General features: G+C 35.8%; 1 protein-coding gene across 2 annotated transcripts; it reads left to right on the forward strand.

Annotated features, from left to right (window-relative positions):
• Positions 1–41,178: 41,178 nt before the first annotated feature.
• ANKRD44 (ankyrin repeat domain 44) lies at positions 41,179–106,525 on the forward strand. Of its 2 annotated transcripts, none has more exons than XM_070956827.1 (24): positions 41,179–41,244; positions 41,512–41,599; positions 45,195–45,337; positions 47,316–47,528; positions 48,657–48,735; positions 51,577–51,691; positions 54,952–55,034; positions 57,631–57,694; positions 62,348–62,416; positions 63,975–64,115; positions 68,062–68,142; positions 71,112–71,223; positions 82,561–82,632; positions 84,579–84,780; positions 86,841–86,919; positions 88,668–88,785; positions 92,183–92,396; positions 93,262–93,349; positions 94,712–94,795; positions 95,890–96,035; positions 98,627–98,709; positions 101,238–101,320; positions 101,526–101,617; positions 106,257–106,525. In XM_070956827.1, exons 2-24 carry the CDS (start codon positions 41,512–41,514, stop codon positions 106,523–106,525), a joined length of 2,718 nt encoding a protein of 905 aa, XP_070812928.1. In that variant the 5' UTR covers positions 41,179–41,244. The 2 variants fall into 2 exon arrangements, with proteins under 2 accessions (XP_070812928.1, XP_070812927.1); XM_070956826.1 differs by having other exon boundaries at positions 41,180–41,244; positions 57,577–57,694.
• The last annotated feature ends 8,074 nt before the right edge of the window (positions 106,526–114,599 follow it).

The following is a 114,599-nucleotide window of genomic DNA, read 5'->3' on the forward strand; positions in this document are numbered from 1 at the left end:
GTCCCAGAGTACTGTGATCACCTTTTGCAACCTATGGACAAGCAAAATCAATGGGGAAGCCAGATTCACTTATCGACCATGTTACTAAATTATCAACTGCAATGATTCACTTAACAACTGTGGCAAGAAAAGTCATAAAACGGGGCAAAACTCACTTAACAAATGTCTCACTGAACAACAGAATTTTTGGGGTCACTTGTTGTCATAAATCAAGGACTACCTGTAAAAGGCTCATCCTCTTTCAAAAGATCTGCAACCCATTCCAAAGAATAGTTGCCAATATCACCCATAATTAGAAACAGTGTTGGTGCTCAAATGTTAATAATCGTGGTTATTACTTTTTTTTAATGTCATAGCGCTTTTTCTATGTGCTGAGAGATTTTGGGTGCAACCTCCCAGCCTTCATTCCAGCCTGGTGAGGAGATAGGTACATTATCATTCCTCTGCACAGAGAGAGATGAAATCTGGGAAGTCAAAACGGCAGGCCGATAATTCCTGATGGAGTCAATCAAGCATAAAAAGAGGTTTGAGCTAGAGCCACCTGCTGCTATTGCTGCAGACTAATGACTGTTACATTACCCCAGTTTAATGGCACATTTTAATTCCTAGGAAGAACCCTTTGAAAGATGTAACCTGTAGAGGAAAAGTTATGTATCTTGCAGGGAAAAACAACATGGGGCAGCACATTTCCTTCCTGTATTCCTTTCCCACAATCCCATTTTGCTCAGACTCAGACTTTGCTATAGACTCATTATATGACAAGGACATGGAATCAAGGAAGTTGTAGAGAAGATCTTGAAACTGCAAAATAGATGACTGTATAATCTAAGCACTGGGAACTATTGGGTGCTGTATAGAATAGGAATTTAAAAACCCAACATTAATAATGCTATTTTCTCTCTTTGGGGTAAAATACCAAATAGCAATAAATAACGTAGAGAAGGCCTAGCCAGGAATAAGCAGACAGGAAGAGTTATTTAAACGTGAGCAGAAATGCTTGTCTCTTGGAACACACACAAACCAAAATTACACAAATTCACCTTTAGAAATAGAACAAGGCCTTTGGAAACCGAGGGCTGAATGCAGTCAGCAACTTGTTTGCATGTATCATTTGGTTCTCTGGAGCTGTTTTTGCTCTTTGGATCACATGTAGGAATGGTTTTAGCACATGTATAGTCTCAAAGGTGACTATTCGCGCACTTCCGAAGGTAAGTAGATTTCACCACTGCCACTCATCCGAATTCATCTCTGCCAGGCACATTATACCTTCTATGAACAATCTGACCTTTTGCTTTTATCTTCATTCTGTTATTTAGATCTGAAGTTCTATTCTTATTTACGAAGAGTTTTGCAAGCTCTTGTTACAGAATGAAGAGGATAAAATGTTCACCATCAATAATTCATAGGTAGTGAGCTTTGTTTGAATTGGTGGTTCAGACACGCTACCACCTAATACCATGATACTTCTGCTTCTCTATTTCATAGTAAGCCTTCACATATTTTCTTGGGTTAATTTGGCTTTATTATAATATGGAGCTTTCATTTGTTGTATATCATTGCCATATTCTTCTAGTATAATTGGTTATTATATCAACTTTGAAACAGACAACAATTGAAGTTTGAATATTGGTAAGCAAAGTCTTTTACAAAAATTAAACACAGGTATTCCACCTGGCTGACTTGGTGTGGGATCAGAAACTGGGCAGAGTTAGATCTGATTTGTGCTTGGATAGAAAAAGATCCTAGAGATCTTTATGGGGTTTGAAGAAGGAAAATAGCAAAAGGAAAACTCATGGGATTTCCTGTAAAAACTTAAGTTTGTGTCATGGTGATTGAAAAAATAAGTGCTATTATCTTCTTAATGTGCTATTCCAGTCATCAACTGAAGTTCTTTTTTTTATTTTTTTATTTTTTAAATAAAAATGTCAAATCAATGTGTGAACAGTATGGCATCTCGGCGCCATACATTCCAATACAAACAAAACTGATCAAATTAAACATTGTTACATTCAATCAATTTATAAAATGCCCATAGCAATACACATCTGTATTAGGTTACAGTCTATCATTATTCAGTTATTTCACCTATTTTTCATTATTACTTTCATTTTATCAAATAAAAATGTAATACATTAATATTCCCTTTATTTCTATCACTTATTCTAGCTTTTAATCATATCACCCTATATTAAAAAGCTTTTTTTTTTCTTTCCTGTCTAACTTCTAATCATGTCACCTGCCCAGTGGTAAAATGTAAAATTTGTTACTATCAGTTCTGTGGGCATGGCTTGGTGGTGGTGGGTAATATGACTGGGTGGGCGTGGCCAACTTTTTTTTTTAACTTTTAAAACCATTTTTTCTACAATCTCTTCAGCCAAAAAGGTTGTTAAAAAAATGCTTTTAAAAACCTCTGACAATCCCAGCTGAGTTGCCTGATTGGCAGAGGCTTTTTTCTTTTAAAAACATTTTTTATACAACCTTGGTCGAAGAGATTGTTTTAAAAAATGCTTTTAAAAGGCTCTGACGATCCCAGCTAAGCCGCACGATCATCAGAGGCTTTTTTTTTTTACTTTTAAAAGCATTTTTTCGGCCGAAGAGGTTGTAGAAAAAATGCTTTTAAAAATAAAAAAAAAGCCTCTGATGATTGCGTGGCTCAGCTGGGAATGGGGGGGGGGGGTGTTAGGGATTTTTGCTACCATTTCTCTGAATCACTCACCCCCATCGCTACTGGATCGGGCAATCCAGTCCAAACCAGGAGCATTTCATCCCTGCACCTTCCTACAAAAAGAGAAAAAAAGAAAAACAATAGAGAGGGAGTGATAGGGAAAGATAATTCAAAATAGCAACCAAGAAAAGGAATCATTCAACCATCATCTCTTGCCTGCTTTATACTTTAGTTCGGTGGTAGGTTTCAAAATTTTGTACTATCGGTTCTGTGGGTGTGGCTTAGTGGGTGTGGCATGGCTTAGTGGGCATGGCTTGGGCGTGGCAGGGGAAGGATACTGTAAAATGTCCATTCCCACCCCAATCCAGGGGAAGGTTACTGCAAAATCCCCATTTCCTCCCGATCAGCTGGGACTTGGGAGGTAGAGAATAGATGGGGGCGGGGCCAGTCAGAATTTTTACTACCAGTTCTCCGAAGTACTCAAAATTTCCACTACCGGTTCTCCAGCACTGGTCAGAACCTGCTGAAACCCACCTCTGCTTTAGTTGCTATACTTTAAAAGAAAGAGGAGTAAAAGGAAAAGCAAGTGAAAACAACAATAAAGGATAAAAAAACATCTACCCATCGCCTCTTGTCCGCTTTGATACGTCAATTGGTATGCTTTTTTTTTACTTGCCTCCCCCATTCCTCTCTTAAATCTCCGTCTATTTCTATTTCTTGAATGTCCAATCTAAGTGTTCCTCCCACCTCTACCTCTTCCACTGCCTATTTTCTAAAATTTTTATTGAGGCCCCTGCCTCCTTTTCAGACTTATCTTCCAACTCTCTTAATATGTTTTCCCCAGTTTAATTCATCAATCATTATTATTTTCATTATAAACTTCTCCATGTCTTCTTCCTTCTTTATTTCTTCTTTTGGCTCCTCCCTTTCCTGGGCATCTCAGTCTTTAGTCATCATCTCTTGTATAGTGTTTTCCATTTTTTCCATAATATCCTTAAATCCTTTATCCATAATGTCTTTTATATTTTGATAAAGTAAATCCATCTCCTGGACAATTCAACTCATTTCTCCTTGTTTGGTATCTTATTTTATTTTTTAAGAAAATTGATTTTTGTCCAACAGTTAGTCCATTAATAATCCAAGAATTATTAATTTAGTCTTTGGTATTAATTTAGTGTACTCTTTGAAACTACCCTTCAAGGAGTACACTAGTCCCAATTCTTTATATCTCATAAGTTGATACTCAGTTCCATTCAAGTAGTCCCAGAGGTTATAAAAAAAAAACCTTTTTTTTTTTTTGCAAATTCAATCCTCTAATATAGTGTTCAAGTGTCTCTTTACTTAAATCACTTCCTTGTAGTTTCCTCTTTTGTCAACAGGTGGCACTCTGCGTTTAAATTTCAGTTTACTAGTTTACAAGTCCATTGTCATTTGGGTTGTACAACAAATATAAAAGCAGAGTAAGTTTTTTATATAGATAATTCCAATGTTTAAAAATACCTTCCTGGTAGCGTGTCTTCCCAGTTTAGGAGTCTGTTTATTTCATAATTTGTTTATTCTCCGACAACATTCATTTCTGGTTAGGTATTTTTTTTCCAAAACATCCCAACATCCCAAAATGCTTAGGCACTGCTTTAACATTCAATTCTGAGCAAAAAGTTCTGAGTTATTTCTTGGGGTTCAATTTAAGACAAAAGAAAAATCCTCTCCCCCAGTTCTACCACGGCTCACCTTCTCTCCAGCACCAGTCTTAGCTGTTGTTCTTCGGTTGTCCCAGCTTTGTAGCGGCCATCTTTAGGCTGCTGCTTCTTGCCGTGGCTGAGAGGAAAAACAACCCCCGGGCCAGACAGGATAGCTGCGACTCTCCCCAAACTCACAGGGTGCTCCTCTTTGCTTCACCACCAGAGGCGCCCTCCAGAGCCCACAAACATGAAGAATTCAGCACAGGGAATGCAGAAACCCGTTCCCTTCTGTCTATATCGCCGTGATGTCAACCGGAAGCCCCCATCAACTGAAGTTCTGTTTCAATTGTATAAGTCTGGATTTCACTGAGACAAATAAATCTTTCAAACACCCTTGTCTTTTTCAACCAAGAAATGGCTGAATTAGGAAACCACCTGCATAGCCATTAATGAACTTTGGCCTGGTTTTATTGGTAGCCAGTAATATGCTGGTTGGATGCTGCTTCACCAGTACTGAAAATGGAAATAATTATATATTTTCATCACTAAATTCATCCACTTCTTTCAAGAAAACGATAATTAAGAAGGAAATTATGCCGACATTCATTTTCTTGAAAGTCATTTTCTTCTTTGAAGCCATATTGGTGATTTGTTCAAAACCTGTGCAATGGCACAAATTTAACTTTTCTGTTAATTATAAATATATATCTACCTAGCACATCTGAACCTTAATACTTATTTTTGTTGCAATATATAACAAGACAAGAACTTACTTGGTCCTGTGACTAATTTGATGCATTCAGGAAACCCACAAGCATTTCCTCATTCTACAAATGGGAGTCTAAGTGAAAATGGTTGTGATCACACTTCATATTGAAGCATAATGCTTTTAATTTGGTTTTGGGTCTGTGTGATGGATTAGCCAATGTGATTTTTAAACCATTGAATTAATGTGAAAATCTGACTCCATGGTTTTGTGCCTTGAGCCATGACTGAAGCAAACTTTAAATTAATGTCATGTGTGAACTGAGCTAGTGACCTGCTTAAGGCCTGCCTTCCCAAGAGAAACCATAACTCTATGTCAGAGGCAGTATCTATACTTTGCCTTCAGAAAAGTCCTAAATTCTATCCATTATTTGCAGTTCAGAGGATCAGGGAGCGGGTTTTGATAAAAATCCAGAGTCAGGAATCTATGCAACCTTCTACATTTCCTTTCAGGTTTAAAACAAGCAGCATTACACTCATTTTCTTGTTTAAAATATTTATCAGTAAGCTTTTGCATAAAATTTAGATGTGCTATAGGTCACAATGGTTTAAGTCCACAACTCAGCATTGCACTGTAGGGTTGTTTATAATATTTAGTGTCTAGTATGCTTCTTATGAATCTGGCACTGGGGCAAACCAGGCAGGTTGTTTATCACACAGTGTGTTTTTGAGCGCATGGTTTTTCTCTCTGAGTAGTCTGGGCTTCTGTTTGTTTGAAACCATATTATTCAGCATGTGTGTGTGTGTGTGTAATTTTTGAACCTCCTATTGTGGGCCTTTCCTTAATCATTCTTCTCCTATGCTTGCAACCTGATTGGGGAAAAGGTTCCAATTAGACAACATTTGGTACCTTTCTTCCAGTGCAAAATAACAGATGCAGGGTTTCCTAGGACAAAATAGGAATAAAGCCTTTAGTCCTAATTGGGATTGGATTCCTTTACAAGTTATTTCTAAGCAAACGCTCCTGCATACCTGGACAAACTAAATGTGAAATGCCATATCCTTGGCTTTTTGATTTGAATAAAGACAGATAGCTTATTTTTAGATATGTTATTAAATTGTACACATACTTTATTATTATTGAGAAAGATAATTGTGTGTGGGAAAGAAAATTGCATATACATATGAGTCTCTTTAAAACTTCCTTATGACCCTTTCTTTCCACGTGCATATGGCAAATTCACTCCATATGTTCTCAGAGATGGTATTGATTTATTTAGCTGCATGAGCTCACTACAAAAATTACATCTTGAAAAGTTTTAATGAAAACCCAGTTTATAAAAAAAAAAATGTTTGAATCCATAATACGTTCTGTGGGGTGCTGGTTTATTGACCATCTGGATTTGCATATAATAAGAATGATTACATTATTATGATAGACTTTGATAATGATGACGATGACAGTTATTGCTATATTTAACATATGCGATATTTTTTTCCACTATTTTCAAGATTTGTGTCCCAAAAGACATTTTTATAGATAAAAGACAGAGATCATTATTAGGAAATAATGTGACTTTACAATATAACTATAAATAGAGATCAGATTGGAAAGGAACAGTCTGTAACTACGTAAAAAATTATCAAAGACTCTTTGCTTATATTTAATTTTTCAGCCAATGCAGTTTCTTATATTTGCTATGCTGTCCATCCAAGAAAAAAGTATTGTTTTTGCTGTTTTGCTGGAGTAAATCTAGTATTAACAAAAGAAATTGAAATAATTGTTTATATTGTATCATTTTATACGTATTAAAAATAACAACCTAGAATTAATTATCTTTGTAACTGGGTAATTTTTCTGATTTCTACCAAAGTATGGTTTTGCTGTGGACACTATGGTTAAGGCACCAGGCTAGAAACCAGGAGACTGTGAATTCTAGTCCCACTTTAGTCATGAAAGCCGGCTGGAAGACACTCGGCCAGGGGTCAGCAACCTGTGGCATTGGAGCCGCATATGGCTCTTTCACCCCTCTGCTGCAGCTCCCTGTCACTCAAAATATGCGTCACAACAGCCAATGTGCGACACCCACCAGCACATGATTTATTGAGCTTTTCAACCCCCGGTAGGCAAACCATGGATAAATCCAAGAAAAGAAAAGTTTCAGAAGAAACAGAATGTTCAATTCAACTACATATGCTAGTTTTGTGGTCGCTCAGGAAATAGTCAGGCATCGGAAGGGTTTTGTGGCTCCCGGTGTTTTCTTTTCTGTGGGAAACAGGTCCAAATGGCTCTTTGAGTGTTTAAAATTGCAGACCCCTGTACTGGGCCAATTACCTTCTCTCAGCCCCCAACATCAAGCTTTAGAAATAAGCTGGTCAGTCAATTCCTGTCCCAACCAATGGACCAGTATTCGGTTGATTCCAAAAGCAGATTCTGCACTTGCAAGAAAAATACGGGAAGGATTAGGATTTGGTTTTGTGAGACTCAAGCAAATATTGGAATCACTCAGAACTGTGGATAAAGTTTGTAAAATCGATCATGAAGATTATAAGTCAAGTAGTATAATTGAAGAATGACAACAGAATAGCGCTTTCATAAAAAAAAAACACCAATTTGACACTTGTGTCTTTTCATCAGGTTTTTCAGTAAATCCAAAGAAAACACCAATAAACTAGTTGCTGTTACTGTTTTTACTAAAGGAACTGCTACAATTTTTCATTTTATGTGAAGGGACTTGTTTTATTTAATGCTTTGTGTTTTCATCCAAAGAAATTCCCATAGATTCTGAGTCATGACTAAAAACATATTTTTAGGTCCCAATAGAAAAAGGATACGATAGAATCAATGGGTTAAACTGGCTCTGGGCTTCTTAAATTCTCTTCTTTTTATGTAGGTTTAACCATTTATAAATATATACAGGATTCTAGGTGAAATCATTTTTTCAATTTGAACTGCTTTATATATAAATAACATAAATGGGCAGACAAAAAAAAGGAAGTTCTGACTTTTAATTTTCATTGCCATCATTAAAAATAAGAAGGAGTTGGATGACTTATTTAATGTTACGTCACTGTGGATTTTGAAAAAAAAAAATCAGGTGGTTGTTATATCCAGCATTTTTGGAAGGCAACTGAAATAGCAATTAACTCCCTAGAGGGTTGACATTGAAATATTGCAGAATTTTACCCTTCTAGTTAAATACGTTGAAGGAAGGAAGAATATGAATTAGATAAATAAGATGTGGAAGATTGCTTCTTTTTGTCATTCAGTTTTAGGGCCACAAATCTGGTTTGAAAAAATCTGGACATCTGCTAGATGGCAAAGAGATTCAAAAAAGCCTTTTGCTGCTCCCTAGTGATGGCCAAGATTGGAAAGAGTAATTTGTCATTACTCTGCCTTTTTTTTAGGCAGAGTAAGATAGCTTGGAGTGCTAGTCCATGGAGAGTTGTAGGAAAGTGCTTGAGAAAAGCTATGTATCATTAGGCTGGATTTGCATCCACTAAGCTGGGCTGCGGTTCTGAATGTATGGTGGAGCATGCTATGGTGTTGGCAGCATTGAAGAGCTGTCCTAGCAGGGACTGGAAGAGGAACATTTTGTATCATCAGGCACTAACCTGTTCTGCTCTATTCTTACAGCTTTTTGGACATTAACTTCTCAAAGTTCGTTCTTCTCCTCCAGAATGTTACTAGGGCCAAATTATGGAGGGCAGCTATCTCAAGTTAGATGGGCAGATGTCTGCTGTTTGGAGGCAGCTCCCCTCAGGCATTGAGAAGGGAATTAAAAAATATTGAGTTGGGTCAGTTTTATGCACTATGTGCGCAGTACTGGATGTTTTAGGAAATCGAGTCCTGAGTATGATTAAAGTTGTGAATCTCTCAGCTTCATTCCATTTCCTGCCTAAATGTGCCATGCTTAAAAAATTAGCAAATTTTTTACACTCTCTAAAATTGCTACCATTTGGAGATATGTTGTCAAGCTTCCTTCCTTCCTTCCTTCCTTCCTTCCTTCCTTCCTTCCTTCCTTCCTTCCTTCCTCCCTCCCTCCCTCCCTCCCTCCCTCCCTCCCTTCCTCATGCCATTAAAACATGGGCTGTGTTTTTATATTGCCTCAGAAAAAGTTTCACACATGGTTCTAGTGTAAAACAAAAATATTCAGCCTGTGGCTTTGAGAGAAAACCTCATTGCATTAATTTCCTGTTATCACCAAATGAAGCAGAGAAGACAGTGAAGCTTTAGATTTCCGGAGCTTAAATGTTCTGAAGGAGCTTGTGTAAAATACCTCTGCCTGAGGCTCTTTTTTTAAAAAAAAGTTTCCCAATTGCTACTCAATGTAGCAAATGAAATTTGAAAAGGCAGTAGCAGGGGGAATTAAAGGAACTAAAAAGGCAGTGAAATCAGTGGGTGCTGAAATTCTTGAGGGGAGATGTCTGTAGCTAAGGAGAAGTTGCCCTATTTGTCTGAAAACGCTTTAGCAGTTGGCAGCAATTCTAGATTTTAAGGGGTTAGATTAACAGACATTTCCTGATTTCATGCATCCACTTTGCTGGCGTTGATGTCCTTGGCTTCAAGAAAAACACAGCCAATATAGCAAGGAAGATCAGTTGAATATACTTCACCCAAAGCTGAAGATACTGGTGATAGCAGTGATGAAATGTAGAATTTGTTACTACTGGTTCTGTGGGTGTGGCTTGGGGGGTAATGTGACAGTGGGCATGGCCAACCTTTTTTAAAACTTTTAAAAGCATTTTGGCTCTGACGATTCCAGCTGAGCCATGTAATCATCAGAGGTGCTTTTTTTTTTTTTACTTTTAAAAGCATTTGTAGAAAAAATGCTTTTGAACGTAAAAAAAAAAAAGCCTCTGATGATAGCGCTGCTCAGCTGGGTGGCGGGGGGCAGGGATTTCTGCTACTGGTTCTCTGAACCACCCACCGTCATCGCTACTGGATCACGCGATCCAGTCCGAACCGGGAGCATTTTTTGGAATTTATTTTTTTTAATGTAATTTTTATTAAAGGTATTTTTAAAAAGAAGATAAAAACTAATACAAATAATAAAACTAATATAAAGTAAGAAAAATGCAAGTAATCAAAGAGGAAGCTAAAAGTGCAAGACAGGAAAGAAAAAAGTAAAAAAGAAAGAAAAAAGACACGAAGTAGCTTCTGATCTTTTTTATATCAGTTATAAGTACAATTATAAATTTACCTCCAACTTTATGGTTACATTATAATACTCTTCTTTCTATAATTTATTTTGTCTAACCATCAAAATCATAAACCATAAATTTAATTTTTCTATTTCACACCAAAAAAGTCTATAGGGGGTTTCCTGTCAGCAATAAACGTAACTATTGTTTTTGATCAAAGAAGTCAGTTTAGCCATCTTAGCATATACCATATACCATAATAATCCCACTTCAGTTACCAGGTAAAAAAACCAAAATTCTATAACTTTTTTCCAACTATTTATCCATGAATCCTATAAGAAAAACCTCTGGCCTCAATTTCATATTAATCTTAAAAATCCTCTGAATCAGCATATATATTTTAATCCAGAATTTTCTAGCTTTTTCACACATCCACTAAACATGATAAAATATGCCTTGTGTTCATCTTTCCAATGTAAATGTGAAGTACCTTTATACATTCTTGACAAGATTTTCCTATCTGTATACTATAACCAAATTTTGGTTATCAATGTATCATATATTCTTTTACTTGTTCTTCAATTTCAAATTTCAGTAAAAGTTCATATATTTTAGCAATTACATGTTCATTGTAATCTATTTGTATCTATTCTATCCTAGTGTGGAATTTATTGACCCAACTGCCAATCTCTGCCCTATCTTTATCTTCCCTGATCTGTTTCATTGCCAAAAGGTGATGTTTTGAAAATGTGTGCACATCACATGATACGCAAGGTGGTTGGTTGAATCATCTGTCTTTGTAACCCCTCTCTACTGTTTATCCACAGTTGGTGATAAAAACATCCACCAGTCACGGCTTTGCTGAATAAATGGTTGCCAGGCTGTGGGTCTTACCAGTTTTTTCCACCTCCTTGATGGAAAGCCAGGAGGAAAAGCAAAGGATGCTTTGATTTACCCCCTTCACACATTTTACATTTGAAGTCAGGGGAAACAAAGTTCTCATGTGAAAGAGTTCTCTCTTCCCCCAAAGAAAGGGAAAAAGAACAAAGAAGAAAATTTGAATCACCTTCCCAAGTGATTGTCCCTCTGGACTCATGAAACAGATGACCAGAGTCTAGGGGCCTTATCTGAATCAAAGAAGCCCCGGTATAGATTAGTGATTTGCTCTAGGAGGCACTTGGGTACCAACATGTGCTTTAAAGAATCAGGAGTGAGCTATAAAAACTTTTGTCTCAAATTCTTCTCAAATGGCTTCATAGACATAGGAGTGAGAGAGGAATCCTATGTTTCTTCCATTTTTCCTTCAACAGAAATAGAAGACTTGGAATTTTAACCAGAGGCAATAGATTGGGAATAAATATGTCTTTCCTAGAAAATAAAGCTTTCCTTTGAAATAGGACTATCTTCAGCAACAGCCTTTCTAATACTGTAGGACCAAGGGTGGGTTCTAAATTTTTTTACTACCGGTTCTGTGGGCATGGCTTTTTTGTGGGCGTGGCTTGATGGTCATATGACGATTATTTAGGATTTAGCAGAGGTACTGGTCTACCAGGCTTTTAACTGATTGCAGAGCTATACCGATCTACCCATTTATTTTTGCAGGCACTGGTCTACTCATGTATTTTTGCAGGCACCTGTCTACCCATTTATTTTTGCAGGCACCGGTCTACTCATTTGTTTTCTTTTAACACTGGTCAGCTGCAGGGCGGCCCTTTGAAGCCCCGTGGCAAGAGTTTAAACAGTTTTTTTCCCTCTAGCCATCAGCTGGGACTCAGGAGGTAGCAATAGATTGGAGGTGGGGCCAAATAAAAGGTAAAAATAACGCGGGGGCAGAGGGGTCAGAACTGGTTTGGTGATGTCATATCGTCACCGCTACCGGCTCGGCAGAACCGGGAGGAACCCACCACTGTGTAGGACCCAGCATCACTTATCCTTCACCAGATTGGTGGTGCTTCTGGGAATGCAACAGCAGAGGGCCCACCAATGATAGATTACAATAGAATTATTAAAAGTAATTTGTGTGTCGCCATCCCGTACCTAATGAATCAGTCCTGGTGCAGTATTTGTGATGTCTTAAGTATGTCCAACTCATGAGTAATGGACAAGATGAAGGTCAACAGCATGAAGATATTTCAGGAAAAAAGATGGTGCCAGGACATGTATATGCTGTGGGGAAAGGGCCTCTGCTTGGTAAAAAAATAAATTAATCTTCAGGATGACTCTATGCAAATTATTAATCTGTGTTTATGTGAATGGACAGCCTGATTATTTCTGCTGACTCTTATTATTTCTTCTCAATTCATCTTGGATATTCCTGATCTTAGAGTGCATCCAGAAAGACACTAGTAACTAAAGACATTCTTCAGCTATTCTCTCCTTTAATGGTTTTGCATATGTGTGGTTAAAAGAAGTTGAAGAAACGGTGTAAAAATTATTTTGTTGTTTGAACGCCCTGTGAAACTTTGGAAAGGAGGCAGAAAGACCTGATTTGGAACCTCTGTTTCCTCATTTTCTTGTCTTTGAATTTTACTGGAACTTTTTCTTTTTTTGTGCTCTAGCTTTTTCCACCTTTATTTGTACTGTATATTTTAAGAGTAAAACATTCTTTGAATGAATAATTATCTAATTATAATGTATAACTCTATACATTTGAAGTGCCACAAACTAAGGGATTTTTGGTGGGGGATGTCAGTCCAAAAAAAATGGTTCAGAACAGAATATGCTTTTGATATCTCTCCTTTCCAGGAATAACACACATTTTTAAATGCTTGTCAAAGCCCTATCTGAGGCATTTGAAAATGTAAGTTATTTTGTTGTAATTTTCTAGGATAGGAAAATGGCCAGATTCCAGGGCATTACAGGAAGTGGCCTCTCTTTCACCTGGAAACAGTGATCCTGAGGGTAGCAGTTTAGTTATAAAAATAAAAATGGATATTAGCCATTTTGGAACCATTTATGCTCTGCCTAAAAATAGTGCAGGAAGCATAAAAGAACCTCTATTCTTGTACAAGTATAGTTAATCTTTATTTTGGTCAGGAAACATAAAAAGAGCCAAGTCTTTTAAAGAAAACATGTCAAATAACATCACTTCAGATGATATCCTAAATATGGATATATAATATTGTTAACAAAATATTTATTTTAAAACTACAGTCCCCAAGATAAAGCCATAATATCATTTAAAACTAAAACTGTAGTCCCAACCCAGAATCTGGAAAAATAGAATCTGAAAAATATTACCTTATATTACTGACACTAAAATATGGATACAATTAAGAAATTTAGGTTTTTTATATATCTGTCCTTTAGTACAATCGATGACAGGATATTAAACTGAGTGATGAAAGCCTTGTATGTACAAGTATCCATTACTTATATTCTGGAATGAACTTGACATAACACTTGTAACCTTATTTATAGAATTTGGAGAACCAAAATAACTTGTCCTTATTACAGGTAGTCCTCGACTTACAACAGTTCATTTAGTGACTGTTCAAAGTTAGAACAGTGCTGAAAAAAATGACTTATGACCGTTTTTCACACTTACAACCAGCAACACCATGATCATATGATCAAAATTCAGATGCTTGGCCACTGCTTCATATTTATGACGGTTGCACATGGAGTCATGTGATCAGCTTTTGCAATCTTCTGACGAACAAAATCAATGGGGAATCCAGTTAGTAACCATGTTATTAACTTGATTCCCCATTGATTTTTCTTGTCAGAATACTGAAACCTTCATAAATATGAACCAGTTGCCAAGTAACAACCATGTTACTAACTTAACAAATGCAATGATTCACTTAACAACTGTGACAAGAAAAGTCACAAAATGGGACAAATTCACTTAACAAATGTTTCACTTAGCAACATAAATTTTGGGCTCGATTGTGATCGTAACTCGAGGACTACCTGTATTAAATTTCTTAAGTAAGAGGTTGAATGTGTCTATATTTCTAGGACTGAACCATCAGCTGCATTAAGGAGTCTTTTTTTCTATGAAAGGAGGATGTGCAAGACAGCTCAGTTGTTTTTATGTATGCAACGGTTTGAATCTTTGTTGATTGTAGAGAGGAATAACATTTACCTCTCTCTTTCTACCACTACCCCACTCCTGTTTTTATCTCTTTAGCCACCGCTGGTCCAAGCAATTTTCAACGGTGATCCTGATGAGATACGTATATTAATCTACAAAACTGAAGATGTTAATGCTTTGGTAAGCAACTTTATACATTTCTTTTCTAATTCTTTTGGTATTTCATCGATAGGAAGAAAATGTCTGGTGGAGGTGAGATAAGATTCATAGCATAGCTAATAATTTTTCAGAATAATTTTCTCTGCCTCCTACCTTTAAAGTACAATTGTGATTTGGTAAATTACAACAAATAATCCTCCTTTTTTATTAATTTAGTACATGCTAGGCTCATGCAGGTGTTCCTATAATGACCCGTGTGACTTTGTGCTTGGAAATAGAACCAAGCATTATTGCTCCCATCGTCTAAGTTGTGCCTACGCCTCCAGAATTATGATCACACAAGTCTATCCTCATATGAATGTGATGGAAATAGAAATGTCCCATTGGACCATAAGTGTTGTTACATTCAAATTAAATTAAGTTGTATATCAGAAATGTTTCTGCCTGACAGCTTTCAGGGTATTCAATCTGATGCTTTAACTACTTGCTGTAGAATAACATATAAGTGGTAAGATGGGGGGGATAGATAGATAGATAGATAGATAGATAGATAGATAGATAGATAGATGATAGATAGATAGATAGATAGATAGATAGATAGATAGATAGATAGATAGATAGATAGATAGATTTTTCCCTGAAAGTTTAACTTGGAATTTTCACCTGAGCAATTTTCACCTGAGCAGCCCCTGGCCATGTGCTTGCTCTTATAAATGAGTATTTTCTACTTCCTTGTGCCATTAATAGAGTCAATTTGATATCTCTATGTACTCTATCTGGTAATGCCATTTACATATAAAGATGTTCTGTATGGCAAAATCAATAGTTACATGTCGTAAAGGCTTTAATGTAGCTTTGTCATAATCACCATTAGTATTCTGAGAAATCCTCAGTTCTTCCTCAGAAGCATGCTGAGTACCATCCATCATGAAGGGGCCATCATCAGGCACTGTATCACCAATCATTTTTATATTTTACATTCACATGGTCGGCTTATAAAATATTGGTAAAATAGAAACCGTTTACCATCATCTTCTCTACTACAATATGAAATGATGCCTTGATCTTCTGCCTTCAGTATCTTTCCATTTAGCTGCTGACTAATATAAGCACCTGCTTGCTTTAGATGGGTAGTTTGGATGACTGTCACTTCTTGGATGACCCCGCTGGAATTGTATATTCTTGGCATGTGCTTCTCCGCGCCCCCTCATAATGAGGCTACATAACAGTTCTTGGGGAGGGTGGGTTGATTTCAACTGAAAGTGATAGAATTGCCTTTCTTGAAAAGATGTAATTGGTTGGTTCTCTTTTAAGTTTCTTTATTCAAGAAAGAGCAAATAAAAAAAGTAATTGCTTGTTATTTAGATTAGCTTGCATTTAAACATCTAGGTTGTTCTCCAGTCCTGATCTGGAATAAAGCAAATGAGCCCTGATGAGTTCATGCATGTTTTCTCTCACTTTAGATATTTGTAAAGCAGGGCGAAGAGAAAGATTCAGGGTTTGGTTTGGCAATGCATTTTTAATGGCAATAGAACTCTTATTACATAGGTCTTCTGAAGATAATGAAAATAAAACAATTAAATGCAATAGAATTTTGCTACATAGCATATAATAAAACAGAATTTAAAAACATGGATGGATGAATAGATAAAACTGTCATCCCATATTTAAAGTATCTTTTATTCTTTGTATGAAAATATACTAAATATACTTTTCAAACTTTAAATAATAGGACATTTAGATATAAGCTAAAGTTCTCACAGCATGAGAATATTTAGGTCTTGTGTGTTTCCTATGGACTCTCTTTTGTTAGGTCAGGTAGAGCAATAGCAAATTTATGATGGTTGAATTTCTTATCATTCTTATTAGTAAGGACTAGGAGTAGGAGCTTAGAACAAACTCTACAAGCTACTTAACAAGCCAATGATTCTGATTTATTTTACAACCTAAGTTTATTTTAAAGCACAGAATAGTTCACAATAAGGAAAGAAGTGAGTCAATGTTGTGTAGTTATCATATTTATTTAATTTATTTGTAGAATATATCTTTAAAAATCTGGGCTGGGAGAAAGAGAATTTAAATTAAAATTGCTGGGAGAAACATTAATAGTCTTGGATATTTTAAAGATACCACTTTGATAGCAAGAAGTGAGGAAGACTAAATTATAATAATTATAAATTATTATGGGTAAAAGAGTACAAAAGTTGGTCTATTATCTCATATTTAAAAAGTCCTTAAGATTATGTCAAGCAATGCCAATCCAATGGAAACAAGAAAATGCAAAGTTGAAGCAATGAAAAAGTGGGCTCAAAATTTCACAAGGTTGGTGACTAAAGCTATGATATGCAAAGATCAAGCAGCCTTGAGTCTTCGGAGAAAGGTGGCATACAAGTTGAACAAATAAATACAAGTTGAACAAATAAATATCTGCTACTTGAGCAAAAAATATGACAGAACTAGACAAAATGTGAAATTATAAAGATATCACACTAATGAGTATTGTCATAGTTTCTTTAATTGCAGTATGTGACTATAACAACTGGACCGTCAGAAAGGCTGAATGAAGAAAAATTTATGCCTTTGAACTGTAATGCTGGACAAAATTCTTCAGGATACTTTGGACCACAGAATGAACAAATAATTCAATACTAGGTGAAATCAGGGGTGAAATGCTCCTGGTTCAGACCGGATTGCCCGATCAGGTAGGGATGGCGGAGGGTGGTTCAGAGAACTGGTAGCAAAAATCCCTTTCCCCTCCCCCTGCCACCATGCCCAGCTGAGCCACACGATCATCAGAGGCTTTTTTTTTTTTACTTTTAAAAGCATTTTTTCTACAAACTCTTCCAATGAAAAAATGCTTTTAAAAGTAAAAAAAAAAAAGCCTCTGATGATCGCGCGGCTCAGCTGGGATTATCAGAGGCTTTTCAAAGCATTTTTTTTCTGCAACCTCTTGGCCAAAGAGGTGGTAAAAAAAATGCTTTGAAAAGTCTCTGATGATCCCAGCTGAGTTCCCTGATCGGCAGAGAGGCTTTTCAAAGCATTAGAAAAAATGCTTTGAAAAGTTAAAAAAAAAAAAAAACAGTTGGCCACACCCACCCAGTCACATTACTCCCCCCACCAAGCCACGCCCACAGAACCGGTAGTAACAGATTTTACATTTCACCCCTGGGTGAAATGAAATTGGGTCACTCACTGGCAGTGCTAGTAATGAAGTTAAAACTTTAAAGTCCATCAGGTCTTGAAGAATCTGAACTGACTGACTGACTGACTGACTGACTGACTGACTGGCTGAACAACAGCCACAACATGCAATTCAGAAGTTAAAGAAAATGGATTTGATATGTAAAACTGGCTTTTACATATTTTCACAAAATATACTGAACTATGGTTTATATGCTGCCCAGAGTTGCTTTGTAGAGTGAAATGGGCGGCATATAAATTTAATAAATAAAATAAAATAAAAATATTTTAAGCAGGATTGGTGAATAAAGCACAGCAACTTTGTTCAGATATCAACAACCTTGTTCAGAATACCTGAAAACCAAACAATGCACGTTAAGTCTTATTGTGAGGGTGAATCCATTTCTCTTTCCAGATGTATAGGAGCAGAGGAGAGGCAAAAATATATTAGCAGCTAAGGCTTGCTTAGGGATTGCAAAAGTTCATGGATCTAATATTTAATATTAAACACAAAAGGAGGTCAATACTAAAAAGTTGTTGAGACTCTAAGAGCAGCAAAAATGATTAAGGGACTGGAGGCTAAAACATATGAAGAACGGTTGCTTGAACTGGGTTTGAAAAGAAGGACTAGGGGTGACATAATAGCAGCGTTCCAATAACTCAGGGGCTGCCACAAAGAAGAGGGAGTGAAGCTATTCTCCAAAGCACCTGACGGCAGGATAAGAAGCAATGGATGGAAACTAATCAAGGAGAGAAGCAACTTAGAACTAAGGAGAAATTTCCTGACAGAACAATTAATCAGTGGAACAACTTGCTTTCAGATGTTGTGAATGCTCCAATACTGGAAGTTTTTCAGAAGAGATTGGATAACCATTTGTCTGAAGTGGTGTAGGGCAGGGTGTCAAACTCAAGGCCCACGGGGCCCACGGGTTACTTAGATCTGACCCTCAGGGCCATCCTGGAAACAGCGAAGGACCAGCCTGTGGTGCCTGTGCCAGCGTGTGGCCCTCCTGAGCTTCATTTTCACTTGCAGAGGGTTGCAGGAGGTCGTGGCAGCTGAAAATGGAGCTCGGGAGCCCGTTTTCACTGGCAGAGCACTCGGTCCGCCACAGGCACCCCTGACACGAGTGATGTCGAGTTGGCCATGCCCACCCTGGCCCCCCAAGGTTAAACACAACCCTGGTGTGGCCCTCAATGAAATCGAGTTTGTCACCCCTGGTGTAGGGTTTCCTGCCTAAGCAGGGGGTGGCACTAGAAGACCTCCAATGTCCCTTCTAACTCTGTTATTCTATTTCTAAGTGTGAGTAGATGATCACATTTTCTATGCGTGTATAGGAGACTTCTATTTGAGTGATCCTGGCCATTATGTGTAATTTATTTTAGGGCTTTCTAATTGTCTCTTTCTTACTGCATAGTCAATGCTGTTTGCTGTTTCAACCTACCGGTATGTGAAAAAAAATCTTACTTTTTACTGATGAAGGACTGGTGTTGGGTTGTAATTCTCAAAACCAGTAAGGTGTGATTTTGGGCTTCCTGCAATGATAATGATCTTTGCTGCATAATGTTGTAAAAAGAATAGATACAGCATTTGTTTCCTTTCCTAATGTGAATTTGTGTAGAAATACAGTGTGATTATATGTAAAGAGTGTTTCATTATGAATTTACTTGGTTTAGCTTGTTCTTGCTGATTCAAATAAATCAATTGCTCTATTTTTTCCTCAAAAATTTCTCTCTGTACCTTATGGTCCTGGTTGTAAACCCAGTTTTCATGCATGTGGTTTCATAGGCTAAATATCCACAGAGAATAAGGAGACTTAGAATTCCTCATACTGAATTTATACAGCTCAAATATATGGGCTTAATCTAACAATAGTTTAGAGACCTGGCTGGTTCCCATTATTGTAAATCTAAATTTCACTGAAAGTCAATATTTCATGGCTGTAATTAATATTAAGTTTGTTTTATATTGACAGGTCATTTTTCTCATTTATTCTTTGCACAGTCTAAAATCCATTGTATCTTATGAGGATTTATTTGGTTAACCTGAGCCTCGGGGAATATGAAGCTGCCATAAATTGGCAGTTAGTGTAAGGGTTTATAGGATTTTTTTCAATATTTTAAGATGGATGGACCAATTTTGAGATTGAGCCACTTTGTGTCCTGAATTTAGAGCAGGTGGGTTTCATATTTTGGAGCTATGATCCAGCCCCTAAATTTATTTTGGCTGTATTCTTTTCTACTGATATTTGGCTATAGTGTTCTGTTATCAACAGTGTCAAAGTATTTTCGTGACTCTTGTGCTCGTATGTAGATGTATTTCCCTAATTGGTAAACACTAGCAATAGACTTTTTGATCCTGCTTGAACTACCACTTCAGAAATGCAATCAGTACGTTAATGTTTTTGTTTTTCCTGCTTTTGAGAAGTGCATGCAGTTTTCTTGGCAATGTTGGAAAATTGGTTATTTTCACTTCATTACAGAATAATTGAAAATATAAAGAATAGCTTTTCACAATTTAGGGCCCACTGGCTGGACACTATTAAAGGTGACACTGGGATGACCATGGTGAATCTGAAGGAGGCGGTGCAAGAAAGAGGGGCATGGAGAGTGTTGATCCACATAGTGGTCAAAGGTCGGACACGACTAAATGGCTGACGACGACCATTTAAACTTTCCACTTTAGTTGGATTCTAGTTCCCATAATTCCGTATTGATCAATATTCTAGTCCAACATATTTGGATTTAACTAGATAAAGGAAGATACGTTTAAATGATTGAATAATACCCATATGCAGTTGTCCTTCGTTCATTGTTCTTACGATTTTCTCAGCAAAAGTTATCTTCCTCATGTATCAGTCTGCTTTTTTTTTTTAAGCACAAACTTATACAACAATTCAAAATACTTTTACTGAAGGTTGAAATAAGTGTAGCTATTGTTTTGGGCCATCCTTTTTTTAGTTTGTTTAAGATCTGTTTAAAACATACCATGCTTATTTTAATAAGGTGAGCTGTCCTTCCTCTTCAATCAACTTTCTTTCATTCAATTATTTGTGTAAGCTAGAATCTTTCAAAATATTTATGAAGGAAAAGAGATGTCTTCAATATATGAGCCCTGATATTTCTTTTTTCTGTCCTTTTGATATACAACTTGATAACTTCTACATATTGCAAATTGGTCTCCAGTTGCCACTCACTCTTGAATATCTGGCCTATTTTAACTGATAGTAAAAACGCCAAGTAGGATTAGGCCTACCTGTAATTAATAGAAGGATTAATAAAAGATTAATAAAAGATTATCAGGAAATGCCAGTGCTGTAGGCTAGATTGGGGAGATATGAGAAGAAAGACAATATAAAACATTTCTATATTGTTGGCAAGAAAATACAAAGGCATGTGCATATCATCATCAAGAGTCAAGTGCAACTTGTGAGAATATTTGATTGATGTGTTTTTAATTTTATTTGAGCTTAATGCTATATCTAGGATGTCCACATACAGTATTCCTAAAATATGATCTACAGTAAAAGTGCCGCAACTTTAATGAAACTCAGAATATCTGTTTCTAGCTAATGGTTACCTTTGTAGTTTCTGCTTTGAGCTCTGTGATTCAAGAAAGCCCCAGATGGTAGATTTAAGGATAGTACTAACTTATTGAGGTATAGACGTTCTGCAGTGATGCAGTGTAACATATTTCCAGATAATTTCAGAAATTTAGACTTATTTTTTTAAACCATATAAGTGAGATACTTTAATAATGACAGGAAAAATTGAGTTTGTTCTGTATTAGGCCTTAGTAGCCACTGACAAATTTTGGATTTACTTGTTTACTAGTATCTTCTGACACTGTTTTCTTCTAGTGCTTTCCAAACACACAAAAAAACAAAACATGGTGCTAGAAGGTGAGTTAGGACCCTGTAGGAGTAGGATTCTATTGTGTAATGGATTGGAGATAGTCGGACGTATAGTTTTCTTGTTTTTCTTGCCTTTGGTTTTACAGTATCCTCGAACCATCCAGAATTGTGCTTTATTTCTTTTTATTTATTTATTTATTTTATTTGATTTATATGCCACCCTTCTCCAGAGACTCAGGGCGGCTTACAATGCAAGATGGGCATTTGCATAAATCTTTTAAATAAATGAATAAATAGCAGCATAAATTAGTAAAAGAAACAGTAGGGAATGGCTCCTTTCCCCTTGCCTTTACCTTCAGAGCAACTGTACTGATTGGACACAAAGCAGAAGGCAAACAGGTAGACAATAGCATTCTGGAGAGAGATCTACTACAGGTTGGGGCATTGAGGACATTCAAGTAGTCCTCAATTTACAACAGTTCATTTAATCACCATTCAGAGTTACAAGAGCACTGAAAAAAGTGACGACCATTTTTCACACTTACGACTGCTGCAACATCCCCATAGCCACATGATCAAAATTCAGATGCTTGGTAACTGGTTCCATATTTATGACAGTTGCAGTGTGCTAGAGCCTTGTGATCCCCTTTTGCAACCTTCTGACAAGCAAATTCAATGGGAAAGTCAGGTTCACTTAACAACCATGTCGCTAACTTAACAACTGCGATGATTCACTTAACAACTGTGGCAAGAAAGTTCATAAAAAGGGACAAAACTTAAATGTCGCAATTAGCAACATAAATTTTGGGCTCAATTGTGGTCGTAAATCAAGGACTAGCTGTATTGCCAAGTAGGTAACAAAGCCTGCAGACAGAACTCATTTAGAAATTCCAATGTATATAAATATGGTAAAACTACTGTAAATAATGGAGTGCTGCTTACTCACCATGGAAATACACATGAATTATTAGTAGTATTAGCACCATAGGGACAGGCTGTTTTAGGATCAAAGACAGGAGGAGAACTAGACGGACCTCATAGCAGTTCATAGGCCACAACGCACACATAGAGATACCAGTTTCATTTGGATCCTAATGTACATAACAAGCTCATTTTATGGGGGAACTGCCTAATTCACCATATGCCTGTTATTTGCAGTGTATAAGGCAGGTGCTTTCTTATTTTAAAAAGATAGTATTTACAACGCAGTCCAATTTCTCTGAGATTAATTCAAGCTACCATCCTCAGCAACATGATATAGATATAACTTAAACACAGTGTTGTTTCCAAATTTGACCTCCATGCACAAAACGATTTGTAGCATTTTGCAAACTAATAATAATAAAAAAATAGTCCTAAATTCTCTCCCCTGAGAATTGAAACCAGACCTAGTTACAAATAGTTCAAGTGGAATAAAGAGTTGAAATCAAAAGCATCATAGTGGGAAAAAACTGTGGGAACTGTGTAAACTCCTACCTTAGAGCTTCATCTCAGGTTCACTAAACAAACAAGATGCTCTATAGGCGAGCTTGAGTCCCACCAAACATTTCTTGTGGCATCCAAATAGATGCTACCTGCAAGAGAAGGAAAGGGCCATAAACTAAATTCTACCTGTTGTGGAACTGTGTTGTTACATCATTTTGGAAAAATGGAATAATAAGAATAAGGAGTCTGGTTTTTTTAACACTTTTAAGTGTTAAAAGTGCAAGAAAGAACAAGAACAAAATAAAAAAATAGATGGTACACAATGCATAGATATTCTCTTTTAAACTTTCAAGTAGCAGTTCGTAAATTTAAATATTCCATTGGCTGTTTTTGGTCACATAATTTGCAAATGTGTTGTTTCTATAAGAAAAATTAACATTCTCTTCAAACAATAAGTGCATTTTTGTATTTAATAATCTTAAACTTTGATGAGATACCAGCCATCATTAACTAATTAAAATCCAGATGGCAACTTAAATTCAACTCAGCCCCCAAAGTATAAACTACATGTCTTTGATCTTTATGCTTAAAGTCTTAAGCAGATAAAACGATATCAGGAACACACTATATACCTGCAGTAATTACAACTGTGTTGTCTCATTTGCAGATTAATCTTCCTTCAAATCCACTGTTTTAGTTCAAAAGGTAAAGTCCCAACAGTATAACAACATATCAGAGGCCCAAGGAAGGAAACTCTGAATTTGATTTCAATTAATGAACCAAGGGGAAGGAAGGTGGGAAGTCATTGACTTTCTAAAGATTGGCTGCATAGACCCAACTTCCTCACTCCTGTCCCACTAGCAATGCCATATCACTTTGCATAATCCATCATTTATAAAATAACAAGGCAATTTCTGAAGGTCTTTCTTGGTCCTCAAGTCAGTACTGTAGGGGTAACAAATATCAGTACCACACATAGGGAAGCTGTCATTATGATGCTGATTATTTGCTAACAGAGGTAAAGGCAGCTGGAGCAAGAAAAAGTGTGACACAGAAGTCTCCACCTGTCATTCTGTATTCTGCATTGATTTCAAGAGTAAATAAGCCCTAACCATTCTTTTACCACTGACTTAAGCCTACAGAAAGAGTCAGTTTAGTGTATCGATTAAGGCATCAGGCTAAACTTTGAGTGGGTGACTTCAGGCCACTCTCAGCCTAGGAAATCATTTCTAAAAAACCTTACCAAGAAAACTTCAGGGGCTAAACCAAATAGTTGCCAGGAGTCAATACTGTCTCAAAGACACCCCCTCTCTCTTAAAAAAAAAAAAGGTCTACACCACTTCAAAATTATGGTCTTAACCTCCCAGTTCCCATGGCACAAGATCTGCAATGATCTTTTTAAACCATTTTTTTCTTTTTTTTAGGACACGGAGAAGCGCACCCCGCTTCATGTTGCTGCTTTCTTGGGAGATGCAGAAATTATTGAGCTCCTTATCTTGTCCGGTATGTTTCTTTTGTGTTTGACAATTATGAATGCAAAATGATTGACATGCTCATAAATGCTACAGAGTGAAATGCCTCATTTGGTAATGCAAACTAAGAGGTTTAATACAGTATATGTAATACCGGTACATCAGTTGCTACATCTGCCTCTCCCAGCTTGTACCCTCCATATATATTGAATTTCAACTTCCATGCCAGCTGGGATTTACTGGAGTTGAATATGTGAGGGCCACCAGGATAGGAAAGCCTGCAATATATGTCTGGGTTTGTAACTGCACAATGTTACTTTTTTTTGTTGAAAGCATTCTAAATACTACTTTTCCAGTGTTCAGTCTGTAGCAACTTGGCACTGTCAAATGTTAAGCTTCTCTAAAATACTGCTTTGGCTCACAAAATGGTTTTTGTAGCTGATTACATGTTAATGCCAGAGTGTTAGCCACATAACCGTAAAAAATGAACAGTAATGCCATTTTTTTTCATAACCCAACATAAAGACTGGATATAGTGTTATGAAGGACTCAGTGGAAAGCTTATTTTATTTAATTACTTTGAAAAGTTGGTTATATTCTCTGTTGCTGGAATGCCTTGAAAAACTGTGGTTCTGAAAGCAGCTTTTTGCAATAATGTGTACTCTGGAATTTGGACTTCTGATTACACTACTCTAAGCTATTGTGGAAGGTTTACTCTGAGCCTTAGGCAGGTTTTATGGACAGTGGTGGGATTCAAGTAATTTAACAACCGGTTCTCTGCCCTAATGATTTCTTCCAACAACCAGTTTGCCAAACTGCTCAGAAAATTAACAATTGGTTCTCCCGAAGTGGTGCAAACTGGCTGAATCCCACCACTGTTTATGGAGTTGTTGCCAGCGCATCTAGTGGGCACAAGGTTGTAATCACCTGGTACAAGACTAGGCTTTGAGACAATTCTTGCCCTATTCTAGTAATATGTGCCAGCCAAATATTTCTGATGGCATTTAGCTCTTAATAAATGGCTTTCTCCATCCAAATATCACTAATTCTAAATCCTTTATAGAAGTCCAGAATTTCGTAACTACCTATGTCTAAAAAATAACGTTCCATTATCACATAAAAGGAAGACAACCATTTGTTTCCAATATACAAGTCTGAGTGCTTCTGGTTTGTAATCAAAATAGGTTTGTAATCAAAACAAGTCAGAAATAAGAAACACAAGGTTTTTAACAATACAAGAAAATGTTTCTTTCAAGTATTCAATAGATCTAAATGGGCATTTTAAGGTAACTAGAGGTAACTGTAGAGCTCCTGAATAAAGACTGGAAGTGGTGGTGGTAGTGCTAGTGGTGGGGAGACTGAGAAGAGAGACATTGAAAGGAGTGCACCTTTCAAAAAAAACAGCTTTTTTTTGTTGTTGTTGTTGGAGCATTTTTTAAAAATTAGTACCACATGGGGCTTCCCTTGAAGATCACTCAAAAGCTTCATCTGATCCAAATGCAATATCATTGGAATTTCTTGGTATGCCCATATAACACTTCTGCTTCACAAGTTGTATTGATAGCAAGTTTATTTCCAACCAGGTGTGATTCAAGGTTCTGGTTATCTATGAAGCCCTACATGGGCTGGGTTACTTTGCCTTCCATGGTATCTTCCCGGTTGATTTGATGTGGCATATTTGGCATGCTCTGGGTACTTTTGTTTAAATCATGCCATCTGACACAGCACCTGCCATCTGGAACTAAGTTCCCCCGAAAACTGGATGGCCCCCACCCTTTAAGATTCAGCTTTTTGCTCATGCTTTTCCGGAACCCCTATTAAACTGTGCAGGTTTGATTTTGTTCCTGTCTAATCTACTGCCTTTTATTCCTTGTTTTTGCTTATTATTACTTTTATACTTTTATACTTACTTATCCTTTTAATGTTATCTTTTTGTGAACCTCTCAAAGCTATTGGGCATTGGATAGTATGCACCACGGTGGCGCAGTGATTAGAATGTAGTACTGCAGGCTACTTCTGCTGACTGCCGGCTGCCTGCAATTTGGCAGTTCAAATCTCACCAGGCTCATGGTTGACTCAGCCTTCCGTCCTTCTGAGATGGGTAAAATGAGGACCCAAATTGTTGGGGGCAATATGCTGACTCTGTAAACTGGTTAGAGAGGGCTGTAAACTAAGCTAAACCAGCTACAGATACCTGAACACACTTGTAAGTGGATCATAAGCTTCCTGACAAACAGGAAGCAGCAGGTGAAGCTAAGCAGAATCACATCAGATACCTGTACAATTAGCACAGGGCCCCCCCAAGGCTGTGTGCTCTCCCCACTTCTCTTCTCTCTGAATACCAATGAGTGCATCTCTAACGATCCATCTGTTAAACTACTGAAGTTGACAGATGACACAACAGTGATCGGTCTCATTTGAGACAATGATGAATCCACATACAGACGGGAGGTTGAACGACTAGCCTCGTGGTGTGACTGGAACAATTTGGAACTGAACATACTTAAAATGGTGGTGGTAGACTTTAGGAGAAACCCTTCCGTACTTCCACCTTTCACAATACTATACAACACAGTATCAACAGTAGAGACCTTCAAATTTCTAGGTTCTACCATATCGCAAGATCTAAAATGGACAGCTAACATCAAAAACATGATCAAAAAAGCACAACAAAGAATGTTCTTTCTGCGCCAACTCAGAAAGCTCAAACTGCCCAAGGAACTGCTGATACAGTTCTACAGAGGAATTATTGAGTTTGTCATCTGCACCTCTATAACTGTCTGGTTTGGTTCTGCAACCCAAGAAGACAGACACAGACTTCAGAGGATATTTAGAACTGCAGAAAAAACAATTGCTACCAACCTGCCTTCCATTGAGGACCTGTATACTGCATGAATCAAAAAGAGGGCTGTGAAAATATTTACAGACCCATCGCATCCTGGACATAAACTGTTTCACTCCTACCCTCAAAATGACACTATAGAGCATTGCACATCAGAACAAGGAGACACAAGAACAGTTTTTTCCCAAACGCCATCACTCTGCTAAACAAATAATTCCCTCAACACTATCAAACTATTTACTAAGTCTGCACTACTATTAATCTTCTCATCATTCCCAGCACCCATCTCCTTCCATTTATGACTGTATGACTGTAACTTTGTTGCTTGAATCCTTACGATTTATATTGATATTGTTTCCTGATTGCTTATTTGTACCTTATGACTATCATTAAGTGTTGTACCTTATGATTCTTGATGAACGTATCTTTTCTTTTATGTACACTGAGAGCATATGCACCAAGACAAATTCCTTGTGTGTCCAATCACACTTGGCCAATAAAAAAATCTATTCTATTCTATTCTATTCTATTCTATTCTATTCTATTCTATTCTATTCTATTCTATTCTATTCTATTCTATTCTATTTTTAAAGCACTGTAAAGCGGTATATAAGTCTAAGTGCTATTGCTATTATCCGAAGTAGGCAACTTTCTTACAGTAAAGAGCTGTACAGTTTCAAAATGTATATATTTGATCCTGGAGTTTGGAGGCGTGTTGCTGATAATGCCATGGGGCTCAATTTGGAAGGATAAGGGATGAAGAAAACCCCATTTTACTCCTCAACCTTGGGAAAGGTTTCCCAACCAAATTGGGAAAGTCAGATGTTGCTGAGATTAACCATGATCCATACAGACCTCTGAGAAGACAAAACACAGGTTGCTCATCCTTGCTTTATGTAGATGTAGCATCTTTCTAACTTCTTACTACTATACAGCATGGTATCACATGAGAAATCTTGGCTGGAATTTTAACATTTTGATGCATTTGTTCAATTCTTACAGATTCCAAATATGAAAGCATTTGTACCATGGCTGATTGTAGAGACAGGTAGTTTGTGCAATGTCAGATTAATTATAGTTCCTCCAGATTTATTAAATATTTTTATTAGCTATCAAAACTCAAGTCATGTGTTTTTAAGACAAAAAAAATCCTTTTGGGTATTTTAGAATGAAACTGGGCTTGTGGGCCGGTTCAGCGCTCTGTGTTTTTTTAAAAGTTTGAATAAATAAAAGTTTTTTTATTCTACAATTAAAATAGTTGTATTAAAAACTTAATAACATTCTATCAGTTTTATAAAAATGTATGGTCATTACTTTTTCACTAATGAGCCTAGCTGCTTAATGTTATTCAAACGAGATAAAATAATGGGAGAAAACAAATAAAATTAAGCAATGGAATAGAAAATCTATATAATTGGGGGAGCACCAAATTTTTTTGTTAAAATTATTTCTTTCCTATTATGAATAATTGATATGCGGCCAAGAGTTTTTCTTCTTCAAATAAGAGCAGATACTCAAAAGAGAAAACCAAAAGCTAATTCTGAATGTGAAAATTCACACATTTACTTAATACTTTATTGTTTAACTATTAGGCAGCCCTTACAGTGAATGTATTTGTATTAGCAGAGTGCCATAGATAGAAGACATAACACATATATTACAGCATTTGAATGTCAATTGTATAAGAAAGATATATCTGTTATCTGGACTGCATATTAGACAAATGACCTATTGGGATCGTTATATTAAAATAGCATATTTCATATGCGATCAGAATGCAAAACTTACATATAACTTGGACCTTTATTTGTCCAAAACAGTACAGTTGAGAACTGCATATGTGGATCTGATTGGGGTAAATTGTGACACGGAAATATGATTTGCATTTTCTTATTGCTTTTATTCCATTGTTAATGTAGGATCTTATTACTGTGTGTTTTATGTTTTGTATTCTGATATGGCTTAATGGCTAATCAATATAGTATTACATTATTTCTGAGAAAAGATAAAAGATAAACTTAGGAAAAATATAGAGTACAAAGTTAAGAAAAACAAACTTTTTAATAGTTGATGCTAAGAAGAAAAGAAAAAGAAAAAGCACAGTAGATAAGAGAAGAAAAAGAAAAATATTTAAAGAAGCGACTTCCGATCTTTTTTGCAGAAGTTACAAAAACATACTTATTGTCACTCTCTCCTGTGAATGTTATATTACTGTCTAGGCTATTTCTTAAACTGAGGATTTCTGTCAGAAAAGTACAAAACTCAGGTCTAATGAGTCTGATTAGTGAAGCATAAAATAAGACGATTGAATGTTTTCCCATGACTGGATCCCCATTGTTGTCTTCAAGTTACTTTGAAGAGGGGCCATAGTTCACTGATTGCATGTTCACCCCTTAACATTAACTATTGGAAAGATGCTTGGGAGTGGATTAAATAAATTGCGATTGTACCTTAAGAGACAGAAGGAAGAACTGCAGCCAGTGCAACTGTCTGACAAGTGATATCTCAGTCTACAGAATAAATGTGGGTGGAGAAAGGACCTTCCCTAGTTTGGGGAAGAGTAAAAGTAAGGTAGGGAAGAGGTGCTTTCAGATTTGCAAGATTCTGTTACTATAATCTTCCAATAAAAGTAGTATAAGACTCAGGGTTCTGGTTTCCCATCTGGACTACTTTGAAGGTCTTATAGTGGTAGATCAGAAATATCCCAATCTGTGCATTGATTTGATTTATGTGAAAGATATATATATATAAACATATGAGTCTAGGCCAGTGATGGCAAACCTTTTAGACACCGAGTGCCCAAACCATGCACATGCATGGCCAAACCAAATGGTGTGTGCGAGCGCAGACATGAGCTGACATGCACAGCAGAGACCCAAAGACTGGTGGGAGGCGGGGCATCCCAACACTGACAGCGCGGCAAGAGGTAAGATCTTTTTCTTTCATGAGCTTCTGTTTCATCGTTTGCAGGGAAACAGAAGCTCATGAAAGAAACGCCAAGGAGATCTGACCTGGGGTGATGGTGCACATGCCAGCAGAGAGGGCTCTGGGCTTACAACAGTTAAAAACATTAGTACTTAAATAATAATAATAATCAACCAAGTACAAAGACATTGAGGTCAGGGGTGGGTTTCAAAACCCGTTGCTCCTGGCTCGCTCGTGGGTGTGCATGCGTGACGCTTCTGCGCAGAAGCATCCGGGCGGGTGGATGGAGCCTCCCGCCGCCGCCACTACCGGTTCTCCCGATTCGGGGCGAACCGGTAGCAATCCACCACTGATTGAGGTTTAACTCAAGAACTTCCCAACATAAAAATAATAGAAGCCAGGCTTACTTAACACTTTAATTTAAGGCTTGGTGGAGCAGCTAGGTCTTTAAGGCCTTAAAGAAGGCAAACAGGAGTAAGGCCATCCAGATCTTGGGAGTAACTATGTCCCATAGGAGAGATGCCATAACAGAGAAGGCACATTTCCTGGATCCCATCAGATCACAGTGTTTAATAGAAGAGACCTGGAGGATGTCTACTTTATCAGTTCTTGTGGTTCAGGCAAAATAATTGAAGATAGGTGGTTCCACCAATTTTCTGCTTCTGGGCCATGTGCAGAGCTACCACCTCCAAAGTAGAAAAGGCAGGGCTAGATGAAGTGATAGTTAGAACTCAGCATAAAGCATCCTTGCACATTTCCCCTCCTACACATCCTCTTTTCTCCCAGAAAACATCCCAATTGGAAAAGAAGGAGAATTAGAGTATGGAGGAATAATATCTGCAGGAAATTGCTTCTAATTTAGTGCTTCATAGTTATTACAGTCAGTCCTTGACTTAACAACCACAATTGGAATTGGAATTTTGATTGCTAAGTGATGTGATTGTTAACCAAATTACTAGACTTGATTTTACTGTGATTGTTAAGTGAATCATCCAATTATTAAGCAAATCATAACAGTTGTTAAGTGAATCATGCTGCTGTTAAACAAATCTCGCTTCCCCTATTGACATTGCTTGTCAGAAACTCACTGGGAAAGTCACAAGCCATGATTATAAGTAACAGCTTTAAGGGTGCGACATAAGTCATTTTTTCCCATACCTTCATAACTTCAAATCACTGTTAAATAAATAGCAATAGCAATAGCACTTAGACTTATATACCGCTTCACAGTGCTTTACAGCCCTCTCTAACCGGTTTACACAGTCAGCATATTGCCCCCAACAATTTGGGTCCTCATTTTACCAACCTCGGAAGGATGGAAGGCTATGTCAACCTTGAACCAGTGAGGATTGAAGCCTTGGCAGTCAGCAGAATTAGCCCACAATATAGCATTCTAGCACCATGGCTCTTATGGTTATAAGTCAAGGGCCACCTGTGGAAGAATCCACATTCCAGTTTTTTCTTTTTACCCTCAGCTTTCCTCCCTGATGCGTCTTTACCAAATTGATAAAATTGACCTTCCTTCCAAGATAGTGTGTAAGGATTGTGGAGATAATGAATATGAACCCATTGGGATGCTTGAAATATGTTTTCTGGATGTCAAGCTTTGTTTTGTGCTTCAGTATTGGTGAAGACATTGGTGCAAACATTGGAATACTATATTCAAAGACCTATTTTAGAGAACATTTCCTTCTAAAGTAGTAATTTAAGTTATCCTCAAAGGAAATGGGTGGCATACAAATGAAATCAATAAAGTAACAGATTAATAAATATGTATATCAATAAATAAATACACCTTCCTTTTTTGACCTGGCAGGACAACCCAATCATGTTTTTGAGGTTTGGTCAATGCTGCCTTTTTGTGTTTGTGTGTGTTTTCTGGTTGCTTTCTTCCTGCGAAACTCTGAAGTGCCATTATTTATCAAGGACATCACTGTTTGTACCCCTTTTGAGTAATACAAGGTTATGACTCATAAATTTCTTTGCTGTAGTGCCTCTCTCTATCAAACTAATGCATTTTCGTTTATTAAAAATAGGTCTACATTTTGGATGATGCTTCATAAAGGATGGATTGGTTGAATACTGATCAGCATAAACAGCAGACAGCAAAACTCCTCAAATCTTTTCTGTTCATTTTTTATATTTAAAGTAACGCAAGAAGGATTTATAACCTGTAGCAATCTTTCTGGGGAGGTTAGACCCTGCAAAAAGAATTGGCCCATTGAATTTCCCTCAAGGCTCAGGAGAGACATTTGGTGAAATATGTTCATAGTTAGTCTTGTGGCACATGAACTGGTGCACCAGCAGTACAAATAAACATAGCATGTAATGAATAAAGCATATGTCCTTTGCATTGAGACATATCAGGAATGGGCCTCTGGGTTACCATTAAACAGAAATTATTCAGAGTTAATTCAGAAGACCAGCAGCCAGATGTCTCAAAACAGCACGGTGAAACTGTAGCCAGCGTGACTGTTTATGTAGGTTGAAGCTGTCAGACTGAGATTGTGAGGCGGGGGATAAAAGGATTTTGGAAATCCTGCTTGGATTTATATACAATCAAATCACAGAACCCGTGTTTTCACATAAGGGATTTACGGTTCGATACCTGAATTATTTAGCATCAAAAGGCCCCTACAAAAAGTTGCCTGTTCTCTAAGGCTAGCAGCCATTTCTCTAATTTTTAAAATTGAAAACCATTTGGGCGAGACAGATATCTATCAGGAGCATGCTGCAAAGAGAGAAGGTCTACCCTTCTCCCCTTTCTGCCACCCTGACAAAAAATAGCACTTGCTTACATAAAATTAGTTTTGGCACAAAGGAGACTTCCCCCACCCTACCCCCAATGTTAATTTATTTATGTATCTGATTAAATTTTTATACCATCAAGGGCCACAGTCTCATAGCGGTATAAATCTCCCCTCCATGTTGGCTGTGCCCCTGTTGAAATCACCCCGTCAGCACAGCTTTAAAATTAATAAAGAACCATGTTATGATATGATTATTAGCTACACAATTCAGAGCAGATTAGGTTGCTTGATTCTTGCTAGCTTTGGGCCAAAGGCGGTGTTCAGCAGCACAGCAAACTTCAAAGAGAAGCTTGGCTCTTTGAAGCTGCTAAAATGAATGTCTGAGCACATCTGCAGGACGCTTAATATTGGTTAGGACTGTGTTAGATTTGTTAAAGGGTGAGCTGCATAGTATCAGTTCTACCCTGAGATTCCAAAGAGTCACAAGTGCTCTGATTAGCATGGTCCCTAGTCCCCAATTCAGTACTGTGCTATCAAATACAGAATATCAGCCAGATAATCAGGAAGGAGGACTTGGTTTATGGATTCATGCTCTTCTGTCAACCAACACTGTCTTGTCCCTGAGTGTGAGGTGCAGAAGCAGATCTTTGAGAGTTGCCGGTTGAGACTTATGGAAGTTGTAACCTAAAATATGTTGCCTAATAGTGGTCCAGAGGAATTTTATGTAACAGAGCCATGTTCTTTGAGCCAGCAAGGCAGTATAATATCAGGGTGACATGATTTTAAAATAAAAGGTAATTAATTTGAATGGCTCTTTTGCAGCAGTGGGAAAGGTTCCATTCTTAATCAGAAATTCTGAATAGTTGCTTTTAAAATACATCAATGAAATTGGATGTGCAGATAACTTCTCCACGTTAGATAAACAGCACCTTGCAAATTTGCAAAGGCGGGGGATGTGGAAACCAGATCTGATTAACAAGGCATCTACTATACTTCTGTGGTTTGTTTAGAAACGTGTTTCATTTCCCAGGAAAATTTACCCCTTATATTTTCAAATATTGCAGTCAAGCAATCAGTAAAAATGTGAATTCCCTTCTTTTTCTTTTTTAAAAAAAGATATTACATCCAAACTACGTAGAGTATTGAGCCTATTGATGACAAAAACATTTCTTCCATTTTCTGTTTAAATCTTATTACACAACAATAGGACACTAGAAATAGAAAACACAACATTGGAAAAACAGCCTATTCACAGAATGGAAGGGATTTGGGGTGGAATGAAGAAAATAAGTAGTATTGATAAGGACCGTCTTTTGTTTAAAAAAATAGTAGAATGAGGATTCTACTAATAGAATAGGGAAAAGTCACTTAGCTGAGATGGGCGGTTATAAAAATTGAATGAATGAATGAACGAAGGAATGTCCAGCTTATTTTAGGTTTTAGACAATGAATCCAATATAGCAATAAAATGCTGTCTCAGTGGAGGTATGAATTCTGGACCTTCCCCTGCTTCTCCGCTTTCTCATTTGCTCCAGGTATAGATTTGGAAGGCAGTTGGCCAGGGCACATGAACTAAATTCTTGTATAAGTATGGATAGCCACAGAATAGGATGTGTATGAGCAGCATCAGTCTCAACAATGTAAATGATAGAACTGCCTGGTCTTTGACAGTGTTCCAAGCAAACTGCTGATGCCATTCATGATTTTTTAGTAACTGGTTAAAGCATTAGGTTAGAAACCGTGCGACGGTGAGTTCTAGTCCTGCCTTAGGGCCAGTCACTCAGCCCAACCCACCTCACAGGGTTGTTTTGTGGGGAAAATAAGAGGGGAAGGAAAGAGTATTAGATATGATTATTTATAAAAATAATAAAGGCAATCAATCAACCAATCAATAGCTCTGATTACATTTTCGATGCCTTTGATCATTTTCAAAATAGTATTCTTTGGATATTTCCATCCCTGGCTTCATTAGGTCTTTCCTTCTGCTAGTTTTCTCTGTAGGAGGTATTAATTCAAGAAAGTCAGTCCTTTTTGCTTCTCTTTCCTGCTCAACTCTCCAGGATTATTTTGGGAGTTGGCAAGGTTACTTTGCCTTCGTTATCAGCCATCTTGAAACAAATGTCAATAATTGGGCAGTATGGTCTGGAACACATTCCATATTGCATGCTGTTCTGTTTACCAAACCTCACTGTTGTGTGAGGTGGTATTTAAGAGATGTCCATTTGATTTGCAGGAGCCCGTGTCAATGCCAAGGACAACATGTGGCTGACCCCTCTCCACCGAGCTGTTGCTTCAAGGAGTGAAGTGAGTAATACAGCCAATGCTTCAGCAATATGTGCTTCAGAAGTTTCAACTTTAAAACATGCACTACTGTTACTTCATCTCTTGTACACATATCCATAAAGGAGTGACTCAATATAATTGTCTATGTAATTCCAAGTTAGGTGTCTTGAATAATGAGCTACTATGTATATATTTAATGTGTTAAATATATTTAATATATTTAAGGAGGCATATTTGGGGGTGGGGGGGAGGAAAGGAGGAAGTGGGTATATGCTGCATTGGAGGTTATGTAGTGTAACATTCACCATTAGGTCTATTGTGTTCTGTATTGTCAACTTATTCATGTGCCAGGAAGATGCAGCTCACTTGTATCCATAAGGCCCCAATAAACATTCTGTCTTCCTGTCAGCTTGAGACTTCCAAAGGGTTTATAAATAAAATTACAGCACAAGCTTCTTTACATTAACCATTTAGTGACTAAATAAAAACATTTTCCCTTTTCCCAGAATTCTTTGTGGCCCTGGTAATGATTGCATTGTATTCTTTGATGTGGTTATCATTTTTGTCTATGACACAGATGAATAAATGCTGAGTTTAACCTAAAAAAGGCTAGCAAGCAAAGCTTGTGTGGTTTAGATGCACATATCTGGTTTACTTAATAGATTTTGTACCATGAAATATAACTCCATAGTCACTAATAGAAAGCATAAATGTAGGAAACACAAACACTTACTTGAGAAGAGAAATAGAATTAAAAGTTGATATCACATGCTGATCCATAATTTTGCTTTTGGACAGGCCTGAACAGTACTAAACATTCACCAAGTTCCATTGTTGCTAGCAGGGAAACTAATTGAAATCTATTTGAAAGTTTTAAGGTTTCCAGAGGCTTGAAGAGCATAGATGTTTTCAAGAAACAGAAACTGATATTTTCTTTCTTTCATAATTACGTATCCAGTAATTGTACTGGATCCCAGCCTTCACTTTGCCAAAACAACTGGAAAGAAGAGAACTTCCATTATCCTTCCTTTACTTTCTTTGTACACAAGGGGCAAAGGCTGGTGGATAAGTTGCAAATAAATACCACTTAAAAAGTAGCAGGTCTAAGAGAAATGCTTGGCAATGTGATTACAAAGCACATTAACTTAATCAGTTCAACCCAGCCCTATTTTAGACAGTATGGTTACCTACATTGTAGTCAGTGGCAGAAAGAGAGATATTCTCCGTAAAAGCACCCTGAACTATTTATTTCTTAAAGCAGAACTATGTACTTTCCAAACTGGCTTGATGTTGTCAAGTTGCTGACCAATACTGTCTTGTTACCAGTCTTGAAATAAGATTGCCAGGACTACTTCAATTGAAATTAGGAAATGATCCACAATTTATTAATCTCTATTTTGGTGCTAGGAAAGAAAACATGAACCAAAGTACCTTGAGCCACTCTTGCTTACGATTTATTTCCTGAGTTGTATTAGGAGTGCACAAGTTGTCTGTAAAAAAAAGGGAAATGGATCCAAAGCATGCATTTGGTAAAGTAAGAGAGACTATAGAGAACGCTTTGTAGTTGTTTTAATCAATGGTAGAATCTTTTCCAACCCTGTTTTATTAAAAGGCCTCAGTTTCCATGTATGATAACTCACTTTATCAGATCAAAAAGGCATCTGATGGAGTGAGCTACAGTTCACAACAGTTTGTTTGTTTGTTTGTTTGTTTGTTTGTTTGTTTGTTTGATTGTTTAAAAATAAAACTTGTTAACCAGTAAAGTGTTATCAGATTCTGGATTTATAGAGAATGCTGAAACTTCAGCGATATTGCTTGGATACTCTTGAGGGAACAATCCAGGAAAAACAGTTATTTCTGTAACTATCTCTCTCTCTGATGGAGGCTTTGAAATTGATTGAGGAAATATACAGGAAATAAAGTGTTGGAGTTTCTAAGAATTAGCTTCTGTTTAGTTTGCTCTCATGCTGGTCTCAAAATGGAATAGAACCAGCGTACTGAAATCTCTTCTGCTGGTTTCAAACCCCTGAAGCAACCATTACAATCCCATTGGTGAGCATCCTCTTTCAAGTCCCAGTAAGCTCAGCGACAGTGCTGTTGCCACAGCACTGCAGAAGACCTCTCCACCCCCTTCTTTTCCCATTCTTCTTTCACAGATGAAACAACTACAACTGCCTGCCATCTCTCCACCACTCCTGTTGCTTCTAGGATCTCTGGGAACGAGCCAGCTACTACCATCACCACCTTGTTGAGTTCTGTACTTAAGACCTCAGGAAGGTGGTCTACCATGCAAGGAGCCATTAATTCCACTGAATAGGGAAGCCACCAGAGGGACAGAGGGAATGTGGCAAAATGTCCACATTCCACTGTTTCAGAAGCAGAAGAAATGACATCTTTGCCTTTGTTAATTGACCACTTTGTGAACCTTGGGCTCAGAGCAAAACTTATTTTTAACATGCTGATTGATACATTTAAAATCCTTAATGATTTTAGCTATAAATAGAATTAATCATTTATAATGTTCTTCACTTTAGCTAGCAGTTTTCTAAAGTCAGACTCTCTTTGAAGAAAGAACACTTTTGCTAAAAGCGATTTCATTTAAAAAATACTTAGGAATAGTCACTTACTGCCTTCCAACATCCTTGCAGAAAACATTCCTGCACTTTCCTGTAAAAGGAAAAGTTATGTGATGTGATGAGCCAGTAAAACATGGCATAACTTTACCTTTAATGGAATGTTCCCAAGAGATTAGGATACCTGCTTAGAACAGGACTATATTAAAGAGAGACAGCAGTGTGCCAGAAAGTAGTGTCGTGAAGGTTTGATTGTACACATTCTCCTCCCCTCCAATCATCTCTTATCAAAATATTGAAAATAATGCCCTCTCCAACAAAACCTGTCTGACAAGTTTCCTTAGGTCTACTCTTTGCAAGTCAATTCCATCTTATCCTGTCTGGAGTTATTTTTTTAAATAGCTCAGTATGGTATTTTTTTTATACTTAATATCCTATCCCCTCTTTTGTTTTACTCACTGAAGACTTAATAAGTGAGAGAAATAACCAGGAGTAGCTAAATTTTCATTTATAATGTGCTCCCATTCTAAGCTGCCATTTTGCAGGGTGTTTTCATTTTCCAAAGTTGGGTCTATACAATTCATGCTAATGAATTGGCTGTTGAGAACGTCTTCTTTTTCAAAAGTTGCCAGCTTGGCTTTTCTCCAAAGATTGGTAGAATTGCTTTTGCAACTATCTGGGTCCTTGCCAAGCCTAAGGGGATGAATTCTTAGAATTTGTTTCTAAATCTGAGTACTGGCTGCTACAGTTTTGGAGTTTCCCAGGTGTTGGCTTCTGGTAAAAGTCCACTAAAGGGGATTTCTAATAAACTACAAATCCTTGAAAAGAAAGGAAGGTAGATAGAAATTGCCACTCCTTGGTTCATATTAATGGCATAATTTAACATCTATTTCAAAAGAAAAGCGATAAAGCTACGAGCTTGACATAGAAGATATTGGACTTGTTTTACCTGCCAAACCTGTTGGTTTCTATTGAATGTGTTTAGATGGTTTGTAATCTGTCTCAAATATAGTTGAACAGTTAAAAGTATTCACATACTTTTTTTGATTGTTTTTGCAGCTCAGTTATATTTCTGTAGCTCACATATATATGTATATGTAGATTGATCATCATTCTGCTTTAAGCATATAATGAGTCTGAAGGGCCAATTAAAAGAACAGTGGAGCCACACTGTTGGTACAAGTCCTGGAAGCTGCATGTTTTCCACTATACCTATTGTTAGTCATGCATTGTGGGCAGATGTCTGCATGTCAAAAGTCTTCATGTAGCAGTCTTAGTCAGTGGGGAAACCACATAACTATATAGCCAAATAATGTCCATGTGAATAAAGTCATTGATTACAGATAATTTTCCCAGGTAAAATCGAAGTTATCTCAAGCTGAAAAGAATATGCTATGGTTCATTTAATCCTTTGCAATGGCAGCAGAAGCAAAGTTGTAGTGACTCAACTCATTCACACAAGGCCAGAATTCTTCAGAAGGCTACTGAAACAGCTAACTACTATATAATCTAGATTAAACCAGTAAAAATGTACTTTTATTTTGCCATTTTTACGCCCCCACCACCAATCCCTTAAAAAGGATTTTAAGTGACCCACAACTTTCCTCACTGCTTCTGCCACTCACACTGCTGAGAAACATTGTCTTTTATTTTTTTTGTAAATTTTTTTTATTTTTTCCAAAAGAAACATAAAACAGATTTTTTTTTTTTCCAGAATGAAGTCTTGGTCCGGTCACAAATGGGTACACTAATTTAACAAATGAAAAACAAACAATTTTAACATAAATTTCAACATCTTAATTAATCTTTTTATTATCTCATCATACATCCTAATCTCCTACTAAAACAAATCTCCTTTTTATATTCAATTATAAGTTCAATTATAAATCGAAATTCAAAACCGCTTTATCTAAATTTTTTATCCCTTGCTCCTTTTAGCATCAACATTAAACACAAAAACAATATATTCTATTAATCTATATATTTACCTAGCAATTTTATCACCACAAATCTTAATTTCAAAATATATACAACTCAATTTTTATTTCAATTTATTAATCAAAATTTCTTTCTATTTTTCTCATTTTCTAAACCCAATCTATCCTGTTATATTCTTAAACTTTTACACAGAAATCTCAAAATTTACCATTTCATTTTAATTATCACCCAACATTTTCTTTTTCACCCCTTATTAATAATTATTCTTCAATATATTCTCCTCATTCTCCTCCATTACTCCACTTATTATTTGGCTGATTTCCAGCACAGCATATTTTGGCTGAGTTTTCAGCATATTATCCTCCTTAACTCCCCCTTTTATTTGGCTGATTAACAGCATTTTTTGTTTTGCCTGATTAACAGCATTTTCCTCCTTGACTCCACCTATTATTTGGCTGATTAACAGCATTCTCCTCCTCAACTCCATCTAATATTTGGCTGATTCCAGCATTTCATTATTTGGCCGATTTCTGCTGAGAAACATTGTCAATCAGTGTCCCTTCAGCTGATCAATCATCAAGCAGCAAAGACTGTTCAGTCAGTGCCTCATCTCCCCTTTTCTTTTTTATTTGCATGTTGTACGGTATGTATTTGATTGGTAATTTCTTCCAAAAAATTGGAAAGTTATCTGGCCAAGTAGAGGGAGCTACAAAGCCACCAAGGCTTTGTCCCTTGGTACTTTTTAAAAAGTTAATAATAGCGTATCAGTCCAAAGCAATGACAGCTGATTCTCTGTGGGAGGAAGGAGAGGCTAGATTGAGCTAAGGAATTTGGAGGGAGGGTAAACAGAAGAATTCCCACCAGTGGAAAATTGACAAGCCCTCCAGAGCTGTCAGCCTAACAAAAGAGAAACTATTTAAAGTGTGATTTCACTTAATGGGTGTAGAGTACACATTTGAAAGTGTTTTCAGTTACTTAACAGTCCAAATCTAAGCCTACTGATAAGTAGTCTCCACTAGGTTGGATTTAATTTTGAATAAACATGATTGAATATTTAGTCTGGGAATGATGGAGTTTGCAATCCAGGCTGGAGAAGTATTGGAGAAGTATGATTACAGGAAATCATACAGTAATATGAATTTATCTCAAAGTAGGATGTCGACCGTAGCATTTTCTTCCATATTGAGCACTGTTGGATTTAAACATTTCAGTCAAGCTAGAGGAACATTTCTATAGCTATTCAACACATTATGCATAAAGGTAATGGAGTCCATTTTACTTTACAGGAGAGAAGTAATATATATATATTACTATATATATTATATAGGCAACTGTTCAGTATAAGATTTGTAAATATAATCTATTGTGTCTAATAAATGCTTTCCTTGTGATTTCATTGTGCGATCTAGGAAGCCGTACAAGTATTGATTAAGCATTCAGCTGACGTCAATGCCAGAGACAAGAACTGGCAGACACCCCTACATGTTGCAGCTGCAAATAAAGCTGTGAAGTGTGCTGAAGTGATAATTCCACTTCTGAGTAGTGTCAATGTCTCCGACAGAGGAGGTCGGACAGCATTACACCATGCAGCTCTGAATGGCCACGTTGAAGTGAGTGCCTTAATAACATTGCTCTTTTACTTTGAAATCTGTCTGGTCTGACAAAATCATTTTCCTTTATGTGATGTGAGCTGAACACCAGACTCAGAATTGTTCTGCTAATTTGCATCCAATGGATTGGGTAAAATGAATAAATAATCAATCAATAAATAAATAAAAGTAAACACATTTGTGAAGTACAAATCAACATTAAGTGAATTGTTGCATAGCCTATAACTGTTAACTGATGTACATTTGGGGGCTGTTTGCTTGTTTTAGATGGTGAGTTTACTTTTGGCTAAAGGGGCAAATATTAATGCCTTCGACAAAAGAGACCGAAGAGCTTTACATTGGGCAGCATACAAGGGTAAGAGAGTTTTTTTTTCTTCTTGTTAGCAAAATGTCTGTAAGATGATTGGCAATTACAGTCATAATAATTACAATACTCAAGCTCTTTCCTTAATTTAATAAGCATATTTCTTGTAGTACTTTGAATTTCTTCTGTTGTTTGACATATTCTTCTAATGCTGATGTTTGATAATTTATTTCTGTTTTATCTTAGGGTTAAATAAATCCCTTTAAAGGTTTATGTCATATTTTAAGGAGAAAAAGTTAAATGTCTTTAAATTAAAAATAATACTTGCTCACTGTTCATTTGAATATTTTTAAAATATTTCAAACTAAGTGGTTATTCAACTCTTGTATGATTCAGAGTTCATGTAGTGATAAACGAAATATGCATCGGAGCCATTGCAGGTATCAGTGAAACTTTCTGTAGAGACCTCAGCATCTTCCTTCACAGAAAGTAGACTCAATCTTACCAGTAAGGACAAACAGTATTAAATTTTACAAACTGATGCTCATGAAAAGAGATGACTGACACATAGTCTTCAAGCAGAAAGGACAATCAAAATGCTTAGTCATAATATGATACAGATATATAATTTATCCAAAGAAAGCAAAAAAGAATTAAAGGAAAAATGACCCAAGACATTATACCTCGGTCAAGCTGAAGTCGACATATGTTATCAACAATTGGATTTTTTTAAGAAGAACCCTCAAGGATACTAACTTTGAAAAAATCATGATTTTTTTTAAAACTACAGTATGTTGAAATCACAAGTAGAAAAGGGATCTTATCTTTGAACTGAATCATATCTATAATTTATATCGGAGAGAGCATGTAATTTATTATGTATAGAACTTCATCTTATAAGATAGACTAAGGAAACTATTCTTTAGAAATGTTACTTTCAATTAGCTATCTCTCTTGATCAGGAATCCATGTGTTTTGCTGAAAGACTCTTCCCTTTTGGTGACTTACAAAAGAGTTCTCTCTATGTTAGCTGAAAGGCAAAAATGTGTAAAACATGGAAAAAGATCAAGGTCATTAGTATATGGAGCTCATCTTTTAGATTTAACAACCATATTCTGCTGCACAAAGAAGAATTTTCCTCTTAATTGATACTTTTCTTTGCAAAGCTTTGTAGGCAAGTCAGCTGAAAATGGTTGGGGCAGTTTTTGAAGAAATTACTGATATAAGTTTGATGTTGTCATTACGCAGTGATGCTGGTTCAGGAACTGCAGTTTGCAGAAATGCAAGATGATTTATCTATAGAGGCAAACACTCTTAAAAATAAGTGTAGGTCCATTCTTCAAAAATATCCTCCAGTATGTGCAATATTAAAATAATTTGTTTCCTCCTGTACTTATAAGTCAAATGTGTGTTTTTCTGCTTTAATTGTAATATTTAGTTCCTTTTAGTTCCCTGTAGTGTCCAACTTTCAACATAATTTGTTTCCTCATGTACTTGTAAGTCGAATTTGTTTTTCTACTTTAATTGTAATATTTAGTTCCTCCAACTTTCAACATTCCAGCCTGTCAATTTTTTTTAAAATTCAAAATGAACGGTTTTTTCCACGGAGAATTCCAAATTCTTATTTGAAATCTGTTTGTAACTTTCCAAAATCAATGCTTTAATTAGCCTTTTGCTGTTTATTAAACCTTTATTTAAAGCTTATTTTGGTAAGGATTGAAGGAAACTCACCTGTTTTTTTTCAGATTTGCCAATCCAGTGGTTCCTTATACCTGAAGAGCAGTTAACAAGCAATTTTTAAAAGTGATTAACAAAAGAAGTATGAGAACCCAGTTTTAAAGTTGTCAACCATGGTTTGAGAAAGTGGCTATTCCCTTCTCTCCCAAATCTCTAAACCCACTGGAGATTGCTGTCTTGTGAACTCCTTGCAAGGAACAGCTGTATTGAGCACTTGTCTGCAGTTCCAAATCCTTTCCTTGTCCAGAAAGGAATTACAAAGAGCTGATCTATTTGGTGTATTTTATTTTGCTGTGCTTCTTGGCTCCACTTTTAGTGGAGCTGTCTTCAGTTCACCATTTCTTCCCCAGATATCCAAAAACTCAGAACTCTCAGTCAACTCCATCTTTAAATACTGCTGTTTATAGGATATTTGAAAATAGGATTACTAACTAACTATAAGCATCAACAGAATTAACAGTTAAGGAAAAGAAATTAACATTTATTTACTGTATCGTGAAAGTCAACAGAAGCCAACACAGTTCTAGGCTGCATTAACAGAGGGATAGAATCAAGACCACATGAAGTGTTAATGCCACTTTATAATGCCTTGGTAAGGCCACACTTGGAATACTGCATCCAGTTTTGATCGCCACGATGTAAAAAAGATGTTGAGACTCTAGAAAGAGTGCAGAGAAGAGCAACAAAGATGATTAGGGGACTGGAGGCTAAAACATATGAAGAACAGTTGCTGGAATTGGGTATGTCTAGTTTGATGAAAAGAAGGACAAGGGGTAACATGATAGCAGTGTTTCAATATCTCAGGGGCTGCCAAAAAGAAGAGGGAGTCAAGCTATTCTCCAAAGCACCTGAGGGCAGCAAGAAGCAATGGGTGGAAACTAATCAAGGAGAGAAGCAACCTAGAACTAAAGAGAAATTTCCTGACAGAACAATTAATCAGTGGAACAACTTGTCTCCAGAAGTTGTAAATACTCCAAAACTGGAAGTTTTTAAGATTGGATAATCATTTGTCTGAAGTGGTGTAGGGTTTCCTGTCTAAGCAGGGGATTGGACTAGAAGACCTCCAAAGTTCCTTCCAACTCTGTTATTCTATTCTATTCTAGAACAATTATCACATATTAATGACCCTTTTTTTTAACTTTTCTTTCACTGCCATGTACATGATGGTAATTTGATTATTCTGAAAACAATAATTCACAGCACAACAATTCAGCTGTTTAATAGCAGAAAAAGATGAACTAATTAGCGTTCATATTTTAAAAAGTCTTTTTATAGGATCTTCCCTGTGAAAGTGAAACACTCACAATTGGAGTAATTACGTTAGAAGAAGTATAAAGAAAAATATAGTTCCTTAAAAGCTATTCATGTTCCTTTTTCTAACTGAAAAAATGCAACTTTTGAATTGTCTTAAAAATGCAAGTAAGCCTGAAGTAGAATACAGTGGAATTAAAATAATTTCTTTTTTAAAAAAGGGAAATGATTTATGTGAAGATCTCTTCAGTATCGGATTTCCTAAAGCTGGACTCTTGGAACTGTCTGTGGTTGCTTTCCCTTTTTTTTTTTTCCAAAGGGCTGAAGATAACTTGGAGGGTTATAGATCAGTGTGTGTGTGTGTATACTACAATTAAACTTCCATCTTCAGATACACAGTTTTCATCGATTTTATTATCCTGTCCGGGAACAACAATCATCCAGGATTTTTTATATTTTATATGCATCGTATAAAATTAGAATTCTCAACTTCCTTCAGTTGTTTTAAACACACACACACTAACAATTGTCTAATGAATGAGCATCGTTTGTTTGAGATTGAGTTATGAACCTAGAGTGGCATGCCAACAATGAGGGCCATATTAAATTGCACTGCTGAGATAGACAAGAAATACTACATTTTCCTTGTCTTTTTTAGGCCACTTGGAAGTTGTTTCATTACTAATCAGTCATGGGGCTGAAGTGACATGTAAAGATAAGAAAGGTTACACTCCACTTCATGCTGCTGCATCCAGTGGTCAGATCAGTGTAGTGAAACACTTGCTCAATCTTGGTGTGGAGGTAAGTTGTTAATACTACTTTTAACAAGCTAGTAAAGATTGAATTGTTGTAAATCCTGACTGTTGAAGCTTTAATTCTTGTATAGAATGAATGCATGGCCATCTTTTAAAAATGTTTGCTATCTTTGATAAGGTTGATGAACCATTCTTTGGATTATAAATTATTTTAATTATTCTGGATAATGATATTATCTGTGGAGCCGTGGTAGAGCAGTGGTTAGAATGCAGTACTGCAGGCTAATTCTGCTGACTGCCAGCAGTTCAGCAAATCGAGTCTCACCGGCTCAAGGTTGACTCAGCCTTCCATCCTTCCGTAGTTGGTAAAATGAGGACCCAGATTGTTGGGGGGCAATATGTTGATTCTATAAACTGTTGAGAGAGGGCTGTAAAGCACTGTGAAGTGGTATATAAGTCTAAGTGCTATTGCTATTGCTTTATTAATATGGATAGTTGTTGAGAGTGACAGCCACCAATGTAATTCTCCAACTTCCTTTGTCCCTTAGACTTGATATAATAATAAAAATATATCATATAGAGGTGCCACTGAAGCATGTGATGTACAACTGACCATATATGCTTATACAGAAATAAGGATGATTGCTCCTATATGATTGGACAAATTTTCTTCATTATTTCCCTTAATTTATTATATAAATAATCTATTTCAGCACTGACAGCTTTAACCTAGATAACCATACTATTTTTTTTCTTTCTTTCTTTTTCTTTTTCTCTTTTTCTGCCACCAACTAACATATGTCCAAGTTTGAATGAATCTAAGCAAAGATAAGCACTTACAAGCAATATGCAAGATTTTTGTGCAAACCTAAAAGCCTGGAAAAGATCCAATTTCTTGAAAAAATGCAATCCTGTTCTTATTTTTTTTTTAAGAAAAATCTTGTTATTTTTAATTTACAATTTCTCTACTTGGAGAAGCCCAAAACAGTTTGTAACAGAACAATAAAGCAACATTAAATAAAGCCATCAAAGATCAATCCAACATACCTTAAAACAATAACAATATAACAATTAAGGTTCTTTTTAAAAATTATTTTAAAATGAAGTCAAAGGAGCAGCCAGGCCCTGGAATTATACTATAAATGCTAGAGCAAAAATTCCAACGTTGTCTTAAATATTGTATAAAGAAGACTACATGGGGCCAGCCATATTTCCTTTGGAACAAATTTCATAGAGTGCTGAGATGGAAATATGCAGTACACTATCTGTCTCTCTTTAAGTGACAACATATTTTCTCTCTTGTTTAAATCCAAATTAAAACAATCTCATTCTTCCAGGCCTGCTTTAAATGAATGGCCACATTTCCACTTTTTTGTTTGTTAGATAATAGTTCTCCTAACCTCAGAGTTTGATATCAATATTATAAGAACAAGTTCAGGAGCGCTCTTGTGGAGGGTATAACTTTTTTTTTTTTTTTTGCTTTATTCATAAAAATGAATGATTAAAATTTGTAGCCACAGAAGGGAACTCATTAAGTTGAAATTATTTTTTCATATGTTTTATGTAGTCATGTGATATTTAGACCTTTTATTTGTATGATATAATTTTTCTTGAAGAAATAAATGCATCACCTTCTATTTGAAATATCAAGGACCATTTTATCTTTACTAGAACCTCTTTTTCCTTTACACAAACTCATATGGCCTAGTTAGTATTTTATAGTTAGATTATATTTTGTTAATTAATAACAAACCCTTGTGCTGCAATTCTCCAGCTAAGTCAACACGCAATGTTCTTTTCTAGTGTGCTAAAAAGAGCCGGAAGTCAACACTTTTTTTCTTTTTCGTCTTCTACCCCACACTTTCTCCTCTTCCCTTTTCCCTCCCATTGCCCATTTTTATTTTCCTTTGTATTTTATGTTGTGATATACTAATAAAAAAATTGAAATAACACACAACGAGGATGGGCTAGACAAAACTAATGCCTTAATGTGAGAGATTTCATGTGATCTTTTGCCGTTGCAGATTGATGAAATGAACATCTATGGAAATACTGCCCTTCATATTGCTTGTTATAATGGGCAGGATTCTGTGGCTAATGAGCTGATAGACTACGGAGCTAATGTCAATCAGCCTAATAACAGTGGATTCACTCCCCTCCATTTTGCTGCTGCGTCTACTCACGGGGCCCTTTGTCTGGAACTACTTGTGAATAATGGGGCAGATGTAAACATTCAGGTAAAATTATAGGTTTCACATCTCTTCCTTTTGATTTCCATTTCTTACATCTTTAAATAGCAGATAAATGGAACGGAGATCAGGTAAGTGAAGGTTATGTGTTACACCTACACATCTAAATGCTGAGCTTTGAGGTATGCCTGTTAAATACAGAGTACATTTCTTTTCTGAACAGCATGGGAGGCATGACTATTGAAGGAGGGGGAAAAAATCACGACTATTGAATTTTTAACTTTCCAATTTAGACATATTCCTTTTGTGCAAAAATCACTTGGAATGGGTAACTGTTACACTCTGGACAGCAAGATGGGCAGCTTATAAATTTAATAGGTGAATAATAAATAGATATAATAATATCTATAATATCTATAATAGATAATATCTATAATAAATAGATATGAATTTACATGGAGAACAAAGAAAAATGAGGCGATGGCCTTCACATGGTTCATAGGCGAAGAATTGAAACCAAGCGCTGTTCAGCTTCTCTTAAATACTGTCATCATTATACATGTTGCCCATTATAGGTATTCTATATATCACAAATGGGATCAGAAACAAAATGTTCCTTTCTTACTCCATCCTTTAGCAGGATTACTTCCAATTACAATATTGTAGTCTGAAAATGTTTCTTCTTCCTCACCTTTTCTTGCAATATTACTTAGAAGGTTGGCAACCATCCCTGAATCTTTTTGTTTCATAATATCACTAGATAATTTAGAGTTGGGGAGAAAAAGTAAGCTTTGTGGGGGGAATGTGATTCATTAGGCTATTGCTATGCGTCTCTTCTTAGAAGAGTATGTTAATTTCTTCTTAATCATCTTTTCTCTATATTTTAAATGTTTTCAGAACATGAACCCAGTTATTTATTTAAAAAATTCCCAAAGGCCTGATCAAGAGGCAAATACAGTGTAAAAAACTTTATTCTGTTCTATAAAGAAGCTCACCAAGCCATAAATGTTAAGGTGCTTTGAATATTATTTTGATTGATAAACATCCTTCTTTCTGTGTGTTTAGGAAGTGTCTAATGTTGCCATTTTATTTCTAAATGAGCAACTTAAAGGAAATAAGCACTTCACTACCAATAGGTGTGGTCTGTCTTATGTTTGTTTTTTTTTTGTTTGATAGAGTAAAGATGGGAAAAGCCCACTGCATATGACAGCTGTCCATGGGAGGTTTACACGGTCACAAACTCTCATTCAGAATGGTAAGCTAGTATTTTTAATATTGTATCATTTTAAAGCATCTTTACTAATTTTGTCAAGTTTTAACCTTTCATCTTTTTAGACAAATGAACAATTGTATATTTTCTTTCTTTTGGATATATAGTCCAAAAGAAGCAAGAGTGAAAAATAGAACAATTTAAATTTTATTGTATCTTATTTATTTCTTTATTTATAGTCCGAGGCAACTGAAATGACTAGGAAGAAAAATAATAAGTAATAAAATGAACTCAACTAGAATCTATACTTAATTAAGACATCAGCAGGGTAAAATCGTAAACCACAGCAATGGCAATTAAGCAAAAATTAGCAACCCTTCTAGAATTGCCAAAGACCCATTAGATAGAGGGAGGAGAGAATATTGTCTATAAGGTTAGGGTTAGGCATTTTTAGTTTCTTGTTATTTTTTTAATGTTCATTGAGTTTGCAGACAGTTGCAGAACATCTCCAAAGAAGATATAAATAAGCAGGGCACGGTTGGAATGTCCATAAATCTGGTGTAAAACTACTATTTTTTAATTGGTCTGTTATATGGAGAAGTTCTCGTGATTAAATTTATATGTTGATTCATCTCTGACAAAGTTGCCAAAATGAATGTGATAGATATAGAAATCTTAGATTATAAAGTCAGGAAAATACTAGAAAAATATTTTTAGTGAAACTAAAAATTCTGGCATATGCAGGTTTTGTTACCAAAAATAGTACTGCCCTGAGTTCTCTCCATTTGCCATCATATCATTAATAAGGGTCATTCCAGGTCATGATGTTCTCATTAAGAAAGTCTTTGTTTCTACTTGAATGCTGTCCAAGCTGTTAGTATGATGAATTATCAGAAAGACAGTACAAACTGGAAACAGTTTTAGCCCTGAGTCCTAATAATATCTACTGCCTTTTACCAAGGAAATGGTTTTTAAATAACAAACCTAAATATCTGTTTGTTTAAATCTAAATAAGAATTTTGCAGCATGTTTAGGTTTGGTATTGAGATTACCATAATCAGGTAAGAAATATTACCTGATAACATGGGGAAACAGTAGAAAGAGAAAATATATGTTTGACATATATTGTAGATATGGATACATACACACATGGATATCAGTTTAAAAGGAAATACAGCCAAAAAAATCACAGTGAGAATTTAGTCCACTATATAGTTTATTACTATGAATGACCAGAAAATCTACATCAAACACCCTGGGTGGGAGATAATTTCTCTCTCTTTCTCATTCTCTTTAGCTTTTTGTCATCCTGTTCTGTTCAGAGAAGGAATAGATTGCTCTTATCAGAAGTCTGAATTCACCCTTTTAAAAAAATTAGGCCTCTTATACTAATCCATAGGGACTAAATATTGTTCTTAGTTTTAGTAATATTTTTAATTATAAAAATATTGAGGATGGCAGAGACCTACAGATCCCTGCTCAAAATCTTTCTTCTGTTTCATGTGGAACTGAATTGTGTAATAAAAATACAGTAATCTCATTATAGTTTAAGTATAACTGACAAAGCAGTAGAAATACTAGCAAGCCAGAAGCAGAGTAATGAATTTCTGAATTTTGTTAGCAAAAAGAAAAAAGAAAAGAAAACATACGTCGGGCAATATGAGTTGACTAAAAATTCAAGGGAAATTCTGAAGATCAGCTAACTTATTTGTCAGATTTACATACCTGGTAAATTAATTAGAGAAACTTCTAGATTGGGTTCCCGCAAAATGCTTGCCTAAGTAAAAGTGGAGAGAGTAGGACCAGAATCTGTGTTATATAAACTTCTATTTATTTAAATTCACTTTTGAACTTATTGTCTTACAAATTCTGCCTTTATAATTTATGTTGTAAAACATAAGAATTCTAAATATGCACTCAGTTGAACAGGTGAAAATTTACAAGTATTTAAGGGTACTATTTTGTACTACCTATAAATGCAGGGCACACATGCAGCATGTTCAAAATGCACAGAAATTGTCAACATCCCTGAAATCTTTGTAACATTCTAAAAGTGCATAATTCATGTTTGCTGCAATAAAAATATTTTTGGCTGGGGTTAAGGCACAACTTCTGTGCACAAGCTGAGTTGGGCTCACATAAACTTCTTCATTACCTTGGAGAGGATGCAGCCTAACTCTTAAGGAAGGTATTTGAAGGCCAAATGTGGCTTTTGCTGTAAGACCCACTAACCTAACCTGTGACTCTTATTTAGACATGCATCCTGTCATATTGATTCAAAGTATTTCCCCCCTTTTGTCTTGGTACTCTTGATTTCAATTGATAATTTTGTTTCATTTAAGTAAGATATTGTATGAGAAATTAAAATGCCACAGCTTTTCACCTGAAAGAATTGTCTTACTTTCTTCTTTTTGAATTGGTCAAATCCTTCATTGATGGAATTTGGTACTTTGTAGTTCATAATGTTCAGGGAACCCAACCATTGCCTTAACGTGTTATGGTGATCAGGCAATCATATTAAGTCATAATGTGTTCTATTTGTGTGGAATTATGGTTTGTTAAGGCTTGTTAGCTGTTTTTGTGTACCAGTATCAAAATTGTATGGTAATGTACTTTGGTTGCCCTTTCAGAATATATAGCACTAGATCTAATAGTGTAGAATTTCTTGATTAGTAATATATGGTATAGTAATTCAATAAATTCATTGCTAATGTTTTCATATTTCTATCTCAAATAATATATTGTAAATAGTGAAAAGGCAGTTGTATCATATCTTCTACTGGCTGTTTGGGTGAAATTCTCTATGCCTTGCAAATAATGTGTTTTTTTCCATTAAATTGCACTTGATCCTTACATAATATTTTCATATTCAAATGACATATCCAGGAGGTGAAATTGACTGTGTTGATAAGGATGGCAACACTCCCCTCCATGTGGCTGCAAGATATGGACATGAACTTTTGATTAATACCTTAATAACCAGTGGAGCTGATGCTGCCAAGTAAGTTGCTGAAGAAGTAATATTCTAAAATGTAAAGTTATATCCAGTGGTGGGATTTAATTTTTTAAACAACCAGTTCTGTGGGCGTGGCTTAGTTGGGGGTGTGGCTTGGTGGTCATGTTACTGGGTGGGCATGGCTAGCTGGTCATGTGACCGGGTGGGCGTGGCTATGTGCATAGGGACTACTCAGAGGGCTGAAAAAAGTCATTTCTGACTGGTCCTCGCACTTATGACCATCCTCACATTTATGCCTGTTGCGGCATTCTTAACAACCGTGTCAGTCATTTCACCACTACTTCTCTTCACCGCGGTGACAAGATAGGGCGCAAAACGTAAAATGTGAGGACAGTCGTAAGTTCGAGAACTTGTCAAAAGTGCGAGGACCAGTCAAAAATAAATTTTTCAGCCCTCTGAGTAGTCCATATGCACAAAAGGACTACCCAGAGGGCTGAAAAAAGTGATTTCTGACAGGTCTTCGCACTTTTGACCGGTCCTCACCCTTATGACTGGTCATCATTTATGCCCATTGTAACATTCTTAACGACCGTGTCAGTCATTTCACAACTGCTTCTCTTCACCATGGTGACAAGATAGGATGAAAAACGTAAAATGTGAGGACAGTCATAAGTTCGAGGAGTGGTCAAAAGTGCGAGGACCAGTCAAAAATAACTTTTTCAGCCCTCTGAGTAATCCATATGCACAAAAGGATACAGCAATAGAGAGGGATGAAGGAAGGAGAAGAGAGATGGAAGAAAGAAGGAGAGAGAGGGAAGGAAGAGAAGGGAAGGGAAATTAGAGTAGGAGTGAGGGTAAGAGAGGGAGGAAGAGAGGAGAAGGAGAAAGGAAGAGGAAGTAGGAGAAGAAACGGGAGGGGGGAGAAAGTAAGAAGGAAAGAAAAGAGAGAGGTGGTAGGTTTGAGGAGAAAGATTGCTGTACAGTAAAAAAGATGAAATGGAAGAAAGGCAACCCCAAACAAATATAAAGATATTAAGATAAAGAATGAATTGTTAAACTTTAAAGAATAAAAGAGAACAAGTATGAATAAATAGCAATAATTAGAAACACACATACAAACATACAATGTATTTTCTTTGAACAGAGTATTTGGCCGGTTCACAAATTTAAACAGTGTTTAGTCATTTCAATTAAATTTACAATTTCTATATTTCCTTTTTGCCATATTTATTCCTTATCTATTTTTTTAAAAAAACTAATATTACCCTTCATCCTCATCTCTAATCTTAATCAAATTCAATTTTTCCCTTCTATTCTATATTATACCCCTTCCCATTGTCATCTATTTTTATATCCATCCTCACATTGGTTAATTATGTAATATTACAGTTGTTTAATATAAATTCAACATTTTAATATAAATCAATTAGTTATATAACTATATTTTTTGTATATTAATCAATATGAACATGAATATTCCAATTATTTCCATGCAATCCAATTTCTTACAAATCAATTCATTATATTTACCAATAATAATAAACCAAATAATTTCCCCCATATATTCCTCCAAACCACAACTTAACCATTTCTGCTTTCAACACAATATACAATTAATAGTATCTCAATTATTACAATTCCCTAGTTAAATAGAGCTTTTTTTCTTTTGTGTTTTAAAATCTTGAACTCTCCTCTTTTTCCCTAAATTTCCCATTGTTTGCACCTACCTTTTTTGGTGAGGAAAAAGAAAAGAAATCTGCCTGCCTAATTTTCCAACGTTGCAGCAAACAGCAAAGCCAACAGCCTGCTTTACTTTCAGTTTCGTTTTTCAGCATAGCTAAGGAGAAAAAATCTGCTCCAGCACTCTTTGCAAGCAAGCAGTAGAGCCCTGAGCAAAACAGCTGTGAGCAAATCAGCTGAGAGTTGGAAGGCCGATCTAATCAACGGGCTAATTAGCCTATGCTGAAGCTCTGCGGGCCAATAAAATTATAAAAAAAACACCGAACCGTTTGTTAAATTGCTGGCTCACCCGCCCCTCGCCTACCACTATTTATTGGCAATAAATAGTGGTGCGGAGAGGCAGGGTAAGGGGCGGGGCAAGCCAGCAATTTAACAAACGGTTCGGCCGAACCGCCTAGAACTGGCAGAATCCCACCATTGGTTATATCATTAATTTTAGAGTGCATCATCACTTTGGATTGGGAAAATGGCCTATTTAGCAATAGTTGACAATATTTTGTAAATATTTAAGGTGGATTTATGGTTGCTGGACTCTTTTTAATTTGTTAAACCCATTAATTCTGTATGACACCAGTAGCTTTGACTAAAGTCCATAGCAAGACAGGATCAACAAATTGTTTACAGTTGTAATTAATACAAATTAAAATATATTTATATTTCAACTTTTACCATTTCTATACCTAATATTATAATATGATTGGAGTCTACAACTCAGAACTATTGCTATATTTTCTTTCTGGTAAAAAAAAAATACCATAAATGGTTATTATTTGTTTAGATACAGAAAGAAGGTTTAGAAGGATACGATCTACAATATTTTGGGCTTATTTCTATATGAATTTTAATCCATTCCTTTTCTAACTGCTGAAGATAGAAATGAACATCAGTGAGAGAAAAGGGTTCAGCAATCCAGGTTATCCGCTCAAAATTTCTATTTCATGCTTCAATGACCTGTATGTTGATCAAATAAAACACCTCTGTCAGTGCCTGAGATGTCCAGTGAAGTGAGAATCCGGCTTGGAATCATTAGGTAGACATCAATGTCAGGATGGGATAATATATCTGGGACCTAAAATGAAAATTTGAATTGTTCTTTGTCAAGATCATTTTGTGTCCTTCCAGATTGGCATGCAGAAGCAGAAGCTTTGCTAATAGAATGCTTGAAGAAGCAAAGTGGAAGGGCATTATCTGAGATAATTATGTGTAGGGGGATGAAGGAGTAAATAACTAAATTTGACTTATTTATATTCAGATAGGAAATTTTTAAGATGTAACCTGGATATTATGTAATAAATTGTTCTAATGAATCCCAGTAGATTATTCCTGTACATATTTGTATGACAGGGAGATTATAAATTGGTTCTGGAAGGGACTGTTATTTAGGAAATGTTTGTAAAGCTTTACCATATATCACTAGAAAACATATTGCCGTCTTATCACTCTGAAATAAATCCAAATTTTCCTGTAGCAAATAGATGTAGAAGAGAGACATATATGGAGAGACGGGTCTACAAACTTTATTTGAAGAAATGTTTATATCAGAGGTTTGTTTGTTTGCTTTGCAGATGTGGCATCCATCGCATGTTTCCTTTACACTTGGCAGCACTTAATGCACATGCTGACTGCTGTAGGAAGTTGCTTTCATCAGGTAAGCAAAGGCAAAAGAGAATATAAAACTAACCTTGTGAATGAGCTGGTTATGTGTCACTAATGTATGTCCGTGTACTTAGCAAGTCAAGGCCTTACATTTTGTTTCAAACACATGCTGTTGTATGCTTATATGTGCAAATCTATGTGTTCCTATTTGACTGTGTACACAATCCTGTTTTATGCATTGTCTGTGTTTAAAGCATGCTGAATGCTGTCCCCTTCTTTAATGGCCATAGAGAATGGTCATTCGAGCACCTGTTATAGGATATTATACTATTTCTGGAGGAAAAGAGGGAGTGATTTTTGTCATTTGCTGTTCTATCTGCGGAACCTTACAAAATCTACAGGCAGAGGGGACAAGGTGGAGAGCAACTCTATGGGTCTTGATTGTGGGTGGAGGAACACCGCTGCAACATTGAACAAACCTTTGTTAAACTGAAATCCTTTTTATGAATCAAAGGAGCTTTTTGTTTATGAAACAACTACCTGATTACCTGGTAATAAGCTGGCTCTTTCTCAATAATTTGCCACAGTGTAAACCAGGTTTGTGCGAATTTTGGTTCTTAGTTCTTCTCACCACCAGGAATTTACTAAATCTCCAGCTGCGTCTGGTTATCTCAAGCAAATGACGATGACTTCTGTCAGTCAAAATAAGGTTAACTTTACATCCAAACCCAAATTGCAAAGTTTGAGTTTCATAACTTATTTACTATTCTGGCTTGTTAGAGGATTTGCAAATTTCACCACCGATGTTAAGCTTTCTATGGCTGGTATGTTTCTGATTATTTTTCCATTCTGGCTTATAGGTTTCAAGATAGGAATATCTGTGACGTAGGAACTAGCTTGCTTGACTGTTACTGTTTAATAAACCAAAATTCTCAACAAATCTAGTTTAATAGTAAGCCAATAGAATCTACTTTAGAGTAGACATATGTAAGTCTGTTTCTTTTTTGGTTCCCAGATTCAAGACAAAAATGTAATGCATTATATAAACAGGAAATCAGGTTGTCCCTTTTAGTAGCCTTCACTTGTTTTGTTACCATATCCTTTGTGGAAAGTTTAATCTTATTTTAAACTTCTAATTTCAATGTCACTTGGCTTTTATTATTGACTTGTGTGGCGCTCTGCAGTCCTATAGAAATACATAACTAATAAACTAGATTAAAGGAGGCTACATATAGTTATTTTTTGTCTCATAAATATTTTTGATGTCATAAATTAGGACAATTTAATTCGACTATATGGGAGGACCAGACTTACAACAAGCAATGCTCAGGGACTCTATGTGCAATTTTTCATCTCCATTTTTGATGAACAAGAAGACAACAGAATTAATGGTTGTTTTTACTATCCAAGCCCAATATGCTACTCTTTGATTTTGGAATATCAGTTTCCCAAAATATGGGCTAGTTCAAGTGCCTACTTGCTCTCCAAAATTAGTGAAGCAGCTGTCCCTTGGTCTGGCCTACCAACTAGGTCTTGTCCTCCATTGGGCAAAATCTACCATCAGTTCTAATCCTTACAAGACACCTTTCTGTAGAGGGAGCATTTGTTATTTTGTCCATTAATGTTAAAATCAGTACAGTATGGCAAAGGAAGGATAATGGAAGTTGCTTTTACAAGTACATTTTTAGACATTTTTAGTAAGATAGTGATTGATTGCATTTTCAAATGCCCAATATTAGAGCAGTTGTATTCTCTAGAGTGGATGAGATTGCAGAAGTGTGGGAGAATTATGATGAGTCTCTTTAATCTCTGAGTTCGTTATCTTTGTCATCGTCATTATACTAAACAAACATTAAATCTAATTTTGGAGCTGTAGAATATCTTAAGTGAGGCTCAGTTTTTTTTTTTTATTAGTCACTTCAAACAATTTGTGGCCTTGGCCATTTTCCATTGCTCCATCTCTCTATGGCAGAAGCCCCCCTCAACTTCTGGTGAAGGAATGAGGTGGGGATAATGCAGATAAAGAAGCAGACAGAAGTCAATTCGACATCCTTGTGTCTGTTGCCTTAAGGGAATTGATAATCATTTCTCCTTTTTTGCAATTTCACAGAGATGATCCACCCCCTCCTTAATTGTGGATTTTATTAGGTTCTTGCTGCAGTAAAAAAATGTGCTGCTCTCCATACAAAATATCTGTCCTTCTCTAGAAAGTGATTATTTCCTGTTCCCGTGCAAAATCTGAAGCCATTAGTAAATAAAAACTCTCTTTGATGCATGCTGAGGCAATTCTTGTGACTTCCTCATTTTCCTCACAGAGTTCTCTGCCTTCATGCCTGCTGTCACTTCTCTTGAAAGTCTCCCCCTGAAATGCCTGCTGCATGATTTAAATACTTCAATAGCAATGGGGTGGATGTGAAAATAGATTCTTTTTGACTTTATGGTTCTTTTTTTTTTCTGTAGCGGCCAAGCTTGAACAGCCACTGTCCGTTTCCATAACAACCTCTTGCTGACTACAGTTGTGTCTTCATTCTGATTTTTTTTTTTCTGACTAACTGATTTTTCTGTCTCTGCAATGTTTCTTGCGGTTTAACTAGGACAAAAGTATAGCATAGTGTCCTTGTTTAGTAATGAGCACGTGCTGTCTGCAGGCTTTGATATAGACACCCCAGATAAATTTGGAAGGACGTGCCTCCATGCTGCTGCTGCAGGAGGGTGAGTAGTTTTGAAATTACAACTGCAATAGATATATGTAATTTTAGCCCTGTGGTTTCCCTGCAATTTTTTTTTCCCAAAGAGAAACAGCAAAACGACACAAAAACTACTGTAATTTATGAGGCCCCTGTTTTGTGTGGAATGCATGAGTGTGCGCGCACACACACACACAAACCTCACTTTAGAGGGAGAAAAACCCACCTCTTTTTGCACATAACAAACTATGTTTGTTTTGCTTCAGTTAAGTAGGTATCACTCTTCCCCTATCACAGACTAGGCTTCCTTGCCCTCAACTGATTTTTCTTCCTTTTTTGGTCATTGTATTCCTAACCCATCACACAAACGCTGCAGTTTATCGTGCTGAAAACCCCATTTGTAAAGATGAATCTTTACAAATTAATGGCAGGTTCTGGCTCTTACATAAAATGCTTTGACAGGCCAAGTATTGTGGGAAGAGATCAAAAGAAGAGATATGAGGCCCAAATCGAGCCACTTCTCTTTTGCCCCTTTTTATCCACTGACATGTAGGGGCATTGTGCGATCCTTCCCAGGGGCTAGGGGCCATTTCTCTTTACCATTTCCCCTTACCCAGAAACAAGGGTTGCCATTCCAGTGTATTGCAAAGAATCAGCTGCTGTGCCATAAAGGATAAGCAGGACAGGGACAGTGTATTCATATCCATTCCTATACTGAGCCAAAATTCTTTCAGGTTTCTACATTTGCAAATTTGAATTAGCCCAGATAGCAATAAACACACACATACACACAAACACCCTAAATGGACATGCATTCAAGGGCAAAAGTTATATTCTAGGTTTGTTTATTTTCTCTCTTAAATGGGTAGGATTTCTCTTCCTTGCACATTCAGGCTAGACCAGAGAAGCCCATACTTTGTTCTTTAATATAGGCCAAATTGTAAATTACTGTCCTGGAAAACAGAGTTGCCAGACAGGAAAGAAAATAAACACTCATAGTTCCTCAGCCAATCACTCCTTTTAATAGAGTGCTCCTTCCCTTGTATCAAAGGCAAGCTATAAAAAAGAAGGATGAACCTCTACCATTCTAAAATTTATGCATCTGAAGACTTGTTTTAAGAGGTGAGAGTGGGAAAAGCAGGCCACAGACTACATGGACTGCACAGTAACACAGTTCTTCCAGCCAAGAGCTTGACTGAAGAAGAATATGAACTTAATTCCTTTAGTTACACTTGAAATAGCTGATGCATCAAATTTATTTCAAGGTTTCTTAGCTCATTCAAAACATTTCTCACCAGAATGTTCCCCTGCACCTTATAATGAATGTATTGAAATGATCCAGAGCTGTGCTTTTTTTTTCTTTTTATGCTGTTTCCATTCATCACAGTAGGCTGTGTGCAGGATAACTTCATGTCAAAGGGGTCTTGAACAAATTAAGCAATGTTAAAATGAATAGAGTGCAGTGGTTCTTTCTGACTAATGTGATTTAATTTAATTTTAAAAGAATGCTCTTGTTATTCACATTTTTAAGTAATAATTGTTTAAAGGTTCAGGGGGAAAAAGATTCTTTAAGAGTATGTATCATAACTCTGAACATGGCTGATAGGTATTGGTAATAGAGAACAGAGCAATCTCAGTAGATCTGGGAAGGATCAAAGTGGAATGTCTACTTCTTTAGCCAGGACAAAAAAAAAGAGACTAAGGGACTTCCTTCCTTGAGCTATTCAGCAAGACATGTCCTTCCATACATGGGAAGGAAACAAGGTATTGCAGCTGCAAGCCGGCTCCTTCCTATTCCTGCCTTGCTTTCATTGCAATAAACATAACTAGGACTCATCTAGAATGAAGCTCTTGTATGCTGGCCACATGAGAGGACCAGTTTGCTGTAACAGTTAAGGTACTGACCTAAAAATCAGGGAACTGATGCTAGTCCCACCTTAGGCATGAAAGCCAGTTGGGAGACTTTGGGCCAGCCAGTCACTGTTTCCCACAAGATTGCTGTTATGGAGAAAGGAGGAGGGGAAAGGAGTATTAATATATTTTTGCTGCCTTGAGTTATAAACTAATAAAGGCCAGATAAAAATATAATACATAAATAATAAATAAAAATGCTAAACATTAAGATGTTAAGATTCAGCTGTAAACTACTAACAGCTGTTTCTAGGGTTATATTGCTAAATGTATTTAACTGGAACTAAGCTTCTCTGAACGTTGGTGAGGTGTCCTTCTAAATCAGGGGTGTTAAACTCATGGCCTACAGGCCGGATGCGTCATGTACTGGCCATCCCCCACCTCTATTTTAGTGAAGGGAGAAAAAGTCACGATATGTCACGTGACAACGTGACACCGCGAGTTTGACACCCCTGTCCTAAGTAGGCAGATTTGCTTATGTTGCATCAAGCAATGAAATTTAAATACTTTTTTTTTTTTTAATAAAAAGACCATTCTGGTTCAGAAACCTGAATGTATTTGGAAGGTACCAGGTTGGAGAAGGCTGATCTAACACATGATGGATTCTTGTCTAAAAAATAAAGCTTTACTGCCATAGCAATCTTGACAGGTGTATGTCCACAAATTATTATTTTGTTTTTTTGTTAAGTAGCTACTCCATTGTTTCAAGCAAAACAACAGTTCAATCAGTTCTGAATGTGCAGTGACAGTGACTATGAAGTTAAGCCTTTACAGTACTGGTTTAAATACACTCAGATTATTTTTGGAATGTCTTTACCTTTGCACTTGCTAACATTCATACCACTATATCACAGAGAGGAGAGAATGTTTGAGTACAGCAGTGAGTCAATATTTGGCCAGTCATAAAATACAGTAATAAAATATTTTTTTTCAGAGAGTTGAATTAAAATAATATGCTATACAATTTTTTTACCATGGTGTGCACGTTCATCCCACTGGAGAAGGTTTTTTGCCAATTTTAGAATTCTCAAAAAATCACAGGAAATATGTGCCGTTATTTGGTATGTTTCTATCATATCATCTTCAATACTTTCAGAACATATAGTTTTATGGTTGATGAAGCTTAATTAGAAAATAATTAATTAGAAATTAGCAAGTCTACCTTAATAAGTGAAGCAAGACTTCTGTTTTTAATAATGCAGGGCTGGTACATAAATTTAGAAGCTGCTCTCAGTTTGAGCCAAATATTTTTTAACCTTGTACAGACAGCAATTAAGACGGCATATTGGGATCTCTGTGTGGAAATTTTCACATGATTGTTTCCTTTGAAAATTCTTGATTAGATTTGTAATGCCCAAGTCAGAGGCTCACATATGCAGGTGTGAATTCTGAATCTTTCTTTTCCACGGGCTGATTGTATTGTCACCTAAAATGAGCACTGGTTCATTCTGATAAAGGCTTTGTGAACAGTTCCTATACATGCTAACCAGTACAAATGATATTTTAGAGTTTGAGGAAGACATGCTTAAACATGTTTTCTCACTTAATTTCATTTTTATTTATTAAATTTGTATGATGCCCATCTTACTGTGCGGTGACTCTGGGTGGCTTACAATGATAAAAAGAAAAAGAAAAACAATGCAACAACATGTATCCAATAAGAATAAAACACTATAAAAATACAAATTAGCTATAACTAAAAGATGGGGAGGGAGGGAGGGCATAGAACAAGTAGGGGAGAAGTGGGATCTGTTATTAATCTATCAACCACCTCCAGTGTGATGTTGTCCTATTGGCCAACTGGCAGAGCCAAGTCTTCAAAGTCTTGCATGAAGGTCAGGAGGGTGGGAATCAGGGGTGAAATGCTCCCGGTTCGGACCAAATTGCCTGATCCGGTAGCGATGGAGGCGGGTGGTTCGGAGAACCGGTAGCAAAAATCCCTCCCCCCCCATGCCCAGCTGAGCAGCACAATCATCAGAGGCTTTTTTTTTTTACTTTTAAAAACATTTTTTCTACAACCTCTCCAGCCGAAAAAATGCTTTAAAAAAAAAAAAGCCTCTGATGATCGCACGGCTCAACTGGGATCGTCAGAGATCCCAGCTGAGTTGCCTGATTGGCAGAGGCTTTTTTTCTTTTAAATGCCTCTGACGATCCAAGCTGAGTTGCCTGATTGGCAGAGGCTTAAAAGGCAACTCAGCTTGGATCGTCAGAGGCATTTAAAAGAAAAAAAGCCTCTGCCGATCAGGCAACTCAGCTGGGATCATCAGAGCCTTTTGAAAGCATTTTTTTACAACCTCTTTGCCAAAGAGGTTGTAGAAAAAATGATTTTAAAAGTTTTTTTAAAATGTCCACATCCACCCAGTCACATTACCCCCCCCAGCCACGCCCTCAGAACCGGTAGTAACAAATTTTAGATTTCACCACTGGTGGGAACCGTCCTCACTCCAAAGAGATAGATGTTCGAAAGGACAAGCTTTTCTCCTGGACCCCACCAACCGGAATTCCTTGGCTGACAGGGCCTGCAGCATGCCTCCTCTGGCAGCACGGGTAGAGTGGGCCAATCCCATTGAGATTAAACGTTTCCTGAAGTAACCTGGAACCATGTCATGAATGGCTAATTGTTCATGTTTTACTCACATTTTATCTTGTAGTTTGTTGCTCCCAGTTCCTAAAAGGTTAACCATGATTTTTTTAAACTTTAGACTTTTTTCCTCATCAGCACTATTTTATTTTATTTATGCATCCTTTTCTTTCTGTATCTTTTCAGTAATGTTGAGTGTGTGAAACTCTTGCAGAGCAGTGGAGCAGATGTAAATAAAAAAGACAAATATGGAAGGTTTGTAACAATAAAAACTTCAAAAATCAATGTGGAAGTCTAGATCTTAGTTTCATGATGCCGGAATTAACTGAGCAGGATTAAGAGGAGCTCATGCTTGGCTGCCAAACTTCATCTTTGGAAAACATGTAATACAATTCTTAATACCAATAATTTTCTGGCAAGATCAAGAATATCACATAGGATTTTAGACAAGGCTGCTATTGCTCAATTGCTTATCCTTCTTCGTTTGTGGGATTAGCACTGAATTCAGATGTGAACATTCTCAGTTTGTAATCCTCTTGTCTTTTCCCATCATTTTTCTGTCATATTTTATTCTGAGGAAATCTCTCAGGGAGGAAAAAAATATAATGTTTGCACTGTATCATTTGACTGATAATGCAGGAGACCTCTGTTTGGCAACAGGGAAATAGGTTGTTTTCAGACTGGGAATCCATTGAAGGATGTAGATTAACTGGTCCTAATCTCTTCTCTCCTCCCCTCCCCTCCCCTCCCCTCTCCTCAAAGTAAAAGTAAAAGTTTGAGATTGTATAATAACAACAGCAATAATAAATTTACTTATACTTATACCAACTAGGTGAAGTGCAAACATAACAAGATAGAATTAAGACTGAGACATATAACAGCAATGGCTATGTTTATTACTGTATAAGGTTACAACTTCCTTCATAGGAAATAAACCTTTCCTGTCCAAAGTGTAATCCTAAAAGAGAGAGATGCATGCTATATTAATGGTATATTCTTTCCCCTTTCCTAGTAAGATTTAAATAGTTTAGTTCTATATTATTTTGCACCAGAATTCATCTACCCTGTTTCCCCCAAAATAAGACATCCCCTGATAATAAGCCCAATCGGGCTTTTGAGTGCATGGCAATAAGGCCAAGCACTTATTTCAGGGGTCAAAAAAATATAAAACAGGGTCTTATTTTTGGGGAAACACAGTATATGGCAGAAATAATAATTCAGTATAAAAAGATTAAGTGTAGAATAGACCATTGCTCTGTCTCAGTCATTATTTAAGCAGCTGAATCAGAGTTTTTTAACTTTCTTCTAGTCACTCTTGAGTTATCCCTTGTATTTTTGCACCTTAACCAAGCAACTTTTTGTCATCTGGAAGAGGAAACAACGCACTTATCCTACCTTCTGAAAGTATTTCCCCTAAAATTAAATCATTAATTTTTCACTGGGCATGCAATAAAGGCCATACGAGTATCATCTAACTACAATAACAACAACTTCTGTATAATGTTTTCCTTTATAACAAATCTTACTTATTTTTACAATAAGCCAGTGGTTTATTATGGTTTATTCTTTGTTTATAGTTAGCTGAAAAGCACTTCCTACCCTTTTTGTTTGTTCAATTCTTAGCCATTTCTTGTGTACTTATTTCAAATCTTCACTGAAAAAGAAAGAATATGTTCTGCATTCAATTAAATACTGCTGTTGTATCTCGAAATGGATTCTCCCTATAGTAACGTTGCTGTCAGAAACAGTTAACATAACCGTATCCTGTTACTCAAGTAGTGCCTTGGCTAATATGTTTCTATTTATTTTGCAGAACACCTTTGCACTATGCAGCTGCAAATTGTCATTTTCAATGTATTGAGATGCTGGTAACCGCGGGGGCCAATATTAATGAAACTGATGACTGGGGACGAACAGCTTTACATTATGCTGCAGCCTCAGACATGGACAGAAAGTAAACAAGCTTATTTGTATTCCTTGTTTCTAATTCATTTCTGTTCTCTTTTCTGTCATTTCTATTCTCTTCATCCAGCAATCTCATTTAAGCAAAAACTCTCCTTTGAATCAAATACCTCTTTAATGTCCCAGCTGCTAGAATTGCTTTCAGTAACTACCTGCTCCTCCATATTGAGTTACTTTTGCAATTGCATAGTTTCATCCAGATTGCTGATTTCTGCATAAACCACCTTCAACTTCTTTATATTTTATTCCCTTATTTGTGTTTATCTTGCTACTGTTTTTCACATGGTTAGATATGGTATATAAATGTTTTATCTGCTTTCCAAAGTGTTAGCAAAACTACTGAACAAAAAAAATGACAGCTGCTTTTTTTTTTGTCCTGTTGCTCAAAAATCTTATTGACTGGTATTCTTAAGGCTTTTTTCCCCTGAATATTGAATTTTCTTGAATTAGAAGAGACATTCAGAAAACTCTTATCATATAAAGATGTAAAATAGTATTAAGTTTCAAGCAATGGGATGAAAGTTTGTAAGGAGCATGACATTATGATGGAGTTAAAATATCCTCTTTATATGCTTAATACTCCTGATTCCCATGATTGAATCTCTAAATTTTCTTTCAGTTTGAGTGAATGTTGATATTATAAGCATGTTGTGTTCCACTATGCCAGAATATTTCTGGCTTTGATGCACATTTTGTAATGTAGTTCTCTATATCAGATGCATAAGATTTCTAGCAAAAATATTCTTTAAAATGATAACTTTAAATGAAGTATTTCTCTATAAACTACTTCTCAAAACATAAATATCCTATAATATCTGAAACAATTCCATCAAATTCTAAAGAAATAGTTTTTTATTATGATGAAATTTAGGGAATAGAGAACATTTATAATTTCATGCATTGAAAGGAGTAAATATGTATTTTGACATGATTTGCAAAAATGGACAGCTGCAGACAATCTCTGCTGTCCTTATAAACTTACTGTTTTTGGTATATGTATCTGATTTATAGTTACATGAAGAAGGCTTGCCATGTTAGCATATCAAATAGACCTTATGAACTGAGCATTTCCTTAATTAAGTATGCCTTAAGAAAAATACTAGTCTACCCTATATATATATTGTAAAAGGCGCTTTTGCTTCAGTTAAAAGAACAATTCTACCATAGTAAATGGATGAATAGTATAGTTCATGTGTTCTTTATTCTTCTCTAGTTTCATTAGCCAAGACCCCAATATTATCTCCTATGATGATGTGAAGTGTTCTCCAACCTCCTAAAGGACCATTATCCTAACAAACCTATCTTTTTATCTCAGTGTCAGCAGAACTTCACTGAACAAACACGCACACATCCTGGCATGTATACAGATACATAGACATATGTATATCTGTACCACATGTGTGAGCACACACACATTGCTATTTAGAAAATTGAAATTGGAAAGAAATTTCTGGGCTCAGCCAAGATTTGTGCTTATGAAATAGAATAGAGTCATGATTTAATCATATTTTAAAAATGATAAACTTCCGGCACTTTTGCCTCTATTCTGAGAGCAAGTAAGAATATCTTGAACTCTGGGGAAAGGCTATAATTGAATAGCTGGTTTCTTTGGAGCTATGAATTTCCATACAGTTGAAGTAAAAAAAAAAACCTAGGATCATCTCGCCCATTAGTAGTTGAGTTCAATATAATTTAAACATTAAAATCATAAAAATTCCCTGGTGGATCATACTACTATGTGCCATCAAATTCATGACCTTTTCCCCAGTAGGTTATTGGAAAAATGTTTAAATCTTGAGAAAAAGATTTATTTGAAAAGTGTGTGCCTGAAGACGGAGAATTATGATGAATGACTGAGTTAATCTCCTTCCCCCTTAGTTTCCATTATTGAAAAATAAAGTCATGCATAGAAAAAATACCTAGTTTAGCATAATATTACTTGGAGCTGTCTTGATAAAAAGATTGCTTTAGAAAAAAAAAGCTTTTGTAATTCTAAGCGCTACACAGTTCTACAAACAGTGACCTTGAAGGGACATATACAGTATTAATTAAACCTTTAAGGGTGATGGGAGAACTGGTTTAGTAATGAGAATAATACTGTATATTAACCAGAGATACAACCAGTTAACATTTAAAAATTCCATGTTATATCATTTTCCAAGTAGTTTGGGTAGACTGTGAAATCTAATGAAATAATGTCTCACGTATGCATGGTATTTATTTATATTGTCTTTTGAGGGTAATATTATATGTGAAATTATTTATAATGCTTTAAACCATCAATCAAATAAAGCCCAGTTCCACATATTGCAAATTTTCTACTTGTGTGTACAGTTGTACGCATAAATTAAAATACCACCTGTATTTCTATAATTGCTTGTATTTATTCTCCATCACTGTGAATACACACATGTGGTATTTGGTCATTTAGATTTTTTTTTGTCATTTTCAGTAGTGTTTTTGTCTATGTTAAAATTAAAAATTAACAAATCAATTTCAGAAGAATTTAAATGAACCACAATGTTTTTGTTAAACATTTGAGAGAAACTATGGCAATGTTTTCTTACTGCTGTTAGCTCACTTGTCAGTTGCAAGTTAAATGGATACATAAAAGGTTTCTGTATTGAAGAAGAATATGACTATAATAATGGGCAAGCTAAGAACATCATTAAGATGAATTAATAATGTAATGCCTTGCTAAGATAGCAATTATGAAGCTGTAGGCCTCATGCCTCCTTCAGTGAATTAGCAGGCTATTGCAAACAGGTATTTCATAGATCTTAGTTTGTGCTTACATAAGAAATGGTGTGTGGATTTAGAGAGGAGGAAACTATGGCTGTCATTGTTACTTGTTCTGATTAGCTATTCTACGTGTTTCATCTATACAGGTAGTCCTCGATTTACGACCATAATTGAGCCTAAATTTTCTGTTGCTAAGTGAGAAGTTTGTTAAGTGAGTTTTGCTCCAATTTTTTTTCTTGCCACATTTGTTAAGTGAATCACTGCACTTCTTAAATTAGTAACACGGTTATTAAGTGAATCTGGTTTCCTCATTGGCTTTGCTTGCCAGAAGGTAGCAAAAGATGATCACACGACCCCAGGACACTGCAATTGTCATAAATATGAACCAGTTGCCAACTATCCAAATGTAAATCACATGACCATGGGGATGCTACAACAGTCATACGTGTGAAAAATGGTCATAAGTCACTTTTTTTCAGTGCCATTGTAACTTTGAATGGTCACTAAATGAACTGTTGTAAGTCGAGGACTACCTGTACTTTTGCCAATGGGAAAATAATGTCTTTAAAATTGAATAATACTTTTATACCCTAGTATTCCCAACAACTATTTTTTTAATTACTCCACTGTCTTCCGATACTGGTGTCACAGCTAACACCAATTCATATTGTACCTACATTGAATTAGATATGATTGCAATTTCTGCCATTGCAGAAGCCTTTTGGGAAGAGTCTAGAATGGAGAAAATTGTAGAGGAGTTGAACACATAAGTAGTATTTGTGTAGAGTATCCAATAAAATGTTCCTTCTAGATTGGATACACTACTTTCTCCATGGAAATATGGAGCTTCATGGAGACTTTTATCGGTGAAATTATATAGCTGAATCGATATTTAGGACGAGGTTGGAATTAGTGAGGGAAACTGTTTCTAGCAAAGATGAGCAGAAATGATAAATATCAGAAAGCAATTCCAACAATATTGTAGCTGAATGTGATGCTGTGGTGTAGAACGAGGACCCTAGAAATACTTCCCATTTCTGAGTGCTCTTTATGACTCTTGCCATGTGCCAATCTGTGAAACATTTATATTAAAAAGTTTCCTGGTAGCACTCATAAATGTATTTACTGCTTGAAGTGAAACGATAAAGAGTAGTTTATACCAAAGAATCTCAAAATGAGTTGCCTTTTTCATTCAGAAAGAATATTTTGGGTAACTCCCATGAAAACTCTGAAGAAATTGAAAGATCCAATGAAAAGAAAGAAAAAGAAGCTGCATTGTAAGTTTGGTATCAGTACAGCGCTTTGACCACATCTCTGCATTATGCTTCTCCTTCTGTGGATTGCAGTTATGTCATTCCTTAGTTTTGTTCTGTGTCTCTGTTTACTGCTGGATTTGACATCTGAAACCATAAAATGCTTACTGTAGGGTTCTTGTTTATTGATGTAGATGTATGTTTATGTGTACTGACATATTTCATATTTAATTATTTTAAAAAGTTACGTAGCATCTACAAAACAACAAAAGCAACATCATGACACAAGCACAGCTCCTTTCATACATGCATCATGGCATTGCATGCAGAGCTAAAAAGAGCAATGCTTACAGTTTGGGGGAATAATATTGCTTTAATCATTTTGACCGAACATGAGTCACTTATTCACCTAAATTGTTTACCGTCCATTAACAAAACTCCATCTTTTTTGGGTTGAGGCTAGATTTACTGGCTTTTATCCAATAAACCCCATTACTGAAGTGTTACATTAACTAATCTACCTGAAACTGATAGGGTGCTACAGAACTGCAGGTTATCAATAAATTGATGGGACTTCATTAAAAACTTCATATGATCTCCCCCAGCAGTTTAATGTAAACATTGAACAGTATGGCACCAAAGCCATTTAAATGATATAGCCTTGAGCAGAAATTCCCCAGTAGCATTGTCTAGAGATAGACCTAACTCAGTCACTCCAAAATAATTGATTGTATTAGAAACACTTGAAAGGTCCTATAGAATTCCACATTTCTCTGCTTGTAAAGAGAGGGGATTATCCCACCACCTAATCAAGGCACATTTAGTGCCAAGACCACTAAGACCAAGGCCAAGGTATACTTCTGTTAAAAGTCAATTTTATTCAAGATTGTCTGGATCTGATTATCTACCAACAGCTCAAGCACCCTTCCCAGAAAGATGTTTGCTTACTTTCTTTAATTAAAATTCTACTATTCCTGCTTTTAAGAAGAAATGTATAAACACCTGGATCTAGCTAAACACTCCCTTTCTATTACCTGAATAAGCCATGAGAAGCAACGTTTGACCAAATAAATGCCTATTTGAACTCTATACAGTTCCTTGAACACATTGTTATGCCTTGAAGCTCTCCTGGACTCAACTACTATCTAATTGCCAAAACTACAGAATCCAAGTCAAGACAATTACAATAAATTTTGCCCTCAAAGGATCTTGGTGGCATGTCACATGAAACTACCTTAGTTAGGTTCTACATTCTTCTATTTAATGAGAACTCGAAAGGTTCCAAGTCACTTGGAAAAGTTCCACTGGATATCACTAAGAGAATACAGTGGTGGTGGGAAAATGTAATGAGATCTTAACAGTGTCCAAAAATGAGTTTTTCTGCAGGTGTCTCTATTTATTTCAGCTTGGTATATACCAAGGATTTAGAAGAAGAAGTTCACAAACAAACATTTGCTGTCTATGCCAGAAAATTTTCCTTTGTTATCTGGAATCAACTAGAATCCATTAATTTTCAGAATCAAAATCTTAATTCTAACAGATTCCCCATCCCTAAAGCAGGTAATAATTGATAGACGTCTAAAAATCTCAGCAAATCTGACTTTTGTAAAGGAGTAGATTTAACATCCCCTAATTTCAAAGTGCTATACTCCTTCCTGGCAAACCCCACCCCAGAAATCCATAGAAGATTGTCTACATGTGTTGACCTAGTTATGTCTATGTATGTTGGTGTTTTTAAAGATGTGTATGTGTGTGTGTGTTAGCTGTTGTTGTAGCCTTTTAATAAGGCTTGAAAATTGGTTCTGTCATCTTTATGTCAAGAAGATTGTAATAAGTACTGTAAGGAAAATCTTTCCTTCATAAACTTGATACTTCAAGTTGGTATATCTTTCTGATTATTGTTGTACCTTTTGTTATATCAATAACTAATATCTTGAATATGCATAGTGGTTAGTGATGTATCAAATCTCTGTCATAAAGAGTTTCCTTAAAAAAGGAAACAAAAGGAAAGGAAACATAATAAAAACAGTTGACATTAACATTTAGTAATTATTGGGAACTATGTTAGACTCCAATATCCAGAATAGTTTCTTCAGTTTGAATAGCTGTATAGCAAATAACATTTCAGCAGATAGTCATTGAAGAGCTAAAGTGACAAAAAGCATTTCTCATTATCACTGTGTGGTTATTTGAAACACAAAAGCTGTCTCTGGCTGTATAGATAGCAACTCTTATTGCCACATATTGGAATCCTCAGTTGAGAAGGATGTAACTAAAATCTGGCTAATCCCCAGCATAGAAAAAAAATACCCTGTTTTCCCCTGATAATAAGCCCAATTGGGCTTTTGAGCGCATGGCAATAAGGCCAAGCGCTTATTTCAGGGTTCAAAAAAAAATATAAGACAGGGTCTTATTTTCAGGGAAACACGGTATTTAATATGTGGTTAATTCACTCATAGAAACAAAACATTCTAGAAAATGGTATAGTGGGAATGCTTTTAATTGGATCTTATAGCAAGAATATAACTTCCAGGCCATTACTATTGTACAAAATCCCAGTGAATATGGTAGAACTGAAGATTCAACAGGTACAGGATTCTGTTAAGCATCACGGGCCTGGTGGCTCAGCAGACTGATAGCATTGTGATTAACACCAGCTGTCTGCAATTACTGTAAGTTTGAATCTCACCAGGCTCAAGGTTGACTCAGCCTTCCATTCTTTCTAAGGTAGGTAAGTTGAGGACCCAGTTTGTGGGGGCAATAAGCTGACTTTGTATAAATATACAAAAGTATGAAGGCTATTGATTAACGCATTGTAAGCCGCCCTGAGTCTCCGGAGAAGGGCGGCATATAAATCAAATTTTAAAAAAAAAGTAGAAATAAAAAGTTGGTATTACACAGTTTTAATATTACAGTGAATGTTTATCTCGGTATCAGTCATTACATATAGTTAAATGGTAACATTTTGGTTTATATTTCTAAACAATTCACAGGTGTCTAGAATTTCTTCTTCAAAATGAAGCTAACCCTTCAATCCAAGATAGAGATGGCTATAATACAGTGCATTATGCTGCTGCTTATGGACACAGGCAGTGTCTAGAACTGGTGAGTAAGCCTGAAACAGTGCTGAAATGCTACATTGCAAAAGTGACTGCCAAATAAAAGATATCCTTAATTTTGCAGAGCTATTATCATTATTCTTTGACACTGAACAATGTTACGCTTGTAAATTTGCCCAGGAATATGGCTATGCAGGAGAGGTACTAGCATTTTCATTACTTCACTACTTCAACATTAAGTTGATAGAGAAGCCAAGCATATTCAGAATCAAGGTGTGAAATTCTTCTGGATTGCAAGTTCAGAAGCCTATGGAATATGTAGTGATGAGGAGATGAAAAGGACACACATTTGCCATGATCGAATCATGACAATATCCTCTGGGATATGCACTGAGGATGTGATGAGTGAAAATGTTTGGAACTAACTTTCTTGATGGCCTACTCAATATTTGCTATACATTGTTTGAGAACACCCTTGTTAGGCCAGCTATCAAAGTAAACTAATATTTTCTCATGAAAGTTCTTGGTACCATTCAACTCCTAATTTTTCAAGAAAAGTCCAATCATTATAAGTCGTTATCTTAAAGGGATAGTTTTTCCAGAAACCCTTGCCATAGATTGCGTGTATCTGAGCTTGTGCATTGTAACCCACCCAAGCAAGTATCAGCTCCACTATATGCTGTGCAATTACTTAATTAAGTTTGTTACTGTCACTGTGGCCAAAAGGTTTCATACCTGCATTTATCTAAGTTCCCCATAGCAATATACAGTACTTGGTGAATACAAGGCTGTCTGTGAAATTAGTTAGATAATAAGTTGTTGTGTCACTATTTTGCAGAAGCTGATCCATAGGAAAGCAGAAATATTTAAAGCTATTAAATTTATAGCTTTTGGTAATTTTATAAGTTGGAGTTCCTTTTTATTATCATAGTTCAACATCTTTACTTTTAAAATAAGCATGCTGACTGACTATCAAATGTCACAGTCCAGAAGTTTAAAAAAAGTAGTTGTGCTGTCATAATAGTATCTCAGAATGAAAAGGAATGACAAGATTTTTGAGAGGTCAACAATTCATAAAATATGTGAATGACAGAGCTAGGCACTAATGGATAAGTGAGCGTTACAGTAGTCTGCTTTTACTATGTTAAAATCAGTTTCATTTTACAATGAATTCATTCTTGATTTCCCTAATTCTTTTGAGCCCTTAGTGATCAGCAATAGTAAGTGTGATCGTTCAATGGTATTTCACAGTCATAAGATGGTGGGTTTTCTTTAAAGATAACCAGCATCTTGAATTGCACCCAGAAACCGTATCAGCCAATATAGCTCACAGAGCAATGGTGTCACATAGGCATTCTGAGGTGTGCCCATTACTCTTTGCATCTCTGCATTCTGGTCTAGCTGTAGTTTCTGAATGGTCTTTAAGGGTAACCCCCATTTAGAAATGCATCGTCCAATTGTGAGATTACAAGTGGGTGCTTGATTATCTGGACGATCTCCTGAACTAGGCAGAAGTGCAAAGACAATGCCTTAGGCTTAGATGAAGGCAAAGGCCTTCTTTGCCATAGTTGCCACCTATTTTTTGAGCAGGAAATGTGAATCCAAGAAACTCCCCAGGTTGCACAATAGTTTCAAATGGGGAAGTACATTCCCATCCAAGCAGAAGACGGAGAATTCCCAGAATTGGGGGATCCAAATACATTGTCAAGATGTATTCTCCCCACTGACTTCCGGTTTGCGAGCCTCGGCGACGGCGGTGTTTCTTTAAAGACCGCCAGCCCCGCCGCCTGTAGAGCCGCCCTGCGATCGAGAAGCGGCTCGAAAACTCCAAAATCTTGAAGATTGAAGGAGAAGAGATAGCAGGGTACAGGTTGAGCCCCTGTAACCCCCCAGGGAACTGTTTCTGGGGAGGAAACAGGCGTGGCTCCCTTCCAACCTGCTGAAACTCCGGGCGGCGTGGGACGTTTCTGCTAATTAGCAGAACAAGCCGGCAGCAGCAAACTCTTAAAGCGAAAGGAACTAATTTTAACAAACAACGGAAATATCAACTTGAATCCAGAAACTTGAAAACTGCAAGTATCAGTGCTTTGTTGACTTTCTAATTTAAAAGAGAAAGTGAGTGAGTGAAAGTGATTTGAAAAAAAATGGCGCCCAGCATTTGAGTTAACGAGCTAATGAAAGTGGATTTGTGAAGCCTTCCTGCTTTGTTACAAAGTTATAAAGCTGCTACAAAGTTGCTCTATCTAAAGAAAAAATTTCTTTTTCTAAAATTTGACTTTGTTTTACTTCTGCTTCACTTGATTAAATCTGGGGGACTTTTTTAGAAGCTTTTGTGGAAGAGGGAAAGGAAAAAGAACTTCCCTCTTTAGAAAAATTAGCTTACGTGGCACAATGGCTTCAAAGAAGCAGGAAGGGAAGGCATCAGGGGGGGGATCCCCCACACATAAACATCAAACGCAACTTCCCCCTGCTCAACAGTTACAAACTCAGAAAAAAGAACTTGATGTGGGAGATTTAAAAGACTTTATTTCTAAAACTTTGGATGAAAAATTTCAAGAATCTCAACAGGAAATAGATCATAAACTTCAAAAATCACATGAGGAATTTCTGCAGGAAATTAATGAAGTTAAAGATATGGTGAAGCAGAATCAAAATATGGTGACCAAAAAAATATCAGAAGTGGCGTCTGGCCTGGCAAATTTTATTGGGAAAGTTGATTTTAAAGTTGAAGAACTCAAATTAGAAGTTAATGTTAGGATGAAAGATAATGACTATAAAATTGAAGAAGCTGATAATAAAATGCAGAGAATTGAAGATGAGATTGTCATGATACAATTCCGGGCGATGGAATTTGCCATACGGCTTCGGGGAATTCGAGAGGAGGAGAGACAGGACTTGAGACAAGTTTGCTCTGAAGCCCTGGCTAAGATCTTACAAGTTAACCCTGATCTGGTATTTCACAAAATAGATAAAATTTACAGAGTGAACTCTTGGGTGGCCAGACAAAGACAACTGCCTAGAGATGTGGTCATATATTTTACTGAGAGAGAAATTAGAAATGAAATCCTCCAAAAATCTTTTCACACCTCTGTACAAGTGGGGGGCTCACGACTTGTAATTTTTAAAGAATTACCTCCTAAAATGCTGAAAGCTAGAAAAGAATTTGGTTTTCTTGTTAAGGAATTGAAAGACTTACAGATACCCTTCCGGTGGGATGCGCCAGCTGGGATAATTTTTAGATATAAGGGAGAAGGATATCGATTGAATACTGTGGAGAAGGCACAACATTTTTATAGTACTATTCTTAAGGAAAGAACACCATCTCCACGTACATCTACAGTTTTGGAGATTAAGGAGAGTGAAGAGAGGCAATTGGAAGAACAGCCTAAGCAGGAATTAGAAAATGTGCAAGGTGCAGAAGGAGGTTTTCTGAGTGAGCCCTTGCTGGATTCTTCTCCAATTTTGGATTTGATTCAGTTGACTGAAGTTAAAGATCAACGTATAACTAGAGCTCAATCCAAATTACTTAAACAAAAGCAACAACAACAACAGGAAAGACAAGACAAGAAGGCAGCAAAGAGTACCCCACAAGAGAGTGGAGCTATGGGAGGAGCAAGATCGAAGCTCTTGGATGAACTTCAAATATTTTGCTCTGCGCTCCAGAAACAGGCCGATGACCCTTAAGTGTTTATCTTGGAATGTTAATGGGTTGAATTCAGCACAGAAAAGGAAGAAACTATTTACATATTTGAAACAATTTAATAATGATATAATATGTTTACAAGAAACGCATATTACAACTCAAGATCAGAAATATCTGATAAATTCAAAATTAGGAGTACATTATATATCTTCAACTTCGCAGAAAAAGAATGGTGTGGTTATTTATGTAAATAAAAAATTAACAGCAAAAGTTATAGAAGTAGATCAAGATGGTAGGTTTGTAGCAATTGAATTGCTTACAGCAAATGGTCAAATTCTTTTGATTGGAATTTATGCTCCCAACCAACAACAGGATTGTTTTTACAAGATGTTACATACTAAAATAGTGCAATGGGACTATAGATCTATTTTATTTATGGGAGATTGGAATGGAGTAATTGATTCTAAATTAGACAAAAAGAGCTTGGCAAAGTCTAGAATTAGACTACCGCAGACTTTTTTTGATTTGAAAGAAGATATGGAACTAAAAGATGTTTGGAGAATACATAATCCAAATGAATTGGATTACACTTTCTTTTCCGATAGACATAGATCCTTTTCTAGGATTGATTTTATCCTGTTGTCAAATGATCTACTTATTAAGACAAAAAGAACAAAGATTTTTCCAAGAACTTTGACTGACCATAGCCCTGTATGGATAGAAATTGAGATGGATAAGGTTGAGAGACGTTCTTGGAGATTAAATGAGAATTTGTTTAGATATGAAAAAAATACAATAGAACTTAAAAAGCATTTGAAAGAATTTTTTGAGATAAATTTGAATAAAGGTACCCCAATTGAAATTGTTTGGGACGCTAGTAAAGCTTATATGAGAGGGGTACTTATCTACATGAATTCTAAACATAGACTGTTCCGACAAAAGAAAAGATCTGAGTTGGAAATGGAAATAAAGAATAAGGAACAATTACTTATTAAAAACCCAACAGATGAAAGAATACGAAGTGCTATAAAACTTTTGAAAGACCAATTTCAAATGCTTATGGCGGAACAAGTTGCAACAAGTTTACAATACGCGAAGCATAATACATTTTGCAATGCCAATAAACCGGGCAGATGGTTGGCTTACACACTGAGGAAAAAACAAAGTATACGGACTATTGATAGTATTAACATTGGAGGGAAAGAAATTTTTCAACAAAAATTAATTAAAGAAGCTTTTGTGGATTATTATACTAAATTATATGCCAAAGAAGAGGTGCAGAATGGACTTATAGAAAAATATTTAAAGGATAAGAGAGTTACAAAAATTACTGATCAACAAAAGGAAAGAATGAATTATCCTATAACAGAGGAGGAGATAATAGCAGCAATTAAGCAGCTAAAAACAGCCAAAGCTCCTGGCACGGATGGTTTGACTGCAGTGTATTACAAAACTTTACAAGCTGAAATGGTGGAACAACTTAGAGATTTATTTTGCAATATTCAACAAGGGGGTAAAATACCCCCATCTTGGACAACTGCTTATATATCTCTGATACCAAAGGAACAAGTTGGTCCTAAAAAACCAGAGAACTACAGACCAATATCTCTTTTGAACACAGACTATAAAATTTATGCGAAGGTATTAGCCAACAGGTTGATGCCAGTAATCCAAAAAGTAATTCATGAGGACCAAGCGGGATTTATTGAGGGCAGATATATGAAGGATAATGTAAGGCAAGTAATAGACTTATTGGAATATCTTGATAAGAATAAACAGATTTCTGCAGTGCTGGTTTTTTTGGATGCGGAGAAAGCCTTTGATAGAGTGGATTGGAACTTTCTACTAAAGACTTTAAAAAAGATGGGCTTTGGGGACCAATTTATACAGTCGATTTCAGCAATTTATCAAGAGCAAAAAGCACAGATTATTATTAATGGAAGTTTGACGACAGAGTTTAAAATTGAAAAAGGAACAAGACAGGGATGTCCGTTGTCCCCACTTTTATTTATATTAACATTGGAAGTCTTGCTAAATACAATACGGGACTCAAAAATTTTGAAAGGTATAGTGATAAGGCAAGAGGATTATAGAATAAAGGCATTTGCAGATGATCTGGTTGTTACCCTATCACAACCAATGGAATCAATAATCCTGATGAACGACATTATACAAGACTATGGTAGAGTTTCAGGTTTTAAACTGAACTCAAAAAAGACTAAAATGATAGTTAAGAATATGACACAAGATCGTAAACACGAGCTTGAAAGGAGGGCAGGTTTTGAAATTGTACCTAAGGTAAAATATCTTGGAATTCAGGTTGCAGAATCAAATATGAAATTGTTTCAAAATAATTATGAGGTGTTGTGGCGAGAGGTTCAGAAAGACATGGAGACTTGGAAAAAGCTGCAACTGTCTTTACTTGGAAGAATAGCAGCAGTTAAGATGAATATTTTGCCAAGATTTCTGTTTTTGTTCCAAATGATTCCGGTGCTTAAAAGTGATAAACAACTGAAAGTCTGGCAGTCTGGTGTGAATAAGTTTGTCTGGAACGAGAAAAAGCCGAGAGTGAAATTGAAAATTATGCAAGATGTTCCAGAAAGAGGAGGCCTTAAACTCCCAAACCTACAGTTATATTATGATGCAGCAGCTTTAACTTTAACAAGTGACTGGTTTGGAAATAAAAAGGCTGGAATATTGAATGCAGAAAGTTTTGATCTTGAATTTGGATGGCATGCTTACTTATTCTATGAAAATAAAGTGGATAAAGTATTTAAAAGTCATATACTTAGAGACTCCCTGATGAAAGTTTGGAAGAAGCACCGACTCAAATGGGATTATAAAATACCGCTATGGCTGGATCTTGGTCATACCTTGTGGAATACAAATATAATGTCACTCGGGGGGTTTTTATATAAAGAGGTTCTTTTTACAGATGCGGGCAGATGGCAGCTGAAGAGATTGCAGACACTGTTGGACGAAGGGATTAATTTAACCTGGTTACAATATAATCAATTACAAATGAGATGGAAAGAGGACCAAAAAACTGGTATTATGTTGCATGAGGAAGAATTGGTTAGACATATAAGAGAGAAAGGTCCAATGCATATTAAAAGGCTTTATAATGTTTTGTTAGAAAGAGATTCAGAAACGGAATTAGTTAAAGATTGTATGATTAAGTGGGCACAGAATTTTGAAGAACCAGTGATGCTGGAAACTTGGGAAAAAATTTGGGTTCAGAATGTTAAATTTACACAGTCGCAAAACCTGACAGAAAATTTTTATAAAATGTTTTATAGATGGCATTTAGATCCTAAAAAGTTGTCATGTATGTACCCTAATGTTCAGCCAAAATGTTGGAGATGCGAATGTTTGGATGCTACGTATTATCATGTATGGTGGACCTGTAGGAAAGTTAAGGCTTTTTGGATAAAAATTTGGTGGGTCATGCAGAATGTTTTGAAGAAAAAAATTCAATTTTCTCCACAATTGTTTTTATTGGGTATAGTTAAGGGTTTTACACGGGGTGAAATAAAACTAATATTGTATATGATAACAGCAGCAAGATTGTTGATAGGTAAATACTGGAAGAATGAAGCTTTGCCTACTATCGAGGAATGGACTTTGAAGATGGCCAGTTTTGCAGAGATGGCGAAGATTTCAGCGTATTTAAAAGATTGTTCACAAGAGACTTATGAATGGGAATGGAAAAGGTGGATAGAATATGTTCAGAACAAATACCAAACTAGAAAGTATCAAATAGCTTTTATTTGAAAATAATGTATTAGAAATATTTTAATGTAAAGAGACAAAGAGGAAAAATTATATAGGGGGAGGGATGGGTTCAGGTTTATTTATTAGTGTTATTAGTTATGAGTATGTAATAGGGAAGTCTGGGGGGGGAGGGTTAGGGAGGGTTAGGGAGGATGGGAAGTTTGGGGAGGGTGGTGGGGGGGTGAAAAAAGGGGTGAAAATGTAATTGTAAAACTTTTGCAATAAATACAAGATGTATTCTCCCCACCAGACTTGCACATCCTCAAACATTGGGAGAGAACATCAATAGCACTGTTTGGAGGTCTTAGGGCAAAACCTACAATTAGGTATCAACAATATATTGATGGCACCAGACCCTAACCAAAGTGCTCCAAAACCTTCAGCACATCAACCCCTTCATGAGATTTCAGATAGTACAATTACCTCTATTTATGACTTGAAAATAATTTAATGCTACTTCAATTAATAGTACTGTGAATTACAATAATCATAGTTATATTGATACAATATATCAGCAACAATAGCAATAGTGGATAGTCCCTCAAGCTTCGGGGTTGATATTGATTACTTTGTGGAATCCTGCCCTAAAATAATAAATGACCTCTCCCAACTGTTTCATATAGAAGTTAAACAGAAGGGTGAGAACATTAAGTCCCAAGGCCCATCACCAGTGAAACTGAAAATTTATTAGTGCTTTAATACGCATAATCTCAGATACCTAATTTGTGTGATTATAGTTGCTGATCAAACACGGAGGAGTCAGAGTCATAATTGTACTCCCCAAAGGCACATTATTCCTTTTTCAAATGTGTCAATAAATACTTATTATGAGTCAGTTTAGGCTGACAAATCCTATTGCCTGGAGGTATTTATATAGAAACTTGGCAAAAGCATTTTTCCAGGACATCAATTTTAATAGCATCATATAAAATTATAGAAAATTCCCATGGTAATTTATCTTCAATTAGTATGAAGAAATAAGTTTGTTAAGAGCTGGAAAACTGTTAGCAGTTTTTTTAAAGTTTATTTTTTTCAGTAAATTTGTCATTGCCTATTTTCTTGTTGTGTGCAGCTGAAAACCTAAAGAGCTCTCAGTTTTAAGTTTGTGTTTATGATTACATTACAACAGATTTCAGTATTTTCAGCAGCAAACCAATTAACCTTTATTTACCTGTATCTCATCTGCTTTCTGATTAATAGCTTGACTGTATTTTAAAAAATACTTCCATATCTGGATTTTTTTCCCCATGAAAAATGACTATCTCCATCCTTTTTTTTCACTCTGAAATTGACTTGTCACCTTGTATAAAAAAGATTTCTAGTGTTTTCATGTTGATCCTTGGGTAACCTGGTCATAATCATGGACTGAGATAAAAATAATTAGAAATAATAAAATTGGCTTTTTATTTGGAAGGCCTTTTGGAGAATGAGCAACAAAGACCGAGAACAGAGTTAGCAGGTATTTTATTTTTAGAGTTTATGTGCCTGAGATTAATACAGTCATAGCTCATGAAACTGAAAACAAATGGTTGAAGTACTATACTCATACTATGCACTGGCAAAATCTAATAAAATCTATTGCAGCTGTTACCGAGGTCTGGTTCTCTTGACATCTTAACTGAAACACGTTAAAAGAATGTTTAAAAGTCAATGGCATCTGCCTTCCAATGAAGGTGGCGGCTTGTCTGTCTCACACAGATTGAAAAGAAATGTACCGTAGTGACAGTCAGCATTCCACCCAAAGTGTTCAGTTCAATTATCATTCCATGTGTCAGTACGCTGCACACACTCTAGTTGGTGTCACACAGGCAACAATGTGTAGCCTCTAGATTAGTATTCTTAGCTTGAATAGAATAGTGTGAGTGTGCTTGTGGTGAACAGGGCTTTGACTGAATTCCTGATATCCTAGACAAAATTTGCTAAATGTGCTGGTATTATCCTTACCATTTGTATGGAATTTGCATCTGGCACAGATACAATTGTGTTAGGTAATCTGATAAACTGATCTACAAGTGAAAAGTACTAAGAATGTGATCAAATCAAATCTTTATTACATTGTAATCCAGCATAAGGTGGGTAGGATACAATCAGTTTAAGGGGGATTCATAGGATTAAAAAGCATAGAAGATATATCGAAATCTAATTTAAAAGGAAAAAAATGCTAAACATATATGTTATGTATATATAAAACAAGAGTCTAAAAAAAAATCTAGAGGGATGGAATCCAAAAATATATATGTTCCACTACATCTACTTAATGTTGCTATTCCTCCAGATTTGTAATATGTGTAAAATGAAACAAAAACTTTATCGATGGTTAAGGAAAAGGATACATAGATCTGAATGCAAGTAATCTGATCTTGTGGGGCAGACTTGATGAATTCATCCTTGTGAAGTGATGAAAAGGCTAAAATCATGTCTGAAAATATAAATTAGTATAATCTAAATTGTTCTGGTTGTGTATGAAGTAGAAATCCATAGGTTGGTGATAGTTGCATGTTATGTTCCAGTGAATGACAGTAATGTAATAACCATAATAGTTTTGGGGGGAAATTATAACATTCAAAATTACAACATTTTGAATGAATGCAATTTGCTCAGGCATTAATAACAACGGTATATAAATGAACATAAATGAACAATTGCTGCAAAAAACAATGAAAGTTTTATAATGTGTATGTAGACAAAAAGATAATTACAAAGACTGAAATAAAAAATCAATTTACAGTTAAATGTTAAAAGGCAGACAAAATGTAGGGTAATTCTGAGAGAAATAAAAATTTGTTTTGGAAGTACAGAGGAGGCTAAACGAAAAGCTTCCATCAGAATGCATGACATTAAAAATAGAAGTGATTTAGTGATTAAATTATTTGGGATGAAATTGAAGTGAAAGAATGGCGGAATGAGTTAAAGATTTACTATTTGTTCTTCAGTAAATTATTGAGAAATACATGATTTGTAGTAAATGTTATTTAATTTGTGTGATGCAGTAAAAAGAGTATGAATCTGAAAATTTATGTATCAATTATACCTAAATAATTAAACATGAGAGTAGGTAGATGACTTTATTTGGTAAATGTTTTCTTAAGATGGGACAATTATTGGAAAAAGGGGAAATATAAAAATAATGGATAATATGTGATAATATTTGAAAAATATTCATCCTTAATATTCATTAACGAATGAATATTTGTCAAAAGCAATACTTTTTATTTTAAAAGAGTGCTTCTGGACTTCTTTTCTGCAAGTAAGTCAACTGGGCCTGGTATGTCAGGAGAAACCTAAAAATAGTTGAATACAAAAAACAAGAAAACATTGAATCAAGAAGATAAGACTGACTGAAGGCAGATTAAATACCAAAGTGAGTAAGCGCTACAGAAGAAATGCTTTGAAAGGTTCTGGTTAGAAAGAGAATGAATGAGGGTATAATTGAGTGGGTGAAGAGAGAGGAAGCTATAATTGTTGTTGATATGATTCGGAAAAAGAGATGAGAAATGTAAAGAACACAAGATAATTAATAATTGAGAGCTAGTTTGGTCTAAGTTGCTGAACTAGAAACTGGAAGACAGTGAGGTCTTCTTTCGACAAGAAAACCATCTGGGTGATTTTAGTACAGTCATTCTCAGCCAACCTACCTAATAGAGTTTTTGTTGTGGAAAAATAGGTGGGAGCATTCTGCATCCAGCCTTGAGTTGTTTAAATGAAGACGTATTATAAATGTTGCTGTTACTATCTTCCTTGCAATCTCTGCATAAAATTCTCAGATGTTCTGAAGAATCCCCAGTATTTCATAGCAAATTAAAAGACAGGAAAAGTTTTAGGGAAGAACAATTCACAAACATCAATTCCTTTCCATCTAGGTTTAGTGTCTCTTATTAACTCAGGGGACACATGTTAAATATACATGTTACGTACTTTACCTCTTCATCATAGGTATAAATGATTTCCTTCTTTTGTTTGTCCTAGCTTCTGGAGAAAACAAATAACTTTTTTGAGGAAACAGATTCAACATCAGCAAGAAGTCCTTTGCATTTAGCTGTAAGTATAGGTTGGGTGAAATGCTTTCTAATAAGATCAAATAGCCTTCTGTTTCTTATCTAAAATATACTGGTTGTTACTTATGATGAGTCTTCTTTTCTTTGAGGTATATCCAAATCTCTCCAGCCAAATTCAAAGCCCAAGATCCCCAAGTGAAAACATCGCTATTGCATGAAAGCTAACACTTTCTAAACACCTCCTCTTAGAGATGGGGAAAGAGTTGAAGTCAGTTTTAGTTAAGCTAGTTTGGGAGCTGATATAAATATGCAACTACTTAGAATAACAAATTCAAGAACTGTGTGATGGTTTATACTATGTTCAAATTATTCATATAAAGACTACCTATAGTCTGTAACCTTCAACTGGATGAAATTATGCGTCTCAGGGCAAAATGTTTTCAACCAAAGTACCTCAAATGAGCTAATTTACAGAATGCTGGGACCTATTACTACAAAGAGAATGAAGTTTTTATTTATATATTTGTTCAATTACTATTTCAGTCAATGACTCTGGGGAATCTCTGGCTGCTTCAGCATTGTCAAACTTCTGCCGCTACCACACTGCTGCGGTCATCTACCTGCCCCTTTAGAAGGAAAAGGGGAAGGAGGGAGGAAGAGAGGAAGGAAGATTTCCAATGCTCATTACCAATTTCCCACAAGGAAATTCAATGGGGAAGTCAATAGGAAGTCATAACTCACTCCAGCTCCAACTGATTTTTTTATGCCACCCATGGTCATTCTAGTTCTCTGTTTAGTTGAGGAAATATCTCTGAAATGATGATCCAATGAGTCACAGGTCCTCTAATTAATATTAAATGCAGTTTTGTGCACTTCAGAGTTAATTTCAGAATATCTGTCCAGCTGCAGCTCTGCATGCAATCACAGTTAGAGAAGCAAATGTGGGTAAGCAAACAAAGCAAGCAAAACTGTACCATAGTGAACAATGGGTTCACTTAATGACTGTGCCCTTTGCTTAACTACCTTGGTGTTCACACTTACGGCCACGTCCATTTAATGATTGCCTCAAAAAAATCATAAAATTGCCAAGCAGGTATATGGCTGGCTCCATGAGGTAGTAACTCGAGGGTTACCTATAAAATACTCACTATGGAATCTGAGAAACTTTTGAAGGTTTAAATTGAATTGTTTATATGTTATTTATAGTTAATGTGCCCATTCCTGAGCTGCCCCCTCAAACTGTTCCAAGGATTTTTTTGCAAAATAGTTGGCCAATATTCATTACCACATTACAGAAATACATACACAGAACAGCTTACGAAGTATTCCCCCTCCCCAAAGTATGTGCAGCTTCCATTTTATTGTGATTATGTAAACTGGTTAAAACTTTTCCTTCAGCTTCTGGTCCAGCTGACTGACTGTGGCATCTATCTTGCCTTTTATCTGAGACTTTCTTAGCTTTTTTGGGGGGTGGGGGGTGGGGGGTGGGGGTGGGGTGGGGCGGGGAGATTGTACTTGTTGATGGTTCTTGGATTTAAGCATTTATTAGTATTTCATTTCTCTGTTTTCTTTGTTGTTTGATGTTATATGCCTCCCAGGGTTCTTTTGGATTGCTGTAGGTTATAAAAACATTTTTTTTAAAAAAAATAAATAAATTAAAAAATATTTGTCACCCAATTCAGATTCTTTTCTATTGGGATGCATGTATTACTTATTTCCAAAAATTATTCTAAATTCATTTAATTTTAATAGGTTAAAATCCCTACAGGGTTAGTTTATGTACCAGTTTTAATCATCTTTTAAAAATGCAATTCCAGAGAAAAACCCTAAAAAGTATAGTTTATTTTGAAGAGATAAATACCACATTGTGAAACAGGTTTCACGAGACTAATGAGATTTCTTCCCTGTTAGTTTTCATATCAGGAGAAATCTTGGTGTATTCTCAGTGTTTGAAAATCACTGTCTTAAGTACCTCATTTTATTTCCTAGGCCTATAATGGTCACCATGAAGCATTAGAAGTGCTGCTTCAGTCACTAGTAGATCTGGATATTAGAGATGAAAAAGGACGTACTGCCCTGGACCTTGCTGCATTTAAAGGACACATGGAATGTGTTGAAGCGCTCATCAATCAGGGTGCTTCTGTCACAGTGAAAGATAACATCACACAACGAACCCCACTCCATGCCTCAGGTAGGTGAGATGCTATTATTTTGATACACTGACTACAGTTAAAAAGAAAGGTATGCAGAAAAGCTCATGGGGATATCAGCTTTGAAAAAGTTTGGTTCCTTCTTAAACAGAAAAGATTATTACCTCCTTAGTGTAGTGCAGAGGTCTTCAAACTTGGCCGCTTTAAGACTTGTGGACTTCAACTCCCAGAATTCTCCAGCCTGGAGAATTATGGGAGTTGAAGTCCACAAGTCTTAAAGCGGCCAAGTTTGAAGACCTCTGGTGTAGTGGGAGATAACTGCAGCAAAAATTGCAAACTGTAATTTATATCTGTTCTATTCCCGCTGTTATGATAAGGTAACTTTGTGTATTGTATGACCTCAGAGTTCTACATAATAATTCAAGTTGAAGAAAGAAACAAATTATAGCAATTTTAGAAAATTAGTATTTCACGTGACTTCTTTATGAATAAGAAAATATAAGAGTGAGAATCTCTAGTTTTTTCCCCCTGGAAATCCTCCTTCTTTCTTAATGAGCTATGCTAAAAATGAATTTTTACTAAGTCTCCAAAAATGAAGAAATAAAGTAAGCACAACATCTTACAGGTAGTTCTTGATTTATTACCACAATTGGAACAAGGGATTTCCTTTGCTAAATCCATAAGTGAGTAATCCCATGACTGTGCCCAATTTTATAATCTTTTATGTAACAGTCATTTAGCAAATAACTCTGGCCATTAAGTGAATCACACAGTCCTTAAACAAATCCAGTTCTCCCCATTGACTTTACTTATTGGAAGACAGCTGGGAAAGTCATAAATGATGGTCATGTGACCCCCCCCCCGCCCAGGACCCTGCAACCATCATAAATACATGCCTGTTGCCTAGGGTGGATTGTGCTTACATGAGCAGGGGGACACTACAATTGTAAGTGTGAAGACCAGTTGTAAGTCTCTTTTTTTAGTGTCACTGTAACATCAAATGACAGCTAAATAAATGGTTGTTAAATCAAGGACTACTTATATTCCCAAAACAGAGATGGTGTGTAATCAGACAACTATAGCGAATCATGATCCTTGAATCTTATTACCAGTTCATCAAATTATCATGATTTATTGCAGGGTTGAGCAGTAATAAGTTTACAGATCTCCTGATCCCTAGTTGCACATGATCATTTTGCTTAACCAAATGGTACCCCAACATTTCATAATTATATCACTGAAATGAAGAAAGCTTAGCATAACCAAAATTGGATTGGCCCGTGAAGTTCCACTCACGTCCTAGTCCTTAGAACAAATTCCTAGGTTCAGAATTCTGCCCCTCCTGAACCAGACTCCAGTTGGTGATGTCAGCATGCTGTGAATTAGATCTGTTTCTCCTCTTGAGTTGTACTTGTTGTTAGGCATTTTGAATTTAGATCAGCACATCTGTATTTGGATATACCTACTTAATTTTAGTTTAGAACTGATTATACATTGCCATTTATTTTTAGACTAGTTAACAAATAAACCAAGTGCTGTATATTATTTTGTATTGAAATGGTGCATTATCTTAGCATGGCCTGATAGAGACCTCTGTTGGCTAAATACAGGTTTACATTGTCCACCAATAGTAGTTGAAGCAGGCCATATTTGACTAGAATTAGGTAGGATTTCTTTATAGTAGAAAGTCAAAATTGTTGCTGCTGCTGCTAGTTTCCATATGTCTTTGGATAATACTGCAGTGGTCAAAACAATCTTGAAAAATGTAATGCATGTACAAAAATATGAACGTCATTTCTCAACTCTCTATTTTCTCATCCCATCAAAGACAATATATATTTTGGCTCTTCTTCCTAATGGCAGTCAATATTTTTGGAGAATAAGCATTACATAATTAAACTATTAATGAATATGAATTAAATCATCAAAATTCATATCTAAATTTGCTTCTTATATTAAAAGATGAACTTCAGGAATGAATATTTTTCTTTCTTAATGAATTATTCAAAAACATTTTCTCCTAAATATTACTTGATACAAGTTTGACTCTTTCACGGCTTTTATTTGAAAAACATTTAAAGTATGTCTTTCCCCTTCATAGTAATCAATGGGCATACATCATGTCTACGACTTTTATTAGAAGTAACAGATAACCCTGACGTAGTGGATGCCAAAGGACAGTAAGTTTATTTCATTTTGAAATTTATAATTTGAGTGACCTTGAGATCATTTTAAGCAGTAGCACTTCGATATCAATCGTGGTTATGTCCTCATTCAAGGATGTTCAGAAGTTAATTTAATATCTTAAAATTAAGGATCGCCTTCCCACGCCATGGCTAACCAATTAATGGTGCTGCTATCTGTTCTTCAGCTAATAATACTGGAGTCAAAGAGGAGAAAAGCAGTTGGACACAACCGTTACAGCTGTAAAAAACTGGTAACCAAGGACAAGAATCATGGTTAAGCCTCTGTGAGGCAAGAAATAGAAAAAGCAAATTTGCAGCAACCCTGACGAAATGAGATTATAATTGGTGTTGTACTGTCAGTGTATGTCCAGTAGATGTCCTCTGGGATTTCTGCTACAGAAAACATTCCAACCCCATGCCAGATGCCAGAAGTGTGTTCTTTATTTTACATTTTAGACAAATGGTAGTGAGAATAAAAGTTTGAAGTAAAGGACTGAATGTGTCTCCTGTTAATATGAACCAGAATCTTGAAAGATGGCCCTACTCTAGCTCCCTGTGAATCTCGCTTCTTGGAGTCAGTTCTTGTATATGTGATTATATCTGATAGTTTAACCCAGGAAAGCCAGCTGGGAGACTTTGGGTACCGGACCCTCTCTTTTAGCCTAGCCCACATCTCAGGATTATTGTTGTGGGAAAAATAGGAGGAGGATTAGGTATGTTTGAACCATCAGCAATTTCAAAAGGAATACAGGTGGGATAAAAATCTAGCAAATAATAAAAAATAAATAAAAATCTTTGTGCATGTAGAAAAATAGCACATATTTCTGCATGCAATGAATCTCTCTCTGGTTTCCCCATGCCTCTTCCCCTGAAAACATACAGCTGTCAATTGCTGAAGGGCAGAAAACGTTTTTTCCTCCAGATTTTATAAATTGACTCTGATAATAGTGCAGTGTGACAAAGAATTAAAATCCAGAAGTTGGTTCATAAATATAGCCATGTGTTATGGGAAATAGGATAGAATGGAATTACCATAACTTTTTGTCTATCCATTTCCTCCCAGAATGGACAAATTCGAAATGGGCAAATTCCCAAATAGATATGGGGAAATGTTTCCACATAAACCTTTTTATGTAGACTCTGGCCTGTTCCATAGATTGAATTTTACATTTATTTTTTCAAAACTAAAATTAAGAATTAAGCATAACCTTTTACAAATAAATGATTCAGTGATAATATGGAGGCTTTTTAAATGCAGTCTCATTTCAAATAAAAATCTTAGCAATGGTTTACTATGATTAGCTATAGATTTATTTTATTTATGTATAGTGTTACTACTATGTTTTGATTTTTTTAAAAAAAATAATCCTAGTGGGAGATATGTTTGGGATAAAACTTCAACATACTGTTATATTTCCATAATTGTAGGTTGGATTGATGTCTATTCCTTTTCATGTTCATTTTAGAGTTAAGAATATCCAAACAGAAACAATTAAGTTAGGAGACGCAGCACTAGGTAAAGCCAACTAATTAGAAAAAAACATTTTGCTGCTTCTTTTTAGATAATGGACAAAGTTTGAATATTAATGCTTCATGAACCTCCAATATTACCAAATATAGCTATCTCTGGAAACATATATATATTAATGAATTTTACAGTGTTTGGAGAAGTGGCAAATACTTTTGAATAAAGTCACAAATCAGGAATATATGATGACGGTTATGGGCCTCTCGTTTTTTAGAACTCCACTGATGCTAGCTGTGGCTTATGGGCACATAGACGCTGTTTCTTTGTTACTTGAAAAAGAGGCATCCGTTGATGCAGCTGATATCCTGGGATGTACTGCTTTACATCGAGGGGTAATTTCTCATTTTATCCTGTATTTCTGCTGTGTTTTTTCAATTGCACATATGCCTAATAATGGTAGAGAAGAATACAGAACACTAAAGGTGACTTTGATTCTAACATATATCATGTAGGTCTCTGAATGCAAGCAACAATGATCTGCAAACCTTTGCTGGAAACTGCTCTTTTAGATGTCTCAATTAATCCTTTTTTTTTTAAAGCAGTGTTTTATAAAAGAATGGATATAATACATCTCTTGATTGGAGAAGAAAATATGACAAAAGCTGTGCAGTCCACAGTTATATAGCACTATCTTGGAGGAAGAGTTTGGTTAAGGTGACCAGACGTCCCGCTTTTGGCGGGACAGTCCCGATTTTTAGCAATTTGTCCCGCGTCCTGCGGCGTTTCAAAAAAGTCCCGATTTTTCATTCTGCCTCCTCAGTCCCGCTGCCTCTTGAGCCCCAGCTGATGGCTAGAAGAAAAAAAAACTGTTTAAACTCTTGCCCGGGGCTTCAAAGGGCCGCCCTACAGGCAATCAGTGTAAAGAGTTCCTGAAGCAGTTTTTTTTTCCCCTAGCTAAGCTGCAGAAACGAAACCGAAACCAGAATCTTTGATGCAACGTGACAAAATGAGGCAGAGAGAGATTTATTTTTATTTTTATTTTTCCTCCCCAAAAAAGGTAGGTGAAAAACTGCAAACAATGGGAAATTTAGGAGGAGAGTTCAAGATTTTAAAACACAAAAGAAAAAAAAGCTGTATTTAACTAGGGAATTGTAATAATTGAGATACTATTAATTGTATGTTGTGTTGAAAGCAGAAATGGTTAAGTTGTGGTTCAGAGGAATATATGGGGGAAATTATTTGGTTTATTATTATTGGTAAATATAATTAATTGATTTGTAAGAAATTGGATTGCATGGAAATAATTGGAATATTCATGTTCATATTGATTAATATACAAAAAAGATAGTTTTATAACTAATTGATTTATATTAAAATGTTGAATTTGTATTAAACAACTGTATTACATAATTACATAATTAAACAATGTGAGGATGGATATAAAAATAGATGACAATGGAAAGGGGTGTAATATAGAATAGAAGAGAAAAATTGAATTTGATTAAGATTAGAGATGAGGATGAAGGGTAATATTGGTTTTTTTAAAAAATAGATGAGGAATAAATATGGCAAAAAGGAAATATAGAAATTGTAAATTTAATTGAAGTGACTAAACACTGTTTAAATTTGTGAACCGGCCAAATACTCTGTTCAAAGAAAATAAATTGTATGTTTGTATGTGTGTTTCTAATTACTGCTATTTATTCATATTTGTTCTCTTTTATTCTTTAAAGTTTAACCATTCATTCTTTATCTTAATATCTTTATATTTGTTTGGGGTTGGCTTTCTTCCCTTTCATCTTTTTTATTGTACAGCAATCTTTCTCCTCAAACCTACCACCTCTCCTTTCTTTCCTTCTTACTTTCTCTTCCCACCCCTCTTCTTCTCCTCCCTACTTCCTCTTCCTTTCTCCTTCTCCTCCTCTCTTCCTCCCCCTCTTACCCTCACTCCTACTCTAATTTCCCTTCTTCCTTCATCCCTCTCTATTGCTGTATCCTTTTATGCATATGGACTACTCAGAGGGCTGAAAAAGTTATTTTTGACTGGTCCTCGCACTTTTGACCAGTCCTCGAACTTACGACTGTCTTCACATTTTACGTTTTTTGCCCTATCTTATCACCATGGTGAAGAGAAGCAGTTGTGAAATGAGTGACATGGTTGTTAAGGATGCTGCATGGGCATAAATGTGAGGATGGTCATAAGTGTGAGGACCAGTCAAAAGTGCGAGGACCTGTCAGAAATGACTTTTTTCAGCCCTCTCATAAGTCCTTTTGTGCATATGGACTACTCAGAGGGCTGAAAAAGTTATTTTTGATTGGTCCTCGCACTTTTGTCCTGTCCTCAAACTTACGACTGTCCTCACATTTTATGTTTTTGCCTTATCTTGTCACCATGGTGAAGAGAAGCAGTTGTGAAATGAGTGACATGGTTGTTAAGAATACTGCACGGGCATAAATGTGAGGATGGTCATAAGTGTGAGGACCAGTCAAAAGTGTGAGGACCTGTCAGAAATGACTTTTCAGCCCTCTGAGTAGTCCCTATACACATAGCCATGGTCACCGGGTCACATGACCAGCTAGCCACGCCCACCCAGTCACATGGCCTCCAAGCCACGCCCACACAATAAGTCACGCCCACAATGGTGTCCTTCTTACCAATGTTAAAATCTGTTCACCTTACCCTATACACATAGCCATGGCCACCCGGTCACATGACCAGCTAGCCACGCCCACCCAGTCACATGACCAGCTAGTCACGCCCACAAAATAAGCCACGCCCACAATGTCCCTCTTTACTAATGTTAAAATCTGGTCACCTTAAGTTTGGTCATATTTAGAAATATATGTTAGAGTTGGAAAAGGTATCAGAATACTGCCTTTGTGGAGATGCAATCGAGTTTCTTAGGCAGAGAGGCAGAATTTTGGCAACCTAAATTTTAATTGGTTATTACTAAGGCTTTAAGGTTTTACGACGATTAGAAGAAAGACAGTCCTTTTGGAGGGGGCTCTGTTCATAGCTTTACATATAGGTTTTGTCAATAATCCTTCATGCAAAGCACAGTGGGTTCATAGTAAGATTGTGTATGCCTATTGACATATGTTAATGTATTTAGCATATCTAATTTTCTAAGTTGTTCCTCTACTTTTCAAATTTAAATAATGAAACTCTTGGAACAAGTTTTTCAAAGATGTCTCATCCTCATATTTATTTAATTAATTATTATTGTTTTCAAGCAGCCCAATTTTTAAAAAATTCTTATATTTCCAAGAATGCATGGGGAAAAATTAAAATAATTTCTAGCAGTTCAAGATGCATCATCACCATAAACATTTTAGATTGGCTCTTGTGGATGTTCATCAAAAATGTCACTATTCCAAGCATGCTTGGAACACTTTTGAAAGTTGTTGGGTTTGTACTGGTAATGTTAGGGGCTCTTGGTCTGGAAGGACCCTTGATGCAGTATGTGAATATATTTTTATAAAGAACACTCTGAAAAGTATTTCTTTTCATTAAATTTTTAGAGAAGATAGTATCCAATGTCCATGTTTCCATATATGCAAGTTACTAAAAAAATCTTTGTCACTGACCGCCCAAGTAGAACATGTTTTATTCCAGAAACAATCCAAATCTTTATCATTAATATTTCAGACAAGCTTTTTCAGTTACTAAAAAAAAAATCAGTTTTTGTTTATATTTATTTAGGATTGTTGATTGTCTTGCATACCTTTATGAGTTGAAAGGCACATTTTACTAAAATCAATCTAATTTTTAAATCTTATTTGAAAAAGATTATGACAGGGCATGAGGAATGCATTCAAATGCTGTTGGAACAAGAAGTTTTAATTCTGTGTAAGGATGCCAGAGGCAGGACACCTCTACATTATGCAGCAGCTCGTGGTCACGCCACATGGCTGAGTGAATTAATGCAGTTGGCACTTTCGGAAGACTACAATTTTAAAGATAATCAGAATTATACACCATTGCACTGGGCTTCTTATAACGGTAATCTTTTATGCCAAGCAGATATTTATTACTGGCTATTTAGTGTTGTATGGAAATTGCATGCAAAGAGAGATTACAGAGCTTCTAAAACAATAATTGTATCTTGTTGTAAATTATTAGAGATTTGGCACCATTCCCAGTTCAACACCATGTCTTTATGATCCGCATTGTCTCCATTTGACAGCTGACCCAATTTCTTGTGAATGGTCCAGTTTTCAATCTGACACTGAAGCTCTAAGCAGTTTTTCAGTTGGTCAGAATTTCCCCTTCCCTGCCACTGAGATGCAATACAGCTAGTCTCCAGGTTAAGAAAGCCCCAGTTTAAGGATGACCTATAGTTAAGTTAAATATACAGTGATTCAAGTTAAACTCACAATAGTTCAATTCATTATATCATACTATTTAGACAATATATTATGCAATAATGCTCTCCTAGCTTACATACAAATTTGACTTAAGGACAGACCTGGGGACATTCTTTAACTGGGGGATATATGTGTTTTGAACACACTGATGCTTTGTATTGAGCAATATGATGGAATTGTGGCCCTCCCATACAGCAGTCCCAGTGACTTTTTATATTACCAAATGAATAAAATTATTTTATTTTTAAAAAATGGGAATCACAAAACATATGCAGACTATCTCAGGTTTAGTAACTTGTACCTTCAGTTCAACCACTGTAGAGAAGTTTCTTCTAGTCAGCATGAACAATATGCTGACTTGAAACAGAGCACCGTTTTGATGCTGGATAAAGTATCTTCAGAGAATCAATATCAAACTGAATGATAAAGCATAGTTCTTTTGACAATATTAAGCACTTTTTTTGTTTTGGAACTTGAAATTATCATCTGATCTCTTACAGGAAATGAAAACTGTATAGAGGTACTGTTGGAACATAAAGCTTTTCGCAACTTTCATGGAAACTCTTTTTCTCCATTGCACTGTGCGGTGTAAGTAGAAATAGCAGTAAATTTCACTTCCTATAGCCTAGGCTGTGTGCCAAGTTAACTTGGAATTTAAAAACAATAAAGCTTTGAGATAGTGCTATTTTTATAATATTAGTCCCCAATCCACCCATGCACACAGTTATGAGCAATTAAAATGCCTTCTCAGCAAATTTCTGTACTAGGAAATGAACCATTTTCATTATAGTTTATGTAGTTTTGATTGCCAGTTTTTCTGGCAACTTTAATAAACTCTATAAACTTTAATTTCAAATTATGGTCTGAGGTTTTTAATAAAAGCAAATGTAAAGATGGCTTTGACCTGAACTGAACATTAATGAGACATGGTCATATTTATTTTCATTTTTTGCCTGTAATACAAAAATGGTTGGCAATTACTTTAAGGCTAATATCCATAGCCTACAGTCCAATATTCTCTGTTGATTCTCATCCAAGTATTAAATGGGCACAGATCAGAAAGAGGAAAAAATCTTGGAACATCTTGCACATGTACATATTAATTACAGAAACTTTTGGAGTTAACTTATGACAGCTGAGTAGGTGTTTGATTACTGGAAATAAATTGTGGAAGACTTACTTAGTGACAGTGATATTGTTTGATTAGTGATACCATGTTGAGAACTCCCACTCTCTCTTCAATCAATGCCTGGGGATGTTATTATCCTTAATAATACTGATGTAGTCAAAGTAAAAATGGGGACAGAATTACATCACAGACTTTTTCAGTATTTAGCTCCCTTGTCTCCTTTGTAAGTGTATTATTGTGGTTTTGTCGTTGCTGCTAAGTAGCTATGAAAGTAGCATCCCAGACTGCCAGAGTTACATGAACAGGAAAGCTATAATAAGAAACAAACTTAAAAAATATATTACCTTGCTTTAAATGAATATCTTTTAAGGAAGTTATTTCACACATTTCTATTAAAAATTATAGGTCTATATACAGTATGTAATATGTATAAAGAGGAAAGTGAACGTACAAAGAAAGAAGAAAGGGGGAACTGTCCTCACTCATGTTTTGATTCCCCCTCTGATCCCTTATACATTTATTGAGATTTCTGAAAAAGCCAATGGAGTGTGGTTGTGTGCATTGGTAGTTCCTTGTTCATTCACGTGCACATATAGGCAGTTGAGGAGAATAAAGGTCAGTGAACCAGTTCATAAATTTGTACATGTTTTACTGGGCAAACTATGCTATGGACAAAGCTATAAATCCAGGGTACCAACATTCTGGACTGAAGTATAATGGCAAGCCTGTATTGAAAGTAAACCTAGGGAAATCTAGTTGAACTATGCTATCAAATTAATGAAATAAATTACATGGAATTAAATCGTATCCTTCCTTAACAGAATAAATGATCATGAAAATTGTGCTTCACTACTCATTGGGGCATTTGGTGGTGGCATTGTTAATTGCAAAGATGAAAAAGGAAGGTAAGAATTACTTTGATGAAATGTTGTGTAGTTTATTAATTTGTTTTATTTATAATGAATTATAGTTCCATTTAAAAATTGAGGCAGAGGTTTGTATTCATTTATTAATGGAGAAGCCTTTCATCTGTCAGTAAAATGGAACGTAAAAACATTTTAACAATGTTTCCTCCCTATTGAGCACCTCACCCAACTCTTCAGAGGATGCTAGAGGAAATAAAAGGAACGGGAGTCTCCATTCCACTAATAAAGATTTCCACCAAATCAAAGACATTTGCTTCAGTGAAGAATACCAAATTTCATTTAATGGGTTGAAATAAAACTAGTGAACACTTAAAAAGCTGGGGTTACCAATTTCATAGATGAAGGGAAGGGAAGGGAAGGATAAAATTTATTGGCCAAATGTGATTGGACACACAAGGAACTTGTCTCTAGTGCATAACCTCTCAATCATACAACAAAGTGATAGGTCATAGATCATAAAAATAATTACAATAATTAATCATAAGATACAAACAACAAGTGATAAATCATAAGATACCAGTAGGAGAAGATAGTAGGAAAGATGAAAAGATGAGAAAGAATGAAAAATGAAAAGATGAGAAGTTGAGAAGGATAATAGCAATACAGCCTACTACATGGGTAAACATCTTTAGCCTAAAACAGCATTGTGGGAATTAGATGATCAGCAGAGTGATGGCATGTGATACTGTTGATAATTAATCCTGAACTCAGCTAAAAACAAGTATTGACTGCCTTCATAAAGAATTCTTCACAGAAATTTTATAGTAAAAATTTGTCTGTTGTGGTTCCTTGCTTTGGGAAATTCCTGTGCCTTTTATTAATTTGTCTCCTTTTAAGTAATTATTAAATATCTATCCCTTTTCTTTAAGATTTGAAGGAATCAGATTTATGTTGCTATTGATTTATGTGACTTTTGTTCTGTGCTGAATTTTGTTTTACCTTGAATAATACTTTATGTTTTTCCTGAAATATTAGATTAAGATATGAATTAGAAATAAATAAAAATAAATGATGGGAAAATGATGGGAATGACTCAATTAATCAAATGTTTCTATGATCCATTTTTTTCCTAGAACTCCACTTCATGCAGCAGCCTTTGCTGATCACGTAGAATGCTTGCAGCTCCTTTTAAGTCACAATGCACAAGTAAATGCTGCAGATAATTCAGGGAAAACTCCACTTACCATCGCTGCTGAAAAGGGGCATGTAGGAACTGTAGGTAAGGAATTGCTTCCTAGGAACTGAACATAACTGATGTCATTATATAGGTCTATCTGTTCGGTAGGAAAAACACATCTTTATTGTAGATTGTTTATTACTTGGCTGGAATGCAGGCAAAGGGTTAATTGGCAACTTCCTTAGAAGAAAGGCGGGCCAATAGAAGAAAACTTCAAGACAAAAAGGCGAAAGACAGGAGAGAAGCTGTTGAGAGTTGGAGGGAAAGAAAAAGTGATAACCTGTATGTAAGAAAAGAAAAGAAAATATACCAGAAGCTCTAAGCAACCACTCTGATTCTGTAAATAAAGTATAAAGGAGGAATTTACTGAGACGCTGTTCAGAAGCATGCATGCATTCAACCATATACACTCCACACACAGATATGTGTATTATGGTATTCCTTTACAGATAAGCAACATTAAGCAAAGCACAAAATAGTTGAGAAGTAGTAAATAGAAGATTACAAATAAGTGAAAAGAAAAGAAAAACTAAGTCAATCTAGTTTACACTGAGTAGATTTCTCTGTAGTTTTCCATATCTTTCTATCCTTGCTTCTACCCACACATCACTTCAAATAAAATCTTTAAACTTGCCATCTTTCTTCTTTTAGGATCTCCTTAACTCTACCCAGCTATATCTTTCTCTATTTTCTCCTTCTTTTCATTTCATTCCAATATCTATTTCTTTAGATATTTGTTTTGCAATTCAATTTTATTAATTTTTCTATGACCAGGTCTGTTCAATGTATTTTCATACTGGCCATTCACTTTTGTAGATGGGCCACATTCATTTATCCAGCACCCATTTATTGTAGACTATCTCTTCTGGTTTTACCTCCTATATTTTCAACAAACATTCCTTACAATATATGTACCGAATTTTTTGGATTATAAGACGCTTTGGACTATAAGATGCACATTAGCTTTAGAGGAGGAAAACAAGAAAAAAATATCTGCCTCTGCCTCCCAGCAATTTGCCTCCTTGCAGCAAACAGCAAACAGCCTGGTCAGTTTCAGCACAGCTTGATTTAGCACGAGCAACTGATTGACGGTTGGTTTGGCCTCCCAGAATACAGCCAATCAGCTGTTCCAGGCTGCGGGAATCGCCACCCACCGCAGCCTCCGCGCATCCCGTTTTCGGCCTCCATAAGAGCCTGAAAACCTGGCTGTGCCAGATGACTTGGACACCAATGGGGGAACATCACACTGTGGACGGTTGATGAGTTAATAGGCTCATCACCTCCCCATCTGTGAAACCTGTTCTTACCTTCCTATCCTTTAACTATAATTCTATTTTTCATTGTAATTTCCATTTTTATTGTTACAGAAATTTCTTTTGTGATTTTAATGCTTTTAATGGTATAACTCTTTGAATTGCTTTGAAATGAGAAGGATGGCAAATAAATGTAATTAATTAATTAAATGAATGAATAAATAAATAAATAAATTTAACTCTAAAACAATTTAGAAGAAATTATGTCACATATAAATTGTTTACCATGCAGGCTTATGGATGTTCAGAATTCAAGAAACATGAAATATGGAATAAAAATTGATTGTTTGAGCAACTGAATTTGTAAGCTGCCCCAGGGGTGAAATGCTCCTGGTTCGGAGCGGATCACCCGATCCGATAGCGATGGCGGCCAGTGGTTCAGAGAACCGGTAGCAAAAATCCCTGCGCCCCCCCACCCCACCATGCCCAGCTGAGCCGCACGATCATCAGAGACTTTTTTTTTTTTTACTTTTAAAAGCATTTTTTCTACAACCTCTTCTGATGATCACGTGGCTCAGCTGGGATTGTCAGAGGCTTTTCAAAGTATTTTTTTCTGCAACCTCTTGGCCGAAGAGGTGGTAAAAAAAATGCTTTGAAAAGTCTCTGACGATCCCAGCTGAGTGGCCTGATCGGCAGAGAGGTACTTTTTAAAAAGCCTCTCTGATGATCCCAGCTGAGTCGCCTGATTGGCAGAGGCTTTTCAAAGCATTAGAAAAAATGCTTTGAAAAGTTAAAAAAAAAAAAAAGTTGGCCACGCCCACCCAGTCACATTACCCTCCCCCCACCAAGCTACGCCCACAGAACCGGTAGTAACAAATTTTACATTTCACCCCTGAGCTGCCCCATTCCAGATGACTTTGGACAGCTTAACAAAATTCAAGCAACAGTACCAAATACCCATAGCAAAAAAAGTAGTAATCAAAACCCTTCATCCATGTTCCTCATAACACCCCGAGCCCATTCATTCTTCTAACCCAAGGTGACATCCTGGAACCAACATGATCCAGACAATATCATTCACCATTTGTGATCCTACCTTTCCTACAGTTTCTTCCAGCATTTTTCATGTTACAGAAGATCAATTGAGAAGGAAAATTAGAATACCTGCACTGTGCTTTTTAAATAGTAACACTAAAAGCCCTTTTGGGAAAAACATTGCTTTATGTCGCGATTTTATTGAATTTTGTTTTGATCTCTTTTACCACAGTTTTATTTTTCTTATTAATTTATTATGTAAACTTCATCTCAAGAGTCTGAAGATACTTGAATTTGTGTTATGGATGTAAACTTATGGAATATTTTGTTTTTTTGGTATTTTAGATTTTTTGGTGAACAGTGCTAAGGCTGATTTAACCTTGATGGATAATGACTTGAATACATCATTGCACTTGGCTAGCAGTAAAGTATGTTTAAAATTGTGTTTGGTTCTGTTTGTGAGCATGTCCTCAAAAGTGTGCAAAATATGTCAGATGTTGACACTTGTGTTAGAGAGTAAATAATTCCTGTGTAAATTAAGCGCTGAAACAGGGTTAGTGTAAAGTATATGGTTATATAGTTTTTTAATATATCATATAACTTGCAGCAACCAATACATCCTAGTTTCAATCTATATATTTTATGAATGTGATAATTTTAAAATCTTTATATTAAAATACAGTGCATAAAACTAAATGAAATTATGATGAGAAAACAGTTTGGTTAAAATAAATCCTCATCTAAACTTTCAACAGAATTTGCCCTTTCTCATTGAAAAGTCCATTTTTATTGTTTGTTCAGGTAGTGCTTACTTAGCAGCCACAATTGAGACCAGTAATTGTCCCTAAGCACCATGATCATTAAATGAAATAACACATAACTGTAATTTATTATTTTACTTCTGCTTTCACTATTAATTGCTGGTGACCTTCTACTGCTGCACCATAGAGAGTATTTTAACTTACTGCACCTACGTATGGTTTGCCAATTGCACTGTGGCAGATAGGACAGTGCTCCAGAGGGATAACATCATTGCCCAGGGGATCACTGGTGGCCCTCTCCCCTCTTTGTAAGAGCTTTATAGCTCCTGCTGCCTTAGAAAGTTCAATACATTCGTAAAGATCCATCTCATCCTGGGCACCCTTTTTTTGAACTATAACTATCTGGCAGATGGTACAGGACAATAAAAACAAGGACAAATAGGCTGAAAAACAGCTTTTATCCCAGAATTCTACTGTATAGTGCAATATTAATGCAATATCAGGAGTTTTCAATTCAATTGTATAGAACGTGAAGAATGTGTGTTTTTATTTTTTTATGTATAATGTTTACTGAAGATGGCATTTAATTTCGTTGTACAAAGTGCAATGAAAATAAAGTAAATTTAAACTTAATTAACTCTACTTGTTACAAGCCAGTTGCAAATAACTCAACTGGTGATCACATGACCATATGATGAGACAATTGATTGGTTGTAAAACTTTCATACCACTTGTAACTTGAGTGGTCCTTAAACAAGGCAACTGGAGGATGAGAACTACCTGTATATTCTATGCCCTGGAAATGGCAACACTGAAATACCACAATCCTGTGCCATACTGATCCCCACAGGAACTGATGTCCATATTATGCATTGCACATTTTAATAGCAAATTATTTTCCTACTAATATAGCGTTAGTTAAATATCACCGGAATCCTGAGGTACTTTCACATTTTGCATTAAGAAAAATGACAGTAATAAAAATGGAGAGATTTAAAACAATCCAGTGATAACTACTCTTCCTCTTGGTTATTCGGTGTCTGGGGTATGAAGTGAGGCTAAAAGAAAGAAATAAGAAAAACAGAATGCCAGATTTTGGAAAAGATTGATATGTCTGCTAACAGTCTGAAAAGAGCCCCATAATACTGCATTTTTAAAATTGAATGTTCCATTGGTGTAAGATGCAAACAAATGATAAAGTTTAGAGTATAGTTTTTTAGCTTGTAGATAATATGGTAGATTGTTTGCTTTTTGTTAGTTCTGAGAATTTCTAATTTTGTATGAATCCATAACCCAAGATAGCTTTCCCAGTTATATATTTACTTATCAGCTCCTGTGAGTCTTCACTATTATATTCTTAAGGGAAATAATCCTACAGACAATAATCACTCTGTCTTATCATAGGGAACTCCTGTTATTTGATTTTATGGTTTTATGATTATGATTTTATGGCTAATTGTTTTATTGTTGTGAGTTGCATTTAAGATGGGTGCCAAAAGAAATCTTTTAAATAAGATAAAACAAGGTAAAGTGAATTTTAAAAAACAACAACAACCCAGATTTATAGCAGTATTTTTACAATTCTTGGGTTTTCTTTCAGTCAGACATTACTGAGTCAAACAGTCAACAGTCAATGGTGACAGAGGAAGCTTACAGAACAAGGAAAACTCTTTAAACCTGAGGAACAATTTACATCATTTTTTCCTTTGCTTGAATATCATGATTTGCTGTAACTGATTGTATCCCCCCACCCCCATCTGCAGTATGTTGGCTTTGGCTAAGTAGAAAACAAGAGGCAGGTGACTAAGAGGTACGCAATAACAACATGCATTTAGGAAGCTTGGACAAGTTACGTGACCTTTCATTATTTTTCATTCCTTCTACTGTAGAACTTGTAGCTTGTTTGTCTCCCCAACCCCCACCCGCAGTACATCACTGGCAGGGGAGGGAAATATAGACAAGCTACAAGTTCTACCATTAGAAGGAATGAAAAGTTCTAATAAACTAATAAATACATTTCAATAAAGGCATCTCATTCTTTCAGCTTAATGCATTTCCAAAGTTTTCAGATGGAAATCTCTGTTCTCATATCTGCTAGACTTCCTTTAATAATTAACTAAGATCAGATTTAAAAAACTATGTATTCTAGAATGTTCCAAATATAGTTAGATATAATGTGTGTGTTTGTTTTTCAGGGTCATGAAAAATGTGCCTTGTTGATACTTGACAAGATACAAGAACCGAGCCTTATTAATGCAAAAAACAATGCATTGCAAACGTGAGTATAATTTTAATTAACGTGTATTTTTATTTAACAATTTTGATAACAGTAAAGTGTCATATAATTTATACTTTTGCAGTTAGAAATCAGAGTTCACATAGTGTTTTAATGTAGTTAAGCACTTGAACAAACTGTGCATAGTATTATAGTAGACTTTTTGAAATACATCAAACCTACTGAATCTAGATATTACATTTTCTAGACCTCTTCATATTGCTGCACAGAATGGCTTGAAGATGGTAGTTGAGGAATTGTTAGCAAAGGGAGCATGTGTACAGGCAGTAGATGAAAATGGTAAGTGAAGATATTCATATTATCATTTATGAACAATACATTAGCAGCCATTATTACATATTAATATGTGTTTCTAAATATTTTTAAGCTTGCTGACATTGGTTATTAATTTCCAAATTGCAAAAATAGAATTTGTGTTATCACAAACACAGTTCTATTTAAACTATTATATAAAAACAAGTCCCATTATTATTTCACGTGCAACATTTTGTTGAATATACCTTATGTAAAGTAACAAAACATAGAATTTTCTAGTTTTATAAAGGCATCCTATAAGGAAGAGGGCTGCATTTTAAATGTATTAAAATACATTCATTTTATGGAAGAATGCAAAGCCTATAACATAATTTTTAACTGTATCCTCATTCTTTCTGAAGTTATAATTATTTCCTGTTCATTCCACAACAAGTCACTGCCATTTTGTGGCCTTGGGTGAAATGTAATGAATAATATAATGAATAATATTTAGGCAAAACACTTTTCATCTTGAACTCACATATACTATTGCAACTGACATCTGATCAATAGATGGTAACCTTCTAGAAAAAGTACACTAATCTATGATCAAGCATATCTCAATCTGGATCTTATGTGCTTAGCTTTGCAGGCCCTGAGTGCTTTGGATGAAGGTTTCTCATAAATCATTCCTATATACTACATTACAAATCATTGAGAGAAGCTTAAATCCATTTGGCATGTACTGTCATGTTTGAAAGGAGATTTATATTAAATATGCTAAATATTCATATGGATGTCTGAAGCATATACTTAATACTATTGGCCAGATATTGCACATTCACAAGTAAAATACTAACTAGAATCCAAGAATAGGAACTGAACTTTTGAAGAAAAGCTATACCAAAAAATACTGGCATGTTTTTATGAAGTCATTGACTCCTTCTTTCCTTACTTATTAAAGAAGAGATATTTTTCTTAATATTCAAAAAGGCCATACAATTCTAAAGGCATTTCATGGGGGAAGGAAGGCCTGTTACTGTATGCAAAGTACTTTTTATTAAAAAGGCAAAACTAGTTCTTCAACAAATAATTTTGAATTGTATGATGGCAGTTAAACATTTTAATTTCTTTTTAATAAGAAGAAAGGACTGAAATAAGATATGCCTACAGAAACAGACACACAAACACATACCAATCTTCTTCCTCAGTTTTTAGAGAAGGCATTTTTCCCAATTCTGTGAAATCTTGAAAAAGACATTAGTAGTTTCAATCTGTGATGATTTCACTTAATGAAGGCAACTGGAAGTGCTGACATTTCTGTTCCTAAACAGCATGGTGATGGAAATTCTGGTCCCAGTTACCATTGTTAAGCGAGACCGCCTTATAAAAAGTATTTTTGTATAATTACACAACTCCACCAATGGTTTGCTGATAAATGTGTAACAAATCCCACTGTTGACACTAGGGCAAAAATCCCTAGATCCAATATACAAGTGAAAACCATCTGCTTCAGCCAAGTTTATTGAACTTTACAGGGGACAGAATACAAGGCTCTGCCCACTAACAGGAGGAAAGGCAAACGCTTACATAGAGATTTTTATAATAGAACTCCTTAACAACAGAACCCATCCTCCCAGCAATTCTTCATTACGAGCCCTGATTCAGTTTATTCAGAAAGCTTTAAATAACATTCAAGCGTTGACTTTCTTATTTCAGTAATCATTCCTAGAGGTTGCACTTTCATCCAATGAGATGAGTAACTTATTTGTAATTTTGTGTGCTTTGAAGGAATTTACTAAGCATTATAACCATTAAGGCATATCAGGGGTGAAATCCTACCGGTTTGGACCAGTTCGGGTGAACCGCTAGGGATTATGGGCATCAATTCACTGAACTGGTAGTAATTACCCCTCCTTGGCCCCACCCACCATTGGCCGGTGGCTGCTCACCTCTTCTGGCCGCTCGATATTCCACAGAATTCAATGTTAAATGTAGCAGAGAGAATGCTAACTTTTCTCCCTCCATTCAGAACAGAGCTGCTGCAGCCTGTCCCTTTAAGGTAGTCCCCAGGAGGGAGGGGGCCAGGAGGGAGCTATAAAGGAAGCAGCAGCTCCGTTCTGAATGGAAGGAGAAAATGCTAACTTTTCTCCCTCCATTCAGAACGGAGCTGCTGCAGCCTGTCTCTTTAAGGTAGTCCCCAGGAGGGAGGGGGACAGGGTGGGGAGCAGCTGGAATGGAGCCGTTTTTGTGAAAGGCAGGAAAATGGGGAAGGGGATTTTCCTGCCTGTCATCCATTCCTCAATCTCAGCACAGACTGAGGGAAGGATGGTAGGTAGGAATATTTCCCTCCCAATTTTCCTGCCATTCGTGACAAGGAGTGGTTGGGAGGAGAGGGGCCAGCGAGGAGCCCCTCGATGTGAGTGATGTCGAGTTGGCCATGCCCACCCAGTCACATGACCTCCCCCAACAAACTAGGCCCACAGAACCGGTAGGGGGAATTTTTTAATTTCACCCCTGAGGCATATCCAAAACCATTTTGTAGGACAGGCTGATTTAGCAAGATCTAAATTTTAAAAAAAACTCCCAACAAGATTGGGCAGCTGCAAAAAGTTGGCAAGGAACAAGACATTCAGACTATTTTCACAATTTTGAGATCATGCTATAATACTGGCTTACACTGTCTAGTTACAATAGTAGTTAACATCTGTGAAAGCCTCACAGTCAAAACGGTTGGGAAAGTCTTAGCAAGCAGCTAGTAAGCACCAGCATAAGGCATGTATTCCAGTAGACATTACAAGTGCACACTTGTTGCTCTGATTATGTGATACATATCTAGTGCTGCTGCTATTGCTGAAAGGTTGCAATAGTGATTGGCAGCCAATTGATGGTACACAAAAGAGGATATACTAATGGCTGCCCTGAGTGCCCTGAGTTAGTCTACCACTGTCTGTGGTAGCGAATGTTTTCTTACAGTTTTGAAGTAAAGTTCAACTACTTTTTCAATTAACATTCTACATGAAACAGGCTATGGCACTATGTCCTTCATTTCCATTGGAAAATAGTTTTGTGCCATCTATTTATATAGATACAGTATTTGAATTAAAATGAAACTGTAATTGGATCTGTATGGCTTCAGAACTATTCTGCAGCTTCCCTTTATTTTCATAGCAGATAGAAAACATCCATTAAATAACTTAATGCTGCATGGAAGTCCATATTCTAAATAAATTATTATAAGTACAGATGGCATCCATATCAATTTCCATATTACGTGTGTGTGTGTATAAAAGGCAATCCACTAATAGTAGGTGTATTGGGGTTTCTTTTTTTAGCAAATACGTAGTCTATGAACATCTTTTGCACTTTCATAGCATGTTGATGGTTTGCTAAAAGCTGTGGTTTTTTTAATATCATATCTTAAATAGGCAATCTAGCATTTAGTGCACCACAATAATTTTTGGAATATTGACTGTAGATTGCCCGTAACATTTGTGTTTAGTCTTCATTCATTAGGTTAGTGAAATGTAATGAACCTTTTCTCCACTTGGGGCTGAGTATTCTTCCTATTTCCTCTCTAGCAACAAGGAGTTCTGAAAAATTCATCTGCTTCAGCAAATGTAGTTTTAACTAATATTAAACATTGCTTTAGAAAGCCATATTTAACCAAGAACAGAAGTGAAAACTTTTGATTTCAATTTCCTGAAAGTTAGGAAAGACTAAACTGGGAAGCTAGTCTCATTTGCACTGTGTTTAAACTAAGGAAAGGAAATACCAATGTCTTTTTCTATAGATTGTTATTGTTCCTGTTGTTGTTGATACTTTATTTCTCTTCTATGTGGAAACTTATAAAGCCTCCTTATCATTGCACAGTGCAGAAACTTAAAAAAGACTGTGTATGTGCTTGTGTGTGTATTGACATCCAATTTCTGTAATGCTATTTGTCATGGGATATCCAACAAGCTTCCCTGATATTCTGGAAACATATAAGCAGAAGGAAAAAACTAACCACTTTCTTAAGAAGACACCTACTTTTCGCTTTCCAAACGAGAGAAGATTTCCCTATCTTAATATCCAATATATAGTAAAGAGAACATTGTCCTACAGAGGGAGACTCAGCTGTCACATTTTAATAAACATGATTGAATTTAGCTAACATTGAACATTTGGATTATTTATTTAACTTTCTAATAGAAAATATTGCAGAGTTAATCATCCACTATATTAATGCTAATCAGATTATTATTTTTGTAAAAAATACAATAATCTATGTTACTAATTTGTTTTCTTAAATATCACAGTTTCTTTTGAGTGAAAGCCATTGCTCTCAGAATAACTCTTATATGAACTTCTGTCTTGTGATTTAAGTCTAACAGTGTCTTGGCTCATATTGATTCACATTGTCCTCCAGGACTGTGGTCTACCTGTTTTTATTTCATTTTGTGGAGAATTTAAGTTGCCTTTTGCTTTTTATTAAATAGTGCTTGTTATGAGAACCACTTTGTGAATTATGTACCTTCCCAGCATGTCTAATTTTAAAGTAACCCTGGCTTTGTCTGCTGTGATGGTGACTAAACATACATCTCCTAGCTATGAGCTCATCTAGAGATGTATCCAAGGAATGCTCAGATCTTTTCCTAGTTCCCTTAGTACTAACCATGGCTTTGTCTGCATTTGTGCCCAGGTCATACACCAGCCCTGGCTTGCGCTCCTAACAAAGACGTGGCTGACTGCCTGGCACTCATTTTGGCTACCATGATGCCTTTTTCTCCTTCCAGTACAATGACGCCACTCAACTTCGTTTCTTTTAAAAAAGACCATTTGAGCAGGACTCTTCTCTGCAATAGCTCCAATATGAGCAACACTCTTAACTCATATAGTAAAACCTTAATGAATGATGAAGGAGCAGAAAATGGATACAATGACAATGATTCTGATTCTGAAACATTTTGACTTTTTAATATTCAGTGCCCCTTTCTTGATTGCATTTGCATTTAATCTGAAATTTTCTTTAGAGACACCTGAATTTCACCTCACCATCATTTATGAATGAGAACAGCAAAGACTAAAATTTGCAAATAAATAGAGCCTTTTAGAAAATTTAAGGATTTTTTAAAAATGCACTCTAGTTAATGTTTTGCTTCCAGCACTACTGTGCTTTCCATAAATTCTAAGGGCTCCCCTGGAAGTCTCTACCTCCTATTATATGCAGAAAAAAGAAGCTGCCTTTTTCTGTTTTGACAGCACAAGTAAACAGGGAACTGTTATGTTTATATTAATATGTTAGCTATATTAAACTGCTGATATAAAGTCATTTTTCAAGTAGGGTGTTTCTGGATTATCAGAAGACCTTCCCATTTCTAGTATCTCTTGTATAGATATATAGTCTTCATTTGTAGGTATCTTTGTTATAAAAACCAAAGGTAAAGCCACAAATTTTGATTTGGGTTTGAACAAATACTGCCAACATCACCATTTTCTGTGGCAATTCAGACTTCTAAATTCATCACAGTAATACCCAATAGGTGTTTTAAAACAATAGGTATTTGCTGTTTCCATTTGCAATTTAAAATCATTAGGATCAAATCTTGTTTGCCACAGTCGCAACATACCCACCTGCAGCTGCAGCAAAGAGATTATTGTAAAGGCAGATGAGATATGCCTTATTTTTGTTACCATTCAGCACAAGCATGCATGGTTTATTTGCACTCTCCAAGTAGGGATCCTTGGGAACTTGTCTTACCTGTGCTGTCCAGCAATTATTTGTTTTAGGAAAAATCAGTTCTAAATATAATGCCTAACGCACCTAAATGTTTCACCCTGCTCATTTGAATTGACTTTTTGTTATCTTTATGTGTAATGTGATTTTTATCATAAGCATTGTCTGACTTTTTTGGAAAGTATACCACGAGATAGATTACAGTTCTTCTTATTTACCATTGCTGTGCTAAGATGCAAACAGGAGACAAAACCAAAACATAAAGTGGAAAAGTTAAGTAATCATACAGAAGGGAACTGGGTTGTACTAAACAGTCCTGCTGGCGTCAATTTACTTTTTAAACATTTGCATTATGAATATCTACTCCTTCTGCCAAAGCTTCTAGGTCAAACGGACCCTTTTCCTCGCCTGAGAAAGGTGTACAGAAAGAAGAGTGAGACTCTTAAAATATAAAGAACTAACCAGCTATACCATGAGGACCAAAAGGCTTCAGAAGACTTTATTATTTTTTTAATAATGCAAGGGGAAAAAATCAAGTAACTTTTCTAATCACCAATGCACAAATAGTGTTTTCTGTAATTAAGAGTCTTGGGTTATTTCTAGTAGATACTTTGACATTTGTAACCAATGATGATGATGTGTTGATCACAGTTTATTTTTCCAGACTAGTGTTCGTACTTGTAATGTTAAATGTGTTTATATTTATTTGAAATGAAACAAGTGCCCAGAAAAATTGACCATGGTTTGTCCTCCTTTTTAATTCTATAATGTGTTATTAGCTATGAATTTAAGCAAATTTAGTGTGCTGAGATTGATGGAACAAATGCACACAGTTATCATTTTCAGCTCTTATGCAGCCAGCTGGGAATAGCTTCATGCACATTTTGTCAAACGCAGTGGAGGAGTACATTGCATAGTATTTTTTTGGCAGAGCAGAGGGGAACATATAAAGGAAAAAATGTGTGATTTAGTCTTTAAAAGGGTGGTGGTGAAAATTTGTCAAAGTTCAAAAGGAGAATTGTGGAATCAAGAGGAAAGTGTACTTCCTCGTTTATGGAAGCAAAATACAATTTTTTAAAAAACCCGAAACAGAAGTAGTAGACTATCTGCTGCTTTGTTATCTATTCTACACAGATATTTGAAATAATTTAACATAACCACTCATTGCTATATATCGAAGTATGTTAGAGACAGAATATGTGAATTTATTCTTGGATGATCAGTAAAACGTAACAAAGTTTCACTTTGCTTCTATAAACAAGATTTGCCGGAAAAGCTTCCATCTTGAGACTGCATCTTCATCTAAGTCAAATGTATTTTCATTCTGGGCTATACATTGCAAAAAATAGAAACAGACATCTTGCATTGTAATGGAAGTTACAAAACATTTCCAATTTGAAACAGCTGTTTCTGCACAATATTGTTCTGATTTCACTGAAACTGTTCTGTTGCTCTACTGTACCAGTATTTGAAGAAGTGTTACAAATTCAAAATGCTTTGCACACATCTAAAATGTAATCCTCGTAGGAGACTCTTTATTCTCAGATAGGTGACAGTGTTCTTCAGATTTCAGCCATTTTGTAGTTACACTCATAAACAAAAATGTCTGAGATGAAAAGGTACCACTAAAACTGACTGAAACTCTCAGTTGTTCCTTTTTTTAACCCCCAGCCAGTGTATTGAGAGAAAATTTCCAGCAAAATACCAAAAGAAAAACTAGTATCAGAAATATTCCCATTAATCAATTGATCTTTCTGCCACATGACTGATTTTTTTTTGTCCCAACTACTGATTAACATATCAGAAATTAATTTTTTTCTCACAATATAAATAAGCACAAAGTTATGCACTTCTATTCTAGGAACATTTACTACCAAAGCTCTATTTGAATGATTTAGGGCAGAGGTGTTAAACTCATGGCCCATGGGCCGGACCGTCATGTGCTGGCCACACCCACCCATTTTAGCAAAGGGGAGTTGTGATACATCACGTGACAACAACGTGACACTGCGAGTTTGACACCCATGATTTAGGGTAATAAAATATTCTCCAGGTTTTCAATTTGATCCATGTTATTAACAAAATTCTCCATCATGACACACACTTTCAACCAGGTCTTAGAGAAGTTTTTCATACTACAATTTGCATTCTGTAGCATTGATAAAATAAAAAGAGACTATGATAAAATAAAAAGAGACTATTTTTCTGAAGAATGCAAGTGTACAATTGAGTAAAAATTGTTACAGACCTCTAAAATACAAAATGGTAATTATGAGTTTTTAAGAAAAAGGCAATATTTATGCACACATTTTGAAATTGCAATATTAGCATATATGTATTTTTAAATGATATTTGTACATGACTAGGAACTATAATGTAAGAGGCCCTCACTAGTTATTGCCTTGATTCCTATTAAATACAGAGAATGTTAAATCCTGTTGTGGGTTTTAAGGTGTTTGTTAAATTCTGAGGACTACTGGATATTCCTTAAAACCCACAATTAAAATTTTTCAGTGAAACTATGGGTGCTTCCCAGCAGGAATACCGTAATCATTTATAAAAAGTAGTTTTACACCTTAGTTAGTTTTTGAAAAAAGAAAAGGAAATGAAAGAAGTGAGGATAATGTAGAAAAGTCACTTTGTTTTCTTGACTGTTCAGCAAAAATTTCACTTGGATATCTCCCAAGGCTGCACAAGTCACAAACTTCATTAATGAGCCAATCATTAAGAGTACCTTCATTTTATAGAGCATAGTAGCCCAGTTTTACGGCACTTCAGGAAGTGAGATATTACTGTATGTTCTAAATGTGCTTTAAGAGGAAAAGGCTAATATTGAGTAATTTCTGTTTGTTAAAATCTTTTGGCATAGAACAGTGTTACTTTTTTTCTCTCTCAGGATCTCCTCCCTCTTTTAAAAATCATGGAGGACTCCAAAAGAATTTGTGGCTGAATGGGTTATATTTATCTATAATATATTTAGTATATTAAGAATTAAAATTGACACTCTTGCTTCTTGTGATTGTTGATGGGATTTTAATACTGTATTACTTTTCAATCAGGTGGGCAAATAATTTTGATTTTATAGATTTGAGGGGACCCCCCTCCCAAGGGTCCTAAGCAGCAGTGGGATTCACTTACCTTCTCTACCGGTTCGCAAATGTGAGCGCACACACCTTGTCTGCACATGCGCACAGCCTTCTGCACATGCGCAGTAGGCGCGTGTTACATGAGGGTGGGCAGAGCCTCCCGCCGTTGCCACTACCAATTCGTGCGATCCGGAGAGAATCGGCTGAATACCACCTCTGGTCCTAAGACCACACTTGAATAAATTCTGGTATAGAAGAACCGAGAGGTTTCATGCCACACTTGCATCTGAGCAACACTCTATAATTTCACATTATGATTTTTATTAGGTAGCAGAGCTCAGCTGTAGCTGAAAGAGAATTCCCTAATTTTCCACTTTTCACATTAGAGGTTGGGGATAGGCTGTTTTCTTGTTGGTGGGAACTCTCACCTCACATTTTCCCATAACTCCTAAGCTGCCATAGCACTATCGTATCATGTCCTTTTGCCAGGCTTTAGTGTTGTAGAAATGTGGCTTTGCAGCTCCAGCTATAAAGACCTTACATTCTTGTGCATGTTTTTTCACTGTCTCTCTTTTTTTCTCTTTTTCCGCTTTTCTAGAAAAGGAAAGTATGGAAGGAAATTGAGGGGGCGGGGCACAACTTGAATGTCATTTTTGGTACATCCCTGTTGGTCCATTATAAAGAAAGTTAATCAACTCATGAGGGGTTTTCAGCAGCTCAGGACTATAACAGGTTGATGCCAGAATAATTCTGAGTTTATAGAATGGCAACGGTGGTTGCATGGAGATGCCCTCATAGTTGTGAGTCATCTGGATCCTACTTATCATCTAATAACAATAGTTTGCTGTTGTGGGTTTTTTTTTTCCAAAAAAGAAGCAATGCATTTGGTTATAATGGTATAACTATGAAGGAAGACATGAAATAAACAGAATGACAAAAAAAAATAGATCACCAAACAATCAGGGAAATCAAATTACACTTACAAATCTATAAGTTTTCTTTCTTAGTACTATAATGTTTTATAATTGAAGTGAGTTCTCTAGAACAGTACTAAATATTATTAAACATCACTTGAAACAAAGCACCAATGTTTCCATGTAGAATTGAGTAAAAAGTCTCATTTTCTTCTTCCTTCTTCTTGGCTGATCATATCAAGCTAGTCACCAAGAAACACACACACACACACACACATACACACACCACTGTAGCCTCCACAAAACATCAGGAGGGTATGGGGAAAGCAAATGTGGGGAACAGAGGTCAAAGGACAGTCCACCATGCAAACAGAAATCTTTTACAGCATTGGAGTTATTCACAATACAATGATCTACTCACCCGAATGATTTGATAGTGACTTCTATAAATACATTTTTCAACACTTTATGCTAAAAATCCTCTGCACAGCTATGTAGAAATATAATAGAATATAGTTCTGAATTCCTGAGTTCAGACTACATTATGTGTTTCTGTCCTATCAACAATCCCAGCCTACTGTCTTGAAAAGACTATTGGGCTAAAATCCTTGGCTATACAATCTTTTGAACTTAAAAGAGATTGTTTCTGAATAGACCTATATTCATTTGTAGTGCCATCTTCTCCAAATATATGCTTACCTATCTCTTTTATATGTATTATTTTCATATAAAAGTAATAAAACCATCTTAATCAAAATGGGAAATTTGCAGTTAGTGTCAGTGGACTATGGATTCCATTCTAATTGCTTTCTTATCTAAATGGCAATACGGTTTAGTAGCAGATAAGGTACTGTATTTTAACTATAATAATAAATGTCAGTTATGGCCTGTTTTGATTTGTTTGATTAGCTTTTGTCAAAAGATAAGCACTATTCTACTGACATCAGTGGTGTTGATTTGATAAAGATTGAGAAGCATGATCTAGAAGGTGAGTAATAACGCATGCACCTCTCTATAGTTACAGTTCTGTGTTAGCAGCTTGTATTCCATTCATGTGAAACTTCAGCTGCCAGGTTACAATGCATGGCACTTACCCCTTGCTGATCTGTATTGTTTCAAGTGTTAAGATAAACTAGCTCAGGGGATATCTGTATCACTACTAAAAGGGCACCATGTTGTGTTTTGGTACTATTATAGCAAACCTTTGTATTTAACTATGAATTGAGTAAATTCAATTTCTTGTCTTCTCTGTTTAGAAACTTGATAATGCACCTGAGTTTCATAATGTAAGAAACTTTTAGAGTGCCTTTTTATATTTGTGTATGCTGGATATCTATTGTGAACATGTCTTTCCTTCATTTGAGTCATACTGAAGCAATATAATACCTATATGTTTTCGTTTCAAAGCTTTACGGCTTTGTCTTTTTTAAAAAAAAATATTTGTGTTGACATAAAATTAATATGCTAAATTTGTATAGGAATTTATACATTTTCTTATTACACAAAGCAAACCTTAAGTCAGTGTTATTGGGAAGGATGTTTTAAAATGGTGACAATCTTGAGTGTGTATTAAATGCAGCTATCTGTGTTTGTAATGCAGTGATATACATTTTAAAAAGCCAATATCTAATGTTTTGTAGTTTTGTCTGTATATTTTATGCTTTTAGCATGTGCAATATATCTTTACAAACCATGGTGTCATGAATCTGGTGCCAGTGTTACATTTTGTATGAAATATTTGTAATAAACAGTATGAAATATTGTTGAATGGTTTGTGCTAATTTTTTAAAATATGGAATTTGAATTAATCAATGTGTTACATTATGTGGTTTTAAAAATGGATATGAAATATTACTTTGAACCATAGGCTGGGTGCACTCAAGTTTAATATCCTTTCAACTACTGAATGCTATATTATTGTAATGGGCTCTTTTATCTGCAAATTACAGTAATATTAAAATGCATTCAGATGGATATTTTTACAAATAAATGGTACAAATACCATGGCAACTCCAAATTCATTCATCGGTACTTTTACATACATTCAGGATTCTGAATGCCTGTAAACAATAAGAAATACATAACTGCAGAAAAATACTAGTGAGTACAGCTTTCTGAACAGTGCTTAAAATACATTATAAAAATACATACCTAAAACTATAAAAACATAAAGCAATGCAATTGTTATGAATAGCATAAATGAGACTGATATATCTCAAAATCACTAATGAAAAACTTTGTGAAATAATAAAATGGTACTCCAAAAATTATCTATTCCTCCAGATATTAAACACCTGAAAAATAAAAATGTGTTCTTCTATAGCAAATATGCCTCTGGAGATTTTGAAAAATAGGATTTTTTATAAACTTCTATCAATTATCATACTAAGTTCAGTTGTTTAGAAGTGTACAGTAAAAGTTTGAAAGGCCTGTTCCTTATTCTTGAAGGAGCAGGCATGAAGGGAGAAAGGATTTTTAGAGAAGAACCAAATATGATTGGAGAAAGGCATTTGTATGGATGTGGCCTGTTGCTTATTTCTGTGTCCAATAACTGTGCATAGGTAGTAAACTGTACAGAAACCAGAGTTGAGTATTGTAGTGTTATCCAGAAATAAGTCCCAAGTGAAAAGATTAACAACAATTTTAAAATCATTGTAGAAGGCGGCTGTAGGGTCCTCCATTATAAAACTGATTGCCTAATGATGAGACAGCATTACATACAATGGATCTCTTGGATCATTGCCAAAAATCAAAGAATTCCAAAAATCAAAGAATTCATCCAGCTGCTTGTCTGTTTATCTGTTTCATTTATATCCCACATTTTTTTACTGGAACGTAATGTGACTTACATAGATTCCTTTCTGTTTTCCCCACAATCAATACCTTGGGATTTGGGCTGGCCTAACGTCACCTAATGACCTTTTAGGCCTGAGAGTGGAATAGAATCTGGGTCTCCACTCTCACTACTAGTCCAACTCCGTAACCACTCTACCACACTGAATGGAAGGTGAGGCAACAACCACTTTATATGTACCCTCCACATCTTCCTAATGTCTTCTCACTTCTGCTGCCAATATGCCCACCAATTTACAACTGTAATTGAGCCCAGAATTGTGGTCGTAACTCATTGTGGTAATAAATTGAGGTACCATACAACCATTCAAAGTTGCAACTTTTTTTTTTTTTTTATTAATTAAGACTTTAAATTACAACCCCAAACTGATAGGCCAGTGTAAAGCCTTCAGGAAAGGTGTCACAAGTACCCTTAAACACCCATGAGCACTGAAGTCACTACATTTTGCACAAAC

Source organism: Pituophis catenifer, unplaced genomic scaffold, assembly GCF_029215685.1.
Source record: "Pituophis catenifer annectens isolate HBS135680 unplaced genomic scaffold, rPitCat1.0.hap2 SCAF_1, whole genome shotgun sequence".
Classification (NCBI taxonomy): domain Eukaryota; kingdom Metazoa; phylum Chordata; class Lepidosauria; order Squamata; family Colubridae; genus Pituophis; species Pituophis catenifer.

Excerpts from the sequence above, each read along its gene's own strand:
- ANKRD44 (XM_070956826.1), top strand. The coding sequence starts at position 41,512 with ATGGTGAGTTTACTTTTGGCTAAAGGGGCAAATATTAATGCCTTCGAC. Across the intron at positions 88,786-92,182 it reads GTACTGCTTTACATCGAGGG|ATTATGACAGGGCATGAGGA; the intron begins GTAATTTCTCAT and ends TATTTGAAAAAG. Across the intron at positions 96,036-98,626 it reads GGGGCATGTAGGAACTGTAG|ATTTTTTGGTGAACAGTGCT; the intron begins GTAAGGAATTGC and ends TTGGTATTTTAG.